The 109,700-nt window shown below is 36.8% G+C and overlaps 26 protein-coding genes and 5 long non-coding RNA genes across 62 annotated transcripts; 15 read left to right on the plus strand and 16 right to left on the minus strand.

Moving 5' to 3' along the window:
• The first annotated feature begins 617 nt into the window (after window positions 1–617).
• On the plus strand, window positions 618–4,304 carry AT1G30440 (Phototropic-responsive NPH3 family protein). Its single transcript, NM_102780.3, has 4 exons — window positions 618–1,408; window positions 1,600–1,669; window positions 2,115–3,356; window positions 3,448–4,304. The coding sequence occupies exons 1-4, from the start codon at window positions 1,350–1,352 to the stop codon at window positions 4,072–4,074; spliced, it is 1,998 nt and encodes a 665-aa protein (NP_174332.1). The 5' UTR covers window positions 618–1,349; the 3' UTR covers window positions 4,075–4,304.
• Window positions 4,305–4,582: 278 nt separating this feature from the next.
• On the plus strand, window positions 4,583–11,491 carry CCC1 (cation-chloride co-transporter 1). 4 transcript variants are annotated; one of them, NM_102781.3, is made up of 14 exons: window positions 4,583–4,940; window positions 5,382–5,519; window positions 5,947–6,025; window positions 6,667–6,758; window positions 6,837–6,951; window positions 7,148–7,248; window positions 7,399–7,460; window positions 7,839–8,066; window positions 8,164–8,278; window positions 8,410–8,604; window positions 8,952–9,352; window positions 9,531–9,692; window positions 9,858–10,989; window positions 11,119–11,491. In NM_102781.3, exons 1-13 carry the CDS (start codon window positions 4,780–4,782, stop codon window positions 10,934–10,936), a joined length of 2,928 nt encoding a protein of 975 aa, NP_174333.2. In that variant the 5' UTR covers window positions 4,583–4,779; the 3' UTR covers window positions 10,937–10,989; window positions 11,119–11,491. The 4 variants fall into 4 exon arrangements, with proteins under 4 accessions (NP_174333.2, NP_849732.1, NP_849731.1 ...); NM_179400.1 differs by having other exon boundaries at window positions 4,614–4,940; window positions 11,123–11,407; NM_179401.2 differs by having other exon boundaries at window positions 9,858–11,491.
• A 105-nt stretch (window positions 11,492–11,596) lies between these two features.
• On the plus strand, window positions 11,597–12,650 carry AT1G30455 (cyclin/Brf1-like TBP-binding domain-containing protein; the record flags this gene model as incomplete). Its single annotated transcript, NM_001123917.1, has 2 exons — window positions 11,597–11,816; window positions 12,106–12,650. The coding sequence occupies 2 exons, from the start codon at window positions 11,597–11,599 to the stop codon at window positions 12,648–12,650; spliced, it is 765 nt and encodes a 254-aa protein (NP_001117389.1).
• Window positions 12,651–12,687: 37 nt separating this feature from the next.
• Window positions 12,688–17,303, minus strand: CPSF30 (cleavage and polyadenylation specificity factor 30). Of its 3 annotated transcripts, NM_102782.4 has the most exons (7): window positions 16,834–17,303; window positions 16,361–16,708; window positions 15,228–15,390; window positions 14,954–15,064; window positions 14,694–14,762; window positions 14,290–14,376; window positions 12,688–14,096 (listed from the first exon to the last, which is right to left on the minus strand). In NM_102782.4, exons 1-7 carry the CDS (start codon window positions 17,196–17,198, stop codon window positions 13,344–13,346), a joined length of 1,896 nt encoding a protein of 631 aa, NP_174334.2. In that variant the 5' UTR covers window positions 17,199–17,303; the 3' UTR covers window positions 12,688–13,343. The 3 variants fall into 3 exon arrangements, with proteins under 3 accessions (NP_174334.2, NP_001319113.1, NP_001321474.1); NM_001332901.1 differs by having other exon boundaries at window positions 13,061–14,376; window positions 16,834–17,295; NM_001332902.1 differs by lacking the exons at window positions 12,688–14,096; window positions 14,290–14,376; window positions 14,694–14,762; window positions 14,954–15,064; window positions 15,228–15,390 and adding an exon at window positions 15,647–16,016 and having other exon boundaries at window positions 16,834–17,268.
• A 394-nt stretch (window positions 17,304–17,697) lies between these two features.
• Window positions 17,698–17,902, plus strand: AT1G06327. The gene has a single exon (NR_139063.1). It is a non-coding gene; the product is annotated as an other RNA (long non-coding RNA).
• On the minus strand, window positions 17,735–18,194 carry AT1G06333. The gene has a single exon (NR_139064.1). It is a non-coding gene; the product is annotated as an other RNA (long non-coding RNA).
• Window positions 18,195–20,985: 2,791 nt separating this feature from the next.
• On the plus strand, window positions 20,986–28,572 carry AT1G30470 (SIT4 phosphatase-associated family protein). Of its 3 annotated transcripts, none has more exons than NM_102783.5 (19): window positions 20,986–21,336; window positions 22,042–22,145; window positions 22,563–22,649; window positions 22,774–22,849; window positions 22,946–23,020; window positions 23,138–23,191; window positions 23,569–23,628; window positions 23,950–24,066; window positions 24,210–24,304; window positions 24,410–24,609; window positions 24,985–25,082; window positions 25,216–25,319; window positions 25,396–25,564; window positions 25,639–25,767; window positions 26,078–26,160; window positions 26,492–26,633; window positions 27,172–27,201; window positions 27,405–27,475; window positions 27,588–28,541. In NM_102783.5, the coding sequence occupies exons 1-19, from the start codon at window positions 21,298–21,300 to the stop codon at window positions 28,288–28,290; spliced, it is 2,436 nt and encodes an 811-aa protein (NP_174335.4). In that variant the 5' UTR covers window positions 20,986–21,297; the 3' UTR covers window positions 28,291–28,541. The 3 variants fall into 3 exon arrangements, with proteins under 3 accessions (NP_174335.4, NP_001185116.1, NP_001185115.2); NM_001198187.1 differs by having other exon boundaries at window positions 21,088–21,336; window positions 25,645–25,767; window positions 27,588–28,572; NM_001198186.1 differs by lacking the exons at window positions 22,946–23,020; window positions 23,138–23,191 and having other exon boundaries at window positions 21,088–21,336; window positions 27,588–28,572.
• Window positions 28,573–28,853: 281 nt separating this feature from the next.
• Window positions 28,854–30,558, plus strand: AT1G30473 (Heavy metal transport/detoxification superfamily protein). Its single transcript, NM_001036040.2, has 3 exons — window positions 28,854–29,116; window positions 29,204–29,282; window positions 29,369–30,558. Exons 1-3 carry the CDS (start codon window positions 29,090–29,092, stop codon window positions 29,980–29,982), a joined length of 720 nt encoding a protein of 239 aa, NP_001031117.1. The 5' UTR covers window positions 28,854–29,089; the 3' UTR covers window positions 29,983–30,558.
• On the minus strand, window positions 30,101–32,116 carry AT1G30475 (uncharacterized protein; the record flags this gene model as incomplete). 4 transcript variants are annotated; one of them, NM_001084162.3, is made up of 5 exons in its annotated part: window positions 30,101–30,557; window positions 30,788–30,863; window positions 31,107–31,252; window positions 31,508–31,594; window positions 31,884–32,116. In NM_001084162.3, the coding sequence occupies 4 exons, from the start codon at window positions 31,590–31,592 to the stop codon at window positions 30,376–30,378; spliced, it is 489 nt and encodes a 162-aa protein (NP_001077631.1). In that variant the 3' UTR covers window positions 30,101–30,375. The 4 variants fall into 4 exon arrangements, with proteins under 4 accessions (NP_001077631.1, NP_973941.2, NP_001117390.1 ...); NM_202212.3 differs by lacking the exon at window positions 31,884–32,116 and adding an exon at window positions 31,734–31,818; NM_001123918.2 differs by having other exon boundaries at window positions 30,101–30,863.
• On the plus strand, window positions 31,573–31,907 carry AT1G06337. The gene has a single exon (NR_139065.1). It is a non-coding gene; the product is annotated as an other RNA (long non-coding RNA).
• DRT111 (D111/G-patch domain-containing protein) lies at window positions 31,897–34,600 on the plus strand. Its single transcript, NM_102784.3, has 2 exons — window positions 31,897–33,059; window positions 34,005–34,600. Exons 1-2 carry the CDS (start codon window positions 32,190–32,192, stop codon window positions 34,296–34,298), a joined length of 1,164 nt encoding a protein of 387 aa, NP_174336.1. The 5' UTR covers window positions 31,897–32,189; the 3' UTR covers window positions 34,299–34,600.
• A 3,398-nt stretch (window positions 34,601–37,998) lies between these two features.
• On the minus strand, window positions 37,999–42,968 carry PHV (Homeobox-leucine zipper family protein / lipid-binding START domain-containing protein). Its single transcript, NM_102785.5, has 18 exons — window positions 42,399–42,968; window positions 41,728–41,887; window positions 41,482–41,597; window positions 41,310–41,400; window positions 41,119–41,214; window positions 40,919–41,032; window positions 40,759–40,842; window positions 40,525–40,680; window positions 40,364–40,438; window positions 40,183–40,289; window positions 39,921–40,110; window positions 39,640–39,828; window positions 39,476–39,556; window positions 39,249–39,389; window positions 38,871–39,160; window positions 38,655–38,772; window positions 38,422–38,571; window positions 37,999–38,349 (listed from the first exon to the last, which is right to left on the minus strand). Exons 1-18 carry the CDS (start codon window positions 42,617–42,619, stop codon window positions 38,203–38,205), a joined length of 2,526 nt encoding a protein of 841 aa, NP_174337.1. The 5' UTR covers window positions 42,620–42,968; the 3' UTR covers window positions 37,999–38,202.
• A 2,534-nt stretch (window positions 42,969–45,502) lies between these two features.
• AT1G06343 lies at window positions 45,503–45,728 on the minus strand. The gene has a single exon (NR_139066.1). It is a non-coding gene; the product is annotated as an other RNA (long non-coding RNA).
• A 596-nt stretch (window positions 45,729–46,324) lies between these two features.
• NF-YA7 (nuclear factor Y, subunit A7) lies at window positions 46,325–48,303 on the minus strand. Of its 2 annotated transcripts, none has more exons than NM_179402.4 (6): window positions 48,115–48,303; window positions 47,744–47,802; window positions 47,444–47,574; window positions 47,108–47,182; window positions 46,864–47,028; window positions 46,325–46,784 (listed from the first exon to the last, which is right to left on the minus strand). In NM_179402.4, exons 2-6 carry the CDS (start codon window positions 47,769–47,771, stop codon window positions 46,611–46,613), a joined length of 573 nt encoding a protein of 190 aa, NP_849733.1. In that variant the 5' UTR covers window positions 47,772–47,802; window positions 48,115–48,303; the 3' UTR covers window positions 46,325–46,610. The 2 variants fall into 2 exon arrangements, with proteins under 2 accessions (NP_849733.1, NP_174338.2); NM_102786.3 differs by having other exon boundaries at window positions 46,327–46,784; window positions 46,864–47,016; window positions 48,115–48,192.
• Window positions 48,304–48,804: 501 nt separating this feature from the next.
• On the minus strand, window positions 48,805–51,063 carry RFNR2 (root FNR 2). 3 transcript variants are annotated; one of them, NM_179403.4, is made up of 5 exons: window positions 50,836–51,059; window positions 50,448–50,507; window positions 49,934–50,278; window positions 49,617–49,836; window positions 48,805–49,524 (listed from the first exon to the last, which is right to left on the minus strand). In NM_179403.4, the coding sequence occupies exons 1-5, from the start codon at window positions 50,857–50,859 to the stop codon at window positions 49,025–49,027; spliced, it is 1,149 nt and encodes a 382-aa protein (NP_849734.1). In that variant the 5' UTR covers window positions 50,860–51,059; the 3' UTR covers window positions 48,805–49,024. The 3 variants fall into 3 exon arrangements, with proteins under 3 accessions (NP_849734.1, NP_564355.1, NP_973942.1); NM_102787.1 differs by having other exon boundaries at window positions 48,861–49,524; window positions 49,934–50,275; window positions 50,836–51,063; NM_202213.1 differs by having other exon boundaries at window positions 48,861–49,524; window positions 50,960–51,037.
• An 11-nt stretch (window positions 51,064–51,074) lies between these two features.
• AT1G30515 (GATA zinc finger protein) lies at window positions 51,075–51,814 on the minus strand. The gene has a single exon (NM_102788.2). The coding sequence runs from the start codon at window positions 51,739–51,741 to the stop codon at window positions 51,307–51,309; it is 435 nt and encodes a 144-aa protein (NP_564356.1). The 5' UTR covers window positions 51,742–51,814; the 3' UTR covers window positions 51,075–51,306.
• A 457-nt stretch (window positions 51,815–52,271) lies between these two features.
• Window positions 52,272–55,654, plus strand: AAE14 (acyl-activating enzyme 14). 4 transcript variants are annotated; one of them, NM_001332903.1, is made up of 10 exons: window positions 52,272–53,113; window positions 53,240–53,312; window positions 53,441–53,612; window positions 53,694–53,799; window positions 53,889–53,979; window positions 54,075–54,268; window positions 54,339–54,466; window positions 54,541–54,926; window positions 54,995–55,197; window positions 55,292–55,575. In NM_001332903.1, exons 1-10 carry the CDS (start codon window positions 52,914–52,916, stop codon window positions 55,419–55,421), a joined length of 1,683 nt encoding a protein of 560 aa, NP_001322322.1. In that variant the 5' UTR covers window positions 52,272–52,913; the 3' UTR covers window positions 55,422–55,575. The 4 variants fall into 4 exon arrangements, with proteins under 4 accessions (NP_001322322.1, NP_174340.2, NP_001322321.1 ...); NM_102789.5 differs by having other exon boundaries at window positions 53,694–53,792; window positions 53,882–53,979; NM_001332905.1 differs by having other exon boundaries at window positions 52,752–53,113; window positions 54,541–55,197; window positions 55,292–55,654.
• Window positions 55,655–55,964: 310 nt separating this feature from the next.
• Window positions 55,965–56,251, minus strand: AT1G06347. Its single transcript, NR_139067.1, has one exon. It is a non-coding gene; the product is annotated as an other RNA (long non-coding RNA).
• A 235-nt stretch (window positions 56,252–56,486) lies between these two features.
• UGT78D1 (UDP-glucosyl transferase 78D1) lies at window positions 56,487–58,490 on the plus strand. Its single transcript, NM_102790.4, has 2 exons — window positions 56,487–57,281; window positions 57,378–58,490. Exons 1-2 carry the CDS (start codon window positions 56,792–56,794, stop codon window positions 58,247–58,249), a joined length of 1,362 nt encoding a protein of 453 aa, NP_564357.1. The 5' UTR covers window positions 56,487–56,791; the 3' UTR covers window positions 58,250–58,490.
• On the minus strand, window positions 58,491–61,294 carry AT1G30540 (Actin-like ATPase superfamily protein). Of its 4 annotated transcripts, none has more exons than NM_102791.5 (7): window positions 60,816–61,294; window positions 60,261–60,408; window positions 59,982–60,173; window positions 59,548–59,676; window positions 59,197–59,366; window positions 58,980–59,110; window positions 58,491–58,879 (listed from the first exon to the last, which is right to left on the minus strand). In NM_102791.5, exons 1-7 carry the CDS (start codon window positions 61,045–61,047, stop codon window positions 58,826–58,828), a joined length of 1,056 nt encoding a protein of 351 aa, NP_564358.1. In that variant the 5' UTR covers window positions 61,048–61,294; the 3' UTR covers window positions 58,491–58,825. The 4 variants fall into 4 exon arrangements, with proteins under 4 accessions (NP_564358.1, NP_001321926.1, NP_001321927.1 ...); NM_001332906.1 differs by having other exon boundaries at window positions 60,261–60,490; NM_001332907.1 differs by lacking the exon at window positions 60,816–61,294 and having other exon boundaries at window positions 58,504–58,879; window positions 60,261–60,800.
• A 75-nt stretch (window positions 61,295–61,369) lies between these two features.
• AT1G30545 (S-adenosyl-L-methionine-dependent methyltransferase superfamily protein) lies at window positions 61,370–63,930 on the minus strand. Of its 2 annotated transcripts, NM_102792.7 has the most exons (7): window positions 63,790–63,930; window positions 63,470–63,704; window positions 63,262–63,397; window positions 63,069–63,160; window positions 62,868–62,991; window positions 62,235–62,781; window positions 61,370–61,611 (listed from the first exon to the last, which is right to left on the minus strand). In NM_102792.7, exons 1-6 carry the CDS (start codon window positions 63,833–63,835, stop codon window positions 62,713–62,715), a joined length of 702 nt encoding a protein of 233 aa, NP_174343.4. In that variant the 5' UTR covers window positions 63,836–63,930; the 3' UTR covers window positions 61,370–61,611; window positions 62,235–62,712. The 2 variants fall into 2 exon arrangements, with proteins under 2 accessions (NP_174343.4, NP_001321929.1); NM_001332909.1 differs by having other exon boundaries at window positions 63,262–63,704.
• A 105-nt stretch (window positions 63,931–64,035) lies between these two features.
• On the minus strand, window positions 64,036–65,778 carry AT1G30550 (S-adenosyl-L-methionine-dependent methyltransferase superfamily protein). Of its 2 annotated transcripts, NM_001160914.3 has the most exons (6): window positions 65,507–65,778; window positions 65,190–65,424; window positions 64,965–65,100; window positions 64,618–64,709; window positions 64,373–64,496; window positions 64,048–64,284 (listed from the first exon to the last, which is right to left on the minus strand). In NM_001160914.3, the coding sequence occupies exons 1-6, from the start codon at window positions 65,514–65,516 to the stop codon at window positions 64,216–64,218; spliced, it is 666 nt and encodes a 221-aa protein (NP_001154386.2). In that variant the 5' UTR covers window positions 65,517–65,778; the 3' UTR covers window positions 64,048–64,215. The 2 variants fall into 2 exon arrangements, with proteins under 2 accessions (NP_001319114.1, NP_001154386.2); NM_001332910.1 differs by having other exon boundaries at window positions 64,036–64,284; window positions 65,190–65,640.
• A 733-nt stretch (window positions 65,779–66,511) lies between these two features.
• G3Pp3 (Major facilitator superfamily protein) lies at window positions 66,512–68,280 on the plus strand. The gene has a single exon (NM_102793.2). The coding sequence runs from the start codon at window positions 66,636–66,638 to the stop codon at window positions 68,166–68,168; it is 1,533 nt and encodes a 510-aa protein (NP_174344.1). The 5' UTR covers window positions 66,512–66,635; the 3' UTR covers window positions 68,169–68,280.
• A 1,967-nt stretch (window positions 68,281–70,247) lies between these two features.
• On the plus strand, window positions 70,248–73,531 carry HERK2 (hercules receptor kinase 2). The gene has a single exon (NM_102794.2). The coding sequence runs from the start codon at window positions 70,808–70,810 to the stop codon at window positions 73,355–73,357; it is 2,550 nt and encodes an 849-aa protein (NP_174345.1). The 5' UTR covers window positions 70,248–70,807; the 3' UTR covers window positions 73,358–73,531.
• A 16-nt stretch (window positions 73,532–73,547) lies between these two features.
• AT1G30580 (GTP binding protein) lies at window positions 73,548–77,510 on the minus strand. The gene is made up of 12 exons (NM_102795.3): window positions 77,243–77,510; window positions 76,742–76,909; window positions 76,515–76,638; window positions 76,096–76,187; window positions 75,836–75,934; window positions 75,623–75,736; window positions 75,240–75,304; window positions 74,964–75,080; window positions 74,781–74,856; window positions 74,494–74,586; window positions 74,123–74,173; window positions 73,548–73,926 (listed from the first exon to the last, which is right to left on the minus strand). The coding sequence occupies exons 1-12, from the start codon at window positions 77,327–77,329 to the stop codon at window positions 73,828–73,830; spliced, it is 1,185 nt and encodes a 394-aa protein (NP_174346.1). The 5' UTR covers window positions 77,330–77,510; the 3' UTR covers window positions 73,548–73,827.
• Window positions 77,511–77,609: 99 nt separating this feature from the next.
• AT1G30590 (RNA polymerase I specific transcription initiation factor RRN3 protein) lies at window positions 77,610–82,747 on the minus strand. Of its 3 annotated transcripts, none has more exons than NM_001332911.1 (16): window positions 81,644–82,747; window positions 81,283–81,471; window positions 81,092–81,175; window positions 80,932–81,003; window positions 80,752–80,829; window positions 80,425–80,658; window positions 80,222–80,332; window positions 80,051–80,140; window positions 79,745–79,870; window positions 79,580–79,648; window positions 79,357–79,463; window positions 79,164–79,247; window positions 78,983–79,070; window positions 78,682–78,795; window positions 78,385–78,569; window positions 77,610–78,115 (listed from the first exon to the last, which is right to left on the minus strand). In NM_001332911.1, exons 2-16 carry the CDS (start codon window positions 81,397–81,399, stop codon window positions 77,851–77,853), a joined length of 1,824 nt encoding a protein of 607 aa, NP_001320919.1. In that variant the 5' UTR covers window positions 81,400–81,471; window positions 81,644–82,747; the 3' UTR covers window positions 77,610–77,850. The 3 variants fall into 3 exon arrangements, with proteins under 3 accessions (NP_001320919.1, NP_001320918.1, NP_174347.1); NM_001332912.1 differs by having other exon boundaries at window positions 77,637–78,115; window positions 81,283–81,468; window positions 81,644–82,720; NM_102796.2 differs by having other exon boundaries at window positions 77,669–78,115; window positions 80,752–80,820; window positions 81,283–81,468; window positions 81,644–81,880.
• A 234-nt stretch (window positions 82,748–82,981) lies between these two features.
• AT1G30600 (Subtilase family protein) lies at window positions 82,982–87,117 on the minus strand. The gene is made up of 10 exons (NM_102797.4): window positions 86,567–87,117; window positions 86,072–86,204; window positions 85,572–85,969; window positions 85,393–85,488; window positions 85,242–85,314; window positions 84,872–85,154; window positions 84,460–84,785; window positions 84,104–84,374; window positions 83,736–84,017; window positions 82,982–83,637 (listed from the first exon to the last, which is right to left on the minus strand). The coding sequence occupies exons 1-10, from the start codon at window positions 86,779–86,781 to the stop codon at window positions 83,216–83,218; spliced, it is 2,499 nt and encodes an 832-aa protein (NP_174348.1). The 5' UTR covers window positions 86,782–87,117; the 3' UTR covers window positions 82,982–83,215.
• A 1,270-nt stretch (window positions 87,118–88,387) lies between these two features.
• Window positions 88,388–92,599, plus strand: EMB2279 (pentatricopeptide (PPR) repeat-containing protein; the record flags this gene model as incomplete). 2 transcript variants are annotated; one of them, NM_001198188.2, is made up of 9 exons in its annotated part: window positions 88,388–89,878; window positions 90,075–90,266; window positions 90,404–90,485; window positions 90,574–90,765; window positions 90,877–90,990; window positions 91,076–91,166; window positions 91,256–91,413; window positions 91,498–91,929; window positions 92,045–92,599. In NM_001198188.2, exons 1-9 carry the CDS (start codon window positions 88,551–88,553, stop codon window positions 92,390–92,392), a joined length of 2,937 nt encoding a protein of 978 aa, NP_001185117.1. In that variant the 5' UTR covers window positions 88,388–88,550. The 2 variants fall into 2 exon arrangements, with proteins under 2 accessions (NP_001185117.1, NP_174349.1); NM_102798.2 differs by having other exon boundaries at window positions 88,418–89,878; window positions 91,256–91,929; window positions 92,045–92,392.
• A 3,792-nt stretch (window positions 92,600–96,391) lies between these two features.
• On the plus strand, window positions 96,392–100,155 carry MUR4 (NAD(P)-binding Rossmann-fold superfamily protein). 6 transcript variants are annotated; one of them, NM_102799.6, is made up of 10 exons: window positions 96,392–96,748; window positions 97,305–97,431; window positions 97,690–97,814; window positions 97,916–98,029; window positions 98,122–98,321; window positions 98,405–98,546; window positions 98,627–98,721; window positions 98,815–98,944; window positions 99,349–99,493; window positions 99,598–100,155. In NM_102799.6, exons 2-10 carry the CDS (start codon window positions 97,371–97,373, stop codon window positions 99,843–99,845), a joined length of 1,260 nt encoding a protein of 419 aa, NP_174350.2. In that variant the 5' UTR covers window positions 96,392–96,748; window positions 97,305–97,370; the 3' UTR covers window positions 99,846–100,155. The 6 variants fall into 6 exon arrangements, with proteins under 6 accessions (NP_174350.2, NP_001077632.1, NP_001319115.1 ...); NM_001084163.1 differs by having other exon boundaries at window positions 96,424–96,748; window positions 97,690–97,811; window positions 99,598–100,119; NM_001332913.1 differs by lacking the exon at window positions 96,392–96,748 and adding an exon at window positions 96,788–96,925 and having other exon boundaries at window positions 99,598–100,112.
• Window positions 100,107–102,197, minus strand: AT1G30630 (Coatomer epsilon subunit). The gene is made up of 7 exons (NM_102800.4): window positions 101,878–102,197; window positions 101,699–101,788; window positions 101,354–101,505; window positions 101,134–101,269; window positions 100,886–101,041; window positions 100,605–100,684; window positions 100,107–100,514 (listed from the first exon to the last, which is right to left on the minus strand). The coding sequence occupies exons 1-7, from the start codon at window positions 102,046–102,048 to the stop codon at window positions 100,421–100,423; spliced, it is 879 nt and encodes a 292-aa protein (NP_174351.1). The 5' UTR covers window positions 102,049–102,197; the 3' UTR covers window positions 100,107–100,420.
• Window positions 102,198–102,493: 296 nt separating this feature from the next.
• On the plus strand, window positions 102,494–106,949 carry AT1G30640 (Protein kinase family protein). 3 transcript variants are annotated; one of them, NM_001332917.1, is made up of 14 exons: window positions 102,494–103,031; window positions 103,137–103,395; window positions 103,572–103,746; window positions 103,984–104,067; window positions 104,184–104,425; window positions 104,607–104,838; window positions 105,112–105,191; window positions 105,271–105,355; window positions 105,580–105,711; window positions 105,795–105,908; window positions 106,008–106,055; window positions 106,132–106,216; window positions 106,311–106,367; window positions 106,445–106,949. In NM_001332917.1, exons 2-14 carry the CDS (start codon window positions 103,172–103,174, stop codon window positions 106,573–106,575), a joined length of 1,689 nt encoding a protein of 562 aa, NP_001321465.1. In that variant the 5' UTR covers window positions 102,494–103,031; window positions 103,137–103,171; the 3' UTR covers window positions 106,576–106,949. The 3 variants fall into 3 exon arrangements, with proteins under 3 accessions (NP_001321465.1, NP_174352.1, NP_001321464.1); NM_102801.3 differs by having other exon boundaries at window positions 102,494–102,727; NM_001332918.1 differs by lacking the exons at window positions 102,494–103,031; window positions 103,137–103,395 and having other exon boundaries at window positions 103,550–103,746; window positions 106,445–106,911.
• Window positions 106,950–109,700: the final 2,751 nt, after the last annotated feature.

Here is a 109,700-nt window from a genome sequence, read left to right on the forward strand (position 1 = left end):
TGGCAGAATGAAACTCCATAGATAATACAATTTGATTCCTAATTTTGATTAGCAAGAGGACTCCTCAACTATACATACCGTTATCACTTAAGACATGAATGCGCCAAACTATTTAAAGCCACCCATGATTTTACACCTACTATATACGCACTCCTTCGTGACTATGACAAGTCGGCGAGGTTATTCATGAAATATTGAAGTGATCCACGTTCTGAAAGTTATGTGTAACAAACGTACGTAGATGACTAGATGATATAGTTTGTATACGAGTTGAACACTATGTGTTAATGATTTACTACATAGGTGTTTACAACAGAACATATATCCATACGAAATTTTTTGAGATCGAAGGTCACGAAAATTATCATAAACACATAGTGTTCAACTCTAAGTATAAATGAATCAAAATCTAAGAATAAACTAGTAAATAAAATATTTTATTTAATTATCAGAATTCAAAATTTTGAGATAGGGAGTGAAACACTTAAGTATATATAACCGCAATCGCACGCCAAAAGTTAGTGGGAAAGATTGGATTCTTTGAGTAAAGATTAGGACAAAATTAAACCCCACATTTAAGAAATGAAATTGGAAAACAAAAGTGTATTTGCTAATATCAAGAATCAACACAATGAGTATGTTTGAAGATACAAATGACCCCACATGCGTGCATGTGTTCATCTTAAACAAAAGAAAAGACTCATTAATCTCTTAATCTCGAGATTTTCAAATCTCCATCATCTCTTTCCTTTTTCTATATCACTATCGATTAAATGAGTTTCTAAAGTAACCAATACTGAAATTATCCAATTAATAATTCACTTTCTAATTTCTTACAAGACCACAATTTTGCCTTTATTTAGTTTATAATATTTAATGTTTGGGGGTATATGGTCCCCTTCTTCCATGTATATTCTCTCGTATAAAGAAGCTGGTAACTTCTGCTTAGCTGTTCTTGTCTAGCTGTGCTCTTGGGGTTGGTTTCTTTTCTTCTTTTCATTATTTTTTGTTTGAATTTGGTGTTGGAGATAAGATTATTTGAGATTCTGGGTTTCTAGTGGTTTTGCTCAAGGGATCTGTTGTTGGGTTTAGGTTAATTTCTGGTGTTAGTTCTGTTACTGAATGTGGAGAAAGGAAGCAGCTTTAAGTGTTTGTTAGAATGTCTGAGTGAAATTGATCTGTTTTTATTATTATCTCGATCTGGGTTTTGAGGGATGAATCCAAAGTTTCTTTCTATCTGAGAAACTCTGTACATTAGGGTTTTGATTTTAGTTGGAGGGAGTTTTTTTTTAGGGTTTTGGAGGCTCAAATTTCCCTAGTTTCTTTGTTGAATTCTGGTGAGAGAAAGAATGGCTTGCATGAAGCTGGGATCCAAATCTGATGCTTTCCAGAGACAAGGCCAGGCTTGGTATATTCACTTGACCTCTCTCTGATTTTTATATTGTATTTTCGTTCCAAGTTTGTGCTTCTAATTGAGCAGACTTTGGTCTGGATTTGAGACCATGGTCTTTCTTTTAAGGCAAATAGCAGCATTACTGAGTTAAACAAAGCTCATTCCTTTGTCTGACTTTGTCTTCTTTGGTCTTTTGCTAATTGCAGGTTTTGCACAACTGGACTTCCTAGTGATATTGTCGTTGAAGTTGGGGAGATGTCTTTTCATCTCCACAAGGTACAATTTGTTAAAACACTCTCTTCTCGAAACACTGTGGGATATTATTGCATTTATCTGGACTAATTATTGGTCTTCTAGAATGTTATGTCCTTCGGCATTGTAAATATCTGTACTGCTAATGTATCAAAGTTGTGTTTGGTTTCTATTTTCCTTTTCATACATTGTGTTTTATCAGTCTTGTGGATAAAAAAAATCGTTACTGCTGTTCCTTGAAAATTTGGTTTTGAGCTCTTTATTTTCTTCTAATGACTAATCACCAGTGTCTTGCTTTTGGTTCCTACAAAACTCAATTCAGTATCTGTAGTTTTGGCAATGCCTTGCTTCTAATAATGAGAACTCTTGACTCTTGTTGTAGAAATCAGTCTCTACTAAGCCTTCTCTTTGAGAAAGAATGTTATTACTTGCAATCTCTCATACTTATTTTTAAAATGGCTATCTGCAGTTTCCCTTGCTCTCTAGAAGTGGAGTCATGGAAAGAAGGATTGCAGAAGCATCAAAAGAAGGCGATGATAAATGTCTCATTGAAATCTCTGATCTTCCTGGTGGAGACAAAACGTTTGAACTAGTCGCTAAGTTCTGCTATGGTGTGAAGCTTGAACTCACTGCTTCTAACGTTGTATATCTCAGATGCGCTGCTGAGCATCTCGAAATGACTGAAGAACATGGGGAAGGAAATCTTATTTCTCAAACTGAAACATTTTTCAATCAAGTAGTCCTCAAAAGCTGGAAAGATTCAATAAAAGCGCTTCATAGCTGCGATGAGGTCCTCGAGTATGCTGATGAATTGAACATTACCAAGAAATGCATTGAGTCACTAGCCATGAGAGCATCGACAGACCCAAACTTGTTTGGATGGCCAGTTGTGGAGCATGGTGGGCCCATGCAGAGTCCAGGTGGCAGTGTTTTATGGAATGGGATAAGCACCGGGGCTAGACCTAAACATACTAGTTCAGACTGGTGGTACGAGGATGCATCGATGCTAAGTTTTCCCCTTTTTAAGAGACTTATCACGGTGATGGAGTCCCGCGGCATTAGAGAAGACATCATCGCTGGCTCCCTAACCTATTACACACGAAAACACTTGCCTGGCTTAAAAAGACGACGTGGTGGACCTGAATCTAGTGGTCGTTTCAGCACACCTTTGGGCTCAGGGAATGTACTGTCCGAGGAAGAGCAGAAGAACTTGCTTGAAGAGATCCAGGAGCTTCTTCGTATGCAAAAAGGTTTAGTTCCAACCAAGTTTTTCGTTGACATGCTTCGAATCGCCAAGATTTTAAAAGCAAGTCCGGATTGCATAGCCAATTTGGAGAAGAGGATAGGGATGCAGCTTGACCAGGCTGCGTTGGAAGATCTTGTAATGCCTAGCTTTTCTCATACTATGGAGACCCTATACGATGTTGACTCTGTGCAAAGGATCTTGGACCATTTTCTTGGGACAGATCAGATTATGCCTGGTGGGGTTGGCTCTCCTTGTTCTTCAGTAGATGACGGGAATTTAATCGGATCCCCACAGTCAATAACACCAATGACAGCGGTTGCAAAGCTGATTGATGGGTATCTTGCTGAAGTTGCTCCTGATGTCAATCTTAAGCTTCCAAAGTTCCAAGCTTTAGCTGCTTCTATTCCTGAATACGCCAGACTCTTAGATGACGGACTCTATCGTGCAATAGACATTTATCTAAAGGTAACACTCAAAAGAACCCTATCAATCTCCTATGTAACAGGTTTCTTTTCACACAGACAGATTAAGTTTTCTCTCTTTTGATGATTCTCAGCATCATCCATGGTTGGCGGAAACAGAAAGAGAGAATCTGTGCCGGTTGTTAGATTGTCAGAAACTCTCTTTAGAAGCTTGTACACATGCGGCGCAGAACGAGAGATTACCGCTAAGAATAATCGTCCAAGTGCTCTTCTTTGAGCAGCTACAGCTCAGAACCTCTGTAGCTGGATGCTTCCTGGTCTCAGACAACCTCGATGGCGGATCAAGACAGTTAAGAAGCGGAGGATATGTAGGAGGACCAAACGAAGGAGGCGGAGGAGGAGGAGGATGGGCAACCGCGGTAAGAGAGAATCAAGTCCTGAAAGTTGGAATGGACAGTATGAGAATGCGAGTTTGTGAGTTAGAGAAAGAATGTTCCAACATGAGACAAGAGATTGAGAAACTCGGTAAGACGACAAAAGGTGGTGGTTCTGCAAGCAATGGAGTCGGTAGCAAGACTTGGGAAAACGTTTCTAAGAAACTCGGGTTCGGTTTTAAGCTGAAGTCGCATCAAATGTGCAGTGCTCAGGAAGGTTCTGTGTCTAAGTCTAACAACGAGAATGTGAAGATAGAGAAGCTAAAGGATGTTAAAGAGCGTCGTGGGAAGCATAAGAAAGCTTCGAGCATTAGTTCTGAGAGGTGAAAATGGTAAATTTCCACGGTTCAAATGTCCAGTTACTGTGTGTTTGGACATTGTTTAGCTAAAAAAAACAAAAGAGAGCTTCCATTGTTAAATGTGTGCATTGTAGGCTTGTAATCATGTTTCTTTTTTTCAATTGTTTATGTAACTTTGACTACCAACTATTTTGTCATTTTTATATTTTTATTTTAAACCTCTAAGAATATTGGAAAGATTCAAAAATTACTGATAACGAATATATTAATTAACTATGTAATAATCAATCTTCATGACCACAAGGATTATTAAGATAAGGTTTACTTTTTTTATACTATACTTATTGGGGAGTTTCAGATTTGATAAGTTTATGTCTAGCCTTTAATTAATGATTTAGAGTTAATCAAAAATAAAATCTGGAAGACTTTGAACTGACCAAAAAGACTCTCATGCTAAGTAATTGAAGGACATTTCAGCCGCCAGCTTGACCCAATTAAAAAGCCCATTTTAGTTTTTCTTCCCTTTGTTTTCTCTTATTTTAATTTTACCTCAGTTTATAATATTTTATTCTCTGAAATCTGAAAAATCATCTCTTCTGAAAATTTTGTTTTCCGTTAATTCGTCGAGTCTCTCGATCTCCGTTCTCATCAGATTTCAAACTCTCCGATCTCGGATTCCGACGAGATATTAGTCTCATTGTCGAAAGAGATCTGTTCCGATACGGCGTGAGAAATGGATAGCGGCGACATTGAAGAAGCCGGCGGGAATGGCGAAGAGGAATTCCGGTCAGGACCACGTCTCGGCGGTAGCAAATACAGACCGGTGGTGGCGCACGATAGAGCGGTTGTTGAGATGTCCTCCATCGATCCTGGATCTTCCTCTTCCACCCTCAAGTAATTTCTTCTTCTTTTATAAAAATTCATTGGGAACTTCAATTTCGCGAGATGTTGATGACGATTCTGTGTACTGATCAGTAGAAATGGGATGCTCGTTGATATGATATTAGGCTGCTAGGTTGTTTAGATTTTTCGTTTCGTCGTTCCCTTGTGAACGGATAGTTCGACTATATGATGTTGAAAGTGACGTTAGCTTAATAAGATTTGCATTACAATTTTGTTATCATTTACATTTGCTTCGATCACCAGTTGTGGCTGAAGTTAGTCACATAGGTAGATGGATTGCATAAGTCTCTACAAGATCATTTATATTTTGGTTGCTTTCTTACTGCTTGTAAAGAGAATCTTTAACGGTGCATGAATATTCCAAACTCTACCTTGGAATTTTTTTTGTACCTTTTCTCATCATGAGTGTCTCACATTTGTAGTTTTTGACAGGAACATAAAAGTAGTTGCACCAGGAGACGTGGGCGCTGGTGTAAGGGGACCAGAAGATGGAGTCAATGGCCATCAGAAGGAATCCAAGCTGGAATTATTTGGTTTCGACTCTCTTGTGAATATTCTTGGCTTGAAGAGGTAGGTACATGCGATTTTTATTTGTTATTTACATTAGATAGATGAGCTTACTGAAAATGATCTCTTGCTTTTGTTAATCACCCTGTTTTATTTTCCGTCTGATTTGAGTCAATGGATAAGATACTCATTAGAAGTTTCCTGCTTGTTGAGAGCTTGTGTATTATTTCCCTGCCTATGTATATAATTCAGGTTTCTATAGTAGTATTGATGTTCGTTCCCTCGGTTTGTGTTGTTTTTACTGGTTCTTCTCTTCACTAGTATATGCGTCTCTTTTGTAATGTATAAAATTGGAAGGAACTCTCTTTTGTCTTCCTAACGTGGAAATGGCATCTTTTACCTAAACTAAGCTTTACACTTAATCAATTCAGCTGTTCAGCTTTGCCATGAAAGTTGATGTTTTCCCATATTCAACGAATTTCTCTTTCAGTATGACGGGGGAGCAAATTCAGGCACCATCTAGCCCTAGAGATGGGGAAGATATCTCCATCACGCAAGGGCACCCAAAGGTACCTTTATTTTCCCATTAGTTTCTCACTGCTTTGTAAATCATACAATTGATGATTGCTGCCGGGCTGTTCTGATCTAGCCTTGTTTCTGCATTCTCTAAAGAAAAAGACCTTTAAGTCACATCAGGCTTAGTCAAGAGAGGTATATGAGAGATTTTAGGGAACACTCGAAAACAACTTAAAAGTTAATACCTTTTTATCCTGGCGATGCAGGGGCACGTCAGGTGTTCAAGTGTCATGCACTAGAATTCCCCCTTTTCTCCTCCAGTTTTCGCTCCTTATTTGTTTGGAAACGTTTATAAATAATTCTAAATTTAAGACGCGCAAACATTTTCTGTATGGAAGTATGATCGTTTACGTTACAAAGACTGCCTTCCTCTATCTGATTGTTTGCTACTTTCTGTTTGGCTATCATTGTTTCAGGATGATTACATGGTTTTACTTTGTCTCAAAAGTTCCTTCATTGTTCTGTGGTTGACTGTCTATTATGGTGCATGTAAAAGTAAAGTTTTCTTAGGTATTCTAGTCTGTCTGAGTTTTTTCCCTAGTTTCCTGTAAGCATCTTTTTGACATGGGCATCATGTATTGCTGAATTGATGGTTTTCTACAATGTTACTTACTTCAGCTGTATCTTTTTGCAGCCTCCTGCTCTCAAGATGGGTACAATGATGGGAGTTTTCGTTCCCTGCTTGCAAAACATATTAGGAATTATATATTATATCCGTTTCACATGGTAAGACTGCAAAGTCCTTGATGTTTGACAAAAGACTGCAAAATCATCATGGCCTACTTTAATCTGTTCAATATTCAGGATTGTTGGCATGGCTGGTATCGGACAAGGCCTAGTATTGGTATTTCTTTGTGGCTTATGTACATTCTTGACGACAATATCTTTGAGTGCTATTGCAACAAATGGTGCAATGAAGGTAATTCTTTTTTCTGTTATATCACCTAAATTTTCTTTGAATAAAACTATGTAACCATAATTAAAGATATTCCTCCCTCTCTTGGGTCTCTGCCTCTCTGGTCCATAATTGACACCCCTTATTACTTTTCTATTTCTTTTGTGATTGAACGGTATTTAAGACATCAAGTTTATTAATAACTTTTGGGTTATCTCAGGGTGGAGGACCATATTACCTCATTGGTCGCGCTCTTGGTCCGGAAGTTGGGATTAGCATAGGTTTATGCTTTTTTCTTGGCAATGCAGTTGCTGGAGCTCTGTAAGTGTAAATCCTGTCAATGAATCTACCTAGGAAATAGTCTTAAGCTTGACACGCATTGCTTGATGTTGCTGGTGCTCTGTTCAGTTTCACATGGTCGCCAAGTGCTTCTATTTACTACTTTTTCTGCTTTCCTCCTTATCATTGTAGGTATGTTTTGGGTGCTGTGGAGACTTTTCTAAAAGCATTCCCTGCTGCTGGGATTTTTAGAGGTATTAGTTACTGTGGAACTTGTAAGAATTGAAACCTAACCATTGAACTAAAGCAAAGGGCGACTAGGACTTCTGACAAGAGTAATTTGACTGTTTTTTATTTTCTCTATTACTCTTATCTAAGCCACCACTTTATCATGCTAGTTTTGACACCTGAGATTTGTTTCATTAGTTTTTTGGAAGTGGCAAAATGTATATGCAACCTGAGTTTTTTTTCATCAGTTTGTAGGATAAACACCAAACAAAAGACTATATTATTGATTACCAACTACTCAATTTTATTTGACAAAAAAGTTTACTTGTTTTCCCTGAGGACATAACCTATATAGCCCACAAGTCGCATTCAGTCATTTAGCTGTGTTTCATTTTTAATTGCAGAAACTATCACAAAGGTTAACGGAACAGCAGTTTCCGAATCAATACAAAGCCCGAACTCACATGACTTGCAGGTTTATGGAATTGTTGTGACGATCCTTCTTTGCTTCATTGTGTTTGGTGGCGTGAAGATGATCAATCGGGTTGCACCTGCTTTCCTCGTACCCGTTTTGCTCTCTATCTTCTGCATATTCATCGGGATATTTTTGGCAAAGACAGATGATCCTGACAGTAAGTTGTTTCTTTATATTGTTGGAAACAGGCGTGGCGTTTATTTTTCCGTTGAATTGTTAACCTTCCTTTTGTTCCCTTGTTTTGATTTGAACAGATGGAATTACGGGCTTGCGCTTAAAAAGCTTTAAAGACAACTGGGGTTCTGCTTATCAAATGACAAATGATGCGGGAATTCCTGATCCAACTGGAGGGACGTACTGGAGTTTCAAGTGAGTAACTTCCAGAAATTGTGTTGCTGATGATAGAAAAACTCTAGTTATGGTTTTAAGTTAACGAAATAATTTTATCTGTTCAGTTTTTACTCTCAAATTTATTTACCGTTCTTTTCGGTTGTTTTCAGTGAGCTGGTGGGTCTATTTTTTCCTGCTGTAACAGGAATTATGGCTGGTTCAAATCGATCAGCTTCACTTAAAGATACACAAAAATCAATTCCTGTTGGTACATTGGCTGCCACTCTGACCACAACCTCACTATATTTGATTTCTGTGTTGTTTTTTGGAGCTGTTGCGACCCGTGACAAACTTTTGACTGATAGGTAACAATGTTACTCCTTGTGTGGTCAATGTTTTTGTTTCACAGCTGATCCGTTGTGTTTTCTTAGGCAGAAGTGTCCTGGAGAAAATGCAGAAACCCACTTATCACTTGCACTTTCGTGTCTTTAGCATGGTTAAACTTGAAAGAAACTAAAAATGGCTGCATGTTCTGAATATACTACATAAAACTACTAGGGGTCTACAAAAGCTGTACTGTTCTTAGTTTATATGTCAGAATAGATTTTATCACGTACGGCCGCAGAGACATGTTCTTTAAGCATCTCAACACCTAGCTTACATCATGAACTTTCTTTAAATTAATGCAATGAACAATTTTCCTCTGTTGCAGGCTACTTACTGCTACAATTGCTTGGCCTTTCCCTGCCATTGTTCACGTTGGAATCATCCTTTCAACCTTAGGTGCTGCTCTCCAGAGTTTGACAGGGGCACCAAGGTTACTTGCCGCTATAGCAAATGATGATATTCTCCCCATCCTGAACTATTTCAAAGTTGCAGATACTAGTGAACCTCATATAGCGACTCTCTTCACAGCATTTATCTGCATTGGATGTGTTGTTATCGGAAATCTGGATCTTATCACACCTACTGTGACCATGTTTTATCTTTTGTGCTATTCGGGAGTAAACTTGTCTTGTTTCCTGCTCGATCTTCTTGATGCTCCAAGTTGGCGTCCACGGTGGAAATATCATCATTGGAGCCTTTCCTTTGTTGGAGCCTCACTTTGCATAGGTATGAAATTTTCAAATACTCACGGAGAAAGTGTCTTTCCCAGTCTACCTATGTAGTCCATTCCTATAGAAATTCTGATTTGAACTACCACGTGGCTTCTTATCTCACCTGAATCCTGAGATGTCTTATTACAAAGCCTTGTTGAGTTTTTAAATTATTATTTTTTCTATTCTTGCAGTGATCATGTTCTTGATATCTTGGTCATTCACTGTGGTTGCCATTGCACTTGCAAGTCTTATATACAAATACGTTGGCCTAAAAGGAAAGGCTGGGGACTGGGGGGATGGTTTCAAGAGTGCATATTTTCAGTTGGCCCTTCGTAGTCTCAGGTCACTCGGAGGTATGAACCTGGCATATCTAAGTCTTGTTCATGTAACCCGTTGTCTATATAATACTAAATCTCTAAGTTCCATTATGCAGAACCTGCCATATCTAATTGGTTCATTATTGAATGGTCCATGTATCTAAAGCTAATCTCATGTACTGTCATTTCTTCAAATTGCAGCGAATCAAGTGCACCCAAAGAACTGGTACCCAATTCCCCTTGTCTTCTGCAGACCGTGGGGACAGCTCCCGGAAAATGTTCCATGTCACCCTAAGCTGGCTGATTTTGCTAACTGTATGAAGAAAAAAGGTCGTGGAATGTCGATCTTTGTCTCAATTTTAGATGGTGACTACTATGAATGTGCTGAAGAAGCAAAGGAAGCTTGCAAACAATTAGCCACCTACATTGAGTATAAGCGTTGTGAAGGTGTAGCTGAAATCGTTGTAGCCCCAAACATGACTGAAGGGTTCCGTGGGATCATCCAGACGATGGGACTCGGAAACCTCAAACCCAACATTGTGGTAATGAGGTACCCTGAGATCTGGCGCAGAGAAAATCTAACAGAGATTCCATCCACATTTGTTGGGATAATCAATGACTGCATAACAGCAAACAAAGCAGTTGTCATCATCAAAGGGTTAGACGAGTGGCCAAACGAGTACCAAAGACAGTATGGAACAATCGACTTGTACTGGATTGTGAGAGATGGTGGTCTCATGCTTCTTCTCTCACAGCTTCTTCTGACAAAAGAAAGCTTCGAAAGCTGCAAAATCCAACTCTTCTGCATAGCTGAAGAGGATTCAGACGCGGAAGCACTCAAAGCTGACGTGAAGAAGTTCCTCTACGATCTCAGAATGCATGCAGAAGTAATCGTGGTCACAATGAAATCATGGGACATAAGATCCGAAGGAAACAGCCAAGAAGATTCATTGGAAGCTTTTGATGCTGCACAGAGACGAATCTCAGATTACTTGGGAGAGATCAAGAGACAAGGTTCGAATCCTTTGTTGGCTAATGGGAAACCGATGGTGGTGAATGAGCAACAAGTGGAGAAGTTTCTTTACACAATGCTGAAACTGAACTCAACCATTCTGAGTTATTCGAGAATGGCCGCAGTGGTTCTGGTTAGTCTCCCGCCACCTCCGTTGAATCACCCGGCGTATTTCTACATGGAATATATGGATTTGCTGGTGGAGAATGTGCCAAGGATGTTGATCGTAAGAGGGTATCACAGAGACGTTGTTACTTTGTTTACATAGTTTAAATCTCAATTTTATACCAACCATGAGCATCAAAAAGCCTGCCCTTCAAGGTCAGTTTTTTTTTTCTTACAGTTCATAATTTCCTTTTCTTGTAGTACAGAGAATTTCATTTGTTGAAACGGATTGAATTGAATATTCCTGCGAGCTATAGTTTTTTCTTTTCATATTTTTGTTTGCAGATAGAACAATTTATGAGGTTGTATCCTGAGGCAGATCAATACATTTCCTCTCCTGGATTATATCTCCCGACTTTTGGAAGATTTTGCTAAAACTACCTATGGTTTTTACCCGTATTATTTCACCGCTCACTAATTTTTCATGTTCATAAAATTCTTCAAAATTACATGGATTATTTTCACCATATGTGAAACGACATGAGATTATGTTAACATGATGGTCAAAACATAATAGATCAATGAAATTTTGTGCATATATTACAATATCACAGCAAGAAAGGAGTTATAGTTCAATGATTATTACCAAAAAAAGGACTATAAAAGAAAACGAAGACACTTCAAATGTGAGCAACACAACACTTCAAAGTGGAACTACTTGACTTGCAGGAAATTCGACTTTGCGCTTCTTCTTATTCATTTTTCAAGCTACTTTCGTGTTAGCGTTTACGAGTTAGGTTCTGTGTATTTGCAACTCTGTGACATGCTCTACCTTACAGAAAACCGCAAGTATGAGAACCTTGTTGATCCTTCAACTTTCATTCCTCGATTCTCAAACAAGTTATTGAAAGGTGCACACAATAAGCAAGTCGTGGAAACGGCTACACACATTATAGCTAGTATGAAGAGTAACTGGATGCAGACCGGACGGAAACCAAGTGGAATATGTGGAGCAGCACTCTATACAGCTGCACTTTCTCATGGTATCAAGTGCTCTAAGACAGATATCACCAACATTGTGTATATATGCGAAGCAACTCTAACTAAAAGATTGATTGAGTTTGGAAATACCGAGGCTGCAAGTTTTACTGCTGATGAGCTCAGTAAACCTGAAAGAGAAAGAGAAAAAGAAAGAGAAGAAGAAAGAGAATTGCGTACAAGGAACCCGAATTCTTACAAGAAAGGACTAGTGCTCTGTACATCAAGATTGTAAACCTTTTGATTATGGATTATGTAAGAGCTGTTTCATGAAAGTTTCTGTTGGACTTGAAGGTGGCTCGGATCCTCCCTCCTTCCAGCGAGCAGAGAAAGAGAGAATGGAGGAAAAAGCTTCTACAGAAGAAAACGACAAACAACAAAATTCGGATGAATCAAGCACTTTGTCTGACCTCGATGATGGAGAGTTGGATTGTTATTTTCGGAACCCGAAAGAAGTGCACCTGGTTGAGATTATCTTTGATCACGAAAACCCCGGATATGATGAGAAGGAAGCAGCAGCTTTAAACGCTTGCAATAATGCAAGCAACCTTTTCGAAGCTTCTAAAGCAGCGGCGGCGAAATCTAGAAAAGATAAACGACAACAACGTGCTGAGGAAGAAAAGAACGCGCCTCCTCCAGCTACAGCCATGGAAGCTGTTGATAGCATGGTCAAGAGAAAGAAATTTCCCGATACTAACTGCGATTATTTGGAGGAGCTTCTTGATACTTCAGCTCAGAAAGCATCCAAGAGATTGAAAACCGAGACAGTGATGGAGAAGAACAAGGAAGAGCATGAGATTGTTGAAAACGAACAGGATGAAGAAGATTACGCGGCATGAACACAGATGAGAAATTCTATGAAGGCGTAGTGGAAGAGGACGAGGAAGAGGGTGGTTATGATTTTGGACTGTATTAATTAAACTTTATATTATCTAATAATTATATTTTTGAGAACAAATTTGTTTAAGCCGGACTAGTTAAACTTTATATTATCTAATAATTATATTTTTGAAAAGAAAAAAAAACTCTTCAAAATTGTATTGATTATTTTCACCAGATGTGAAACGAGAAGAGTAACATGATGATAGTCAAACATAGTTTCATTTGTGCTGTCAGAACCTACTCATCTCTTCCTTGGCGGTTTAAATTTCATTTGGCCTTGGTTTATGGTCTAACGTTGTTGTTGTTTATGTTTCACTTTTCATTAATAAAACGAGATGACAAATAAAATTTTACAATATCAGTCGAAAGAAGATCGAAGAAGAGCAACTATAGTTGATGTGACTTGTTGTTATGTACGGTTAAAGACTATTTGGTCTTGTGCTCTTTCCAAAGTCTAATGCCATAGACCTTAATAGTAATACTAAAGAAAGACGCGCGAGAGTTGTATTAACTACTCTTTGTCTAATAATACAAAATATTTTAAAATACCAACAACCTGCCGCTAATGTAATAATATGTTTGAATCAAAAATAGAGGGGGAAGAGAAGTAAACTTTGAATTCTATTGGTAGGTTGTTGTGTAAGTCTCTCTCACCGACGCTTCTTTCCTTCTCCATGTCTTGATCGTCTTGGAGCTTCGTCTTCGTCTTCACTTTCACTCTCTTCGTTTCTTAAACTGTTTCCAACCTCGAACTGCTCCATGTCATGTGATGCATCCTGATTTTGTTGATCCCCCGACACTCCTCTCTCATCGCTTCTCTCAGGTGTTTTTCGGTTGCTTGGGCCAGGTCGTGCTGATGATGTTGCTGGTGGATAATACATCGGCCTCCCTCCTCTAGGAGCGTTTCCCATTCCTCCCATATGCGGGCCTCGTCCGCCTCCCATCATACCATAACCGCCATGTGGAAACTGTTGCGGAGGCCTACCAGGAAACATCATCCCAGGTACTGGTCCTCTGAAATCACCACCGAACCTCGGTCCATACGGTCCAAAGGGTCTTGGACCCATGCCAAATGGATCTGGCATACCATTATATCCACCAGGCCCATAGGGAAATGCATCGCCAGGGCCCATTACTCCGAGAGGGAAACCTCCCATTCCAGGCATCGGTCTGATTCCGCGTCCTAAAGGCATTTGAGGAGGCCACATTATTCCTCTTCCTCTTCCTCTGCCTTGAGGACCCCCCGCCATGCTCTCTTCTTCCTCCTCACTTTCATCTTCTTCCTCTTCCTCTTCTTCATTGTCTTCAAACGGCACAATGTCTGGGTTCTCAGCTCTACTCTCTGGATTCACACCCTTTGCTTTCTCTTCTTCTCGTTTTGCTTCTGCAGCTATGGAGATTGCCTTGGATTCATGGAAAAACAAAAATAACACTCCATGATGAAGTAACAGAATGAAAATCCTAGAAGAAACCAAAGTCACCAATAAAAGAGCATATGGAGCTCAGTTCTTCATTGTGTCATAAATTATACGCTTAAGAACCATGAAAGAACAAAGTTAAACAACAACGAGAGAGAGTGGGAGAGAGAGTATATACCATAAGCTCGCTATCTGGTTCAAGATAAAGCAAAGAAGCGAGTTGTTCACCAACGGAGGGCTCTAATTCCTGACAGTCTCTGCTTATCTACGGTCATTGAACCAAAAGAGTAAAATAAAGGTCACTAGGTTACATGCAAATACTAAAAAAAACATAAACATTACACAACGACCATCAGCTAATAGTAATCATGTATCAGTAGTAACTTGTAATGCCTAGCAAAACATTTGTGTAACTGTGCGAGTTAGCCAGTTAGGTCAACATGGGACAATTTAGACCTTTACGGAGTGTATTGATATAAACATCCTTATTTATCATGTGTTGTATCTAACAAACAATACTATTTCCAGATAGGAGACCAACTAGAGCAGTGAAAAAAAAACATGGTGAGAAATTCCACGTACCTTCACAGGTAAGTTTTCGTTGTAAGGATTCCTCAAATTCCGAGTTTTGTGGAAGGATAGTTCGCACAACTACAATAGTAAGAATTACAATCAATCAAAGAAGTCATGTTACTGCATGATTTATGAAAGCATCCCCTTTACTTCTCAGTAGCATGTGCCAGAGAAGGACTAAATGTAACAGACTCAATCGCATAGAGAATGACTAAATAAACATCTCAGAGAAAGGACTATTAACTAAAAGGGAAAGCTTAGTCACACACCTTTAACCATTTAACTGAAAAGTTCCGGCCATACTGTGCAGTTCCATGTTCATGTTTCCAGTTTCCTCCACCAATGTAACCACCAATTCTTGATGTCATCTTAGCACACCCCTATAGCATCATATGTGAAACAAAGTTATTTAGAATCATAACGCTGCCTACCAAATACACTATGGAGAAGAAAACTACAGAAAGGCAACCATCAATACACATGAATAAGGGTTTTGATCTGTCAATAGGCTTACAGTAACTAAGGTTTAACCCAATAAACTACCTGGAAATGCCGGGTCCGGTTGACAGAAAATATCAAGATCACATTTTCCACAGAGTCGAAAGCTTCATTAAGTTTAGCTTCATTGCTCCTTTGTGTTGCCCACACACCTTGTTGCACAGATAATTCAAAATTTTCTCGATTGTTACTTTTAACTACAAAATACCTGAAAAAAACAAGATCCTAAATTATGTAAGGGATTACCTATGAAGAGTAATAATATACCACAAGGTATATATACAGTTAACGAATCCATAAAATCAAACATACAAGAGTTACATCAAACTTAATATCGAGCAGTCAAGATGAGCATCTTCGAAAGCCGAAATACTAGACAACGTTTGAAGAATCCCATTCTTCTTCACACACTCATTTTAGATCAATTGTATGGGATTTTAGAAGATATAGCTACATGAATTACACAATCTCTTACTAATATCTGAATAAAATTACGTTATAGGCAAAATAGCAACACTAGAGCACAAGAATAGGCAATCAACTCTTGGTGACCAATCTGAAATAAAGAAAACATGACTCTTAGGGTCGCAGGAGTCCTGCTGAAAACCACTGGCAATTAGGCCATTGAGCACAGCACTAAATAAATGACAAAATGGTGCTATATGTATTCTAGCCTTACAGAAACAGTAGAGAATAATCGGTATGCTTCTGTTTGACATAAATCTTAAAATACTATGATCATCTATAAGATAAAAATATCAACAAAAACCAGTATATGTATACCACCATTTGCAAAGCCTATTTCCCACATTTTAGCTGAAGGGGGAAGGGTACCTGATGGAAAAAAGGAGACTAATAATACTCAAAAGCAAAACAAGAGGGTAAAGCCAGCCCAATGCAGGTCGATTTATTGTTTTTGTAACAGTTGAGGTCAAATAAAATCTCAGAAATTTAACTAGCTATCAAAGAAAAATTATCCTAAAATCAGGTAGATAAAGTTGAAAATATATCTGTATATATAAAGTTCATTCTGAACTTGCAAATAACCAGTTACATTCTAAATTGTTTCAAAGCTCTTATAAGAAACCAATATTTTAATACTGAACCAATAACAACGTCTTGAATTGATAAACATAATTTACAGAACCCAATTAAAAACCTTAGGACTCTGAACACACCTATTTACCCCTTGAGGCAAAGGATGAGATGTTCTGTTCGTTTGATCAGCAGGATTTGGTATCAGAGTCTGGCTGACCTGGTGTTGTGATTGCTGAGGTTGTTGTTGTTGTTGCTGCTGCAAGTTACCTGATTCTTGTGGCTGGCCTTGCATTGGAACTTGCCCCTGAGGTCTATCTTGTAGCTGTGGAGCAACATTCCTTGCTTGATAGAGCCTATTTGTCCCATAATTGTATGTTGTCAATTGTTGTATCTTCTGAAGAACTTCCTCAACTGGTGGTGGAGGTCCAGGAAGCTTTGCATGCCTGTACCGACAATCAGGACCATTGGGACAAAACCCCAGCTTGTACCTACAAAATATAATCACAAGATAAGTAATAAATCTAACCAGTCTTAGAATCAACACAAACTCAATCATCAAGTTCAATCTAAACTGACAAAACATGAAACTGAAAACCGAATTTATGTAACATACATATTGCATTCTTTGATATCTTCATTGGTATGTTTATACACACAATCCTGCTCTCGACATTCACCGTATAACCGGAAAAAACGGCAGATCGGCATACGAGCTTTATCGAACTGATGGAGAAACCCACAGGCGTCACCTTTCATACACAGACCTCGAAGCCAGTGTCTACAAACAGTTTGACGGAAACTTCTACCCCTCCCAGCTCCAGCCACCGTCGCGGAAGAATGATCGTAGGTCGGTGCTACGTTAACAGCGGCGGAGGAAGAGTTTTCAGGCGGAGCAACCGGGACGGAAGCGGTGTTCTGAACAGGTCCGGAATCAAGACCGCCTTCGAAATCGAAGCTAAGTCCATCAGCATCCTCCATTGCTAAGGATTTTTCTAGGGTTTGGAAGAAACGAACAGAGAGATCAAATCGGAGGATTCGAGCTTCTGATGTTAGAAACAAGGTTTAACGACTCAAGCTCGGTTCATCGTATAACTATCAGATTGAACCGGTATTTGAACGGTTTATTAAACCGGTAATTTATTTATTTGTCGGTTCAGTATTTGTGTTTTAACCAAAGTCATCTCGTTTCGTATACAGAGTATTGTGAATTTTTACAAATTACAAGTCAATGACCAGTAATAATACCTTATCAAATAAACTTTCTTCTTGATTTAATTTTTTTCTCATTGTTCTCTAAACTAATTACATTCTCCAGTCATATTATTTCCATCTCCAAATATAATAATATGAATTGCGTAAGACTAATATAAATAAATCCATCGCATTCTCCGGTCATATTAGAAGTAGGGGAGAAAAGAAAACCATTTGGATTGTTGAAGAAGAAGGAAAGCTCTCCAATAAAGCCCCGGTTTCAAAAACTTTTGTCTCAGCCCGGTATCCTGTTGAGTTTCATTCGGATTACTATATCCGTTTTAGACTTAGGACCGAAATAGTGAAAGCCGAGGAGTCAAAACCTTTTTGAAGTTGCGCTTCTGGCGTAGATGCTATTAGGACACGTTCTACACTCGGATCATGAGGGACTAATAGCTTGGATTTGGATTGGATCTTAGGATAGGATTTGATTTTCTTTGTGTTAGTAATTGTTTTTGTGTCATTGGGTGAATTTAGGTGGTTTAAGAGATGATTTCACTTAGAGTCGTGGTGTAATTCATCTCGTTGTGGTTGGAAAAATACAGTAAATTTCAGTTGGATAGCGTTGAATCCATCTTAGTGTTTCAGGGTGATACTAAACTGATTCATTGTATTTGGTTAAAATATGTTGTGGTCGAATCACTTATACTTTTGAATTGGTTAATGAAAAGTTGATGTTGAGCCAAAAATAAAAAATAAACCCATCGCATATTGCACCAAAGAAAAACTCTTTTTGCATATAAATGGGTTATTGATCAACTTACTTGAAAGTTGAAACCCATTAATTTCTTTCATAGTATTGTCCAACAAAACATATACTCCTTTTCATTTTTTATGTTATAGATGATGATACGAATGATCTTGACTTCATAAGTTATAGAATGTTCACAACGGTCTTTACATTCAAAATTCTATTGTGATTTTTTTATTTATTGCTTATGGCAATTCTTCGGATTCATTACCGATAAAATTTTAGATTATAAAGTCAATTGGTAAATATGGTACTAATCTGGTACGGGACGAAGTTGGAATCTTACCATAAATATTAGACATGCTCCACGCTGGACTACAATTCTTCTTCTTCATCGACTAATCATACCAAAATTTCATTGATATCGGATTCTAGTCAATCGTCGGATCATCGATTTTTTGAGGAAAACTTCCAAATTTCTCTATGATTTTTTAGGCTATGAATTAAGGATTTCATTTGATTTGTGAAAACTTGAAAGTTGTAGATTACGAATTAACTCCATCAGTATAAATTTAGGATGAAGTTCCATGGTGGTTATGATATTGTGTGATCAAACATTTGACGAGAGATTTACAGCTTTCTTCGACGAAGAAACCATGGACTTTTTTTCTCATGAATTGATCTACCTAAATGGCGAAGAAGGGTTTCAAGGATGTCGGTTCTCGAGTTGGGAAAAGTTATTTTTCTATTTCTATTTTTCTTATTTTTGGTGAAAATTTAATTTAAGTCGTTATATAGAGTTTTGGGCCTTTAATTTTGCCAATAAACGTTAACCTTTTTTTTTTCTTAGACTAATACATGTCTTTTATTGATATAATGAAATCAACATTTGAATATGTACTATATCAACATTTAAACTCCTTTTGCTTCCATCCTATATATACTCCTTGAGGATTTTCAAGCTTTAGAATCTCTTTGTGACCAACAATCTCATTGCCTCTGATCACCTTTTTCGTAGACTTGTACATCCACTTCGCAAGAGGCTGAAGACGAATCTCTCTATTAAAAAGGTTGTTCCGTAGACGGAGTCTTGGAACATAATACTAGTAATGATTTTTAGGAAAGAACTTATGAGTTGGAAGCACTTGATTCTCTGATAATCAAGATAAAACTCAAAATGAATTACCAGATTGCGCTTGAAGTTGTTGTTTGTGATATATGGCCTCAAAAAATCCACAACTAGCTCAATTTCTGAAGAAGAAAACTTGACACCCCTATGCGGCACTGGACTTTATAATATTTTAGGTTTTGGATATTTAAGTTTAAGATTTAATTTTATTAGCATACAAAGTAATTAAATTTAATAATAATTAATACTGTAAAAGTAAATTTCATGAATTAAACTATTTTTTGAGGATCAAAGCTATTGCGTTCCATCCAACCTACAAGATTTAGATTTTGTGTTCGTAGAGAGGAAGGTAACATTTTTTGTGAGATCATCTTCAATAACAAACAAACATAATAATTAGAAACGAAGCTTTACAAAATTTTAAAAACTGAAATAAAAATATATAAATTGAGATAACTTACTTGTTTCAAGAGGTGAAATAAACATAGGCAAAGATGTAGGATCTTTTGATGTTGCTTTCCAAACAACAACTACACGAACAGGAAATGAAAAATTAGACGATGATGAATAACACGAAGCACAAAGATTAGTATACAAATATAATTACGTGAACATTATTGAAGAAAAAATAATTGTCTTATTTTTGAGTTATGGAGGGCACATAAATTACATGTTGGTAACTATTTGTTATATGTTGATTAGCACAATAGCTAGGAAAACCAAAACATGTAGTCGATTAAACTAACCTTGCGTAAACAACTCATCATCAATTGGCAAAGATCTATGAGATTTTATTTTCCATGGACCATAACAGAAAAAGGAGAAAAGAAAACCGATGACGATGCATCATAGAAAGGTCCAAGATTGAAGTAAAAAAAGAACTATAAACCATAATTATTACATATCATGCATAAAAATCAAGCCGTGATGTTTGAGTTTCAAGGGAGAAATCCTATATTTATAGAAATTTTCAACATAAGGTTTTAGGGTTTTAGATATGACGGCATAAATTATACGGACATAATTTTTTTAATAGAAAAATATAAGTCCAATAGGCGAATAAGAGAATTAGGATTGATAGACGAATTAGGGGTGATTAGAGTTGATTAGGGTTAATAGGCGAATTAAGATTGATACGCAAATTAGAGTTGTTATTTGTAAAACAGAAAAGATTACATTACATTTTTTACACATTTTTTTTACATATTAAAATATGGAAATCTCATTAATGTAAAATATAATCTTATTAATTAATAATTAATAATTAAAGGGGGCAAAAACGTTCGTTAATATTCTGAGAGCAAACGTGAGCACTTTGATATATAAGATAAAGTTTATTTATTTCCCAAATGTTACGAAAAATTAATTCCGTCATCTTTTTGTTAACAAAAGTTTATCGATATGCTTAAAATGATCCAATCATCGAAATTTAAGTATTTTTTTATAAAGTCAAATTAAATTTTAAAATTTTAATAATATTTCAAAATTATATACTTTTTCATCTTAAATTTAAAAATTTGTGATTTGTTTGACATTTTTTCCCAATAAAATATAGTTTCAATTTTTCTATTTTGCTAAGATAGCAATGTCTGTTTATAATACAAATTTGGATGTATAATAAATATTTTGTCTCACAACTAACACGTTGAAAATCGACCACTACTTGGTACGAAAATAGCAAAATAAATTAATTTGGGGCTTTTCTTAAAGAAAATTATTTTATATTTTTCTTTAATTTTGTGTTTGTGTCGTCCTTCTATCTCTAAGAAGCACTACCCCTCCCGCAATTGAAGGTTCTCTTCGTCGCTCACATCCAATCTCTATCGATCTCAGATTCCAATTTCTGCGAATATTTTCTTCCCAGAGAGATTACAGATTCTAGGGTTTCGAATAGTTCTTTCCAATCTAGTCTTCTTCCTTTTGTTTCTCGGGCGAAATTTCCCTTAGGGTTTCGAAGATCCGAATCTGTGGACGGAGACAATTCGACGTCTTCTTGAGCTGCAAAGATGTTCTGGCGAATGGCTGGATTATCAACGGCGTCTGCCGTGAGTTTTCTTCTCCCTCACCTTTTCTTTTAACGGCGTCTGCCGTGAGTTTTGGGAGAATAAGTCACTCCATTGAGATGAGAGTTTTAGCTGTTTGTTTGAATCCTGTACACGTTTCTTATTGATGGATTTAGCTATTAGTGTTTCATTTCTGGGGATTTTGGCAGCTTCCTCTGTTTTTATAGACGAATATGTTGGAAGGTGAAGAGATTATATATCTTGACCAGTAATGAAGTGTCTTCTTGATGATATATGAACACTGTCTTACTGGAAAGTGGGAGACTATCCCTTGTTGTCGAAGGGATTGATTGTTTTTTTGAATTCTGCATTTCATAGACAAGGGAGGTGAGATGTATAGAGTGACGAGAACTTTTTTGATGTGATTAGAGAATGTTTTTAGTTGATGGAAATCCTCATTCTTCGCCAATATTCTAGTGATAACCCAGAATCATCAAAAGAACATCAAAATATGCATGGATATGTGTTAATGAAATAATACTGAATACATTAGTAGAGGATGAGGAGGTAAACACTAATTTTGGGTTCTTTCTGGTGTTTCGAAGGGGAGTTTCTTTGTGGAGTTCCATGTAACTTGTGTGTTTCTGATAATATGTTGGGACGTTATTCATATTCTACAATATTTTGCTGGCTGCTTGCGATTCATAGTCTTATGTGCTTTCTGGAAATTTCGAATTTTGTTTGCAGGTTGAAGCAATTTTGGATAAAGATAGTTTCACATTAGAGGATCTTCTTGACGAGGATGAAATTATTCAAGAATGCAAAGCCCTGAATGGACGACTCTTAAATTTGTATGCTCTGTAACCACATTTTCTTGCATTTCATGCTTAATTACCGTTTTGGGAGAGGAAAGGAAATGCAATTGTTCATGTGTAAAGGTTGCAAGTGACAGTGCATTGGCTTTGGGTGGTGGATTTATTACCTGACAATGCTGTCACTTATTTTGACGTCCACCTCAATAGCTTGGCTAATCAATTTATTTCACGACATGCCAGTTTTTTGCATTATTTTACGACATGTCAGTTTGGCTAATGGCTAACTAGAACAGTTCTACTTACACATTATTTTAAGACATGCCAGTTTCTTGCATCACATGATTTTCTGTCATCAGTCGAACAAAATTATCTCCCTATTCTGCACAAAAGTTGGATTATCAAACATCCTGTCTTAATCAGGCGTTCTTGACTATTGGTTTCGTTTTATTTCAGCTTGAGAGAAAAAGTGCAAGTGGAACAACTTATTAGGTACATAATAGAGGAGCCTCTTGAGGACGTGGAAAAGAAGCGAACATTCAAGTAAGTGTTTTGGATAAATGATCTGAAAAATATCATTAAAACAGAAAAAAAACGATATTGTTTATTGTTTTTTTTCCCTGATTTTGTTTGATGAATAAACAATTGATATTCTTTTCTGCTGTAGGTTTCCTTTCATTGCCTGTGAAATTTTCACATGTGAGATTGAAATGATACTGAAAACACTAGTAGAAGATGAGGAGGTAGAGATTGACTTTGTTACTTTCTCCTATATTTATACTTGGTAAATGGTTATGGATTTAGGGTCTCTTACCTCTCGTGATCTCTTCCTTTTGCAGTTGATGTTATTATTGTTTTCGTTTTTGGAAGCTAAAGAAACCCATAACTCATTACTTGCCGGGTACTTCAGCAAGGTATTTAGCATTCAACAATTTTTAATTATCAGAAAATTCATTGAGAACTTTCCAACGCTCTTATAGGGCTCTATAGAGTTTCCTCGACGTGTACTCTCTTACATCTGTTATTTCTAGGTTGTCATTTGTCTGCTGGTGCGGAAGACGATCCCATTCATGCAATTTATAAAAGTAAGTTGGTTTTGTTTCCCAGATTAGGACTTTCGTTTAAGAATGACTTGAACTTAGCTAGAATTATTATTTTTCCTTATCTCTGTAGAAATTATTGAATCATTAGCTTACTAATTTCTTGTACACTTTGGATCTTCTACGTAACTTGAGATAATGCCGTGAAATAGTCAGAGATATTGATGAATATCTGGTTTGCTATTTAATTATTGTAAGAGATTTTTACTAATCAACAATATTCAATCCAAGTATCCAACCCTGTTGTTAAAATATTGATAACTGGTACACAAATTTACTATGCTTTAAACACCATTTGACCGTTTGAAAATTCATATTAAGAATTCACATTATGATTAACCTTGGCTTTCTTGTGCTACCAGGATCATCAAGAAATTCTGAAGCAGCTTGTTGATTTGATTGGTATTACATCTATTATGGAGGTTGGTTTGCACTTTTATATGCCTTGTTGGAATTCCTTATTAGGCTCTACGTTTATTACACATCAACTTGAGAACATACTGAATATGATTCGTTTAAGAGAACAATAGTAATCAACCCAGTAATAATGGTAATTATTGCTGATATTTCTCTCATCATTGTCATGGCGAGTATTGCTGTTTAAACTATGATTGTTACACAAGGAATTTCTTCAATTATTATTGTCTGTATACCATGAAAGTTATATACCGAGAGGTTGTAAAATTGTATATTTTCTGTAAAATACTTGTTTCCTAGACTCTAACTTATTGCTTGGTGCTTAGGTTTTAAAACGCCTGGTTGGTACTGATGAACACCTATATTCAAACTATACAAGTGCAATGCAGTGGATAGAAGATACGGATGTTTTAGAGATGATTGTGGACAAGTTTGGCTCTTCGGTAAGTTTCATTCAGTTGCATGGATTACTTTTGTTTCAATAAGGGCAAGTCTTCTGGCTTTCCTCCTTTATTTCAGATTTATGCTACCATTCAATGCATTGCTATCCACTGATATCTTGGAGATTTTTGTTTTATTTTTGTAGGAGTCTCCCGAGGTACATGCCAATGCAGCTGAAATTCTGTGTACTGTTGCAAGATACGCACCCCCTGGTCTTGCTACAAAACTTTCCAGCCCCAGGTAGACTTTCTCAGCTTTGGCTATTATTTTAATGTAGTCGTTGATACTGCTTAAAATTTCTAATTAATTGACTTCTTACTATGATTCCTGGACACTTTTATGCAGCTGCACTGGAAGGTTGTTAAAACATACTTTAGAAGATTCACGGCCTAAGTCTGTTCTGGTTAATTCGTTATCTGTATGCATATCTCTACTCGATCCTAAGAGGTTTACACTGGGCACTTATCATATATATGGTCGTCAACTTACCCATGGAAGCATGGTAACTAATCCCGAGACAGTTGAGGGAATGCTTGGAAGCCTAGGTGAGCAAATACAGTATGGTTATTAAAGATTCTTATGTAGTTCAGTAGTTGTACTTGTGTGTTGTTGTGTATTGACTTCTTGAATGCTATATTCCCTATTGTGAAAGATGGGGTTGGGTTGGGAAGGAAGAATACTGGGTTTGTGGGAGTCGGAACCTACAACCAGATTTCTTAAGCACATTTTTTGCTTGTTGGTATGAAAACTGGTGAAACTTTATATTTTTTCCTAATTGTGTAGAGACGTGCTAGACGCTTGTTGAGGTGCAAGACAATCATCATGGCATTTTACTTTTCCAAATGAATACTATGTGGCTTGCAATGTTAATTAGTATCTTGGCTACTATGAATACTATGTAATAGGTTTCTACTGTGCAGGTGATTTACTTATGCTTTTGAATGTTTCATCTGCTGAGGGTGTTTTGTTAACAACGTATGGCAAGTTGCAACCACCTCTTGGAAAACACAGATTAAAGGTACTTTATTTTTCTCGTTTGTGTGATTTGTTTTCTAACTATGATGTATCTTTCACTAGATGGTTTATGATTTGTAATTTCTGAACTACATTTGTTCAATAGACGAAAATTTGAATTTATTTATTTTTCCTAGATTGTAGAGTTTATTTCAGTCTTGCTCACTGTCGGTAGTGAAGCAGCAGAGAAGGAAGTAATTCGACTTGGAGCGGTGAAAAGAGTGTTGGACTTGTTCTTTGAGTAAGTAGGAAATTTCATTTTCTTAGTTGATGATATGCAAACTGCCATGCTAAATTGTGATGCAATTGTGTCTCAGGTATCCCTACAACAATTTTTTGCATCACCATGTGGAGAATGTAATTCTCTCATGTATGGAGAGCAAAAACTCTCAACTTGTTGACCATCTTCTCAGTGAGTGCAATCTTATTGGGAGTATACTAGAGGCGGAAAAGGACTCCACATTAACTGCTGGTGATTCTGATAAGGTGAAGATACTTAATTGCTAATGTCTGAGGTTGGCATCATTATTTATTAACTTGGTTTACATGCGATGTCTCAGCTTCAGCCTACAGTCCCTGCAGAGGGTAAAAAGCCACTCAGGATTGGAAACATCGGTCATTTGACTCGTATCTCCAACAAACTTCTTCAGCTAGCTAATAGCAATGTCGAAATTCAGTCACATTTGCAGGTATACTACAATTCTGTCTTATGGGATTTAATAATTTAGTTACTTGCCACACATTCATGTACACATGCAGATATGAAGTAGAACTGGTTTGCATGAGTTTTGGATGAGAATATGACATTTCTTAACATTTTATAGAAGATCAGATGGCTTAAACAATTTTCTCAGAGCTTTATCCCTGTTTTACTTCTCCCAAAGATATTTCCTTGATAGGATGTTTGGGTTAGAGGGGTTCTAGCCTTGTAGGGTGCTGGTCTTTAGTATCAAACTCTTGATATTTTGTTAATTTTTGTCTGCTACGATTTTTTACCAGGAAAATAGCAAATGGGTGGACTGGCAGACAGATGTCTTGTCGAAGCGTAATACATTGGAAAATGTCTACTCTTGGGCCTGCGGGTATGTATTTCTTTTCTCTTATAGGGAGATAATCTAGACTTAAAGAAACCTTGTGACACCGGCTTCTGTTTTCAAATTATTACCAAAGGCATGTATACTTAAAATGTATTTTTCATATAGAAGTTTGTCACATTAGTGTAATTTTCTTTTGATTTAATAGCAATCAAGATATATGATAAGTTAAATGTGATTGCACATTCTCACTAGGTGGCAATAAGAGCTTGCTTTTGGGAAGTTCTTTAGGGGGTGATAAATATTATTTATGAGAGGCAGTAGTGATGGTTGGTGCAGTATATGGATTAATTCTTTTTATTGATATTGCTCTTAACAGGAGGCCTACTTCACTCCATGATCGTAGTAGAGATAGTGATGATGATGATTACCACGATAGAGATTATGATGTGGCAGCCCTAGCAAACAATTTGAGCCAGGCTTTTCGATATGGAATTTACAGCAATGATGACATGGATGAGGTGATGTTCTCGTGTTTCCTTTTCATAGCTGCTACGTGTGACTTTTCTTTGGAAATTAGTATTATCCAAGATTTTGGCCGCATATTTCAATAAGTTTTGGAATGTCATGGGTGTAGACTGTTTAGTCAAAGGAGGGAATTGATTCAGGAATTTTCTTGGAATTCATTTTTATTTATGTTAGCCATCCTGTGATAGGTCCTGAAATACATAGTGAAATTGGATGCAATACTGTCTAAAGTTTTGCTAATGTATTGGACCACTGGGGTGGATCCAGTTACCAAATCTCTGTATTTGGTGGATAGTTAAACCGTCATTTCTTTCTTCAATCATTCTGCTTGGTTGACCACTGGATAGATATAGCATTGGGGGTTTCAGACCATCTTCTCTTCCTTTATTATCTTTAATGTAGCCTAGAAGTAGCTTGGATAAAGTCGGTTAACCTGAGCAACTAAATTCCGTCAGAGCTTTTGATTTCATTGCATTGTTTTCCTCATATCACATTGTTCTACCATTAACATATCTATATTATCCACTGCAGGCCCAAGGCTCTATGGAACGCGATGATGAGGTATTGTTCGTCTTTTCCTTATATTTAGGAATTGAGGCTTGACTTCCATTTGTGGAAAAGTAGGTTCAAATTTTTAACGTCTTTCATTTGCTCCTTTCTGAGAACTCGCTCAGCGGCTCCTGTGCCTGTTTTTATAAGCAGCCAATATGGAAGCTTTAGTGATATGGTAGATATGAAAACCTCTTATGAAGTCTATGTTGCAGGATGTCTACTTTGATGATGAATCTGCAGAAGTCGTCATATCCTCCTTGCGCCTTGGAGATGACCAGGAGAGGTAATCGGTTCAACTGTTTTTTCCTGGTAGAAATTAATCCGTTGATTCGCATCATATGCTTGAGCTTGATGTGGTCCCTTAACTTACGAAATATAACATGGTGTCGTTGCAGTGATTCTCTCTTCACAAATTCAAACTGGTTCGCATTCGATGATGATAAAGCTGCGAATGAGCGCTCAATGACCTCAGCTGCTTCCCCTTCACCCAATGCTGATGGAGATGGTGAAGATGATGATGATGTCGTCATAGGCGAAGCCGATGAATTCAACGCCACTGCAGCCTCTTCTCCACCTGTTGATATGGAAACAGAGGATTCTACATCAAAGCATCCTTCTGAAAACCCGAGTGAACCAGAACCTGAAAAGTCACCTGCTTGGGTTGAGTGGAGAGAGACCTCTGAGTCCACCGCACCACCTTCTTCCAACCCAGAGGAGACTACCATATTGTCCAATGGTGATGTTCAAATTGAGAAAGAGGATAATGATGATGATGATGATACTGATAACAAAAGTGCAGTGAAAACACCAGGTGTACCTGGCGATGAAACCACAGAGAAGTTACCAGATGAGAGTGGTGTTGAACCCACTGAGAACTCACCAAAAGCTAGTGGCATTGAACCCACAGAGAGCTCACCAAAAGCGAGTGGAGCTGAAGTAACTGGAAACTTGAGAGATTCCGATCCTGCTGAATCTCATGCGGATGCTAAAAGCTCTGAACCTGAAAGCCCTCATGGGACAAAAGAAACAGAGGTTGCAGCAGAAGCAGATACCAAAGAGACCGAAGAGGCTGTGAAGGAACCAGAGAAGGTAGTGTGAGCTTTTTACTTAACCGGGGGTCTCTTTGACTGATAAAACAAAATTTCTTCTGGTTTAGTTTGATTAAGGGCTTTGTCTGTTTTGGGTACAATTTATTATTCTATTTTTTTCTTTTCCTTGTTTGTTTACTTCATTGTATCATCTCCAAATCCGGTATTTTTTATTCAACATTATTGTCGACCAAAATTTGTTACTAGCTTTTCATATTTTATTAGTATAATCTTTTACCTCAGCTAGACTCATCAAGTGTCTTGTAAAGTTGTTGCTATTAATTTTTCACTTGTTCCTTGTTGTTTGATGCTTCTGTCGTGAACAGAGAAATCGATTCTGTCATCGCAACAAGAGCAAAAGTCTTTCGAGTAGACATTGTATATTTCGGAGATCTTCATACCAAAACTCAAAAGAATTGAGAGCTTGGTCTAGACGAAAACCAGACACAAAAATTTGCATCATGAAAAACACTCAAAGAATCTTTACATGAGATATCTGAGCTTGAGTTTGGATATTAACGTTGGCAAATCTCCATTGTGGAGAATTGAAATACTAAGCTTTCATTATCCTCCAGAATCTTCAAATATACATCAAGATATGAAAACAAACAGTAATGACTAATCATCTACGTCAATAAATGTATCATTACCTTAACTTATTAATGGAAAAGTCTGCTAAATATGGAAAGTTTATTGATTCTCTCCCTTGCATATATAAGATTTAACGATGCCTATGTACAATTTCTTTTTCTCCATCTAGTTACATAGTTTAGGGTTTGCTTCTTCTTCTTTTCACCAAGCTTCCTTCAATGGCGAACCCAAACCAATCCGTCCGGGTACTTCTTCCCGTCTCTCAATCTTTCAATCTATCTCTCTCTCTCTGTTTTTCAGTTGCTAATGATTTTCTGTGTATATTTTTGCAGACGTGCATACTAAAAGTCGATCTAAAGTGTTGCATTGGTTGCCAAAAAAAAGCAAGCATGAAATTGCAGAGTATCTCTGGTAAAAAATACTTCAAAGCTTTTAATTGCGTGGCTCATATGTCTTTAAACATGATGATTTAAATACTTTGTTTCCAATGGAAATAGGTGTAGAGGAAGTGGAGTATAACATCGAAAAAGGGCTCATGACAGTCAGAGGTGACGTAGAACCCATGGCTCTGGTTCGTAAACTTAATAAACATGACAGAAAAACAGAGCTTTTCTCAGTCAAGTACCAGCTTGATGATGATGATCTAAACAGTGATTCAGAAGACTACTCTTCTTCTGACTCTACTAATTCATCTTATGATCCTAAACCCATGGAACGTCAATTCCAAGAGAAGATGATGCAGCAGAAGAAGAAGAAGTCTGGGATACTAAAAATGCTTTCTCTTTTATGGTGTTTCAGCAGTAAATCAAAAGTTGTTCAGCCTTTACCGATGCGAAACCGAAACTGGCATGTCCCATCAAAGTTTGAGAATGTTCCTCCTGGCTTTGGCTTCAATTCTACTACATCGTCGCAGTTGCGGCCTCCGCATCCAATGATGCCCTATCCACCAATGATGCAACCACCAATGATGCAGCAACAACGACCACTAATGATGCAGCAACAAGCACAAGTTCCAATGCCACCTAATGTTAACATGTTCCAGTCAGCACCCCAACCGTTTAAGATGCACCCTAAGTTGCATTACGGGGAGCAGAAACAGGTTGTCACCTAAGCTACTTGTTCTGTTGATTATGTCTCTGATACATATACTAAGCAAAAGAATTGTTTTTAAGTTTCGTATCTTTTGCCAATTGCCGATAGTGAACATTTCTCAAGTCTGGCAAACTTTTAAAACAAAAGAACAAGGGTACATTTTGAATTCATTTATGTGTGATTCTCTGCATCTCCCAAACCTGGTTCCATAAACATTTGGATAAGATGAGCTTTGTTTGTGTCACGGAACAAGAATCTCATTCATAACCCAACAGAGAAAACATAAATAACAACTCAAATCTGTGCCTATTGCTAGTACTAGAATCTATTGTTTTTGATACAGAGATTTCTCTTGGAGAATACTTGTCTTGAGATTTGTCTGTTGTGCTTGTGCATCATGTTTTCCTCCGATTTAATGGTTGTTTTCATGTTCGCCCTCCAAATCTTTCAAGTATCCCATGAACAAAAGAAACCCGAAAAGGAAGAATCCACCTGAAGAGCTCCCTCCACCGCCTCCGCCACCACCACCACCACCATCATCCCGAGGTGGGAACCCGTTTCCACCGTCATCAAGCTTTGGGGATTTAACTTTTCCTGATATTTAAGTTAAGGCTAAAAAAATAAATTCTGAAGATACAAACAAGAATAGACCAGTCCGTTTCTGTTAAAGCACATTCTCAAGAATAAGAACCATAGCAAGCCACAATTTGAGTTCAAAATAACTGTTTCATATTAGCTAGAATCGTATGGTTTTTTAAGCCCCTCTTGTTTGTTAGAAACGCAAAATAGTTGTTCAACATAGAGAAGGGGATGAAACAATTTACCATGAGTAGGAGCTTGTGTGATTGTTGGTGATTGCCGTGTAACGGTCTGTGTTTGTCCTTGACTGCATTTTGAATTCTGCAGAAAACAAATCAGAATAAGTAAACAGCTAGCGTTTCAGAGACACTTAGGAAGAGAATACCGGAAAATAAACTATTATCGGCCATAAGAGCAAAAGGATCTTGTTCATAAAACAAGCAAAATGGCTTATGATGTGTAATTAAGTTATGTGAGCAAAATGGTGTGTGATGAAGTTATCCCAACAGCTAAAGATTTAAAACACTTAAACTTAAAGGCTGCAAAGTCATGAATGGAACCTACCAGCGCAGAGTTACATGCAAAGACTGGTCTTTTATTCTTAGAGACGACAACTGGTTGCACTGCATCCTGGAGAGAAGGGAATTTACTTTGGCTCCAAGGCTGGCGTTGCATAGAAACGCTTGTAGGATAACGCCTTTGAGAGTTTCCTATTACAGACAGCAAGTAGAAGAAGAGCTTTAGAATTCCATTGTTCATTCAATAAAAGCAAGCTCGAACGATGGGACTAAAGCAAGAATCAATGCTACAACAACACTCACTAAAGCTCTGAGATATCAATAACAACAACAAGTCTAGTTTCTTCAATTTGTCAAGAGCAATCCAAACTCAATTTCAAAGAATTTTCCAAAGAAGCAATTGTAAACTTAAGAGCCAACAAGTGTTGAGATTTAGAAGAGACATACCATTACTCGTAAAAGATTTCTCACGAGGAGCGAGGTACACCGATGTTTGTGTACCAATACACAATGATGGATTCATTACCGGCATAACTACAAACAGCAACAAAACAATAATCTTTAACCTATTTCACAAGGGAGAAAAATAAAAAAAAAAATCAATTTCTCATAAATCGAATAGAGAAAAAAATTATGGATTCATCAATTTTGAAATTCGATTAATGATAAAAACCCATAGAGATTTGGATCAAAGCAGGTAGATTTTTTGTCGAGGAAAAATTTGGGATTTTGGTTGCTCCTCGAAGCTTCTCGATCATAGAGGACGAAACGCAAATAAATAGTTTATAAGAAGAACAAAAAAGATGAGGAACGTGAATCGCACCTGAAGACTAAAACGCAAAAAGACGGAAAAAACAAAGATCTTTCTTAGGGTTTATGTAAAATTCTCGCACAAATCAATTTTAAAGCGTTGGCTTCTATTGCAAGAATCTAAATAGCCCAGAAAATAAAATAAAAGGACAAAATATTTCTCCTTTGTTTGTCGGTTTTTTATTTTCCAACAAAATGATATTTGTTTTATTTATTATTACTAAGGCTGATCGGAAAAAATTAAAAACCCTAATTTGAGCAGATCTTTCCAATTGAAAGCGAACCGTGAATTTTGAGTCTCTTTACCGGCGGCGAAAAAATGCTTGGTGGATTATACGGAGATCTTCCTCCACCGACCGATGATGAGAAACCCAGTGGAAACTCCTCTTCCGTCTGGTCAAGCAGTACCAAAATGGCTCCACCTACACTTCGCAAACCACCAGCTTTTGCTCCCCCGCAAACAATCTTAAGACCTCTCAACAAACCTAAACCTATCGTTTCGGCTCCGTACAAGCCTCCTCCTCCTTCGAATTCATCGCAATCGGTGCTTATTCCGGCGAACGAATCAGCACCTTCGCATCAGCCTGCATTGGTTGGTGTGACTTCATCGGTGATTGAAGAGTACGATCCAGCGAGACCTAACGATTACGAGGAGTATAAGAGGGAGAAGAAGAGGAAAGCTACGGAAGCTGAGATGAAACGAGAGATGGATAAGAGAAGGCAAGAGGATGAGGAAAGAGATAAGAGAGAAAGAGAAGAGAGGGAGAAGGAGAGAGAGAGAGATAACAGTGATCCGTCTCGGTTGAATATCTCCGGTGAGGAAGCGTGGAAGAGACGCGCTGCTATGAGTGGTGGTGGAAGTGGTGGGAAGGGAAGATCTTCGTCTCCGCCGGGGAATGTTGATGGGTTTAGTATTGGGAAATCGGAGACGAGTGGGTTAGGAGTAGGAGCAGGTGGACAGATGACAGCTGCTCAGAGGATGATGGCGAAGATGGGATGGAAACAAGGACAAGGGCTTGGGAAATCAGAGCAAGGGATTACTACGCCATTGATGGCTAAGAAGACTGATCGTAGAGCTGGTGTCATTGTCAATGCTAGTGAGAATAAATCTTCTTCGGCGGAGAAGAAGGTTGTTAAGAGTGTTAATATCAATGGTGAACCAACCAGGGTTTTGCTTCTTAGAAACATGGTATGCGTTTCAATAACATCTCTTATCAGCTTATGGATTCTTCAGTTCTTGAGTTTGGATGCCACAGTCTTAGTTGAATCAGTATTAGTAGGCCAAAGTCAATTTAGAACTTATTCAAATCAAACGTGTTGTTATACTAGGACACACTTTGCTACAATGATTTAGAACGGTCTGTTAGAATGATATTAATGTATTCCAACATTTGATGTGGTCTTAGTTAAGAAATTGTTACTGCTAATTGTTGGCAGCATGTGAGGGCGTAGTATTGAATTACGGTTGACAAAGATGTCTCTGTGGAAATGGAATTGAGTAATGGGATGCCATTGGAAAGTAGGACCTTTTGTGACTATGTTGATTTTTTCAAGCTATCGTGAAGTTAAAAGCTTTGGCAGTTTTGTGATGATAATTCTTTGTTGGTGAAGCTTGTAGCTTAGAGTGTTACTTATGTTATGGTAGCCTAGTACACTGCTGGATTGTTATAGAATTTAGATTGCCTACTCTTTGGAAACAACAGTTTAAGTTACAGTATCTTTCCCTCAAATAGTCAAATAAGCATTTGGAACCGTACTTTGGTTTTTGGGGATAGCCTAACCTGAGGCTTTAAGCTTGGATTGCCAAATACTAGAGAGTTGACAAATGAATCCGTAGGGGTTGGCATTTGATGAAGTAATTTTTATGGTTCTTGGATTACTGTAATAACTCGCAAGATCTATTCTTTCTGTGTTTTTTTTTTTCATTTCTTGACTAATTTTTGATGGAAATTCCAACCATGTAGTTATTGGTATGTGAATGAATGCATCTTCACATTGATTGTCATAAACGTAGGCACATTCTTGTTATTCTGATTGTTTTCACCATAACAAGTACTTGTTGGAAAAATCGTATCTTCCTTGTCTCATGTATCAATTCTGGTTGACCCATCACCTGTTTTCTCTGTGTCTGAAGGTTGGGCCAGGACAAGTAGATGATGAGCTAGAAGATGAGGTAGGAGGCGAGTGTGGCAAATACGGTACAGTCACTCGTGTACTGATATTCGAGATCACTGAACCGAACTTCCCTGTACACGAAGCAGTAAGAATCTTTGTTCAGTTTTCAAGACCCGAGGAAACAACTAAAGCCCTTGTAGACCTCGATGGGAGATACTTTGGAGGAAGAACCGTACGTGCAACGTTCTATGATGAAGAGAAATTCAGTAAGAACGAGTTGGCTCCAGTTCCAGGTGAAATCCCTGGCTATTAATAACTCCTAAGACAAAGAAGAAACTTCATCTTCTAGGAGATTCTTGTTAGAGAAAGAAACCATAGATGAGGTTTTAAAAACATTTGTAAAGTACTTAGAAATCTTGGGATTATCTCTTTATTGTTGTTCAAAGTAGCTTCACAAGGATCAAGAAATGTTCCTGCTTTTTCTGTCATGGTTTGATTTAACATATGAAATAGTCACAATCCAGTACTAATGGGTCATGAGACAATATAGTAACAAAAAAGACTAATGGGTCGAGTGTATACGATTCGAGTTAATATCGAGTTAATAGAATTTGGGCTACTAGGCCCAAAATCGTTGATTTCAGGACACAGAAATGTACAAACTTTTAATGAGAAGAATAGCATCAAAAGAGTCTTCTTATATGACGAAAAAAAAGAGTCTTCTTATATTTGATCAAAAGATAAATTTCATAAATAAAAACGTAACGTTTATTCATTTTGTTGATTGAAAAATTCTCTATAGTCATTTTAGTATGATCATCATTTTTATTGGCACCTAATTTCTCAAGCACTAATTATAGGAGAAGTAATATTTTATGTATATTATTCACTACATATATATCAGTCAACATAAACAAACGCTTACAACAGTACTCAATATTCAAACAAAAATCGAAATCATTGTACGGGTTAATTTGTCAATGTTACAATATGTACAGCTTAAAAAAAGTAAAACGACAATGTATCATCAACCTGCAGGAAACGGAGCACCGTATCATGAAAAAATCAAAAGTATTGCTTGTTTTGGTGCTGCACAAAATTCAATGTCCTAAAGCTCTCAATCATCAAACCTACATTTACATTTTCAACACCATACTTTAATAAACTTTTATTCAAAGTTCAAAATATTACGAATAATTTTGGACCTATATAGACCCCTCGTGCATTTACACACTTTCAAAGTCACTATCTTGATATCTTCCCTTAATTATTACAACAACTACCAGAAACACAAAACAAAAATGAAAAATGAAGCAGATCACTGATAAAAAACTATTCAGAACACATGAAACGAAAATGAATGGGTCAAATAAATTATAAGAAATTAAATGGGTCAAACTGACATTATAGCCAATAAGATATCACTGCATTACCCAACAGTTTTTGCTACTGCTTACCAAAAAAACACGAAAACTCTGAAATAGTGTTACCCTAGTTTCAAAACTCTGGAGTATCGTAAAATTTCTTTTGTGAATAACAGAAAAAAGAAGGAAAAGACAAAACGCAAAAGACAACACAATAAAAGTTTTATATTGTAGATCCTGTAGGTTCTGTTTTATACTTGTATGCATAATTGCACTTATTAAAACTATATGGCTATCTATTATTCCCTAATTTCAATTTACATAAAATGCCATATTCATCATGACCGGTTCCATCGTATCGAGCTAACAAATTATCAGTCTACACTTATAAATTAAACACGTGATATGTGTTCGGCGAGTCTGTGGCATTACTTTACGTCGACTTATAGTATAGTGGCATTATTTTGTATCGGTGAGTCAGAAGTACATAGTAACAAAATTATTTTGTAGCAATACAAACTTAGTTGTTAAATTTTGAATTAGCGAAAAAAAGACAACAAGCCAAATTAGCTCATCTAGGCTTTCCACAAGAGTTTAAATACGCAGCCAAGCAGCGAAATTCAATTATTTATGACTTTGGGAAAAACAAAACATAGGCAGATGCATACATATGATACATATATATAAATGTGATCTAGTGTCATACCTAGTGAGTCGCAGTGACCAAGACAAAACCATGCATGCATGCAAGTGGCAGCCATCAGCCATGTGCATGTGAGTGTATGTACATGTAACATGCTTTGTCACGAGGATTACGTATATGTATGGATGTTGATAATCTTAAAGTTTCTAGATTTTTGGAGTCGGTTTCTAATTTTCATAGGTTTGATTTAAAATCTCTTTTTAAAAACTATAGCAACCAGATTCCGATTTTGTGCCAAACAAATGACATCTCAAAATGTTCATGTCAGTAAGTAAATGTTTGATAAAGGTTCCATTCGTATAAACAATTATATTTAAAATTACAATCAAACAAATTCTAAAAAGAGGTTCACTACATTCAACAACAAAACTCCTTAGCAAAAAATATGGTTTTGGTTTTGGGATGACAAGAAAAATCATATTAAAAAAAATATAACATTTCTTAAAAAAATTTAGAAAATATATGGCTATAAAACTCTGCAAGCTACAAAGGGAAAAATATTATTTAATCAATTGCTATAAGAAAGCATTTTAATTTTATGAAATATGCACCAGAGCTTTTTCTTTACCGAGGTTTAGTGGTGGCTTTGGTTACACATAAATATTATAAAATCAGAAAGTCAATGAGCTATAACCGAAAAAAAAAAAACAAAATGAATTCATATTCATGAATGATAATTTGATCCCTTCCTTAAAAATCAGTTTAATCTCAGTTTGATTCAAATCAGTCTTTCAGTTTCTGTAACGGAATTAGACATCTTCAGTAATACTCAAAAGTATATTTTGTTTTGCAAGTTTGTACATACACAATTCTCTTATCATATGAGAATTTTTTTTGAATATATGGACTGCATTTTTATAAATTCTATAGGGATTAAATGGGTGAGAAATAATGACATCAGCAATGTTGACTAAGGAGGAAGAAGGCAGAATCGGGTAAGGCATTTCCTTACACAAAGCCAGATCTGTCCCAAACAGAATCACTTCTGTCTTTTCACCGTTCTTTTTTTTCACAACACAAAATTCAACTTGTATGTTTTTTTTTTTTTTGCATGAGCCCCCACATTCACATTCATCACGCAGCGGTCAAATCACCCGCCCCACATTTTCATTTATTGATCTGTTTTTCATTATCGTTTTCTAGTTAATTATTCATTCATTAGGTTAAGTAGTTAGTACTAGTGTAGTAGCTAGTTCTGGTTTTCAATAGTTTTTACGGTTTGATTATGGTTGGTGTGTATCATTCATCCGTAAATGGTAAAACCTCGATCGATTTACATAACTCATGTAGACAGCGGATTAAAATAGCTGTCCTTAGACTTAAAAAATTCTGTTATTGGTTATATAAAAATATTCCACCATTTTCTTTAAATTATGCTGAAAAATGATAAAAAGAGATTGTACATAAATAAAACTTCCATATTTTTGGTCGGTATAAAACTTCCATAAGAGTTTTGTAGGTTTCTGTCCAAAAGAAAAGCTATTTATCAACTTCCATTACTAACTAGACTACCCAAAAGAAAAGTTTATAGGTTCCTCCAGCCTAGAAGTCAAAGAACAGCATCATCATGACTAGTTTTCTTGTGATAGATACTATTTCAATTTAATAGATAAATACTAGTAATGATTATTGATCATTTAATGTCAAAGATTCATTCAAATCTAATCTTTTGGATGATTATTATTTATGCATACAACCTAAACTCCGCATACATTTTTCATGTTACATATGAGCTACCAAGTCCATTAAACGTTTTTTGCCAAAAACTATGATGATTAATTTAGTTTATTCGACATGCTTTTGAGGCCAATCTTTGTGTTTATATTTGTACATTAACACATGATAAAAACTTATAAGATTACTAATAATAATTCATCTTATATCTATCTATATATATATATATATATATATATATATATATATATATATATCAAATTTCGTAAAAGGAAGATGAAGAAAAACGAAACAAGTCCAAAACATAAATAAAAATAAATATCTTGCCATACATAATGTCATAATTGATTAAAGAGATTATCATCAGAATTTTTCCATATTACATATAGAGTTATGGACTCTCTAATTCAACAAACCTTAGCCAAAAACAACATCCCCTAACTTTTAATATCTAACATAACCAACCTTTTCCTTCATCAAACAAACGACCAACTAACGAGGGTAAAAGCCAAGCAGTGGTTTGATTCGTTGTCATCAACAACTTTCCACACCGTCGCTTGCTCATACGAAACCGGTCTGCCCATGCTCGACACACATATTCCTGCCGGAAGATTCGCATATCCCTGAAGAAGATTCAATCCAAACTTAGTATTTTCCAGGGAAAGACTTAAAAGACTAGCTAGAAAATGTTTAACCTGCTGCATGATCTTGGCGAACTCGGAGCAAAGAGCTCTACGACCAGAGTCATCAAGTGTTTTGTCGAGCATTATATCCTGAAGTGCCACAAGTGTAGTTTCAAGCATGTCTAAACCAGCTTGGTTTGCAAATGTGAATACCGGTGAGGCCTGAGAACCAAAAAATAATCAGACAATTCCCAAACCGAACCATAAACTAGATTGAGCACCTCTTAAAAAAACAGAATTCTTACATTAGTTTTCAGGGAGCAGCACAATATGGCATCACTATGGTCCCAGAGTTGCTTAAGCAATGTGTCTCCTCCACAGGACTGAGAATCAGCTCCAAACAGATCTGCACCTGTATGAATACTAAAACATCGGAGAAAAACATTTTATTGAGTTATTAAATGAGATAAGCACATTCTATATTGTTACAAGTCTTTAGATTAAGGTTCTAAGAAGAGTACCTGTAACTACGGGTGATCCAACGGACAAGAGTGAGAGCTTCAGGGGAAGTGGGAAGTTGCATTGAGCCAGGACGAGGCGTAATGGCTAGAGCCACTCTCTGAATCGAACCAACAACGTTCCTCACATACTGTCTCGCCATTGTAGCAACATTGTCTCTGGAATGGTTATCAAACGTGAACTGGAAGGCTATTGTTAAGACCAATCTAGAGTTTGTTTCCGAATCGGTTTTGGTGGAACCATCTAGGGACGATGCTAGATCCCGTGTTCGACTTGCAGATTGATGATCATTCTGTAACGTTACATACAGGAATAAAAGAAAAAGGACTGTGTCAATTTCAAGATATCAAATTTCTTATCATAAACAGTTTTCTTTTTACCGGATTTGTTTTTTGGTCGAGTGGTATGACACGGAAACCAGAAGGAAGCAAAGGTGCATCATCAGCAAATGATTCATCGATTGGGGCAAAGACAAGCTGAGCACAACCTCCAACCACATTTTCATCAACGCCGCTACAAAGCTGGACAAAAGCAAAAAAGAAACCAAGAATTCAATTTCAATAACTCATCTTTAAGAATCCCTGAGTGTCTTTAGTATAAAGCAAACCTGCAGTAAATACATATCCCGGGATAAGCCCATGTCTTCAGGTGAGTAAGCATGACCTCCAAGTCTAACCACTTCGAGAAACTGAGAAACAAGTAAGCAAAATAGGATTATAGGCATGGCAAAAGAATAGACAACAAGGAAAATGTTCTTGAGATTCTTTGTACCTCTTCATGTTCGAGTGTCTGTGCGAGAGGAAGAATGACTTGGTTACTCGGGAACCCACCGGTTCTGACGCATGGAACAGCATATGGAGTTGCTCTGAGAGATGCAGCAGAATAGGCATCGACACCATAGTCTGCCCATTCAGCTCGGTGTTCTCTCAGGAACCGAATCAATACAAGGGGTGGAACATTCTTCAAGAGCAGATAAAAAAGAGAATGATGTCAGAAATTGAAGAAACCGGTTCTTTTGTCTATTCACAAGTGTCAAAACATGATATAGGCACCTGCAACAGCATAGAAGCTTTGGCACAGAGGACACCACTTCCAAAACTTGGAAGAAATGAGCTACCGTATTGGGAGCCAGCAAATTTAGCAGAGGAAGAGTTAATCATGATCGTAATATCCTCTCCTCCATCACTACTCATTGGAGACCATCCATCATCGACAAAACCATTTACAGCATCATTGAAACCCCTGAATTTCAAGAAAAGCAATTAGAACAATGCTTTAGAAAATAAAACTAAGCTTATCAAGGAAATGTATTACCGGCAGAGTCTCTGGCTGAAAGTCCTTAAAACTGCAGGCTGGCGTCCACCACTATACTGGACTTCTCCACTAGTCTCTTGAGCAATTTGGCGCACATGTCTCAGAGCCTGAAATGTGGAAGTAAAACTCATAAAGAGAGCCTAATCAGGTCACGGGTGGATAAGGTTTATATGGAACTTACAGCGACAGTCATTTTTTGAGCAAGGATTTTGGAAGACTCATAAAGAGGCCTGAGGACTTCAGGAACACTTGAGACCTACCAAACCAAAAAAACGTATCAATCAACATAAATAGAAGGCTTTTACGAAACCTAATGTGCTATTACAAATCCAATATGCTTACATCCAAGTCCACATGATCAACGATGTGAATAATGGAACCACCACCATCACAAGGACGGATAAGAAACCCGCTTGACAGCATTTTGGCTCTCACGAAGCTTGAAGAAAGTGGACCATTGGGGCCACCAGTTGCAGAAGTGAGTGATCTCTCACAGACCTGAAGGCAAAAAAGCAAATATAAGGCAAATCTAATAAATAGAATCATAGATGAACAAAACCAGGTCCTAATACCCACCACATAGCTTCCATCTTCTAGACTTGTACTATATCTCAGCGTCCAAAAGTCACGAGCTGCTGCTAATGTTGTAGGAGCATAAATCTGATAACCAACCATGAATAATGATCATTACATTTTAAAGGAACAAAAACAACACTCATGGATTTATGAAACAGACCTGAGTGTTGACAAGCTCGATAGTACCACCATTTCCAGTGGGTATAACATTCAGAGTCTCGACACATCGACAGTCACGGAACCAAGATGGACGATCTTTGAGGATTTCAGCGACCTACACAGTATTTGAAGTTTAGATTGCCTTCGTAGAATTTCCGCTTCTTACAACACAAGATTAAAATAAAAAGAAAACACCATTACCTTCATGGGTTCTAAACTCACGAGGCCACAGGCACGTGCTGCTATTCCACTGCAGTTGCGTGAAACAGCTACGATACCAATAGAATCCGGACCAGGCTACATACATAACCATGAAAATACATATTAAAACATTTTCTAAAAACCACTTCATTTCCACATATGAAAACGTTAAAATACTTCAACTTATCTACCTTCATCCCAATCATCTGGACCCAGTCGACAGCAGTTCCTGTAGCCTTGCAAAGGAACTCCGCCAAGGTCTCCTCCGCAATCGAGAGAAGACTACCAAAAAAACACTCCATTTAGTCTCTTCTCATAATGTCACAATGAGAAATTCACAAACAAAAAAAGAGCCTTCCTTACTTAGCTGGGTTGTTAACATCACGCTGAGGATGCTGATGTGTTGGGTTTTGCTGCTGACGTTGCTGACCACTCACGACCACAGACTCACAGCTGTTGTCTGTGGTCGTCCCAGAAGCCTAAGACACAACACAGAGATTTCACCAGTCACTCTCTAACAACAGAGAACTCTTAAAGAACAAATACATATACAAGCATCAAAGATAACAACTCAACAATGCATTTAGCAAAAGGGATTCAAGGACTTACAGTGTGGATTCGATGTTTCATGAATCCATTCTCATAAACCAAGTTGGAGACTTGCTTCTGCAAACGATCATTCTCTTCCATCAAAAGCTTGTTCATAGCACTCAGCTTCCTGTTCACTGTCTGAAGACGAGCTGACTCTTTCCTCTGCTTCTCTCGACATCTAAAAAGTCAACAAAACAACCAAAAGAAACCAGAAAAGTTAAAGACAAACCTATAGCAGTATGATAAATGTGTTGAAATAATAGAAAAATGAACAGAAGAAACACACACTTTTTTGCTTTAGAATGATACCAGAATGACATAAAGAACAAAAGATAATGTAATTTCCAACATATTCTCTGCAGAAGGAAAAAAAGAGAGAGGCGTTTTAAAGCTCATCAAAGACAGTTTGATTAGCTGTCACTTTTCCTTGTGATTTTAACTTTCAACTGTGTCAACAAAAGCCTAATAAGCAAAAAGAGAAAAACAAATTTATAGACATAGATCTGAAAGTTTCAAAAGCTTAACAATCACCAATTAGACCAAAAACAAGAAGATTACCAAAAACATTGTCAGACAAGAACATTTTTGTCTCCAAATACAAACAAAAGAAATTCAATTTTATAATTACAGAAACAATCAAAGAACACAAAAAACATTCCATTAAAGACAATTAATAAAGAAATAATAACCTGCGATTCTGGAACCAAACTTTGATCTGTCGAGGCTCGATGTTACAGAGAATGGGACATTCACGAATAAGCTGTTGTCTTCTCAGAGAGCTAGGTTTAGGACACTCAGCATAAACTCTCTCAAGAGCTTCAACTTGTTCCGGCGTGTATCTAACGTACTTGCCGGAATCAAATCCTTTATCAGGAGAGTCTCTATCGTCCATGGAGTGATGAGCCATCATATCTTCCAAACAGGTCAGTAGAAATCAGAGAGAGAGAGAGGGTTTACAAAAAGAAGAATAAAGATCGATACTTTGAGAGAAGTAAAAGAGACTCAGATGAAGAAATATTAGATGGGTAGGCTCTCTGAGAAGAGAGAGCCTCCTGTGAGAGTGTTCATGAGATGGTAATGGTTGGAGAAAAGAGTTTTTTGGGTTTTTTTCATTTGCTCTCTCTCTCAAAGGAGATTGAAAGATGGAAAGAGGTAAAAGGAGCAAAAGCGAGGCAGCTAAGTAGAGAGAAGAGAGAGAAGAGAGAGAAGAGAGAGGAAAATACTGAAAAAGTAAAAGTAAAGATCTTTCTGAGAGAGAAAGGACAAGGAACAACCCAACAAGATGCACTAAACTGGTAAATATTGTTTTCAAAAAAAATTAAAGGTGAAATTTTTGGGAGAGTAGGTTGAATTCAATGTTTTTGGTTAAAAGCTTTTTACTGTTAAGGCAAAGTAAAAATATTTAAACTTTTTCTTATACAAAGCTAAGCTTGAATTTTAATTCAAAGCTTAAATTCTAAAAGTTAAAATGATTAACTAGGATAAAAGTTTATGTCTTTGATAACTCATTATCAAAGCGGTAGAGTTTGTACAACTTTGACAGTTATCATTTATAAAATCTTTATCAAAAACGTTATAAAAAGTTTTATTCTCAATTTTATTATACAACTTTCTCGTACAACTCTTTTTTATAGTTTGCAACTATTCCGAAAAATTTTACAATTCATCTAAATTACCAGTTGGACCCATATATATTCTTTGGTTGCCACCATATAAATATTATTAGTTAAATAGATAATTATAATATTGATTGAATTAGATTAACAATTCATTTTAAAAGTTTCGTAATATTTGATGCATAGTTATAAGTAAATAATTACTTGTTTTATTATTTTTTCTTACAACTCTTTTAAATAGGTTTAATATGAGATGGAATCTTGATTACACTTCTCTAATTCATATCATTACCACCTAATTTTCTTTGTGTAAACATGTTTCTGTATTCAATATTCTTGGATTAGATTAAAAGGACAAGTAGATGTTGACAATTAAAAAGGATTGAAAGTGATTAGTTTTGAAAAACTTAAATGCATTCAGATTTCAGACTAAGGCTAAACACAAACAGATGAGAAAACCAACACGCAAAGTTGTTGTCTCTGCAAATTTTAAGACATATCAATTATTATCAGAATCCCTAGTCCTAATGGCAATCGATAAGAATAAATATGTTTATCTATTGGTAACAAAAATAAATCATGCTACAACTATTTATATTCGTAAAACGTAAGTGTTGTTGTCAGAAGAAACGGAATTTTGACAAAATGGGGTAATTTGCTAACTTAGGGAAAGAAAGCACTTCTCTTTAAGCTCTGTGACAGTGGCCTACCCAAACATAGCATCAAATTTTCCCTACCCTCTTTGCTCTCTAGTCCTAAGACGTTGTATGTATGTATGTATGTGCATGTACATATTTTCATGATGATGGTGTTGTTGTATGCCTATCTTTTGTATCCATGTGGAAGAGACGATGCATGACAAGTATGTACAATGTCACTATGCGCGTGAGATGCGTGAAATCTGTTGTTTTTTTTGGTTAACCTTAATTGGTTTTATTTCCTTTAACTTGTTTTGAAAGTTTTGAATATAAATTAGGGAATTTAATGAAAAAAACCCTTAACTTTGGCCAGATCCATTTTAAACCCTAAACTATGTTTTTAGTAAAACAAACCCTGAACTAAAACCTGTTAATAAACTTAACTCCACAGTAATTAATTATTAATGGGATATTAATTTCTAAAAAAAAAAACAACGAGACATTTGTATTTAGCGCAAAAACCACATGATGTTCTTTAAAACTATTTTGAATTTATTACAAAAAAACGTTCTAAATGATTTTGAATTGCTTAATTAGTTTGGATTTTAGAAGCTGAAAGAAAGACACAACAACTTAAAATAATCCAAAGAGTCATACTTAAATAAATCCAACCAACATAACTATCGAAGCTGTTGCAACACAACAATATTTGTCACAAAAAAAACAATCGTTTCAGAGGGACAAGATATTCTAAAGTAAAGACTTGTCAAGCATTAACTTTGAAGAGAAGATTGTATTGGCTGAGTGATAGGGTTCTCTTCATCCATTGTTTTCTGTTTTTTCCTTGGTCGTCTTTGAGGTTTCTTGGGTGGTTTTGGCACTGCTTTACGCTTGCATGAACGTTTGTTGTGTCCGACTTGTTGATAGTTGCTACAAGTCTAAATATGCAAAGATTAAATTAAATAATTTGAAAAGGAAGATCTTGTGAAACATAATTCATTGTTTTCTATTTTACCATTTGAACTTTTTCACGTGTATAAAGAACTTTTTGAGGTGGACGATCTTCAGTTGGATCACGGATTCTGTCATTGTTCTTTGGTCGATTTTTGGAAATTAATATCCCATTAATATTTAATTACTGTGGGGTTAAGTTTATTAACAGGTTTTAGTTCAGGGTTTGTTTTACTAAAAATATAGTTCAGGGTTTAAAAATGGATCTGGCCAAAGTTGAGGGTTTTTTTTATTAAATTCCCTATAAATTATGAGAAAACAAAGACAGGTCTGCCTTTGCTGGGGGTACAACCTGTATTTTTGGTTGGTTACGATTTTTCAATTGGTTTGTATCCATTTGTCCAAACATTGTTTCTTTTCTATTCTTTTTTGGTTTTCTTATAACTTTCTATGATTTTTGGACAGAAATAAATATATAAATTAATATATTTATTTCTTATGTGAAGTATATATATACGCAAAATACAAGATTGATCATCACCTACTATGAAGGATTTCGATCTAACGGCACTTTTTACCTAGATAGCTAATTTGATATTTGAAGTAGAGAACAATGGAGAGATTCTCATCGAAATACCATACAAGTAGAAGCTCTTAATTATGAGGATCATGTTGCACATTCAAGTAATATTTCTCTGCACAATTGTCTGTAAATAGGAGAGCTATTTCGTAGAAAACCGAGTAAACTAAATCCAAAAAAATTCTGCCCTCCAAATAGATTTCCAACGATAAATACAAAATGGAGGCAGAAGCAACACATGTGGATGTACTTCGCTCCTCAAACGTCTCTGGTTTCGTCAGAAGGTTTGGTCTGATACCTCAACTCGATCCTACAAATAATAAGAAAACAAGCTAATTGGATTATTGATTTACAAGTGGCACAATAGATTTTTTTTTTTTGGGTCTAAAATGAGAGATAAAATTAATTTACAAATGGGTGAAATTCCAAGAAATTACAAAATTTTGATTACGAAGAATTTATTAATTTATATAGGTTATTAAGTTATTGACTATTATTTTTTAGAGGTTGTATTGTACTTGCATAACATTATCATAGATGAAATTATGTGGATAGAATCCTTGTAGATATGAAATGATCCTTGGTGCAAAGGTTTGAATATCGAAGTCAAGTATGGCTTCAATATCTCATTTGATGTATTCAACATCAACCAAGACACGATAACCATACTAACGTTGATAGGGCTCTATATTCCTCTTGAAAGTCAGAAAGGATTCTTGTTCTGGAGTGAGACTGTGAGAGATATAGTACCTAATCTTCTATGAGGAGGAAATACATATCGACCATCCACCCGTTCTTGCACATAGACCACAACCTTGGTGTCATTGTTTGTGGATTCTTCCATTCTTCGTTTTATTACCAAAATTTCTTATAACAAAACAATATCAGTAGCATTGTATTTAACTAAACATCATGGACATTATTTATTTCCCTTTTTCCTCGGTGGGTTTTATTTAATAATCACAAGTCTAAAACCCACTTCACGTTTACCTAATTGCTTCCCAAGAACCTATCTATACCTTTATACAAAGATTTGTATATATCATACACTAAAAGACATAGATGATCTGAGACCAAACAGAGCCAAAATACAACAAAGCTACTTGTAGGACCTTCTCAAGATGTACCACTAGAAGCAGCCATGGCGGATTTACCAGCGCTAAGGTTGGATTTTTCTTCATGACTACTGTCTTCGTGATGCTCATCCTCCTTCTTGGCATTTAGAAACCGCCCGCCACATCCTCTTGGTCGTCTTATCGCATGCAAATGCCGAGATTCATGCAAATACGGCTACAAATACACTCTCAAGATTTACACAAATGAAGTAAGATATCATAACCAATAAACGATTTAAGAAAAGTTTTCTTACCTTACGTGACTTGATGACTTTATTCTGAGACTCAAGTCTTGCTCTTGATTGTCTGCGCCTTAGTATACCGTGGTATTGCTTTGCGTTAACAAAAACAGGTTCCTCGACTGCATCAGATGGTAAAGGAACGCCTTGTTGCTGCACTCCCATCAACTGTAGATGTACCTGAAATGATTTGTAACATAAATCCAACTTATCCAGATAAGAACAATCGTCGTAGGGTGGACTAAGTAATACACCATACCCCGGTATACGGTTGTGGAGGCGGTGCAAATATGCTTCTGTAGTAAGGATCTGGATATGGATATTGTCCAGGTGCCTTTAATTATAAGAATACACATACATAAAACATGAACAAAATTTTGTTACTTGTATATCGTCTGAAAATGCAGAAAGGTGATATTGTATTAGTCATGGTGCCAAGAAGTAGTTAAACCTAGAAATTATCAACTAGAAGGTGCTACATATGAAGAGCAAAAAAATACAAATTAGCTAGCTTCAAAGGCAAGGCAATCAAAGATTTGGACGAAACTCATTAGCAATAATCAAGAGAGGTGTGATCAAACATTTCCATTTTTACCATGGAATTTGTAGTCCCCGGGTCTGAGTAGACTAAACTTGTAACAATTGATTCATAATTTCTTGCAGAAGGGATTGGTGGTTGGAAATGAGAATCTCTCTGTTCTTGCTTCTCATGACTTCCAATGTTATCTGGACAAGAACACACCAAACTTAACAAGAGAGCACCACCAAAAGAATCATTAACAGCAAACCAAATGAACTATAAAACAAGCTTAGGTAAAAATCTATCTTCTGAAAGCAGAATCAACTTGAAATAAAATATAAGCATAAAATGAATAAGGAAGAGAGAGAGCAAAACCAGAAAGCTCATGGATTGAAGAAGTCATGACTCATGAGCTTAATGTCCGAAGCAGAATTCTGAAAAGTTCCAAAGAACAGAGTCAGTACATGATCCTGGTAAACCTATTTTAAATAAACTCAAGAACCAGAACTATCAAATCCCCACAAAATCATTAACCTCATATTTAAACTAAACAAGTCAAGCTACTTAGAATAATCACAGAACCAAATCAGAACATCCACAACTTTCATAAATAACAACAAAAGATGATAAACCATAATTAAACCTATAATTCTCACAGTCCTACTAAATCCTAAAACAGCAAAGCAAAATTCTAACAAAAAACAAATCAAAGGCTAAGAATTTCAAAACCAATATATAAAATTTACCTCTCTGCAATTTTCTCTGACGACGATTAGAGAGCCTCTTCTTGAAAATGAAGAACAGAGAGAGAGCGAGAGAGTGTCGTTTTCTTCCCTTCCTCAAGTTATTCCGCACTTTTAATATCCCCAAACTTCAGAGCGTCCTTCTCAACTAGCATAAAACGTCATGACGTTTTCAGTCTTCAGCAAGTAAAGAAACGGCAGAGTTTGTAACAATTGATGCGGACGCAATATCGATCGTACAAGTGGAGAATTAGAGAAGCGTTTTAGATTGCACGTAGCAGATTACGGGCAGATCTAAAATTTGCTGACCGAAGCAGCTCGCTTACACTACTGATTAAGTCCACGGGGACCTAACCTCTACCCGTTGCCCGATTCTTATTGGTATTTTCTGTTGTGTGAGTCATCGATAGCGAAACCGGTTCGTATTTGTTTGAATTCTAGAGACATCAGACAAGAGAGTAATCTCGGTTCGGTATGAATCTATGACACTAATTCGAATTGTTCAGCTACATAACCGAACAAAAGCCGAAAATTCAAAATACTTATGTTTTGGTAAACCGATGATTATTATGATTTATTGATTTATAAACTCTCTAAAATTTTCATTAAAATGACGTTAGGCGATTCGAATATTTTATGCAATATTCTATAACCTTTGGTTGGGTTTATGGCAGCACATGTAAGATAAGATTATTCTCAACTTTAATAGTATATACCTTTTCGTCGTTTTCTTGATGGCTCATGTCACTACATAAATGATATATTGATTATTCTCTGAGAATATTCTCTTCTCAAAACCAACAAATTTCAGATATTATCATCATATCATGTTTGAAAAGTAGAAAAACACCAAATTCAAATTTATTACGATTCTTAAATCAAAAATCAAAAACAGCAAATACAAATAAAGAGCTCAATAGACTTCAACGTGCCACTGCTTGTTCTTCCTGAGCTGAGAAAGCTTCAAGTCCCAGCTCTCACCTCTCTCTTCTGCAACTCTCTTAAGTGTATCTTGAATCCCAGGCATCATTCCTTTAAGCCCACAGAAGTAAATATGAGCTCCATTGTCCAAAAGCTTGAAGATCTCATCACTATATTCTTCAATCTTGTCCTGCACGTACATCTTTCCACCTTTCTTGTTCTTCTCCTCTCTGCTCAATGCCTTGTCGAACCTAAAGTTGTCTGGATGGTCTTTTAGGTACTTGGTAAACTCTTCGTCATAGAGAAGGCTATCGGTGTTGGCCACGCCTAAGAAGAGCCAAGCTAAGCCGCTAAATGTCTTGTTTGGGACGTTTTCCATGAACATTCGACGTAAGTAGCCTCTGTATGGAGCCACTCCTGTTCCCGTGGCTATCATTATGTGTGTCGCGTTTGGATCACTCTCGGGTAATAGCATTACCTTCCCAGATGGACCTGGTTTTGAAATGTATATTGAGTTAAAAGAAAACTTAGTCCAAGGGGTCTTTAAGTATGAGATCAGTTGGTTGGGTAATTAGTTTACATACCGGTGATTTGAATCTTGTCACCGGGCTTTGAATCACATAGGAAGTTGCTGCAGACTCCGTTCTTTGAAGGATCTTCTTTTCCAGTCTCAGGGTCGTAATAAACAGCTCTACGTACACACAAACTCGCTGTTTTACCGTCAAAGAAATCTCCGTACCTTGTTGATGCAATTGAGTAAAGGCGCACATTGTGTGGCGCTCCCGGTTTCTTCGGGTTCTCACCCTACACGCAAAAGTTCCAGTTCATTAATAGATTTAAGAGATTAAGAATGGTGGTAACAATTTGAAGACAACGTAACAGCACGAGGGACATGACTTACTGGAGGAATCACACCGTAACTCTGTCCTTCCCAGTAAGGAAGGTTACCATCATGATCGATGACGATATGACAAGTTTCTCCAGGGGCTTTCGGGCCAACTACTCGCTCCACAGAGACAATCTTAGCGGTGTAAGACTCCTTGGGTTTGTACAAGTTCAAAGGAGGATCCTTAGGGTCTTCCAACTCTATAGGAGAGACAGTAACCTTGGAACTACTTGTTTGTTGAACCGACATACATATTGTCGTGCTCGGGTACCGTTTCCCATCTCTTATGCTTGTTGTCTTCTGGTTCAATGCTAAAGAAGATGACCATGACTTGCTGTTGAAGCTTATGCTATTGTTCTGCTGCAGAATGGAAATAGAGTACAACACAAAGCAAGCGATGGTTTAAGATCAAACTCAAGCAAACAAAACAATAGACATCATGTAGAAGACAATCAGAATCCATGACTCTGAGTATGAACACAGCTCAAGCTCGAATCTTTATACTTATATGAGAGATTAGATGCATCACCTTGAAGACGGATCTTCTAAGAGAACGTTGGTTTTCAATTGAAACTGAGACAGCACCAGCCTGTATAGAAGAAATTTAAACTCCATCAGATTAAAACTCCTTTCTGATAACAAATGAAACTCAAATACAGGATCACTAAGAAAAGATCGTTAATCGAATTAAAGACAAGCCTAAACCCAGATTAAAGATCAATAAAACCTCAAATCAATAAAGTTTTTAAAAATTCCCTCGTTTTCTCCGAAAACAGACAAATGGAACATTAAGACCCAAATCAAACCCCTAAACAAAACAGAGGATTCGAAACTCTCCAGCTATAATCACTATAATCAAGAAGATATAAAATCCAATCGTTGACTAAAAAAATAAGGAAATGTGTGGAGGATCTGACCTGAGAAACAGCAGAGTGAGACATTGTTATCGATCTGAGAAAGGATTATTAGTCTCGTCGGAACCTGATTAGAGCAATCAATAATGAGAGGAAGATGATGATGAACTCTAGGGTTTTTAAATACAGTAAGCAACACGATCCTTTGAATCTCCTCAAAGGCCAAGCTTCCTTCTTCTCCTCTTTTGGACTCCTCCAACTGACGCTCTCAGACTTCTTAATTAATTAATTAGATTTTTCTTGTAAGCTTTAAAAATTAATTCATTATTAGCAATAACCGAACCGAATTGACAAAATGTTCCCAAACCGAACCAGTTCAAATCATTTTCCTGAACCGAACACACCAAACATAATCAATAACCAACCAAAAGATTATTAGTATCTGTTTTCTTACAATAATACATGATAACATCTTTATTGTTCTTGATACAATTGAGAAAATTATAGAGAAAACCCAAAAAAAAAGGAACGATTCTACTTGGTATTATTATGAATGTGATCACAATTAACAGAGGAATTTTGCGTTTTCGGGTAACCGAGAAAATAAATGAGAGCAGAAGCGACCATCAAAGCCACGCCGGAGAGTCCACACACCAAGCTGCCCACAACCAGCACGTGATTCATCACGCGATCATCATCCTGATCTTTTGATAGCGTCTTCATTGGAGACTTCACCGCACTCGGCAATATCGAGCTAGACGGTGATGATATCGACGTTAGATCATTTGAAGAAGGTGGTCCAAAGAATGACGTCATTTCTGATGACTCGCCTGGTTCGTAGTAGTACTCGAGACCGTGATCGGACGGTCGTAATTCTCTTGCATTGATAATCGTTGATTCTAGGACGATGATGAACATGATCAGCATTGAAATCAACGGTGGATACTCACTGGTTTTGTGTGCGGCCATTTTCTTGTTGAAGTTTTCTCTTAGGCTTAAAGAGAGTTACAACAACTTTACAAGACCTTCCCGTGAAGGAAGGCTTTATACGAGAATCCAAACAAGACGAAACGACTCCGTTTTAAGCTACTTCGAATGTTGCCACTACATTCGACTAAACATGTAGTATTTCTTTATTCCACGTTGGCTAGGAACAGTGTCTCTCGACTCTTGTGCTTTGTCTGAATTTGGTATAAATAATTCTCGTGAGTTTCCTTGTCGGAGATTGGCCCTAAATTCACGGGGATCTAACACAAATTAAGAAATATAAAACCTCCCATTTTTATTTTTCCAGTTTGAATTTACCATATACTTCTCGGGAGTATTTTTGTCATCGATTTATAATATAGCTATAATAAGATTTGTTTTAAATAGCGTGAAAAAGGAAAAATAACAAGTAAACTACAGTAGCAGTTATAGATTTATAGTTGAGTGGTATCCAAGGTTCTATTTCTTGAAAGCAAAGAAGAATCCTTGAAAGTTGTTTTTTTTTCATCAATTAAAAACATAAATTTCCAGAAACAGAAAAACAATGATATTTGCATCAAGATAAATTAAACAAAATTCATGACTTTTTGACTCCACCAACGATGATGATCCCCGAAGAAGAAGTTGAGTCGCCGCTTCAGCATCTACCATGTGAGTCGTTTACGTCTCCCCCAAACGAATTCGCTGTGAACTGCTTCGCACGTATCTCAAAAATGCATTACCCTTCACTTTCCCTCGTTTCCAAAACCTTGCGTTCTCTCATAAATCATTTCAGGCAAATTCTCAATGCTAGCTGATCTTCATCTCAAAAGTGTTAGTAGAGGAATTTGAGTACTGTATCTTTTGTTTTCACTTCGATCTTGGAAACAATTTTTTATCTCCAATGTTTCAAGTTTCAACTCAACCTTGGTCAGTTACTAATCTGATAGTAAAGCCCATTTTTAATTGGGCCTGGCCTATATAGTCACCAAACGCAAAAACGATGATACTCTCTCTTTACAGATAACGTAAGATAAGGAGAGGTCGTCGATGCGATGACATGTACTGCCACGTCATCAATGGAAAGAACACAAAATCGAATCTCTCTGTCTCCCTCTTCTTCTTCCAGTAAACTTGGATGACACTGTGAATTTCATAATTTGCCCTTCTCCGGAATGGCTAATCACTCTCGGCCTCACATCTGCCAGTGTTTGACTCGGCTAGCCTCCGTCAAACGGAACGCCGTCGTCACAGTCTACGGAAACCGGAAGCGCACCGGCAGGGAGTTCGTTGACGGCGTACTGAGCCTTGCCGCCGGACTGATTCGTCTCGGCCTCCGAAACGGTGATGTCGTCTCTATTGCTGCTTTTAACAGGTACATTTTTCTACGAAAGTTCTGAATTTTTCAAATTTGAATGAATGGAGTGAGTGAGGACTTAAAATTTGGGTTTTTTGAATCTGAACCGTTGAAAGTTTGGTTTGTTGTTATTTGTGGTTTCAGTGATTTGTTCTTGGAGTGGTTATTAGCTGTTGCATTGGTTGGAGGAGTAGTTGCTCCTTTGAATTACAGATGGGTCAGTCTCTCTTTTTCAAGTCCAGTGTCTGCTTATTACATCCTTTTTAGTATATTGTGTTATGTGTAAAATAAAGTTCCTGACACATTATTTGGTGTTCTTAATGATTTATTTGTGTGAAAGGGCAGAGCTTGAAAGAAGCAAAAATGGCAATGCTGCTAGTAGAACCTGTGCTTTTGGTTACTGATGAGACATGTGTCTCGTGGTGCATTGATGTTCAAAATGGAGATATACCTTCCTTGAAATGGCGTGTGTTGATGGAGTCTACTTCAACAGATTTTGCAAATGAACTTAACCAGTGTATGATTTGTTTTATAAACCTTAAAACTCAAGATTAAGGAGATGGAATTGTGACTCAATTTTTTTTTTGTTACTGGCCAGTTTTGACAACCGAGATGCTTAAACAGCGTACACTGGTGCCTTCCTTAGCAACGTATGCTTGGGCTTCTGATGATGCTGTTGTTATATGTTTCACTTCTGGTACAACATGTTTGATTCTGCTTCCTCCATAATGATCTTCAGGCTACTTGATCTCTTTTTGTTTCGATTTTATCGCCTTCTTGGGATAGGTACAACGGGAAGACCCAAGGGTGTGACGATAAGCCACTTGGCTTTCATAACACAGTCTCTAGCTAAGATTGCTATTGCTGGCTACGGTGAGGATGATGTACGCTTTTTACCTCCACTTATCTGTTTGTCCTCAATGAAATCTATAGAGCTGAATACTTCCGTAAGTAAATAGTCTCTTAAATTTCTCTGCAGGTGTATTTGCACACGTCTCCATTAGTTCATATCGGCGGTCTGTCATCAGCTATGGCCATGCTAATGGTTGGAGCTTGCCATGTTCTGCTGCCCAAGTTTGATGCCAAAACAGCTCTTCAAGTTATGGAACAAAACCATATAACTTGCTTCATCACCGTCCCAGCTATGATGGCTGATCTTATTCGTGTCAACAGGTAAAAGTCCTTGCTTGAAGTAAATTTCGGTCTGTAAACCGTTGGTTGGCTGAAATACTTTTACTCAAAGGACAACGAAAAATGGAGCTGAAAACCGCGGTGTGAGAAAGATACTAAACGGAGGTGGATCTTTATCAAGCGAACTCCTTAAAGAAGCTGTGAACATCTTCCCATGTGCGAGGATACTTTCAGCATATGGTGAGTCACTCTCATCAAGCTTCTAAATCAACCGTTTTTGTTAATGTTTTGACTTTGAGATGTTGGTTTTAAAGGGATGACAGAGGCGTGCTCTTCGCTGACCTTCATGACTCTCCATGATCCAACACAAGAGTCTTTTAAGGTGACTTATCCTTTGCTTAACCAACCAAAGCAAGGCACATGTGTTGGCAAGCCTGCCCCTCATATCGAACTGATGGTTAAACTCGACGAAGATTCATCGAGGGTCGGGAAAATTCTAACGCGCGGACCACACACTATGCTTAGATATTGGGGTCATCAAGTAGCTCAAGAAAATGTTGAAACATCAGAATCCAGAAGCAATGAAGCTTGGCTTGACACAGGTGATATCGGGGCCTTTGATGAGTTTGGTAACTTATGGCTTATAGGCCGGTCCAATGGCCGAATCAAGACTGGAGGCGAGAATGTTTACCCCGAAGAGGTTACCTTCCAACACAAGAAACTGCTCGATATTACCCTCAAGTTTTTTTATGGATTGAATTTACGCAGGTGGAAGCTGTTCTAGTAGAGCATCCAGGGATTGTTTCTGCTGTGGTGATAGGCGTCATTGATACTCGTCTTGGAGAGATGGTCGTTGCTTGTGTTCGTTTACAGGAGAAATGGATATGGTCTGATGTTGAAAACCGTAAAGGAAGTTTCCAACTGTCAAGTGAGACACTCAAACATCATTGCAGAACACAGAACCTAACCGGGTAAAATATCTTTGATAATCTAGTTACTTAACGAGTAAATTGTTGTATATATACTTATCAGTTTGATGAAATTCATGAAACTTTTGTTGGACAGGTTTAAGATACCGAAGAGGTTTGTCCGATGGGAGAAGCAGTTTCCGTTGACAACAACTGGGAAAGTGAAAAGAGATGAAGTTCGAAGACAAGTTTTGTCTCATTTCCAAATCATGACTAGCTCTCTCTGATCATTACAATTTTAAACCGTTAAAACATTCTTTATTTGTTTGATGATACAAATTTTTAGTTAGTTTTAGTTTGATCATTAAACCCATTATTGCCCTTTAATACAGAGACAACTAAACCATACAGATCAAAATCAACAATATTTTCGAGCCGATCATTTTTCTCTGTGATCAACTAAACCAAACCCATTCTTGTATCAAGACTTCAAGCCGATCATTTTCGAAGCTCTCTCTCAAAGAAGTTTCCGATTAGTATCTAACTATCTATGGATTTAATCTTCTATCATATCGTTTTCAAGCTTTATTTTAACTGGATCTCTTTGGTAAAAAATTGCGTGTTTCTCTTGGTTGTTGTAATTGTAAATTAATTTTAATATAAATATGGTTGCACAGAACAAAAAAAGAACAATAATAAAGTGGATTCAAACCTAAATGTATATTATTTGATTTTTCCAACGTGAAAAGAATGCATGACCGTACAATAATCAGGAACCACTAATTTTACCTACCAAAACTATATGTATATGTTATTACTTTACTGATGGGATGGGATGGGACCATAAATAATTCATATTACATTTATGATCATCAGCAGAGATTGAGACTCTCAAAGCATCACCGTGGTGATAAATGGAGGTGTCTTCCCTAATTTTTTAATATTTGATTAAAGACACACATGAAGAAAGATAACAAAAATGTCTATAACAAGACATTAAGGGTTTGAATGGTTACGGCGGACAAAACCTCCGATCATACCACTTTTTATTTACTATTCATCAATTATAATCCACAGTGGTCTGGACCAAAAAAGATAAAAGAAAACCGCAGCGGCTTATCTGCGGACCGCTTTTACATACAAATAAACTTGGTCCACAACGGTTTATTGTCTGCTTCAAAAATGAAGTAGACTAAACCGTAGACAAATTAGACCGCTTTGTCCGTTACATCCATTCAAAGAGTAAAGACATCTTTAAAGACACTCTTGATTGATCAAGACTTTTGACCTAGAATCTAAAAACGAAGAAGAAGCCAAATAAGATCGAAAGAGAGGTAATTTAGACACCATTAATTGTTCGCAATGTTTATAGGAAACACTTCATTCTTTTATAGAGAGAGAAAATTATAGAAAAACTAAGCAAGTACTTGTAAGTGTATATTTAATCTCTAAGTTTAATCTCTTAATTAGATTTGTTTTCAAGCTTAGTTTAATCTCTAAGTTTGGTAAGCGTTCTTCAAGTGGTACCTACCACTGTCCAGAGCAATTAAATTCACTGGCCATAGCTCTTTACTACTTACTTGCTCTATTCCGTATTCTTATTTAATGACCCTCTTTGCTTCTGCTTCCTTCTTATCATTCACTCACGACACTAACCATGACCAAATTCTCCGAGCCAATCAGAGACTCCCACGTGGCAGTTCTCGCGTTTTTCCCCGTTGGCGCTCATGCCGGTCCTCTCTTAGCCGTCACTCGCCGTCTCGCCGCCGCTTCTCCCTCCACCATCTTTTCTTTCTTCAACACCGCAAGATCAAACGCGTCGTTGTTCTCCTCTGATCATCCCGAGAACATCAAGGTCCACGACGTCTCTGACGGTGTTCCGGAGGGAACCATGCTCGGGAATCCACTGGAGATGGTCGAGCTGTTTCTCGAAGCGGCTCCACGTATTTTCCGGAGCGAAATCGCGGCGGCAGAGATAGAAGTTGGAAAGAAAGTGACATGCATGCTAACAGATGCCTTCTTCTGGTTCGCAGCGGACATAGCGGCTGAGCTGAACGCGACTTGGGTTGCCTTCTGGGCCGGCGGAGCAAACTCACTCTGTGCTCATCTCTACACTGATCTCATCAGAGAAACCATCGGTCTCAAAGGTAACTAGCTTTTTAGCGTTTAGTGATTATTCCACAAATTCAGCTACTACACTTTGTATGTATTTATGGTTATTATTATTATTTATCTCCTGGTAGATGTGAGTATGGAAGAGACATTAGGGTTTATACCAGGAATGGAGAATTACAGAGTTAAAGATATACCAGAGGAAGTTGTATTTGAAGATTTGGACTCTGTTTTCCCAAAGGCTTTATACCAAATGAGTCTTGCTTTACCTCGTGCCTCTGCTGTTTTCATCAGTTCCTTTGAAGAGTTAGAACCTACATTGAACTATAACCTAAGATCCAAACTTAAACGTTTCTTGAACATCGCCCCTCTCACGTTATTATCTTCTACATCGGAGAAAGAGATGCGTGATCCTCATGGCTGCTTTGCTTGGATGGGGAAGAGATCAGCTGCTTCTGTAGCGTACATTAGCTTCGGCACCGTCATGGAACCTCCTCCTGAAGAGCTTGTGGCGATAGCACAAGGGTTGGAATCAAGCAAAGTGCCGTTTGTTTGGTCGCTGAAGGAGAAGAACATGGTTCATCTACCAAAAGGGTTTTTGGATCGGACAAGAGAGCAAGGGATAGTGGTTCCTTGGGCTCCACAAGTGGAACTGCTGAAACACGAGGCAATGGGTGTGAATGTGACACATTGTGGATGGAACTCAGTGTTGGAGAGTGTGTCGGCAGGTGTACCGATGATCGGCAGACCGATTTTGGCGGATAATAGGCTCAACGGAAGAGCAGTGGAGGTTGTGTGGAAGGTTGGAGTGATGATGGATAATGGAGTCTTCACGAAAGAAGGATTTGAGAAGTGTTTGAATGATGTTTTTGTTCATGATGATGGTAAGACGATGAAGGCTAATGCCAAGAAGCTTAAAGAAAAACTCCAAGAAGATTTCTCCATGAAAGGAAGCTCTTTAGAGAATTTCAAAATATTGTTGGACGAAATTGTGAAAGTTTAGGTTGTTTACAACATAATTGAAGACTATAAATGTGATTTCAAAATTAACAAAATCATAGTCAAATAAGTGTGTGCCTATTCTATTTTGTCAAAGTAAGAGTGTATGGATCTATTCTATTTCAAAGGGTTGTTGATTTTCATTGTACCTGATATCTATATTTACTCGGATCTATGTTTATTTTTATGACAATTAACAAAGTTTATAAAAGTAAGTTGTAGTCTATTAGACGATTAACCTTGAATTCAGGAAATACTTAAAATCATTATTTGAAGTTCCTTTTAGCCCTATTTCATAATTACATGAGTTGTGTTCAACAAGTATGATTTAACTCTTGCTTGGTAATCTTAGATCATCTGCTGCTTGAATGTTATCTCTTCTTGTTGAGTAGGTAGGTATGTTTGTAAAAGAGATCATCAATAGCAAGAATTGGAATTTGACAACGAGATTCTTATGCACTATTGTACATATGTACCAAAACCACAGTAGGAGAAAAATATATATCACCATGGCATTTCTGAAGATTCAAGAAACATTGATTTCAATAATGAAGCTATACGTGGCCGATTAATTCTCTTGTTAACTTGATAAGAAGTTCATGGCCAACAATGCTGCTCCAACAGCTGGCTCTACCTGAAGATACATACCAGTACACACTTATTCAGTCGTTGACGGGGAAAGAGAGAGAGAGAGAGAGAGAGAGATAATGAATGAGAGGTAGAGAATATTCAACCTTTGGTATGATAGTTTGAGCCCCTGGAAAGTATCTGTTAATGCGCTTAGAGACTTCTTTTCCAATGTCCCATTTCTGATTAGCGTTAAGGACTCCGCCTACCATTACAACCGGGAAAGAAGCTGTCCCATCTGAAACAAGAAGAATCTGATACTTTAAGGAACCGGGTGTCGAGCAAAGGAATAAAAAACAGAGTCAGCTGGACATGTAAAATCACCTTTGCCACATAAACCAAGTCTCTGTACAACAGCTTTCACACTGAGAGCTAAATCCTCAGCTGCATCAACCAAGATCTTATCTGAAATTTCATCACCAGCTTCTGCACAAGAGACTACTTGAGGAACAAGAGCAGCGATACGTGCCCAAGATGGATCAGCGTAAGTCCAACTACATCCAGAAACATTAGACTAGCATTTTAAGTTGTGTACGGTTTTCGTCCTACGGGACAATAAATAGAAAGGAGCACTTCTCTTCAGGTCTGAAGATTTTTAAATGCAGTGATGGATACAAGGAAATTATAGAAAGGCATATGTTTTGAGATCAGTCATTAGTTTGAAAAAGAAGGTACCCGATGAGTTCGTCTGGAGAGGAGAGTCCAAGTGCTTTTAAGATGGTACTTGTAAGCATCGTTTGTGGGCCACGACCATCATGAGCTCTAATCACCGCCGTTAAGGCCTGTGCAGCAATTCCATAGCCACTGTAAATAGTCACATCATCATTCACACAATTATCGGTTAAGGAATCTCAATACATTTCAAGTGTATTTCCAACAACTATATAATGAGAAAGTCTACAGCTACAATCATAATTTTGACTCATGCATCTGTGAAGCCTTATACGAGGTAAAATCAAAACTAATATTCTTCTGGCAAGATGGAACCGGTGATAAAACAAACCTCACTGGATAGAAAGAATGCGAAAGCAGAGACATTGTGATGTGATTTTTTCTTGTTAATCGTAGAACTGAAATTGATATGAACCACAACATGGGAAGAAAGATACCTTCCCCAATCACCTAAGATTGGTCCACCACCAGATGCCCTAGCCTCCTTGCCATCTTCATCAAAGCCATAAGCTATACATCCTGTACCAGCGATTAGAACGCAGCCATGGAGCTTTCCCATGGTTCCACTAGCTAAAGCCACTATAGCATCATTCTGAACATATACCTTGACATGACTAGGAAACATGTCCCTGCAAAACATTTGGGAAGAGGGTAAGCTCGAGATGATTTACACCTAAAATTCCTATAACCTAATTCACAATGGACATGACTACCACCTTATCCAATTTTCTATCTTTTCCTGGTCTGAGGGATGATTAACACCTGAAACACCTAAGCATACACCGCGAACATCTGATTTATCAAAACCAGACTGTACAAGTGCCTCAGAAATCACTTGCTCTAGTGAATCCCTTGCTGCAGTTTCTGCATACACGATGCACATTGAAAGGTGACTTTAATATGGAAGAAATATCCAAGTGGTGCCACAGCTATATCCAAATATTTGCTGCAAGCAAAACCAATACCGCACACACAAAATAGATTAATTCCACACAACTAGAACCAAAACACACACACAATGGTTATTATATTCAGCTAAGAACAAATCCATTTTCAATTCCAGAATCAGCTAAGAGCAAGTACCACATTGCAACAGAACTTGATTAAATTAGATCAGACACACTCCTATTAATGATTATCAAAGCCAAACATTCATTGATATCTATTGCCCGGAGCTAAAATTATCGCAATTCAACAAACTCCAGAAAAGTTCAACAACCCAAAAAGCTGAATTCAAAATTCAAAATTGAATAGAGAATATGAGACGGAACCTCCAACGCTGTTGCGATTGGTGCAACCGGCGACGGCACGACCGAGGATCGGAAGAGGATCCGGGAAACGTTCACCAAACGAAAAAAATGGAACGCAAACGCATACCGTTGAGGTGGCGCCACCGTCAAGGCCCAAGATTACGCCGTTTACGAAACCGTTCTCCTCCGTGGCTTCTCCTCCTCCATCAGCTTCAAGCTTCCGAAGGTTTCCATTGCTATGTGGATTCCTCATTCACCAATAAAAACCAACCCAGATGAGGTCAAGGAAGATGGAGAAATGGGTCGTCGAGACTTGAGACACGCCAGTAAGAAATTAGTGCCCTTTCGATCGGAGATCAAGGATACCTGAAATTTTCAATTTCGTCGAAAGATATATATCTCTCTGTCTTTGTTGACTTTTTCAGGAAATATTATTTTAAAAGGGTTTATCAACGACAGAGGATTAACAATTATAGCAAAATCTTTCATACACGATTTTTCTTTTTATAGGTAACTTTTTTAAGAGGAGTAGATTTTTAGATACATTTATCTACACACTACAGAATTCGGTTAAATGATAATAGTCTTTGTATTTGAAAAAATATTCATGAAAATTAGTATTCAGATGAAATTATATACACAAGCGTTCTAATCGTTTTGACAAAGGAAGAAGCAAGTTTCAAAACACATGAGAGGAGAAACGAATCTTCTGCTTTGGATCTTGACAAAAGGGAAACCTCCGGTAATTGGGAAGCTTGTTATATGAGTCATGAGTCTCATGACTAGTGCTGTTGAAGATCTAGCTGGCTCTGTCAACCTGCAAATCATAACAAGAGTGGTTCTGAGTGCTAATGATCGATTAGATCAAGAACCTGTTATGTAGATTAAAATGTTGCGTATGCTAGGACAACTCCTAAGTTCCTAACCAAATCAAATCCTACGCTGAGACATGAATGACAAAACACTAAAACCGCTAAGAAGTATATCCCTAGAAACCTCCTAGTTCTGTGAGTCCTTGAGCCACGTGACTTAATGGATTAGAGACTTTTCCTATCACTCCAGGTAGCATTCGCACAGCTAAGCTTTGTTAGATTCACCTAAAGTGAACATTGTTCTCTTAGAGTAGATCATCTCCTCCTAAAACATGCAAAGTGTAAATGCAACTCATAAGAACACTCCTAGAAGGCTAGAATGCAATATGTGGAAGTAAAACTGTGAAAAGAAAAATCATGCAACCTTTTGTTTTTAGGCTTTTCTATGCAAATAAATATAAACAGTGCAGGATTTAAACTCCACTAGGTGTGACTACGCCGAGATGCATAGCCACAAAAAACATCATAAATAAATAAGCAAGTCAAGCGATAGGATACCCTTTCACATCCCATCGGGAAAATGCAAGAAATGAACGACATGGGATGTACAATGGAATGGATGTCATACCTAGGATTTTGATAGCGCTGCAGAACCAGTTTTGGAAGGACCCTTGAGGCTGGAAGTTCATAAGTGGGATATCAAATCCTCTAGGAGCTCAAGGTGCTTGAGTTTGAGAAGTATTGACTCTATGTACCCTTAAAATTCCCAAAAGGAACCTAACCCTTTGCTCCTCTTGCAGAACCCACAGTTCCTCCTTTACTATGGAGGACTCATCATACGACTACTCCTCAACTTGTCATTCATTATCTGGTTACTCCTTTTCTAATGTTCTATTTTTTAGTTACAAACTAAAAGTAAGATAGAAGACAATTCAAAATTCGAATGACAGTTTTGTATCTTTGTTGGAATTAGTATAAGAAATCTTTTCAAGAAATTATAATATTGTAAGAACAGATAGTGAATAATAAGAGTATTCAATTATCAGTTCCTCTAATGCTGATGCTAAAAGATACTTCCTTTTAATGTAATGGTTCCCATTTCTAAACTAAACTGCATTGCAACTAAAATAAGCTGTTACAGCTTTCATTCTGCCTCCAACAAAGTTTTCTTCTATCTGAAAGCACAGCATAACAAATTTGTCAAGACAATAGTTTCCAATAAATTAGCTCTCCTAGTATTCTTCTTGACAGTGCGTCTTACCTCAAGATTTAACGGAGGCGACGAGAGCCAAGCTAGTTCTTCCACTTGTGCTAAATCAACATTTCGCGGTAGAAACATAATGATGTTAGGTGTAATGGACTGAGCAATCTGAAACAATGAGTACCTACACCAAAACAAAAACTCATTACAAGATCCACAACTATATTGAACACATCAATAGGTAAAGTAATCTTTTGTTACCCGTCTCTTGGTTGAAGCATATCCAAATTGTAACTCTCAAAATCTCTATACATTGGTCCTCCCCATGGTGGTGAAAGAAACACTACATCTCCCTAGTAGACAAGCGCAACAACAACAACAACAAAAGGGTCAAAATAAATCTTCACACTTGCAGAAATATAAAAACTGATAGAGAGAAGAAAAAGAAGATTACTTTGAGAGAAGGAGCTAATTGTATGAAATCACCAATGACAAAATCAACACGATTAGCAACTCCATAAACCATGGCATTGTTCATCGCCAATTCAACTTTCACCGGATCAATGTCAATAGCAACAACAGAAGAACATCTATATAAAAAAGAGTCCTTTAGAAAAACATCACAATCTTCTTGATATTGAGAGAGATAGAAAAAGGTTTACACTTTAGCAAATTGAATAGTGTTACCACCAACGCCTGAGAAGCAATCAATCACCACTTTGCCACGATATCTCTGAGCTTGTTTGATTGCGATTTCTTCAGGAGTCACAGAGTACCATCCTTCTTCATCCATTTCGATACCTTGGTCATATCTTGAGAAGAGATCGTAACGTTGAATCCAGTACTTAGTGATTTTATGTCTCCTACCATTATCTTTCTCTATCGTTGATTTTACCTCTGCAGAAGAAGTATTCGGTTTTTTTCATCAGAAAAGTTCAAAAATTGGAGAAAGGCGCACAGATTCTGGGCAGCTTCTATTTACCTTTCTTCAAGCGCGATCGTTTCTTGAGCTTCATCGATCTCGTCATGTTGTGTGACTCGTGAGTCAAAGAGTCAACTCGTTCAACGCCTCTGATAGTCCGAGAAGATAAAGCGGGGTTCGATTCGATTCTACGGGAAATCGAAATTCTCGGTATTAACTAACACTCGATTCTCGACCGGTTTGGATTAAACCGGTCCGAGTCAGTCCATGAATCGCTTGTATTTGGGATTTGGTAATATTGAGTAGCTTAATATCAACTTATTAACTTTTCTTCATAATAAAAGTTGGAAGTTCATAAGTGGGAATCAAATCCTCTAGTTGTTCAAAAAACATCTCTTACAAATTATAAAAATGTAGGAACAGTCGAACAGATAATGAAAGACAAGAGTCAGTTCCTCTGTTTCCTTATGTAGAAAGATTTCGCAACTAAACCACATTGCTACTAAAATAAGCTGTAATGGCTTTTATTTCGCCTCCAATGGAGTTTTCTTCTATCTGAAATCGTGCATAGCATGCATATGAAAAGTGTCAAGAAAAGAGTTTGCAACAAATTAGCTCTTCTAGTGTTCATTAAATAAAGTACCTCAAGAGTAAGAGGAGGTGACGAGAGGCAAGCGAGTTCTTCCAATTGGGCTAAATCAATGTTTTTCGGTAGAAACATGATGATATTAGGCGTAATCGATAGGGCAGTCTGAAACAGTGAGTAGCTACACAAAACCAAAACTTCATTACAAGATATGTATTACAATATATAAGAATTAAGCACTACTTTATCATGTATTGAACACAAATCTAAACCAATAGTTAAGAGTTAGATATGTTACTTACCCATCTCTCGGTAGGAGCATATCCAACTTGTAGCTCTCAACTTTGCTATACGTTGGACCTCCCCATGGTGGAGAAAGAAACAATACATCTCCCTGCCAAAGTACGTAGAACATATATATATGCATGATTTGAATCTATATGTGACTATTGTTTCAATGTTATTACTTATTTGAGACTCTCTCTTTTTTCTTTCCATTTTTGTATTCATTTGAATTAATTGTTCTACTATTTATTATGTATATACAAATTTGTTTATAAAAAAAAAAATTAGGATACAAATTTGTTTAGATACCCTTTGTAGATCTCTATTTTGAGGAGAAAAAATCTATAGAGAGAAGAAGATTTACCTTGAGAGATGGAGCTAATTGCATGAAATCACCAGTGACAAAATCTATACGATTAGCAACTCCATAAACCTTTGCATTGTTCATTGCTAATGCAATCTTCATTGGATCAATATCGATAGCTATAACAGAAGAACATCTAAAACAAAGGTATAAAGATTAAAAAAACATATTTTACAACCATTAATCACATACTTGTTATAGAGAGAAAGATAAAGTTAATATTACACTTTAGCAAATTGAATAGTGTTACCACCAACACCTGAGAAGCAATCAATTACTACTTTCCCACGACATCTCTCGGCTTGTTTGATTGCGATTTCTTCGGGAGTCACAGAGTACCATCCCTCTTCATCCATTTCGATACCTTGGTCGTATTTTGAGAAGAGATCGTAACGTTGAATCCAGTACCTACTGATCTTAGGATTCGTACCATGTTCTTTCTCTATCAATGATTCTGCTTCTGTAGAGTAAAGAAAAACTAGAGATATATAAGAAAGCAAGAAAGTCACATAAGATTGGAACATTGAGCAGTGTTTATTTACCTTTCTTCATCGATCTCGTGTTGTGTAGTGTGATTCTTCACTAAAAAAAAGTCAACTTTGTGTTCAATGCCAAAAAGAGAGTGAAGAATGGTCCGACAAGAGAGAGTATTGGTTCGAATCTCCCGGGAATCGAAATATTCGTTTTCTTTTAATATTTAAAGAGCTAATTTGATCTCCACCGGTTTGGATTAAACCGGACCGGCTAAAAGAAATAGATCAATTTTGAAAATCTTAAGGCTTGATTTCATGATGGTGTTTTTGATGAATTTAAATTGTGTTTCCTGAAAAAAACAAAGGTCATTTTTTCTGGTTTCTTGTGATGTTTTAGTCTAAATGCTAATGATATATAATATAAAGTTGCTTGCATAATCTTTGGTATGGTCAACATAGCAATCCCGTAACAGCAAGAGGCAGCTCACGTGACGTGATTTGATAGTTACACAGCATGAGATATATGCTAATCACAAAAAAGTCAAATACATTAATATTTCCATGGTTTGAATCATTATAACGACTGAGTTGGTAATCTTAGTCACAAGAAGATAATTTACAATTTTAAGTTGTAGGATTGATTCAACGATCATAACTTAAGAACGTCTCTTCAATCTGTGGTTCCTTTGCTTCCTTTCTTCGAGTAATTATATAAGCTTTTAGGTATATTCTCTTGTACTAACGGATATTTGTTGTTTCTAGTATTTTTTTTCCTCAGATGAATCTGAATTCTTGATTTGTATGTTCTGTACATGTTGTGAAGTTTAAACTAGAAAAAGTGGGAGGATAGTAACTTGAAGCATATGAGCCAAAAGTCAAACTATTTAAAAATACACCAAAGGAGCTTGAGATTGATTAGGTAATTTAAGTTAGTTATTCTCACGTTCTTTAACTATATAGTAGTGCTTATTTCCTTCCTAGCATTAAGTTGCAGAAAAAACAGAGAAGTAGAGATTTTTTCTCTTCTCTTCAAATTTCATAGTTCATTAAAATTTGTGTGTTGAATGAGGCAATCTCATGTTTAAGATTGTTCTTAAATTGTCCTCTGAGTGATTCTAGTTGGTTTTGTCTTTTGACTTTTTGTTGTCTTGATCTCTCTATTCAGGTTTTTTTGGTCACGTGAGAAGAAGCTTTAGACATGGCGTCGTGGACTTCATCTGAATTCCTCTATGAAGAAGTAAAACCACCAGGTATTCATTTCCTAGAACGTTTCAGGCGTTCAGGAAAACTCTCTTTCAAGCAATATCAAGCAATGGTCTTTGTCTTGACCTTCATTGCTTATATTGCCTTCCACGCAACACGAAAGCCTAACAGCATCGTCAAAGGAACACTCTCTGAACAACCAACCGGACATTTCAAGGGTGCAGATAAAGGTGGATGGGCTCCTTTCGATGGTCCAGATGGAACAGCTCTGCTTGGACAAATCGATTTGGCTTTCCTCTCTGTTTACGCGGTTGGAATGTTTGTGGCTGGTCATTTGGGTGATCGTTTGGACCTCAGGACGTTTCTAACAATAGGTATGGTCGGGACAGGAGTGTGTACTGCTCTGTTTGGAGTCGCTTTTTGGGCCAATATCCATGCTTTCTACTATTTCCTTGCGATTCAGACATTGGCAGGGTGGTTTCAGTCTATTGGATGGCCTTGCGTGGTTGCGGTTTTGGGAAACTGGTTTGATAAGAAGAGGAGAGGAGTCATTATGGGTGTTTGGAGTGCTCATACATCATTAGGGAATATCATTGGGACTTTAATCGCTACGGGGCTTTTGAAGTTTGGTTGGGGATGGTCTTTTGTTGGTCCGGCTTTGCTCATTACGTTTCTTGGCATTGTGGTTTACCTATTCTTGCCTGTGAACCCTCATGCTGTTGAAGCTGAGAGAGATGGGAGTGAAGTTGATTCCACAATGAGACTCGGTGACACCATTACAGAGAGTTTCTTAAGCTCTAGGACGAGTACTGGATTCGATAGAAGAGCTGTCGGGTTCTTAGCGGCTTGGAAAATCCCCGGTGTTGCTCCTTTCGCCTTCTGTCTCTTCTTCACCAAACTGGTCTCTTACACATTCCTCTATTGGCTTCCTTTCTACGTAAGCCAGACTGAGATAGGAGGAGAACAATTGTCACAGGAGACATCGGGAAACTTATCGACACTCTTCGATGTTGGAGGCGTTGTTGGAGGAATCTTAGCCGGATATTTCTCTGACCAGCTCGACGGGAGAGCAATTACAGCCGGAGGATTCATCTACTTAACAATCCCAGCTCTGTTCCTCTACAGAATATACGGTCATGTCTCAATGACAATCAATATCATCCTCATGTTCGTAGCTGGATTATTTGTTAATGGACCTTACGCTCTCATCACAACCGCGGTTGCAGCTGATCTCGGTACTCACAAGTCGCTTAAAGGCAATGCAAGGGCTTTGGCTACAGTGACTGCTATTATAGATGGAACAGGATCAGTTGGTGCAGCCATTGGACCTGTTCTTACAGGTTATATCGCTGCGATTAGTTGGGATGCTGTGTTTTACATGTTGATGACTGCAGCTTTGATCTCTGGATTGTTGCTCACTACGCTTATTATAGAAGAAGTGAAAACTTTGTTGTATGGATCTTCTGAAGAAGATCATGAAGTCGCTGCTGCTTCTACATCAAGACCTCCCATTGATGTCCTCATATGATATATCATGACTTTGATCTTTTTTCTTTTTGTTTCTTTTGTTTTTCAATCTGACTTGTCTTCACTTACATGACTTCGTACTTGTATTATTTATTGTAAGGTTTGAATGAAAACATCCCTCTTGGTTTTACTGTGTCTTGTCATTGTATTATCTATTGTAAGGTATGAATGATGTAACTAACCTAACCCAAGGAGGATAACTTCCGGTATAAGTTACTTATGCATTAATCTTCTATCTGAAAACAATAAAGATCTCCAAAACCAAACATGAGAGCCAATTGCAATACACAATAGCATGCCTGCAAAGAAGTATGTTTACCCAAAAATAAAAATAAAAATCACAATCGTTTCCAACTTCAAAACTTGTTTGAGTGAAATGATTCGTCACTATCCTAAAACATCAAATGAGAGTATAGTCTCTGGTATGGTTTTCAAAGAACTTATTTGCTTCTTCCAAACCCAAAACATTTCTCAGTTAGATAAAGCGGAGCTGCATTTTAGAATCTTTGTACACACATCCACTTCTATGCCTAAACATTACAAAATAAAAGCATAGCTTATATCAAATAGACTTTGTACAATTAGCTCTATATAATAAACCTTGCCTTGTAACACACACTTGGGACAACCACAATCTTTCCATATCAAAATGGGCTTAAAATCCTATATGGGCTCTGTATGAATATGAAAAATTGATCGAGGGACAAGCACACTATTAATTACTGGTTGTAACAATAAATAAATAGATGGGTGATTTGATTGTATGAATGAGAAATGTGAACAAATGTTTTTTTCCCTGCTACTACGACTAGTGTACTTCTAGGGACGGTACGGACCAAACGATATCGTAAAGACAAAAGAGACCTTAACGTGTCCAGAAGCAAGCGTAGGTTGACGAGAGGATAAAATAGGAAATTAGAGTCGAGGGGTTATTAATGAATGCTGATGATCTACCGGACAAGTGCATGTGACCCACTTTCCCTATTATTGCCACCGCTCTTATCATTTGTCTCTTTCTCTTCTTTTCTCCTTTTTTTTTTTTTTTTTTTTTTTTTTTGGGTCTCAAGGACTTCTTTATTTGTTTTGAGAGTAAAATTTGCCTAATGATATGATAATAGTTTTAAGAGAAATTAGATAGATGACATAAATATGATATTTTTTTCTTCTTAATAAGAGCCATTTTGTATTTTGATAATGTGAATTTTTTTTAATAACATGTTTTTTTCTTGCATTGTAATTTTGTAACATAGATAAAATGTAAATTTGGAATCATAAACTTGAACATGTATTTACTAAATTGAATATTCATCTAATAAATTATATGTTACTAGATGAAATTATGCTTCCCTTAGCTATGAAATAAATTATAGAATTGTCCAAAACCCAATTTAAGTCAAATAATTGCTATTTATTTAATTTATCTCCAAAATATTGTCATCTTGAAGGAAAAAATATTCTTTCTGTATTTTAACTATTTGCAATTAACATAATAATTTATTAACTATTGTGTACGCAAATTTAATCTTTAATTTGTTGCTAAATTAATAGTTTTGGGCAAAATTTTGGTCAACAGTTACTAGTTTTTAGAGAAATGTCAGTTGACTTGATTAAAACTTAATAAATTAAAAAAAAAAAACAAATTTTCTTCCAAATTGAAAACTAAGAGTTGTAGATGATTTTTTTCAAAGTCGATTGAAAGACATAGAGATTGAAATCGAATTCACATATTGTGACGAAAACACCATGAATAAATGAAGGACAAAATTTCAATTTCTAAGGGATAGCTAAGAATTTTAGAGGTTTTATGAGTTTATTTGGAAATCTAGAAACCTTCCAAAATCTGTTAGTTAATAATAATTTAATTACATGGAGTTTTCTTTGGTTTTGCCGGGACATGAGTTTACTTATTACCAGTTTCAAAGTGACAAGAAAGAAAGGAATGGTAAATGAGTAATGAGGTTCTTCGTACTTGACTTATTTGGTGAAGAGAACAAACCAATCAGCAAACACAGATTTTTAATTTAGTATCATTAATTTACTTGTTTGTTATAAATAATAATAAAAACAAATATTCAAGGAAAGGTTTTATTCTCTGCTCTTTCTTTTCCAATCTGTTCCAACAAAACAACCCATGTTCATCATTTCTTCTTTGTCCAGATAACTCTTTTCAGCTTTTCTGTATTCTTTCTCCCTCTTAACATAATTTGCCTCTTTTGTTCAAACCCAGATCTTTCTGTTACTTGTTTTCTCATTTTCTCCATTAATTCATTCTCCATTTCGAAAGAATCTTACTTTGTTCTTTGTACTTCTTGTGGACTCTTCTGGGTCGTATTGCTTCAGATCTACTAGCTAAAAGGAGCATGAAGTTGGGATCTTTGGTTTGTTTTGTGCCTTCTTGAAAAGAAAGTTTCAGCATTTTAGTTTCTGATTGTAAGAACAAAAAGGAAATTTCTTTCTTGAGACTCGTTTTAAGCCCTTGGTTCTCTTGCTGCTTCTCTGCTATTGTCTGGTGGAGGCTAATGAACAAAGAAGAGTAGCTAGATAGGGTTTTGCTTATCTGTAATTGAACACTCTCTCTCTTTGTGAGATTCAGTTGCAGTGATCGATTGACTCGGTGATTTTAGGATTCTTTGAGTGGCTATGTCGAAGCTGAGGAAAAAGTATCTGGAACATCTTCTATGTGTGTTGATTTTCTTTACTTATGTTATTGGCTATGGAGAAGCTCAGTCCAAGAGCTTCCTTGTAGATTGTGGCTCAAATGCTACAACCGAAGTAGATGGAAGAACATGGGTTGGTGATTTATCTCCCAACAAGAGTGTGACCCTGCAAGGATTTGATGCCATTACTGCTTCGACATCGAAAGGAAGTTCTGTTTACGCTGAGATATATAAGACTGCTCGTGTTTTCGACGCTGTGTTGAACTATACATTTGAAGGTATAACTCAAGGGAATTACTTTGTTAGGCTCCATTTCAGCCCTTTCGCTATTGAAAACCACAATGTGAATGAGTCTTCTTTCAGCGTCTTTGCGGATGGTCTGAGACTGATGCTTGACATCAACATCGCGGGAGAAATCGCGCATAAGAATCTCATCTTGGAAAGCACTGGTCACAATGCTACTGCCTCTTCTTTGGTTAAAGAGTTTCTGTTACCTACTGGACCAGGAAAACTGGTTTTAAGTTTCATCCCGGAGAAAGGGTCTTTCGGGTTTGTCAATGCTATTGAGATAGTCTCTGTTGATGATAAGCTTTTTAAGGAATCAGTTACTAAAGTTGGTGGAAGTGAAGTGGAGCTTGGTTTGGGTGGACGAGGGATTGAAACTATGTATAGGCTAAACGTTGGTGGTCCCAAGCTAGGTCCAAGCAAAGATCTTAAGCTTTATAGAACATGGGAAACAGATTTAAGCTACATGGTGATTGAGAACGCTGGTGTAGAAGTCAAGAACAGCTCAAATATCACATATGCTTTGGCTGATGATTCTCCTGTGGCTCCTCTTCTTGTTTATGAAACTGCTAGGATGATGTCAAACACTGAAGTCTTGGAGAAACGGTTCAACATTTCTTGGAAGTTTGAAGTTGATCCTAATTTCGACTACTTGGTTAGGCTTCATTTCTGTGAGCTTCTTGTTGATAAGCAAAACCAGAGGATTTTCAGGATATACATAAACAACCAGACGGCTGCTGGTAATTTCGATATATTTGCTCACGCGGGCGGGAAGAACAAAGGTATATATCAAGATTACTTGGATCCGGTCTCCTCTAAGAACGACGTTCTCTGGATTCAACTTGGACCTGACTCATCTGTTGGTGCTTCTGGAGACGCTCTTCTGAGTGGTCTTGAGATTTTCAAGCTCAGCAAAAATGGGAATCTTGCTCATCTCATCAGGTTTGATTCGACTGGTCACTCGGTAAGTGACTCGAAGATGCGGATTATTTGGATCAGTGTTGGTGCTGGTATAGCAATTATCATTTTTTTCGTGTTCTTGGGAATCTTGGTAGTATGTTTATGCAAGAAAAGGCGAAGCAAATCAGATGAGTCGAAAAACAATCCTCCCGGGTGGCGTCCGTTGTTTTTGCATGTCAATAACAGTACTGCAAACGCCAAAGCAACGGGAGGCTCGCTGAGACTGAACACTCTTGCAGCATCTACAATGGGAAGGAAGTTTACACTAGCCGAGATTCGTGCAGCAACTAAGAACTTTGATGATGGTTTAGCTATTGGAGTTGGAGGGTTTGGTAAGGTTTACAGAGGAGAGCTTGAAGATGGAACACTCATAGCTATAAAACGAGCCACCCCACATTCTCAGCAAGGGCTTGCTGAATTCGAAACCGAGATCGTGATGCTCTCAAGACTTAGGCATAGGCATCTTGTGTCTTTGATCGGGTTCTGCGATGAGCACAATGAGATGATCTTGGTTTATGAATACATGGCAAATGGAACTCTCAGGAGTCATCTCTTTGGAAGCAACCTTCCGCCATTATCATGGAAGCAACGGCTTGAAGCTTGTATAGGCTCTGCGAGAGGATTGCATTACCTTCACACAGGGTCAGAGAGAGGAATCATTCACAGAGATGTCAAAACAACAAACATACTATTAGACGAGAACTTTGTGGCAAAGATGTCTGATTTTGGGCTGTCGAAAGCTGGACCGTCCATGGACCATACTCATGTGAGTACAGCTGTGAAAGGAAGTTTTGGTTATCTTGATCCTGAATACTTTAGAAGGCAACAGTTAACAGAGAAGTCAGATGTTTACTCTTTTGGTGTTGTGTTGTTCGAAGCTGTTTGTGCTCGAGCTGTTATAAACCCAACTTTGCCTAAAGACCAGATCAACCTTGCGGAATGGGCTTTAAGCTGGCAAAAACAGAGAAACCTCGAGTCCATCATCGACTCAAATCTGAGGGGAAACTACAGTCCTGAATCGTTGGAGAAGTATGGGGAGATAGCAGAGAAGTGCTTAGCGGATGAAGGGAAGAACAGGCCAATGATGGGAGAAGTGTTATGGAGCTTGGAGTATGTTTTGCAGATTCATGAAGCTTGGCTTCGCAAACAGAATGGAGAAAACTCGTTTTCGAGCAGCCAAGCGGTAGAAGAAGCACCAGAGAGCTTTACTCTTCCAGCTTGTTCCAATCAAGATTCCTCAGAAACTGAGCAGAGCCAAACAGGATCTGCTCTTCACAATTCGGCTTAGAGGAAGCAATTGGATTGGCCAGTCCCAAAATAATTCTTTTGTTCTTTTGTTATAATTGATTGTGATCTATCCAGAAGCTCTTTTGTAATAGAGCTTGTAATATACACTGCAAATATAATTTCCTTAAGGTATTCGTTTAATCATTCTTTCCATTTGTTTCCTTCGCTAATAAGTGCACCAGAAGTTGTTTGCTGGGTTTCTTCAACTCATTCTCACGCACAATTACTCAAGGTTCTTTCCAAATAGTAGAGAAAAACTTATTGAAAGAGTTCTAAACGATACAGCAGGCTTAATGCTCTGTCTAAAGGCAAAGACATGTCTTAGCTAACTGCAAAATGTAAAGAGTTACAAATACTTGTTTGGTAAAGCCACTCAAAAACGGAAAATACAGCTTGGTTCCTTTCTCGGAAATGGATAGAGCTTCAAGATCCAGAGAGGACACCGCGGATAGGTGGACAGACGGATGGATCTCATTTCTTCCCACCACCGGAAACATTGAACTTGAAGAAAATGATATCTCCATCCTGAACAACATATGTTTTACCCTCCTGTCTGTATTTTCCTGCGGCCTGCATTAGTTGAAGGGATTATAAATTAGACCAAGTGTCATCGCCATGAACATTATAAATATAATCATGCCTCTTCAACGAGGATATCTTGCACAGTGGAGAGCTTCCTTAACATTTTCATGTCTGTTTTTAGAGGCTACTTACTCCACCGAGACCTTAAGAGATTGTAGAAGGAAAAGAAGTTATAGACAAATACCTTGACTGCAGGTTCATTGCCAAGTTCCTTGAGATCCTCGAATTTCATGACCTGTGACATCAACAACAACATTGGAATAAATCACATTGAATTTCAAAACAGAAAAATATTTGATTAGATATGGTTTGCATTAGGATTCTGCTTTGATATCTACAGGCCTGCATCGATACTAGGAAATCAACACCAAGATGAATATAAGAATATGCAAGCAAGCATTTGTTTTTGTCAGTGAAAACATAAGAAAGATTATATAAACTCTATAACAGAACAAATCATCAAAATCTGGAGGGGAAAGGCTTTACGCATGTAAATTTTAGGTAGGAATAAACTAGTGAATTGACCAAGATTCAAGAGAAATGAGAAAATGGTACCTCAGCACAAATAAATCCTCTCTCAAAATCAGTATGAATGGCCCCTGCAGCTTGAGGAGCCTTTGACTGCCGTCTTATTTGCCAGCACTTCACCTGCAAATCAAAGTATCATTGATGGATGTATTTTATAAACCATCAAATTCCAGTAACAATGCACTACTTGACACATAACACTGATCATGCACTACCAAATAGCTCATTACAGAACAATTATGCTTAGAAGAATTTCACAGAGAACTAGAGACTAAAGCGTGTAGTGAAGCCAAGTAAAGTGGGACTGTTAATACCTCATCAGGCCCTGCTGTAAAGAAGTATATGAGGTTAATTGCTGAAAATCCAGTTTTGATGATCCTCGGAAGAGCACTGTCAAAGCAGCAATGGCCATAAGATTCAATTTAACAGATTCATAAAGAAAAATCATCTTCAGGAGCAACTATTCATTCGCAAGGTGCTGTTCTTTTATTCCTAACCTTTGCAGTTTGTTCTCCTCACAATACTTTGCTGCTTCATCTGGGGCCATATCAGCGAGACTCCTTTCAAACACACCACTGAAAGGAATCATAGTATCACCACCGTGTTCTTGAACCCTACATAATGATGAAACAGATATTTTTAGTTTAGGAGAAGTATAATAAGGTAAGTAAATGTGTAAGCACGTAGCCATATTAGAAACTTTTGCAACAACCAAGGGGCAAAATGTTTTACTTATTATTCAACATAGTTTGTGAAAGGATATATATTAGTACCAGGCATGAATCTTTGGCAAGAACTTGTTTTTCTTCCTCTGATAGTCTCTCTCATTCAGGTTAATCTGTAATTTAAATTTCAGAGTAACCAGTGATCACAAAAAGTCCAACCAAGATGCCTTAATAGTTCTTACACTGAGATGAAACACATAGTTGAAACAAACATGAAAGCATAGAGATCAGAAATAGCTAAGGAACACACTATGGTTAAATTTGGGGGCAAATAGTGTCACAAAAATAGACAGTATGACCTACATTTTGCAAACTGACCCGAAAAAAATTGAGGGAACAAAATTGTCGACTATAGATATGAAAGAAGCAAATGCATTTATCTTGATAGAAACAATGGTAACAGAAAGAGATGAACATTCAAGACTACTCACCAAGTAAACAACGGGCTTTGCAGAAAGCAATTGGAAAGTGTTCAAAATCTCGATATCAGCTGTTTTCCAGTCCCCAAAACGGACATCCTTACCATCTTCTAGCCAAGCTTTTACCTAAACCAGAGAGGTACAGTCATTTTTTCGGCCAATTAATAATTAATGAGCAATAACATTTGCAGAACAAGACTGCATGGTTGTCAAATTATAGCATACCTTTTGCAAGAGCTCAAGTTCTATTTTCAGCTGCTTGTCATTGCTCCTCTTCATGCTCTTCTCGACATCATCAATCTTCTTTCCAACAAATTCAATATCCTAAAGTTGCACCAAAGAATTCAGTTTGAAACCAAAACAACAATGGATGAAATGAAGATCCAACTAATACAAAAAACAGACTACTGTATTAATATACACAGAAAGGATTTCACGAGTTTGGAGATATAGCAGTCAAATATCTGTTTAGAGATTTGATTCACCTTTAGCCGCAACTCTTCAGTAATGGTCTCCAAATCTCTAACAGGATCCACGATATCGTCGACATGGATAATATCAGCATCTTCAAAAGCACCTGCATATGTTCAATCGAAAAGTCACTAACCACTATATAACTGGCAAGATATCTTACTATCAGCAACTATTAAAGAAACATCCCCGTTGTTCAAGAACAGATATGCTTGGAGAGGAAAACATAAACTAACTATCGCAATGGCCCTATAGGTATCAAATGGGAAGAAAAATATATAAAGGTTTTTAACCTGTCTCTCATTGAAAAGCCTGCTCAAGTAGAAATTCAAGACAGCACAAGTAGCAGTACAGTCTAAATTATTCATCAAATCACGCATCACACTAAAACAAAGCTGGCACTAGGAGAAAAAGCGAGAGGGAAAAACCATACGTAAAACATGGAAAATTCCATCAACTGCACGAATATGGGACAAGAAGTTGTTTCCAAGACCCTGTCCTTCATGAGCTCCTCTAACAAGCCCAGCAATGTCATGAATTTCCAAGAAAGCTGGAATCTGAGGCATCAAAACAGACAGAAGTCAGCCCATTCATAAAGTAATTCAGATAGTAGTAATCTCTTCCTTAACAGCAAGTCATGAAATAAAGTTACAAACTTACCTCACTCTTAGGCTTGTAAGTTTGGCAAAGCCAATCGAACCTCTCATCGGGGATATTCACACGTGCCTCATTAGGCTCAATGGTACAAAAGGGGAAATTCTCAGCTGGAATTGAAAGCTTTGTAAGAGTGTTGAAAAGAGTAGATTTTCCAACATTTGGTAACCCAACCTGCGATGCCACAAACAATTCCCATAGTGAATAACATCAATACTTCTCCATATCATCATATCAACCATGAACAATCAACCTTAATCACTGTATCAAAGAAGCAGTTTCTTAAATATGGATTAAACATCTAAAAGAGTACAGTGACAAACACAACGAAACAAACAATATCATCATGCATCACTGATGAGTTAATAGATCTCTCCCGGCAAAACTCAGAAGAAGAAAAAAAAAAAAAACTTTTATCGAGGAAAGTATTGCGATGAGCAAATCTACCATTCACCATTCGAAATTAATCAACTTGGATTCTAAAAGAGAGATGAAGAGAAAAATTACAATTCCGATCTTGAGGTGAGAAGAGAAACGGCCAAGAATAGGCCTCTCTACGGGACCTGCATCTTTAGCTTTGGCTTTCGGAGGCATCTTTCTCAAAGTCTCGAGCTTGAAAGTGAAGCGAAGCTCTAAGATATTCTAGGGTTTTTGCTGATTAACAAAGCCTAGCAGAAGAAGCTACAAGACGCCGACGCCGAGGTTAAAGAGAGATTGCTCAGCTGGTTTACGGACCGGTTTAAATCGGAGGGTCAATTCCCGGTTTACTTTTAACCATTTGCGGGACATTTACCAAAATACAAAGAGCTATTTTTAACCAATTTTGTGGACAAAGTAAACCCAATATTGAACACTAAACCGAGAAATCAATCATTCAGCATTTCAACTTAACCAAATTAAACCGAAACTCAAATTAGGTAATCATAAACCAACTGACTAAATTTTACTTCATAGATGTTCTTCAAAATTTTGCTACAAAACCACATGCGATCAGATAATACCACAGACTCGCACAAAACTCATGTCAACTTCTTTTTTTTAGAGTTTACGCACTAGCTAAGAGATTGTAATAAGAAACCTACATTGCAAAATTGCATTCCCTCTCTCTATGACTATTAGATTAAGAAGGATTCAGGAGGACTAGTGGATGGTCTGATTCTTGAAGGCATCTTCAAGAGCCTCTCTGTTTCTCGCATGAAAGAGTGTTTCGGAGTTGTAGACATCGTGTTCATCTCACTATCAAGTTCAACGTCATCGTCAGGTTCCTCCGCACTGTCTGCATCTCCATTCACTATGACCTCATCACAAAGCTCTTCGTCACCATCTTCTCCATAAGTCGTTTTCACCATTGACCAGAAGTTGAAGTTCGGGGAGATGTAGCTTCAAGAATTGACAAGAAAACACGTGTGAGAAAGAGAGTTCAAGCCTATCCAATGCAAATACTTTGATTCATCACTTGTTTTATCATATTAAAATAATTTTCAATGTCATTTCAAGACTGTAATTAAGATGTATGCAGTAGAATTTGTATCAAATATGCCCAGGTCGGGTAAATTCATCCAGTGAGTCAAGAACCTTGTGTAAGATTCTCACATTGATTTGTCCTTACTTTGGAAGAGAAAAAATAATCAAGAGTAAAGATAGCAAACCTGCTAGACATTTTCAACAAGCACGGGTCAAACGGGAAGAATGTGTCAAGCCTTTCAAAGCCACCAAAAGCACGAGAGAGCTCAGACTCGTGTAGGTCATCGAAAATGAAGGATTCTGAGACAATGAACAGACCACCAGCTTTGGCTTGTTTAAGGAACTCGGAAACTACAGATGGAAGACACACCTGTTCACACAAAATGAATGGTGCAAGCATAATGCATTTGATACTTGGAGTGAAGACTACTTAAAATAACAGTTGAGCTATGAGAAGAAAATGATTAGTGTAAGTCACCCACCAGTAGTGGGTTTAGTTTGTGAGATAAAATTGACTCCAATGATCTAAACTGCGATTGAAAGCGAGGAATCTCCACTATGGATCTCATTCGGAAGCATAGCACATACAAGATTGCCTACAGTCATAGAAAAGTAACAACTTTAAGCGATACATGACATAATAGCATATGATCCCAAACGCCAATAAGCTTCTGGTAAGGGTGTGAACATTAACAATGATTGATAACTAGAGACGTCAATGATTTCACAGAAGAGTTCTTAAGGAATCAAAAGCCATAAGATGGTCTTAAACTTGGACTATACCTGACATCCAGAATAGAACACTTGATGTGCTTCTGGCTTCACATCATCATTGCATGTTCCGCAATATTCCGCACACTCGTCCACCAATCTAGGATTTCAGCAAAAGAGAAACTATGTTACAACAAAGCGAGACTTAAATCAGATCAAACAATTACATTTTCCATTTTTTAGCAATACGTACCTTTTCAACATGCTAGCCACAAAAGAAGCAGGCAAAAACTTTCCACGAGACAAATAGCTAGCTAGATAAGCCACTGCACTCATCCTGTTAAGTATAAAGAGAAAACAAAAGAATACACAAGTGGTGATTAGAACAATATTAGCTTCATATCATGCAGAGAAATCTTTACCAAGAAGGACAAGATTAAACTCGCCTAGTAAGTCGACATGTGTTGCTGGAGAGATATATGTCCAACAGCTTACTGGCAAATCTCACACCACAATTTTCAGGATCTAGTGAGCATGCATAGAACATCAGAAACTGCAGATGAAAGTAGAGTGAGTCTAAGCCAAGACATCACATGCCGATAATGAACTAATGCTAGAAGCCTACAATGAAAACTTTGTAGTATGTAAGGTGATAGCTTTGATGCCTACCTGTGAAAATTTTGTTTTGTATGTGTTCAGAATATAGTTCTCGAACGACTTAAAGAGGATTTCAAATACCTATGCCAAAATGAAAAACAGAAACACCAAAAGATCAATGAATCTACCACAAAGGAAAGGAAAAATATGTTGAACAAGTACCATTTGGTGCCATACCTCATCCAAACGATCAGAGTTTTGACAGGATTCTAGATGATGAAAAAATAGGACCATCAATTTGTCCAACAGTTCAGAGACTACATTTCCACCTGAAGTATTTTGTTTTAGAGCCCCCACTGGAAACTGCAAAAAGAGATCAAATTTATGAATGATGACACATTCTTCTCCAGGAAACCAGAGGTCATGTCTAACATTTCACAACAAGAGAAAATGGTATCTTGTCATCAAGTAACTTTCGATCATTACTAAACAGAGTAAGTTTCGGGATTTTGCAAAGATAGCAAAAAATTACACTAACCCTACCTCGTCTCCTTCATTCATAGTGCTTTCAACTGCATCTTCAAGTTCCATATCAAACATGCCTCCATTAGAGTCATCACATCCACTTACCAACTACAAAGATGCTCAAGCATATCATTCACTTGCCACTTTACTTAGTGGCTACATTTTTATAAAAAATTAACATCTACTTACATCTAAATCTAGCATCCTCTCCATTACCATCATAAGAATCACGCTGCCAACAACTTCTCCGATTGAGCTATTCTCCAACCTCAACAGGTTATCCACATATGTCACTATAGACTTCAAGACAAAAAGATAGTTTCAATTCTTTACCACCAATATGACCTCACTGTTACATAGTCTAAACTATAACCAAAAAAAAAAAAACTTACAGGGTCCTTTTTGTCAATTTTACGCATGTTCTGCGCAAGTATAGACACTAAATTCCAGGGAGCAAGAGGAATTAAATAAGAAATCTTGTGAAGGGCTGCATGCACCCGTGGATGAACTTCCTGCATCTTTTTGACTAATTGGGTTTGTGAAACTTTATGCTTAAAAGTAGGTTGACTGAAATTTCTTACGAGCATATTCAAACAAGGATCCAGATATTTTCCACTAGTAGCGGCCTCATGATGAGAAACAACAAAAACACAAAATGTTATTCTCTACAACCAGATTATAAATTCATTGACATTAGGAGTAGTTGCTGAGTTGTGTACCAGTGATATGATTAGGTCCACCAATGCATCCATTACACTAGGTCTGTGACTATGATACCACAAGCTCATCTTAAAAATCTAATCACAATAAATGGGATGAAATTCAGAGAAAGGATAGAAGGGCATGTCTTTAACAAGTATATATGGATTCAACTGTGAGCTCATGCAATAAAAACTTACAGCTTCAAGAAGATCTTTATGATGAACTAAATCTATCCAAGCAACGGAAACTGATAGACTTTTCAAGACTGTCTGCAAAACGAATGAAAATGGAGATATTTTAGTAACAACAAATTCAAAACAAGAATTGATTGTCATATGAGGGAGGAAAAGGAAACACCTCAAGCTGTGCCACTGCATCGAAATCAGCGTCTTCTGTAAGGCACATCACTGTTTTAAGCTGACTATAATCGTCGGTATCTCCCTGGATTTGATTAAAGAAAACACTTTTAACGAACACGAACACACACTGACACACACATATATATACATAGTGTACTTGGAAGAAGTAACATCTGTAGCAACACTCACATTTTGGACAGATGCAAGGGCCTTTCTAACGGCAAACACCAAATCTGTGTCGGTATATTCAGCGTTGTCCATTGCATTTGAGTTGAACGGAACACTCGGAAATTCTTCTGCTCCCATTCTCTATGAACACAAAACACAGCTACTGCTGCTACTTCAGAATTTTGCCAAGAATCTCCTTAATTTAACCTACTAAAGAACAAAACAAACCATCAAAATGCAAGGAGCACGAAAGTAAACAGTAGATTATGTATAAAGCCCCCTTTAAGAAACCACCCTAACAATTTGCTTCTAAACCAAGTAACGACGCCTACTATTGAAATCAAAACCAGAAACCATCATAAACAAAGGTTAAATAACTCACAAAAGATAAACAATTGTACTCTCTCTGCTTCACTTAGCTAAGCAGCTCAAGCACCAGAAGATAGCGAATTTCGTCGGAATTTGAAAAATTAATCCGAACCCGGGAAAAAGGAGAATAAATCACGAAAGGTTTAAGCTTTGATGTGACTCTCCAACGTCTTCGTCTTCTTCTTCTCTGTGTCGTCGGCTAAGGAGTCAGAAGAAGAAGAGAGAAGAAGTTCGATGGATCCGCGAAACTAGGCCTGGGATTTCGGATTAAACCGAACAAACCGAACCGAACAAACCGATTTTTTCGGTTCCGATTACCGACTATGAAGAGAAGGCTAAACCGATCGGCAAAATTATAATTGGAGTTCGGTTCTCGGTTCGGTTCGGTTCGGCAGACATAACCGATCGGTTTTCTCGGTTAATAGATACTACCTATAAAAAGATAAAAAAAACCTAGATCTAATCTTCATAGCTTCTTGTTCTCTATCTCGTTTCTTCTTTTCTCCTTCAACCTTCTTCTTGCACCTTCGTTATTTTCATAACTCTTCCTTCTCCATCCCTTTTCTTTTGTTCTCTTCTTCTTACTCCGCCTCGACATCGATCCATGCCAGTGTTATTCTAGAGAGAATTAAAACGTAGTAGCCTAATCATCCTCATCCATGGCTATTTTAAGTCAATTCTCTCCATTGCATGTGGTGTTGACTATGGTAGCACGTTAGGGGCAGATTTTGTTACGGAGATATTCTCATCCCTCGCCATTGTCGTCACCGTCTCCTTCGCAGATCCGCTGGAGGGAGAGAAGAGGGTAGCGGCGGCAAGATACCATGAACCCTAATTGTTAATGGGCTTAAATTTATTTATTTTGGGCTGAAGTTTATTTTCGTTTTGGCCCCTTTATTAATTTGTAACTGTAATTTTTTGTTTATCTTGGCCCATTCTACAATTTTTTTGACCCAATATCTTGTTTTTGGGATTACTCGGTTTGAATTAACCGAATTTAAAAAAAAATCGGTTTAATTCGGAGTTGATTTTAAAGCCTATAACCGAACCGAACAAATTGGGAACCGAACCGACCCGAACCGAATCTTTATTCGGTTCAATTCGGCAGAATTTTAAAGAACCGAAAAAACCGAAAAACCGATTAAACCGAACCGATTAACCCGAGTTAACCGAATGCCCAAGCCTACGCGAAACCCTCAAAATTAACAATTTAACCCTTCTTTATGAAGCTAATGACGAAAATACCCCTATTCTTTGTTTGTTTGGACCTTATTTTTTGTTTCGTTGTGTTTGGGTATTTAACTACTGTTTGTCACTCTCAGCACCCCACATTGGCAAACAAAGCTCAAGATTCAAGAAAAAGACCACTTTAAAATACTCAAACATCCAAAAGATTGGATTAGATTAATATTCAATCAACTTCATCATTCCAAAAGCATTTACAAACTACAAATCTCTCTAAAGCTTTTTAAGCAATGCACAAAAACATATAACTAACCCCAAAAAAAGAAAAAGAATTTGATCAACTCCCTTAAGTTTGTTTCATCATCACACAAAAACCTCTGCATGTAACAAACCTATTTTTTCAGACAGCAATCTTGTAGATGACTGCCACTGGAATGTTAACAACGTGACCTCTATCTCCAAACAGTCCAATTCTCCCAAAACTAGCCATCGAAACATTCTTCATCGCTCGAAAGACAAGGCTCAAGACCCGTGTCTGCCCGTTTCCTATTGTAAACTTGGCAGGTGAGACCTTAACCGAGACTGAGTCCGGTGCCATCCACCCGACTATATATGTTTCGTTTGTAGCCGTGGTTGCGATATTAGTCACCCATCTTAGGACGGCTCGAGTCCCAACGAGTTTAGCTATTGTGACTGAGGGTAGGTTCAAGTCAGAGGCTGCAAGGGAAGAGTTGTATGACGAGCAGCTTTCACCGGTGTAGTTGAGAACGACTGGAGATGATCCGTTGATACCACAGAGAAACTTCATGTATTCATTGTAACCTACATTTGCAGCCACATTTCATATCAGTGATTGATCTCCTTTTTCATATGCTCAAGGTAAAATAATATGAACATTGGGGGTTCAAGAAAGTATTTACCTATGTCAAAAATCAAACCAGGGTCAAGAGCTGCAGTTGCATTAACAAATCCGCTACCCATATCAAACGGTGTTGCAGGGGACTGACTAATGTCGGGGTTTAAGACAGTGCGTTGCGCCATTATATGCTCACCCTTTCTGTCTGATAGAGAAGCCGTTGTTGAAAGTGCGGATGCAATGGCTGCAGGAGTGAAATGTGGGAACTTCTGCTTGATGAGCGCCGCAATCCCGGTTACATGTGGAGCAGACATGCTTGTCCCCGATTCCATCGCAAAACGTTCACCTAAATATCGCCAATTCAAGATCTCAAAAAGACTACTAGAAACACATAATGAGTAATCTGATAAAGAGAAATGAGGGTATGTGTACCTTGAAAATCATTTGTACCAATGCCAAGAGGACTCCAAGCTCCCCATATCGCGTTTCCGGGAGCTACTAAGTTGGGTTTCATTATATCAGCATCAACGAAAGAATCATCTTCTGGGTCAGGTCCCCTAGCAGAGAAATACATGACCTTGGGAGCTGTAATGCCATAGGTAGGCCTCATGCCACCAACAATTTTAGCAACAGACGCAGACCCAACAATCTTCCCTGAACCATTTTCCCTCAACAGAGAAGAATTGTAATACCGGAGTAAAGCCTGCATGTAGACCATAGGAAGAGCTAAGTTACATTCTTGTTCAGAGTTTAATACACTACTTCACATTTTAAGACTTTGATTATACCTGAGAATCTTGGGGGGAGGATATTAGAATTCCCGGTATATCCATTGGACTTGAAGTCATCTGAAAACCGGTGGCAGAAGGATCTATATAGAAGACAAGGCCTGCTGCTGTTAAGTTCTTAGCTGTAAGTAATGCTTGTTTGATGGTTGAGACACCGAGAATGAATCGTACTGTATAACTACAGACAAGGATCTTTCCTTGCACCAGCTTCTGATCGAAGCTACTTGAATCTTGGCATTCCCCAACATATATAGCATCCATAACAGTTGTACCATTGCGAAGCGCATGTGTAGCTAAAACAAGTTTATGCATTATTCTTGTACCAGCTAATAAAACATGAGAAACCGGTTAGGTCAGGTCTAGATGGTAATCAAGCAAGAAGAAGCTAAGCTATAATCCAAAATGGACTTACATGCGAGTCCAACACCAGGAATAGTGACATTATTTCCGAGGATTATCGAGTTACTATATACTCTATCATGAGATGTAGCTCCTACTGTGAAGATCCATGGACTGAAGGAAGACATGCTCTTAGGAGCTGGTCCTGTGTTTCCAGCTGCTTGCACTACAAAGATCCCGGCTTTCACAGCTGAAAGCAATGCCATATCGATTGGGTTAAAGAACGTAGCGATACCAGGAGGACGTCTATTTGGTGTGATTGATAAGTTTATTATGTCAACTCCATCTTGAGCCGCCTGCAAAAGAAAACATCCATAACCATGTCAAACATAAGAAAAACTGTTTATCAAAGTTTCTGTTACAAAAGTAACATTTTTAGTTACCTGATCTATGGCTGCAATGATATCTGCAGCAAAGCCTCCAAACCTCTTATACAATGCCTTGTAGATAGCAATACTAACAAGAAAAGACAAGACTTTTAGTTTCTATATGAATTGTTTCCATAGTGAACATCATTCCGTGGTATTGACTTACTGAGCACGAGGAGCCATCCCGCTAGCATTTCCAAGGCGATGACCCGCAACTACCACCGGGATCCCGTGATTCCCAGCTGCAACAGAAGCTGTGTGCCTGAACAAATCAACCAATATCAGACATAACAACTTGGGTGGTCAATTAGTTAATCAGCATCTGAGTGGATAATATACACTTACGTGCCATGCCCTTCACCATCAAATGGTGAAGCATCATCCTGAGATGAATTCAAGACTCCTCTACTGAGAGCAGACTCAGCAAAATGGCGTGCTCCAATGAGTTTCCTATTGCAAGAACCGGGCGGGAAACCAATGGTAACTTCACAGACGCCAGTAAAGTGAGGAGGGACCGAATATGTATGCCCCGAGATTTTGTCACTGAAACTAGGATGAGTGGGATCAATTCCAGTATCAATAAAGCCTATAACAACTCCTTCTCCTGCATATTCAGAGCCTCCATCACGGAGCCAAGCTCCACGAGGCAAACCTAAGAACTGTGGTGTGTGAGTAGTTGCTTTCTCGACCAGAAAGTCCAGAACCACATTTTCCACTTCTTCTCTAGCTGCAAGTCTATCAGCCTAAAGAAAAAACAAACCAGTTTTCAAACTCAAGAGCTCATAACAATGAACAAACACTAACATTTAGACATTCATATACTGTTTCCAAGACAATGTAAGTACCTGTTTTCGAGTAAGAACCGCGGAAAACCCATTGATAAGATAGTGGTAACTATAAAGCTTAAGGTAATTCTCCTTTCTCAATACATTTCTCAGCAATGAATCGTGAACTCTAATAATAGAAGCACTTCGGTTCCTATATATGTATAAACAAAGAGATTATAATCATACTATAGCATAAAGGTTTCAGCTTGAAGGCATTAGACATTAATGTTAATAGCTTCGTTTAACAACATAAAGGTTTCAACTTGGAGCACGAATTCAACAGGCATGCCTATATATCCGTTTAGACTTTCAGGAAAAGACCAAAGACACAAGAGACAAGTAATCTGGGACCCAAAATTGACGAATTTCAACTAATGTCGGTCTATGAAGATTGAGAAAAAGACCAAACCCTCCCGGAAAAATCAACAGCGATTCCACGAAGAAATCAAACCCTGGATAAAGATTGAAACTTTGAAGAACAAAAAGAAAGAATGGTAACTTTTTTCTACATACAATGTTCTGTAAATTTGGGACGAAGTAGCGGTAAGGCTGTGTTTAGAGTCACTCGATTCTCTGCCGGAGAAATGAACAGATGGACGGTCCTTGAGAGTAACAATGTAAACAGCAGAAGAAACGGTTGCGTTTTGGTCAGACTCAGCCAAACAGAACACAGACGACGAAACCAAACAGAGAAGGAACACAAAACGAACAAGAGAAGACTCATCCATGGTTCTTGAGCTGAAATTCTCAGAAGAAAAGAGGAAAAGAATGAAAATTGCAGAGACCCATTAGAGCTCCATGGCAGTGGAGTAGAGAAGCGTATCTCAGAAGAAGAAAGGGGAAAGAGAAAGAGAGAGAGTTAAGTGGGTTTTAGAGTACAATGGTCTTCTGAGAATACTTTTAGCTAGAAGAAATAAGAAAAAAGCGTTCTCGGTTACTGAATGTTTTTATTAATGCAACTGCAGAGATCGGTGGAAGACTTTTAACTTGTTCTCACTTGTAGTTTCCTATTGTTTCCAAGTGTGTTTATGCTTTAAAATGCATCTGTGTAGCCTTTACTAACATATAAAATGATCATCTTTCTTGTCTTCTATTTCATTTTTGGTCTATTCAATATAATATCATTCTTAAGTACTATAATATGATAGAAGTTCATTTATTTGGCACACATAAGTAGGAGAAAAAACAAATTCCAAAACTCTTGGTTTGTTAATTTCACATTAATCAAATGTTGCATGTTGATGTTGTTATGCTAAATGGGTGAAACAAATGAAAGTGGTCATATCTTTGAGTCTTTTGGTACTTTAAATTCTTTATTTGTCTTTTATCATTTAGGTGACGTTTTGTTGTATTTTCCAACGGTAAGATTCTATGAGAAGTCGCTTTTGTTCTCTCCTTAATAACCATCCGTGACTCTTCTTTGACCATTTTCAGCCAAAACAGAACATACCAAAACGGATTTATGCGGTTTGTCCAAAAAAATCATCCCTCCCAGCATTATGTACCAAATAAAAACCAAGATTAAACCTATTCTTAGCAATCTACGATCATGAGAATAAGATTTGCTTTATTCTAGAAATACTACATGAGATGAGGAAAAAAGCTACAAAGCAATAATTATTACCACATCAAAAGAAGTAGGTCCAACATATACTTTTTAACCTTTTAATTAACACGAGTCATGACTCATTATACTTGCTTTACATCATTTCTCTTGTATTTAACCGTTGAAGACCCTTTTCTAGCAAGAAAATAATGGATTCTATTATCACCATCATCTTTTGCCTTGGTTTCAACTCATACTAACACTATAAACCATCTCATTTTATGGTTTCCAAGTGTGTTTATGCTTTATAATGAATTTGTGTAGCCTTTAGTAACGTAAAGAAAAATGTGTTAGAAACGTGAATGATTATCCATCTTTGAATAAGTCTTGCTCACCAAAACACTAGCTCACCAAATTTCTCCCTTATATATATAGTTATTTGTTTTATTGTAAATAACGAGAAAATAAGAATAACAAAAATCTATTTCGCTCTTCATTTCTCTTACGGCTCTTTCCTTCATATTCACATCAAATATAATATTATTATTTATTTTAGCGTTATATTTTATAACAAAAAGATCATTGTTCTTGTCTTTTATTTCATTTTTGGCCCATTCAATATTTAATATGGACCGAAGACACAAAACTACCACGGTTTAACCAAATAAAGCATGCAATATTGCAATAGCCTCAAACGCAGGCTTAAGCCCAATAACAAGTTGGAATGTGTACGATCTGTCACACATAAAAAACAACGTCCCGTTTCTATATTCATAAAAACTACACCTCGTTAGTTTGTTTTAAAGAAACGTCAAGTAGTTTTATTCGCTTAGCCACGTCGGACGTTGACGATAGCCGATAGGGTTCAACGACGATTTGCCTCTGATGATAATTTCGAACTTCGAGTGAATTGCAGAAAAAAATCAGTAGAGCTTTAGTAAGGATACAAAAATGGCGGTGACGATTTCGACGAATGCTTTCGTAAATGCATCGCTTTTAGATGAAAGTCGGAATTCTTTCTGGAGACCATTGTTTCATCAGCCATACTATAATTGCCGACGAGTCGTTCGTCTTAATTCGAGGAAATTGAATTCAAAGGTAATGTTTTGCTTGAATTTGAACACGAAGGAGGTTGGTTTGCAAAAACCCGGTGATAAAGGTTTTGAATTCAAACCCAGTTTTGATCAGTACCTGCAAATCATGGAATCGGTTAAAACAGCAAGGAAGAAGAAGAAATTCGACAGATTGAAAGTTGAGGAAGATGATGGTGGAGGTGGGAATGGTGATAGTGTTTATGAAGTGAAAGATATGAAGATTAAGAGTGGTGAGCTAAAAGATGAAACTTTCAGGAAGAGATACTCAAGGCAGGAGATTGTAAGTGATAAACGTAATGAGAGAGTTTTCAAGAGGAATGGAGAAATTGAAAATCATAGAGTGGCTACAGATTTGAAATGGAGTAAGAGTGGTGAATCTTCAGTGGCTCTGAAATTGAGTAAGAGTGGTGAATCTTCAGTGACTGTGCCTGAAGATGAGAGTTTCAGGAAAAGGTACTCTAAGCAGGAGTATCACCGTTCCTCTGATACATCGAGAGGGATTGAAAGAGGTTCGAGAGGTGATGAATTGGATCTTGTTGTTGAAGAAAGGAGAGTTCAGAGAATAGCCAAAGATGCAAGATGGAGTAAAAGTCGTGAATCTTCAGTGGCTGTGAAATGGAGTAATAGTGGTGAATCTTCAGTGACTATGCCTAAAGATGAGAGCTTTAGGAGAAGATACTCTAAGCAGGAGCATCACCGTTCCTCTGATACATCCAGAGGGATTGCAAGAGGTTCAAAAGGTGATGAATTGGAGCTTGTTGTTGAAGAAAGGAGAGTTCAGAGAATAGCCAAAGATGTAAGATGGAGTAAGAGTGATGAATCTTTAGTGCCTGTGTCAGAAGATGAGAGTTTCAGGAGAGGGAATCCGAAGCAGGAGATGGTGAGGTATCAGCGTGTCTCTGATACATCGAGAGGGATTGAGAGAGGTTCCAAAGGAGATGGATTGGATCTTCTTGCTGAAGAAAGGCGGATTGAGAGATTAGCCAATGAGAGGCATGAGATAAGAAGTAGCAAATTGAGTGGAACCAGGAGAATTGGTGCTAAGAGAAATGATGATGATGATGATAGCTTGTTTGCCATGGAAACTCCTGCCTTTAGGTTTTCTGATGAGTCCAGTGACATAGTGGACAAGCCAGCTACTTCACGAGTCGAAATGGAAGACAGAATCGAGAAGTTAGCAAAAGTGTATGTGTTTATGCTATTAACTAGATTTGGTTCATGTTCTTAGATTACATAGAAGACAAATATTAGGAGGTAAATCATGAATTTTGATTTGGTTATGTGCTAATGCAGATGAAATTAGGGAGTGAGATTAATACATTTCTTATGCAATTATTATCATACTCAGCTGAATTTATGTTAAGGAAGTTTATTTCACTAGGTTGAATGGTGCAGACATCAATATGCCTGAGTGGCAGTTTTCCAAGGCGATCAGGAGTGCAAAAATCAGATATACGGATTACACAGTAATGAGACTGATCCACTTTCTAGGGAAACTAGGAAACTGGAGACGAGTTCTTCAAGTCATTGAGTGGCTTCAAAGGCAAGACCGTTACAAATCTAACAAGATAAGGTAAATATTTTACTGACTACTCTAAAAGTGAGCTATGGATATATTGCATTGGGAGCCAGGTTGATTTCACTTACAGAAGTCCAGAATCTCTTTTTTTAAACGTAATGCTGACAAAAATATTACCATTTTGGATCCAGAATCATCTATACAACTGCACTAAATGTTCTTGGTAAATCAAGGAGGCCTGTGGAAGCTCTCAATGTATTCCACGCTATGCTGGTAAAACCCTTGTGCCATGCTTGTATATGTTCTTGTTGCTTTGATATAAATTATAAAATTAAGTTAATCTTTTTGTTTTCTTCGCCAGTTACAAATTTCATCATATCCGGATATGGTAGCATACCGTTCAATTGCAGTCACACTTGGACAAGCTGGGCATATCAAGGAACTCTTCTATGTGATTGACACAATGAGGTCTCCACCTAAAAAGAAGTTCAAGCCAACAACACTTGAAAAATGGGATCCCCGGCTTGAACCAGATGTTGTTGTTTACAATGCGGTCAGTAGTTTATAATTATCTCATTCTTATGAATATATATAGCTTACACTTATTCTCGGATACTTATGTATAGTCACTCGCCTGATGCCAATGCTGGACATCTAACCACAGGTGCTCAACGCATGTGTTCAACGAAAGCAATGGGAAGGAGCATTCTGGGTATTGCAACAGTTGAAGCAACGAGGGCAAAAACCTTCTCCTGTAACCTATGGCCTCATCATGGAGGTGAAATATCTCTTCTTATCATAACAATTATTATTTCATTTCAACGCTATTGATGAGTAGTGAGTCTGTATTTGTGTCTAAGCAGGTAATGTTAGCATGTGAGAAGTACAATTTAGTTCATGAATTCTTCAGGAAGATGCAGAAATCTTCTATCCCTAATGCTCTAGCATATAGAGGTATTTTGTGAACTCTTTATTCTTTTCCTTTAGATTATTAGTATTTGAATTCCCCACTGAAGAGTAAACCATTTGTACCTGTGAATCAGTTCTTGTTAATACTCTATGGAAAGAAGGTAAAAGCGACGAGGCCGTACATACGGTTGAGGATATGGAAAGCCGTGGTATTGTTGGATCAGCTGCTCTTTACTACGACCTTGCTCGCTGTCTATGTAGCGCAGGAAGGTGTAATGAAGGGCTCAATATGGTAAATTTTGTAAATCCTGTAGTCCTTAAGCTTATCGAGAATTTGATTTACAAAGCTGATCTTGTTCATACCATCCAATTTCAGCTTAAGAAGATATGTAGAGTTGCAAATAAACCTCTCGTGGTGACTTACACTGGCCTGATCCAAGCATGCGTCGACTCGGGAAACATCAAGAATGCAGCTTACATCTTCGATCAGATGAAGAAGGTCTGCAGCCCTAACCTAGTCACTTGCAACATAATGCTAAAAGCTTATCTACAAGGCGGATTGTTTGAAGAAGCAAGGGAACTTTTCCAGAAGATGTCAGAAGACGGAAATCATATAAAAAACAGCTCGGATTTCGAATCAAGAGTATTGCCAGACACGTACACGTTCAACACGATGCTAGACACGTGTGCTGAACAAGAAAAGTGGGATGATTTTGGTTATGCGTATCGGGAGATGTTGCGTCATGGATACCATTTCAATGCGAAACGCCATCTCAGAATGGTACTTGAAGCTAGCAGAGCAGGAAAGGTATTAAAAAAAAAAAAATGAGACAAATTGAAACATTTTTGATTGGAAATGTTATGTTATCATCTGGTCTGAACAATCTCTTGCGTTTGTGTGTGTGTGTGTGTGTGTGTGACAGGAGGAGGTGATGGAAGCGACATGGGAACACATGAGACGAAGTAATAGAATTCCGCCATCGCCTCTAATCAAAGAAAGATTCTTCAGGAAACTCGAGAAAGGCGATCATATTTCGGCTATATCATCTCTTGCTGATCTTAATGGAAAAATTGAGGAGACTGAGTTACGAGCATTTTCAACTTCCGCATGGTCCAGAGTCTTGTCCCGATTTGAGCAAGATTCAGTTTTGAGGTTAATGGACGATGTGAACAGACGCCTAGGTTCGAGAAGTGAGTCTTCGGATTCGGTTTTGGGGAATCTATTGAGTTCTTGTAAAGATTATCTGAAGACCAGAACACATAACTTGTAAGTTAGCTATTTGCCAATCTAATGTTATAAGAATGAATATATATATAAATGGTATCGATCAAATATGAGAATGTCAGTTATTTTGATGATCTAATAAGTATGGATAGATGCATGGTGCTTGCAAGCAAACCCATAATATGGATATTGTAATGGAGAGAGCAAAGATTGCTACTAGAATTCAAAAATAATTGTGTAATTTTGGAATGTGAAGGGGCTAAAGTACGTATTATTCTCAAGCCACCTAAAAAGACTAATTAGACAAAAGAGACGTGAAGAAGTAGAAAAATTGCATGTTGGAAGAACGATACAAGAGAGTCAACGTGCATGGAGTCGTTGGTCGCTTTGCTTCATAACAATGCAATTGCAAACTTGTCTAATGTAGTGAAGTCAAACACACATAAACCTATTACTTTCTTTTAGATATATCTGATTTTAATAATACTTTAAAAAAACACCAGAAAAATAATTTGGATATATCTATTAGACCATTCAATACTTTTCTTCTGTTTGAATAATCATTACATGCAGCTATTAACAATGTGTCAATGCATGTGTGTGATGATTCGATAATATTCGGAGTACTGATTATAACTAATCCTAATGGATAGTAGAATAATTAAAAGTTTGTGTGACTAAAGAGTGTAATAAAACAAAAGCGATACCAAACAATATGAATGTGAGTAATTGAGCATGTTAGAACAGGTGAGTAAAATATCAATCATCAGCACTAAGCAACAAATACTAAAACCTTCTTTTTTTTAAATGATACTATATGAATGTATTTAATATTCTTTAACCAATTATATTTAATCATCTATTTTTTTATTGGTTGAATTGGTTATAATAAATTATGTTTTTATATAAAAGAGGTAGATTAAATGAGATTTTTATGATTTCTTAATTTGTGTGTAAAAACCTTAAATTACAACTAATATAAAACAGAGGGAGTATGATTTTTAATTATTGAATGGACAATAATTATTGATTATTCTTCTATCCACAAAGTGATAACAAGAATTTCATTCAAATGTAATTGCTAATAGTAATTAAGAATCTTTCAAAGAATGAGGATCACAGAAACAATTCCAGATGTTTTTCTATATAAAAAAACTAACGATTGCGCCAACTATAGCCGATCGAAACCAAAACATGAAGAAATACACTGACCATTTGGAACAATGAGACTTAATACTCATGAAAATGGTAACATTTTTGAATAAAATCGTAAAGATTACCAACTATAGTCTTAAGCCTTGTATTAGTGAACCGTACCGATAGTTTTTACCGCCTAATAATTCGTAATTTTTGGGATTTCTGCGTTTATATTTCGGGGTATATGAAGAAAAGAGATAGTGAGATTCTGAATTCAAAATTGTGACCGACAATAAAAGGATGGAGTGGAGTGGAGACATCGCATTTACAAGAGTTTTACGTAGGGGAGGCCAACTCGCACGCAACGTACGATGTCGTTTAAGATTTTTTAAGACACCAATACACGTACGTGGCGATATCTCATGGATTTATGCCATGTTTATGTGAACCCCACCTGACATTCACATTACAGTTTTTCATTATGCATATTTTTTTGTTTTTATATCCTACTATTTTAAATTCTAAACAATCAATAAAAGGGTTAATTAAATTGTAAAATTATCTACCAATAGTCTAATACTGTCTTTGTATCACCACTAAAATTTAAAGATGCGTAATGCATATTCGTATATTCTTTCTCTTTATTCACTCCCATTTTATTTTTCGTTTAGATTTACTCACCTCCATTGTAAGTTACTAAGTTTGGCATATAAAAAAATGGCATCAATTCTTCTAACCTGCTTTGTTTTGCTATTTATAACCAAAAATGGGTCACTATTACACATCTCAGTCTCACTGACTCACTCCCAAAAGCCAAATTAACAAACTTTTTGTTTAACTACAAATTGATTAAAACAAGTTCTAAAAGTAGTTTATCTAATTTAAATTGGACTTTTTAAATACAAATTATTCTTTAATCTGCTCAATAGATAAATATACTAAAGCAAAGTATGTTATATTTAATAACATACATCAAACACCGAATAGTTTTTTTTTGTTCTGGCTGATGATGAAAGATTCAAAATGATTCTACAAAAAATTAACAAAAATAATAAGAAATAGGTTTTAACCCGCGGTATACCGCGGAGATAATTTATTTTTTAAAGTTAATATATATAAAAGTTTGCAAATTGTATTTATATTTTATAATTTACAATTGTTATTAAGTAATGTCCTGCCAAATCCGTCCCGTAAAAAAACTCATTTATTTTATTAATGTTGATCTTATTTATAATATGTTTATGAACCATTGTCTAAATATTTTTTAATTTTGTAGTAATTAAATGCTATCAAATATCTCTGTGGTTTGATGATTATAATCGAATTGTTATACTAATGCAGAAAAGCAATATCAAAAATGATAATTTTGTAGTAATTAAATAATATTAAATATTTTGGAACTTTTATTTTAGTAACTAAACGTGTAGTTAACATGGAAAGATTTTACGAAGATTGTTAAATGTCAAATATTTAATTCGAAGATTTTCTTTCTAATTATCAAAAACAAACATTAATTCAGTGGCAGCCATTGTAAATAAGTCTCAACTACAAGATTTATTTTACAAAATAGCTCCAAAAATGTATATGTAGATTGGTTATATAGAAACAAATTACTTGATAGAATACATATAAATGTTTTTAAAATAAAATTTAATTAAGTAAATAAATAAAGACTATAAACAGAAACATAGAGGATATATCAAAATTGTGTTAAAAAAAAAAAGAGAGAATATATCAAAATAAAAATGTTTTTGATTTTGCCATTACTATCATTTTGTGATCGCAAAACCACTTAAATGAAACTCTGGCCGACATGTCAGCACGACGGAGTTGGTCTCCTCCTCCACCAGGCACATTTATCGTAGCCATAACAAATGCGGCAATTCTATTGGCTAATCATGCTTTTCCCCTCCCCCCTATAAAGCTCTTCCCTAGAAAATAACCTCAATTACTTAATAGCCTACCATTGTTATTTTCAATAGTACAATGCTCCTAAACTAAAAAAATTAGTATGTTATCTCCCACAAAACCTAGTTACATCTGGTCATCGAATTTTTCATAGAATACAATTATGGACTGAAGAAAAGATGAATTCCATAAATAAAATTTGAGAAGTTTATACAGCTATAAATGGAGAATCTACCCTCCTCAGTTCTCTAGTAGTTCAACTTGCTTTCGATATTAAAAATCTTTGAACGAGATGGTTTGATAAAGCTCGATTTCATAATTTTCAAACCCGTAGTTCAACACATGGGAATTTCCAAAGTCCAAAACCCATCACTTGCTACTTTCACCAACTCATGATTATGTTTTACATCATTAACAGTTTCAATATGTTTACTTTGTTCATTTTTTACAGTTTAACCATTCATTCATTTAGATATCTTTCTTAGCAGCATAAATCAAAACGCCACAATCACTTATGAATCAAAACACGTTTTATTAATAAAAACATCATAACTCAACCATGCCACATAGTCAACAAGGAATATGAAGAACGGTCAACATAACTCTAAGAACATTCCTCACAACAAACACACATCAAAATCAACTATGAATTTGAAATCAAGATAAAAAAAAAAAAGAAACATCGTAACATAATCTATGACCACTTGGAACTATTAGATTTTGGTCCCGAATATTAATATCAAACATAACAAATAACTATTTATTTCTAATTAGTCAGGTTTCACTAGAACACCGGTATCAATTAAAAAAAAAACAATATGCACAATATTTTTCTTATACAATATGGAAATTGAAATGTTAATAGAAAATTAAAGTTTAATTAATAATCTTGATTAGTACTATATAATATAAATTAATCTGCAGACTGCACCATCATTCTTGCTACATGTCATGTTCATATCAAAAGCAAAGCAAAAAAGCTGACAAAAAAGTCAAATATATTTTTTACTAAGAAAATTCCTCATTTCTTTATTGTTTTGTTTTCTTATAAACCGAGGAATTTCCGCCATCTCTCTTTCTCTCTTTCATCGTCCTCACCGGAACGCGCCTACTCTCTTTCCACATCGTACGTTTCCTCTCTCTAAATTCTTCAACTTTAAAGGTGATAAAAATTGAATCTTTCCCACAACCCACAAGAAAATTCGAATCCTTTCTCTCTTTCTATCTCTTAGTCACGCTTTCGATCAGCAATCTCCTCGAATTCTGGTTGGTTCCGTCTCTGTTTTCTGTACACAAAGCCCTGCTGCTGTTGATACACGTGAGCCGCCATTAATGCCCCTTTGTTTTCTTCTTCCAGGTACGTTTTCTTCAAAAGGGCCTTTTTTTTTTTTTTTTTTTTTTTTTGGCGTTTTCTTTCTTCTTCCGTTTCTGCTTCTTCTGAGAATTCTTCTTCACATTACCTTTGTCTTCTAGGATTTTCTATTTCCTCTAAAATCAGGATCTTTCAGCTGAATTTCACTTTGATTTTATTTAGGTTAGTCTTCATTTTCATTTTAGATATTTATGTTTCTTTTTCTGAGTTTTTTGCATTGTCATTTGTCATGGGACCGACATTGCTCCGACAAGCGTTTCCCAATCTGGGGTTGATTTTTATATGTTTCCAAGTGTTTTAATTCAAATAAGGTTTCCGGCAAATTTTGAAACTTTTCATCTTCAAATTGCTGCTTTTGGGAAAAAGTTTCAGCATTTGGTTCTTGTCAATTCTTATCAATGCTATCTTAACTCTTCTTTGTGCATTTCTGTTTGAGTTCTGTGGCTAAGGTTGTTTTTGGAGATAATTTAATCTCGAGAAATTTCTCAGTTTTGTTTTTGGGATTTTGTAGAATATTAAGTCAAAGTTTGCTCTTTTGCAGCTGATTTAGGAAGTTGGTGATCAAATTACATCTAGTGTTTGTTTCCGCCAGCTGAAGTGAATCAAAATGTTTAGTTTTGGCCGAGCAAGAAGCCAAGGGAGGCAAAACAGATCTATGTCTCTTGGAGGTTAGAAATCTCTAGATTCTTGTAATTGATTTCACTGAGGAAATGGTTTATCTAGGATGATTGTGTTGAAATTTTCAGTTTGCTCTCTTAAAACTTGAAAGTTTTGAGTGTTTTTTGAGACTTTAGTTTGGAATTTAAGATTGGTTGATGAGGTAGTTGAAGTTTTTGTGGTTTGGAGCTTCAAAGAGTGAAGCTTTTGTGGTTTTTTTTCCATTTGGATGCAAATGTTAACAGATCTTAGTGATTTTGGGAATGTAGGACTGGATTATGCAGACCCCAAGAAGAAAAACAATTACTTGGGAAAGATTCTTTTGACAGCTTCTCTTACAGCCTTGTGCATTTTCATGCTCAAGCAATCTCCAACATTCAATACTCCTAGCGTGGTATAACTTCTTACTGTCCTTTGCTCGAGTTACTGGTGAAACATTGCTCAAGTTTCTTAATTGTTTCTTCATTTTTGTTCTTCTGTGTTTATTTTTTGCAGTTTTCTCGACATGAGCCAGGGGTTACACATGTTTTGGTCACTGGTGGTGCTGGGTATATTGGTTCACATGCAGCTCTAAGGCTTCTAAAGGAATCATATCGAGTAACCATTGTGGTATCTTCTTTGGCTTACATGGATTTAGGTTATTTTGTTCAACATTATTGTAAATGTCGATATCACAAAGTAAATCTCTTTCTGTTTAATAGGACAATCTATCACGGGGCAATCTCGCTGCAGTCAGGATTTTGCAAGAACTATTTCCGGAACCTGGAAGGCTTCAATTTATTTATGCTGATCTTGGAGATGCCAAAGCTGTCAACAAGATATTCACAGAGAATGCCTTTGACGCTGTGATGCATTTCGCTGCTGTTGCATATGTTGGGGAAAGCACACAATTCCCTCTTAAGTGAGTATATTGAGCTATGTTCCCTGTGATCTTTCCTATTGTGTAGATGTAAAATAAGTAACATTGTGTTGTGTCAATTGTAGGTATTATCACAATATTACATCGAACACTTTGGTAGTATTAGAGACAATGGCTGCTCATGGAGTAAAGACTTTGATATATTCAAGCACTTGTGCAACGTATGGGGAGCCTGATATTATGCCAATTACAGAGGAAACTCCTCAGGTGAATTTTTGATTTGTAAACTGTTTAGTATCCACAGTTTTTCTTTTATGCGCTCTAACCCCAGAACGTGGTCCTTTCAGGTGCCAATCAACCCATATGGTAAGGCCAAGAAGATGGCAGAAGATATCATTTTGGATTTCTCGAAAAACTCAGATATGGCAGTTATGATCCTAAGGTTTGTTTTAGTGATCCTCCACTAAGTTCTATCTTGTGGTTCAATGCATTTTTTTCACTTCCCATGAAATTGACAAGGTTCTCTTTCTACCAGATATTTCAATGTGATTGGGTCCGATCCAGAGGGCAGATTGGGTGAAGCCCCAAGACCTGAGCTGCGAGAGCATGGACGCATCTCCGGTGCTTGTTTTGATGCAGCACGTGGCATCATGCCTGGCCTACAGGTAATCACTTTCTTCAGTTCATGAACTTTTTCTGAAGTCCAATTAGTTTTTTTTCAGGTTTTTTCTCAAGCTTCACTTTCAGTTTTGGTCAGGGTCTTGAGTATTATTCCTTGGACAAGTCATCACAGATTGGCACTATTAGATTCTTAATCCTTTTCCTTCAAGTTCTGTCTTTTGTTTTTGTTCATAACTTCGGGCTGGCACATGCTGTAGAACATGCTTGTAAAAAAGCTGATAAGTAGTTATAGTTTACAGCTGAGCAAAATACATAATTGAGACAACTAATTCTTGAGTTTCCTTTATTAAAGCAGTGTTTAAATTAGTCTACTTGTTACATGCACATGGCTATAAGCTTTCAAGCTTCTCTAATCATTGATCTTCATTTAACTTTTCTTTTTCCCCAGATCAAAGGAACAGACTACAAAACCGCTGATGGAACTTGCGTACGGGATTACATTGATGTCACTGATTTGGTTGATGCTCATGTTAAAGCTCTTCAAAAGGCAAAACCACGCAAAGTTGGAATCTACAATGTTGGCACCGGGAAAGGTATTGTTGACTCTTGGCCTACATTAGTACTGTACTGAAGAAAAACTCTTGCTGTTTAGCAAATGGATTTTAAAGACTGTTTTTGTTGTGTATGGGTGGAGTAGGTAGCTCGGTGAAAGAGTTTGTTGAGGCGTGCAAGAAAGCAACTGGTGTTGAGATCAAGATCGACTATTTGCCTAGACGTGCAGGTGATTACGCTGAGGTTTACAGTGATCCAAGCAAGATTAGGAAGGAACTTAACTGGACAGCTAAGCACACTAATCTCAAAGAGAGTCTTGAGACTGCATGGAGATGGCAGAAGCTGCACCGTAATGGCTATGGCTTAACAACCTCATCGGTCTCGGTTTACTGACTTTGTTCATTCCTTTGGTGATGGACGGAGATTTTGATTCCAGATGGTATTGAGGAGAGAAGCGTAGGAGATGATGATGGTTTATATATAAATATAACACAAGATATATTATCCATATTATGAAAAAATGATATCACATGACGAGATTTTTGATTGATATTCATTTTGTAATGGCTTTAGGTTCTTTTAGGAAGCAGCCATTCATTAGTATATGTACCTCTCACAATATTTATTGATTAGTCTTAATAATATATAGCATTCCTGGCTTTTAATTTGTAAAGCGGAATTTAGATCTAAGCTCCGTGTTGCATACATTAGCGAATGTTTCGTTTTCAAAAGTCTGCCTTTTGTCTCATCAGTTATGGAGATTCTGGATTTCAAGGAACAAGATCTGTAGTTCTGTTGGATTCGAAACTCAATGAAAACAAAAGCTTCAGTGAGAAATCAAAGTAAAATGCAACATATCCAATGGAAAAAACTGTTTATCTATGATAATTTCAAGATAGGGTCGGTAATAATATGATGTTCTTCTGGTAGATCATAAGGCAAATTGATTCCATGGACTTTGAGGTACTTCAGGCGAAAGATTGAAGTGCTCTCTCGAAGTTATCTTCAGCTGATGCTGCTCGCTTCACAAGGACGTGTTCTGGATGTGAAAGTTTCAGCTGGCTGCAAAAGGATTGGAAATGGAGGAATAAGTCAGCTTACTGATGCACTTGTTGTTATGCAGAAAATGCAAAAGGTCATGAATATTTATACTTTAGGTAGCGAGAAGATGATTTCCCGACGTGAAGACTGCATACAACGAGGTTTGCAAGAGTTTCTGGGTCTTTAGCATCCTGCAATGAGAATAAACATCTATGATTTCAAACTTGTCCATTTTATAATAAACGGAATAGTTGAAAAGTTTAGATTTGGTGTAAGGAGTTTTCAAGTATCCTCATAGATTTAAATCGAGTGAGCATTTCCGATGACATGATATTGAGAATGGGTTGTGTCGATACAGATTTAAGGAAAGAAAGAGTAGGTTCATCACTCACCTTGTTGAGTGCTTCAAGTAGTAGAGTCTCAGCTTCTTCAAAATTACCCATATGCATGCAGCAAACTGCTTTGCCGTTCAAGATCAAGCTTGTCATTGGGTACTTCTCAGAGAAATCCTGGAAGATTAGATAAGCTTCCTGTATCTTGGAACCACCCTGAGATCATAAAGAACAATTTCATATTAAGAAACACATTAACAAACTTCTCTACACTATATGGAAAAAAGAAATGGATATTCATATCATACTACTGCCAGATTCAACCACGCGCTCGCGAGCTGAGTGAGTGTGTGGTCTTCATCAATCTGTTGCATCACTCTCAGTTGTTTCTCCGCAAAATCTGATCTGTGCATCTTTATGAATATCTGGACATTCAAAGCATGCCTAAAATATGCAGAAACAACAATCATTTATCGAGTAAACGAAAAGAGATCGCTGTGACAAGACAAAACAAATCGAAAAGCTCACAGATCCATGGTTCCTCCAGAATGAGTGTGCTTCAGAGCCTCATTATAGTCTTCCTCATGCATGAATATAGTACCAGCAATCAACCTGATAATAGCATTGTTTCCTACAGTTGGATCTGCCAACCATTCCCTCAAGCTCGAAATGGTTGATTCCTAACCAAAATCACAGAAACAACTACGTATTCAACAATGCAGATCACTAAAATAAGATCAAGATATATTCAATTCCGGATCTCTGAAGCTAAATCATCAAAAGAATCCTAGAATTCTACTAAAGTTATCTGAAATTCCGCTAAGCAAACGTTACAGAAGATGAATTGAAACATCTCAAAATCTCTTGAATTACCTTGTTTTCAGGACTCGATAGATACATAGCAAGGAGTTTCACTGCCTGTAGAGGAGTAGCAGCGGCTTCATCGATCTCACTGATGACAAGCTACGAAGACGAAATTTGAAAAACGTAAATCAGCAAATGATCAAAACAAATTGAAATCCAAATCGAAAAACACGAGACGGAAGCAAAACCTGGTAACTTCCGAGAGCGATGTAAGCGCGATGGACGAGACAGTCTCGCTCGACGATATCTTCCTGCGAAAGATTAGGGATCTCGCTGTTGTTGATCGCAGCTTGATAAGCACCCAAGTAGAAATGGTTTCTCAAATTGAAGAGATGATCTGGTCCTGCCATGGATGCCATTGTCTTAGCTTCTTCTTCTTCTTCTTCTTCTAGATCTCACAGATCCGTGTCTAACTCCAAAATAAAGAAAACTGAAGTGTGAATAATCAAAACCAAAAAAATATGACGCCTTAAGATGTACATAAAGCCCCATACATTTTGAATGTTACAATTGACACTCATTGTTATCTATTTTAGGCCCAATGGGCTTTTCGATGACCCAATTAGTTCGACACTCTGCTTCTCTTTACACGTCTCCTACATACGGACGGTGACAATCTTGTCTTACCAATAAAACGCGTTTTTATCCAATTCGCGCGGGAGTTGTTCTAATGACGTTAGCAAACCACTCCGTTCAATCGTGCTGTCACGTTATGTCGACAAACAAATCCAACAATTTACTGACACGTGTCATTTAGCTTCCCCAATAAATGACCCGGGAATAGTTAAAAGCCGGTTTACCAGTATTGGTTTTAATCAGCCACCGAGTCATCGTGACTGTAACTTAAACGGCGTTTACTGCTTCAAGATAAAATACGCTTTGCCCAAAAAACGTTATTAGTTCGTAATCCGTTTTTGCTCTCCCTTTTGAGATCTTTTAATTAAAAAAATTCCGTTTTAAGTGAATGCGTGTAAGCAACAGTTCGAATTCGAAGCGAGAGCTAAAATCAAAATCTCTCTGATTTGTTGTTTTGTTGATGTAAGTTTCTTTGATCCTTTCGCGAAATTTGTCATCTTCCCCGATCGAGTTTTACTTTTTCTTTGTGAATAGTTTGACTTTTCGTTTTTCTTCTTCTTCAATCTCGCATGGTGTTTGTGCGTATCTTGTTTGGAATTGGAGTTTGTAACTATTTGATTATAAGCAAGTTTTGATTCGAATGCATGCGTGCAATCCACAATCCAGAACTAGATGTATATGTATCTCTATGTCAAGAGTGATTAAAATCGATTCGTGTGGAATTAACTTGGAAGTGAAAGTTTTAATATTGTTTCCGGAATTTACGGTGAGATTTTAGGTGTTGACCAGCGTTGTTAGACAAGAATTTGTCATCAATTTGATTTAGTTTTGAAGCATTTGGGTTTTGGAATTTTGTTTTGATTTTCTGCAGGTTTTATGAAGTGATTTGCATTAGATTGGATTGAAATGGCTACGGAGCCTACAAGGAGCTGGTTCCAGATACGGCAGCAGAAACCGGATAAATCAAGCCCTACTAAAAAGGGACAAGAGGGAAATGTGAAGAATCTTGGGAGACCTCCTATGAATGATGCACCATCTAATGCTACTAAACAGAAAGTTGCTGCAGCGAAGCAATATATCGAGAATCATTATAAAATTCAGAAGAAGAGTCTCCAGGAAAGAAAAGAGCGGTACGTTCTCGGGATTCTTCTTGTGATGCCAATATTTACTTCTTGTGCTTTAGTTGTTACAAATGGAACTTCAGAGTAGTCTTATTTTCTAGTACTGATGGTTGGGTCTGATTTAGGAATTAATCTGCTACTGGTTTAGATTGAACCTTCTGATATCAGCTCGCTCTTGAATACAGTCGGAGCATCTTGGAACAAAACCTAGCTGATGCTGATGTTACTGTTGAAGACAAGATGGATATATTAAAGAACTTTGAGAAAAAGGAAATGGAGTATATGCGTCTACAAAGACAGAAAATGGGGGTTGATGACTTTGAACTGCTTAGCATCATTGGCCGGGGTGCTTTCGGTGAGGTATATCTCTTTATGTGTTCTTTGTGGTTGCCTCTCTTATTTTTCACTTCCTTTTTGTAAGCTTAGCTAATATCTTGTCTCATCTTTACATATAAAATTTGATGTTGCTTCTTTTTTAGCTCTCTTACTGGCTACCGAAGTACTGATAACTAGCTATTATTCTTTTTCTATGAACCAAAGCTTCTGTTAGTGATTTTACTTGGTGTATTGATTTAATATTATTTCATTTCTGTCCAGGTGAGAATTTGTAAAGAAAAATCTACTGGAAGCGTATATGCAATGAAAAAGTTAAAGAAATCCGAGATGCTTCGACGAGGGCAGGTAATGCACTATCTGATAGCATCTCTCCAAATCAAAGAGTTTAGTTGTGATTAAATTGGTAATTCATTAACATCTGCGTAAATACGCTAATCCTCTCTTTATGCGGTAAATATCAGGTGGAACATGTTAAAGCTGAAAGAAATGTGCTTGCAGAAGTGGATAGCCCTTTCATTGTCAAGCTTTGTTACTCTTTCCAAGATGATGAGCATTTGTATCTTATTATGGAATACCTCCCTGGAGGTGATATGATGACACTGCTGATGCGAAAGGATACCTTACGGGAAGATGAGACTCGGTTTTATGTTGCGCAGACAATTCTGGCTATTGAGTCTATCCATAAGCATAATTACGTCCACAGGTTTGAACAACTGGCATTTGAAGCTTTTCATATTGTTCTTTTTTCCATTTTTGCATCTTACTTGACATTTACTATCACTAGAATCATATCAAGCTTCCGGATTTCCTACAGTGCTTGTAAATTAGCTTTCAGTTGATACGTGGTGATAATTTAACTCTAGTTTCTTCCTTTGCTTTTGTAGGGATATAAAGCCTGATAATTTATTGATTACTCGAAACGGCCATATCAAGCTTTCAGATTTTGGATTGAGCAAGTCTCTGGAAAGCAAAAATTTTCCAGATTTTAAGGCGGAGCTTGTTGACAGGAGTACAAAGCCTGCAGCAGAACATGATAGACTCTCCAAGCCTCCTTCTGCACCTAGGAGAACTCAGCAGGAACAGCTTTTACATTGGCAACAAAACAGAAGGACCCTGGTATGTACTAGATTCACTTATCTCTATCTTCTGGTGGATGCTGTTCTGTTCCACCTGAAGTTCATCTGAAATATTCCATAAAGAACGATTCTTTTCCAACTTAGAATGAAGTGAATGTGCATATTCTTCTGTTACTTGGAGAAGGATATAACCCCTTTATTTTTTTATGAATGTTTGCATTAATCTCCTTTGGAAGTTTCCTATTTTAGTTATTTATATGACCTTTCCATATAATCGGAGCGTAATAAGATGGCTCTTTCGTGTATCGATCAGGCTTTTTCTACAGTAGGAACTCCCGATTACATTGCCCCTGAGGTGCTGCTGAAGAAAGGGTATGGAATGGAGTGTGATTGGTTAGTGAACCAGACCCCTCTCTTTTACACTCTACAATTAATTTATTCAGTTGAAATTCTAAAAACTGTTCTACAATAGGTGGTCTCTTGGAGCAATCATGTTCGAGATGCTTGTAGGGTTTCCGCCATTCTATTCCGAAGAACCTTTGGCAACATGTAGAAAGGTATGCATATATTGGCTTAAATATCCTGCTAGTACATTATTGCGCAGTTTGGTATAAGATTATTCACGAGTCCTGATGATTTACCTCAAAATTAGCCTATCATTTAATTGGACTAGAGTAAATTGTTTTGAGTCATATTTTGGTATGGCATGATCCAAGTCCAATCCCTACTACGTGTGACTAGTATTATATTTATCAAACAATTGCTCAGTTTATCTCTGCAGATTGTAAACTGGAAAACCTGCTTGAAGTTCCCTGATGAAGCTAAGCTCTCCATCGAGGTAAAAGATCTTATCCGAAGACTGCTCTGCAATGTCGAACAGAGGCTTGGGACCAAAGGAGTTCACGAAATCAAAGTACTTAAAACATCTTTCTCTTTCCTTTCAAATTCTAAAATGGTTTTTGCATATTAGATGTCTGATTTGTTTCCCATTAAAAGGCACACCCTTGGTTTAGGGGAGTCGAATGGGAACGGCTATATGAGTCAAATGCTCCATATATACCACAAGTGAAGCATGAGCTTGATACCCAAAACTTTGAAAAGTTTGATGAGGTTTGTTCAATACCATCAACTTCTTTCTTCTAATAATTCTCAACCTTTTTTTCCGCTGTTCTGTCTTTGCGATATATCGATTAATATTTTGATTTACAGGTACCATCTACTTGCCAAACTTCTTCAAAGTCTAGCCCTTGGAGAAAGGTATATATATACATTTCCTTCGTTTCTTTGCAGTACATTAAACCAAGTTCCACCATTCATACTAAGTAATTTGCAGATGATCTCATCCAAAGATGCAAATTTCCTTGGTTATACATTCAAGAATCTGGAGATAGTTGATGAACACCATATCCCTGGCATGGGTCAGTAACCTTTTTATCACATGAACAAATTTTGACAGAGTTAGTTATACTATGTGGTTATTAAATGGCTCATTATCTTTCGTTTTTTATGCAGCGGAACTGAAGCGGAAGAGTAAGACAGCAAATAAACCATCTCTCAAAACACTCTTCGGTAAAAAATGACTTGAGTTTTTTTTAAACCAAACTTTGGTTCTTAACTTTTATTGAAGATTCAATTCTTTCTTGCAGAAACACCATATCCTCCTTCTGAGAATCAAGCCTTAAAGGATTTGCTTGATTCACCTATTTACTCTGAAGGCTCTAGAGGGTCTTCCGGATCACCATTTTCACGACCGAATCAATCACAGGCCCGGAGATGATCAAAAGGGAAAATCTAAAAGTGATTAAGAACAAACAAAGTAAAAGTAAAAAAAAAGGTAGTCATTGTTCTTCAGTTGCAAATTTTCATCTTTTCATACATATATACTCTGTAATGTAAAAAAAAAAACAGTGAACATCCGAAAGAGAATCAAAACCAAAATGCATATAGGAAACTTTATAGGTATACAAACATATTCCAATGTTTCTGTGATCCCCAATTATCTAACCTTGTAAGCTCTTTTATTTTTATTTTTGCTTATAAATATTTACATACATAAACATTTTGTACATAATGGCTTTGGAATTGGACTTGCCTTGATTGGTAACAACATGTTGAGTTTAAATCGAATAATCCAGCTGAGATTGGAGCTTTGATGAACATGTTTTCTCGAATTTTTTAGAAAACATCCAAAACTAGTCAAATCGTTTCTTTTCCATTGAACTGTTGCCTCACCTTTTCTCGAATTGTCAATCCGAATAAAACACTTTATTCATGATTTGTTTTAATAAAACAATAGAACAAAAAAAACAAAAGAGAGTGAAAGTAATAGACTAATAGTTATGTAATGGAACGTACTGACACAACCAAGGAAGAATCAAAGCTATCTTACAAAACAAAAAAGACAGATCAAGAAGAAGAACTCATGTTCTTAATTTCCACACTGCAATTACTTTGTTTTTCTCTTTCACCGTTTAGTCTTTTTGACAATCCTGGAGATCTGTTCTTTTCTTTATGAATTTTACCAATCATTATGGATCCAATACTCTTTGCCTTTTTGTTTTGTTCTATATACATATTTTCTTTCTTTGACTTTTGTGTTTCTGCTAGACGAGGGATACTACGACATTTAAAGCCATTTCGATTACTTGCAAAGTCATAGTACGCTAGCTAGACCATTAAATTCATATAATTCTTTGTCAATCCATTTCTATTAGAATAAAAACAATAGAAAGAAAATCATATACAGTATATATATACCTAGAGAGTTTTCTCTCTTTAAGTATATTTAACGCAAGTTTGTAATTAATGCGAAAAAAAATTGTACAGTGTCTCTCAAATTTTAGCTTCAAACTTTTTAGATTTTATAACTATTTCTAGTGGCTATTGCACATTAGAAATCGATTACTCTACTTGTTTTTGTTTTGCATTATTTTTTAGTCGGATGTCCCTAAGGGACCGCTTTAGATATACACAATTGCTAGAGAATTGATGATCTCTTCTATGCTATATCAACTTTGTTATATCATAGTATTATTGTTATGTTATTATTTAATTTCGATTGTTTCCTAATTTTCTTAACCTTTTAAAATGACATATTTTAAGGCCTCGCGAACTGATATTTTTAAATAACATGCCTATAATAAAAATTAATAGGTTTATAGTAAACCAACAAAATTGAAATAAAAGTTAAGATTTCATGAGGTAAGAGTGTGACTAGGGTTTTTAGTAATGAACTTGTGGAGTACTTAAAGGGGCCATGGATAGATTGCACGTAAAGTCAATATTTATACAAACGTGTTTAACGAAGGTTACATGCTACGACGCCCAATAACTCATTACTTAAACATCGTTATCACCCTCAAGGTAAGTGATTATAACCATATAATATTAGAAAACTTGTGTACAGGCATAATATTATGTGTACCCCGGCCCTTTTCGAATGTATATCTCTTGTGAACCAGCTCCATTGGCTTTAACTGCGTGATATTTTATTGTGCTATATTTATGATGTGTTTGTTTTTAAACTATCATGTATTTGTTTCTAACTCGCATGAGAATTGCCAATCTATTGGACGAACCTAGAGACCATTTTTCGACTCAAATTTATATATTATTTTATCTGTGTGCAGATAGAGATTTGTAAGGATCATTGTATTTTAAAACGATTGATGGGAGTTGTAATTATGAACGTGGGTATAAGTGTTCATCATGAAGTCGACCGAATATTAGTTCACATATATCTTAGTAATTTCTTATGTTATCCCCATAGATATATTTGTATAGATATGATTCCTCTATATGGTTAATTAATATACCTTCTAGGCTAGCTTCTAGCCATTTACTTGTTCTTCTGCGAAGTTGTTAAATATACTCTTTAAATATATCATCCCACATATTGTTGTGAATATCTTGGGTTGGCGTATTATCATCTAATAAAGGTGTTTAGTTATATTTGACACAAAAGATAATAATATGGGAATCCAATGAAAAAGAAAAGAATTTGCATTATATACCATATTAATTTTTTCTATATGATCAAAATTGAATACAGATGAATTGCACTGTTATTTTTCAATAAAACATTTTTCTTAGCATATTGACAAATATATTTCAACTATTCAATAAACAAAATAAAAAACAAATAGTCATAAATGGCTGATTCTGATTAGTTAACGAATAAACGTATTCCGAGAATTGCAGCTGATTTTTTATTAACACTAGGTAATCATTCGCGTTACGCTGCGATATTTTCAGATTTTTTGTATTGTTTAATTTAAATATAATTTTTAATTATCTAATCATTCACTCATGTAATAAGTAATTATTCTTAGTATTAAAATATATTTTCTAACAACATTCTCAACAACGCATTATACACAAAGTTCCTAAACAATGTTCGTCTTAAACCAATTAAACAGAGAGTAATGTTGGGATTCTCGAAACCTAAAAATTTGATGATTAAACTTCTTACATACTTTTCACCCTCGGCGATTTATTATATAGATATATAGCAATATGCAAACTATTCAAACTATTAACTAATGCATGACTATTATACACTCATAATTAGAGTTAAGATTACGAAAAAAAATCTTCAAGAAAACTAATAAAATAATTTTATTAAAAACATGTAATAACAAAATAAATTTAGTATTAATACAATTAAATATGTAAAATTAAATAATAAATATATGATTAATCTATAAATTAAAAATTAAAGAGCTTACATTAATTATTCAGTGGATACATGACAAATGCTAAAATGATGATATCATATGAAAAAAATTGGCCAACTTTCATATATATGATTGTCGTTATCATTCATCACTTCTCTTTTCGCTACTCGTATATAATACGTAAATATGTGTGTACATATATGATGTTATATGATTCTCTTCTCAC

Source organism: Arabidopsis thaliana (genome assembly GCF_000001735.4).
Source record: "Arabidopsis thaliana chromosome 1 sequence".
Classification (NCBI taxonomy): domain Eukaryota; kingdom Viridiplantae; phylum Streptophyta; class Magnoliopsida; order Brassicales; family Brassicaceae; genus Arabidopsis; species Arabidopsis thaliana.

Bases quoted from the DNA above. Each gene is read 5' to 3' on its own strand.
- AT1G30550 (NM_001332910.1), bottom strand. From the start codon at position 65,488: ATGTTCCAATCTTATGTGACTTTCTTGCTTTCTTATATATCTCTAGTT. The intron at 64,710-64,964 runs GTAAATCTTCTT...GTACTTTGGCAG, and splicing joins AATTAGCTCCATCTCTCAAG to GGAGATGTATTGTTTCTTTC. The intron at 64,285-64,372 runs GTACTTTATTTA...GCACGATTTCAG, and splicing joins CACCTCCTCTTACTCTTGAG to ATAGAAGAAAACTCCATTGG.
- AT1G30540 (NM_102791.5), bottom strand. From the start codon at position 61,047: ATGAGGAATCCACATAGCAATGGAAACCTTCGGAAGCTTGAAGCTGAT. The intron at 60,174-60,260 runs GTGGTAGTCATG...AATGTTTTGCAG, and splicing joins AAGATAGAAAATTGGATAAG to GGACATGTTTCCTAGTCATG. The intron at 59,111-59,196 runs GTGATTTTACAT...TTCTTGTTTCAG, and splicing joins ACTTGGTTTATGTGGCAAAG to ATGGGACAGCTTCTTTCCCG.
- CPSF30 (NM_102782.4), bottom strand. From the start codon at position 17,198: ATGGAGGATGCTGATGGACTTAGCTTCGATTTCGAAGGCGGTCTTGAT. The intron at 14,763-14,953 runs GTGTGTGACTAA...TTACTATTGTAG, and splicing joins TTTCAGTTAAATGGTTAAAG to TTGTGCGAACTATCCTTCCA. The intron at 14,097-14,289 runs GTATATACTCTC...CATGAATCCAAG, and splicing joins AACCAGATAGCGAGCTTATG to GCAATCTCCATAGCTGCAGA.
- AT1G30470 (NM_102783.5), top strand. From the start codon at position 21,298: ATGTTCTGGCGAATGGCTGGATTATCAACGGCGTCTGCC. The intron at 25,083-25,215 runs GTACTTTATTTT...TATTTTTCCTAG, and splicing joins TTGGAAAACACAGATTAAAG to ATTGTAGAGTTTATTTCAGT. The intron at 27,476-27,587 runs GTAATCGGTTCA...GTGTCGTTGCAG, and splicing joins CTTGGAGATGACCAGGAGAG to TGATTCTCTCTTCACAAATT.
- AT1G30515 (NM_102788.2), bottom strand. From the start codon at position 51,741: ATGGCCGCACACAAAACCAGTGAGTATCCACCGTTGATTTCAATGCTG.
- AT1G30600 (NM_102797.4), bottom strand. From the start codon at position 86,781: ATGGATGAGTCTTCTCTTGTTCGTTTTGTGTTCCTTCTCTGTTTGGTT. The intron at 85,155-85,241 runs GTAACTAAAAAT...TTTCTTTTGCAG, and splicing joins TCATTGCAGCCATAGATCAG to GCGGCTCAAGATGGAGTTGA. The intron at 83,638-83,735 runs GTAAATACTTTC...CTGCAAATGTAG, and splicing joins TGGTTTGATTTTTGACATAG to GTTACAATGAATACATGAAG.
- CCC1 (NM_179401.2), top strand. From the start codon at position 4,780: ATGGATAGCGGCGACATTGAAGAAGCCGGCGGGAATGGCGAAGAGGAA. The intron at 9,353-9,530 runs GTATGAAATTTT...CTATTCTTGCAG, and splicing joins TGGAGCCTCACTTTGCATAG to TGATCATGTTCTTGATATCT. The intron at 9,693-9,857 runs GTATGAACCTGG...TTCAAATTGCAG, and splicing joins TAGTCTCAGGTCACTCGGAG to CGAATCAAGTGCACCCAAAG.
- G3Pp3 (NM_102793.2), top strand. From the start codon at position 66,636: ATGGCGTCGTGGACTTCATCTGAATTCCTCTATGAAGAAGTAAAACCA.
- AT1G30440 (NM_102780.3), top strand. From the start codon at position 1,350: ATGGCTTGCATGAAGCTGGGATCCAAATCTGATGCTTTCCAGAGACAA. The intron at 1,670-2,114 runs GTACAATTTGTT...GGCTATCTGCAG, and splicing joins TGTCTTTTCATCTCCACAAG to TTTCCCTTGCTCTCTAGAAG. The intron at 3,357-3,447 runs GTAACACTCAAA...GATGATTCTCAG, and splicing joins CAATAGACATTTATCTAAAG to CATCATCCATGGTTGGCGGA.
- PHV (NM_102785.5), bottom strand. From the start codon at position 42,619: ATGATGGCTCATCACTCCATGGACGATAGAGACTCTCCTGATAAAGGA. The intron at 39,557-39,639 runs GTACAAAGAATC...CTTGTTTCTCAG, and splicing joins AGACACTCGAACATGAAGAG to TTTCTCGAAGTGGTTAGACT. The intron at 38,572-38,654 runs GTAAGAATTCTG...TTTGGTTCTCAG, and splicing joins GCTGCTCCCTGAAAACTAAT to GCCTCACCGGTATTCACATT.
- DRT111 (NM_102784.3), top strand. From the start codon at position 32,190: ATGCTTGGTGGATTATACGGAGATCTTCCTCCACCGACCGATGATGAG. The intron at 33,060-34,004 runs GTATGCGTTTCA...CTGTGTCTGAAG, and splicing joins TTTTGCTTCTTAGAAACATG to GTTGGGCCAGGACAAGTAGA.
- AAE14 (NM_001332903.1), top strand. From the start codon at position 52,914: ATGGCTAATCACTCTCGGCCTCACATCTGCCAGTGTTTGACTCGGCTA. The intron at 54,269-54,338 runs GTAAAAGTCCTT...TTTTACTCAAAG, and splicing joins GATCTTATTCGTGTCAACAG to GACAACGAAAAATGGAGCTG. The intron at 54,467-54,540 runs GTGAGTCACTCT...TTGGTTTTAAAG, and splicing joins GAGGATACTTTCAGCATATG to GGATGACAGAGGCGTGCTCT.
- AT1G30545 (NM_102792.7), bottom strand. From the start codon at position 63,835: ATGACGAGATCGATGAAGCTCAAGAAACGATCGCGCTTGAAGAAAG. The intron at 63,161-63,261 runs GTAATCTTCTTT...CTTGTCTACTAG, and splicing joins AATTAGCTCCTTCTCTCAAA to GGAGATGTAGTGTTTCTTTC. The intron at 62,992-63,068 runs GTAACAAAAGAT...GTTTTGGTGTAG, and splicing joins ATGCTTCAACCAAGAGACGG to GTACTCATTGTTTCAGATTG.
- AT1G30640 (NM_001332917.1), top strand. From the start codon at position 103,172: ATGGCTACGGAGCCTACAAGGAGCTGGTTCCAGATACGGCAGCAGAAA. The intron at 103,396-103,571 runs GTACGTTCTCGG...TCTTGAATACAG, and splicing joins CTCCAGGAAAGAAAAGAGCG to TCGGAGCATCTTGGAACAAA. The intron at 104,839-105,111 runs GTATGTACTAGA...TGTATCGATCAG, and splicing joins AACAAAACAGAAGGACCCTG to GCTTTTTCTACAGTAGGAAC.
- UGT78D1 (NM_102790.4), top strand. From the start codon at position 56,792: ATGACCAAATTCTCCGAGCCAATCAGAGACTCCCACGTGGCAGTTCTC. The intron at 57,282-57,377 runs GTAACTAGCTTT...ATCTCCTGGTAG, and splicing joins AGAAACCATCGGTCTCAAAG to ATGTGAGTATGGAAGAGACA.
- AT1G30630 (NM_102800.4), bottom strand. From the start codon at position 102,048: ATGGCATCCATGGCAGGACCAGATCATCTCTTCAATTTGAGAAACCAT. The intron at 101,789-101,877 runs GTTTTGCTTCCG...TCGTCTTCGTAG, and splicing joins TCGCTCTCGGAAGTTACCAG to CTTGTCATCAGTGAGATCGA. The intron at 101,042-101,133 runs GTATGATATGAA...TTATGATCTCAG, and splicing joins CGTGGTTGAATCTGGCAGTA to GGTGGTTCCAAGATACAGGA.
- AT1G30590 (NM_001332911.1), bottom strand. From the start codon at position 81,399: ATGGGAGCAGAAGAATTTCCGAGTGTTCCGTTCAACTCAAATGCAATG. The intron at 81,004-81,091 runs GTGTTTCCTTTT...TTCGTTTTGCAG, and splicing joins ATGCAGTGGCACAGCTTGAG to ACAGTCTTGAAAAGTCTATC. The intron at 79,071-79,163 runs GTACGTATTGCT...CTGAAATCCTAG, and splicing joins GTGGCTAGCATGTTGAAAAG to ATTGGTGGACGAGTGTGCGG.
- MUR4 (NM_102799.6), top strand. From the start codon at position 97,371: ATGTTTAGTTTTGGCCGAGCAAGAAGCCAAGGGAGGCAAAACAGATCT. The intron at 98,030-98,121 runs GTATCTTCTTTG...TCTGTTTAATAG, and splicing joins CATATCGAGTAACCATTGTG to GACAATCTATCACGGGGCAA. The intron at 99,494-99,597 runs GTATTGTTGACT...TGGGTGGAGTAG, and splicing joins CAATGTTGGCACCGGGAAAG to GTAGCTCGGTGAAAGAGTTT.
- HERK2 (NM_102794.2), top strand. From the start codon at position 70,808: ATGTCGAAGCTGAGGAAAAAGTATCTGGAACATCTTCTATGTGTGTTG.
- AT1G30473 (NM_001036040.2), top strand. From the start codon at position 29,090: ATGGCGAACCCAAACCAATCCGTCCGG. The intron at 29,117-29,203 runs GTACTTCTTCCC...ATATTTTTGCAG, and splicing joins ACCCAAACCAATCCGTCCGG to ACGTGCATACTAAAAGTCGA. The intron at 29,283-29,368 runs GTAAAAAATACT...CAATGGAAATAG, and splicing joins GAAATTGCAGAGTATCTCTG to GTGTAGAGGAAGTGGAGTAT.
- AT1G30580 (NM_102795.3), bottom strand. From the start codon at position 77,329: ATGCCTCCGAAAGCCAAAGCTAAAGATGCAGGTCCCGTAGAGAGGCCT. The intron at 76,188-76,514 runs GTATGGTTTTTC...GAACATATGCAG, and splicing joins TGGAATTTTCCATGTTTTAC to GTGCTTTTGAAGATGCTGAT. The intron at 73,927-74,122 runs GTATTTGTCTAT...CAACTAATGCAG, and splicing joins GCAATGAACCTGCAGTCAAG to GCCGCAGGAAAATACAGACA.
- NF-YA7 (NM_179402.4), bottom strand. From the start codon at position 47,771: ATGACTTCTTCAATCCATGAGCTTTCTG. The intron at 47,575-47,743 runs GTTTTGCTCTCT...GTTCTTGTCCAG, and splicing joins TTCAATCCATGAGCTTTCTG to ATAACATTGGAAGTCATGAG. The intron at 46,785-46,863 runs GTAAGAAAACTT...GTGTATTTGTAG, and splicing joins AAGTCATCAAGTCACGTAAG to CCGTATTTGCATGAATCTCG.
- RFNR2 (NM_179403.4), bottom strand. From the start codon at position 50,859: ATGTCTCACTCTGCTGTTTCTCAG. The intron at 50,279-50,447 runs GTGATGCATCTA...TCCATTCTGCAG, and splicing joins TTAGAAGATCCGTCTTCAAG to CAGAACAATAGCATAAGCTT. The intron at 49,525-49,616 runs GTATGTAAACTA...TTTCAAAACCAG, and splicing joins TGACAAGATTCAAATCACCG to GTCCATCTGGGAAGGTAATG.